General features: G+C 43.7%; 2 protein-coding genes and 1 pseudogene across 3 annotated transcripts; all 3 read right to left on the bottom strand.

Moving 5' to 3' along the window:
* Nucleotides 1-10,237: 10,237 nt before the first annotated feature.
* Nucleotides 10,238-113,074, bottom strand: LOC109888552 (ubiquitin carboxyl-terminal hydrolase 43-like). 2 transcript variants are annotated; one of them, XM_031831213.1, is made up of 16 exons: nucleotides 112,066-113,074; nucleotides 99,177-99,332; nucleotides 72,448-72,554; nucleotides 56,547-56,639; nucleotides 52,592-52,727; nucleotides 48,245-48,389; nucleotides 37,761-37,923; nucleotides 33,464-33,575; nucleotides 25,898-26,001; nucleotides 20,617-20,694; nucleotides 20,321-20,450; nucleotides 18,910-19,029; nucleotides 18,537-18,795; nucleotides 18,116-18,274; nucleotides 17,589-17,750; nucleotides 10,238-14,930 (listed from the first exon to the last, which is right to left on the bottom strand). In XM_031831213.1, the coding sequence occupies exons 1-16, from the start codon at nucleotides 112,699-112,701 to the stop codon at nucleotides 13,708-13,710; spliced, it is 3,783 nt and encodes a 1,260-aa protein (XP_031687073.1). In that variant the 5' UTR covers nucleotides 112,702-113,074; the 3' UTR covers nucleotides 10,238-13,707. The 2 variants fall into 2 exon arrangements, with proteins under 2 accessions (XP_031687073.1, XP_031687069.1); XM_031831209.1 differs by having other exon boundaries at nucleotides 17,544-17,750.
* Nucleotides 113,075-115,298: 2,224 nt separating this feature from the next.
* Nucleotides 115,299-134,231, bottom strand: LOC109892949 (cilia- and flagella-associated protein 52-like; annotated as a pseudogene).
* Nucleotides 134,232-137,925: 3,694 nt separating this feature from the next.
* Nucleotides 137,926-142,742, bottom strand: LOC109892885 (TBC1 domain family member 24). The gene is made up of 8 exons (XM_020485784.2): nucleotides 142,244-142,742; nucleotides 141,606-141,981; nucleotides 140,761-141,417; nucleotides 140,262-140,417; nucleotides 139,429-139,492; nucleotides 139,236-139,334; nucleotides 138,708-139,029; nucleotides 137,926-138,372 (listed from the first exon to the last, which is right to left on the bottom strand). The coding sequence occupies exons 1-8, from the start codon at nucleotides 142,665-142,667 to the stop codon at nucleotides 138,194-138,196; spliced, it is 2,277 nt and encodes a 758-aa protein (XP_020341373.2). The 5' UTR covers nucleotides 142,668-142,742; the 3' UTR covers nucleotides 137,926-138,193.
* Between the last annotated feature and the right edge of the window lie 1,437 nt (nucleotides 142,743-144,179).

A 144,179-nucleotide genomic window follows, 5' to 3' on the forward strand; every position in this document is an offset into this window, starting at 1 on the left:
TGGGAGGTGTGTGTGTGTGTGTGTGTGTGTGTGTGTGTGTGTGTGTGTGTGTGTGTGTGTGTGTGTGTGTGTGTGTGTGTGTGTGTGATGAGCGTACCTCACAGTCACACAGATCTGAAGTCCTGATTCGGCTGCAACCTCAATTGCGTAACTTGATGTCTCATCTTGCCCCAGGAACTATTCAATATTAAATTACTCTGTGTGTGATATGACGATATGCAGAAAATACAATGAATAGTACTGATTCTATTAAGAGCCATAGTTAATAGCCATTTAACTTATAGGACCTAACGACTATCAGCACGTGATTATTATTAAGTTTCCATTAAATGACGTCATCACCTGAAGATTGGAGGCACTGGCTGAGAGTTGGATTAAGAGAAAAGCTCCAAAGTCATTAAAGCTCCATAGTCATTAAAGCTCCATAGTCATTAAAGCTCCATAGTCATTAAAGCTCCATAGTCATTAAAGCTCCATAGTCATTAAAGCTCCATAGTCATTAAAGCTCCATAGTCATTAAAGCTCCATAGTCATTAAAGCTCCATAGTCATTAAAGCTCCATAGTCATTAAAGCTCCATAGTCATTAAAGCTCCATAGTCATTAAAGCTCCATAGTCATTAAAGCTCCATAGTCATTAAAGCTCCATAGTCATTGAAGCTCAATAGTCATTAAAGCTCCATAGTCATTGAAGCTCAATAGTCATTAAAGCTCCATAGTCACCATAGTCATTAAAGCTCCACAGTCATTAAAGTTCAATAGTCATTAAAGCGCCATAGTCATTAAAGCTCCATAGTCATTAAAGCTCCATAGTCATCAAAGTTCAATAATCATTAAAGCTCCATAGTCATTAAAGCTTCATAGTCAATAACGCTCCATAGTCATTAAAGTTCAATAGTAATTAAAGCTCCATAGTCATTAAAGCTCCATAGTCATCAAAGTTCAATAATCATTAAAGCTCCATAGTCATTAAAGCTTCATAGTCAATAACGCTCCATAGTCATTAAAGTTCAATAGTAATTAAAGCTCCATAGTCAATAAAGTTAAATAGTAATTAAAGCTACATAGTCATTAAAGCTCAATAGTCATTAAAGATAGATATAGGTCTGTAGCAGTTTGGGTCAAGAGTGTCCCCCCCTTTGAAGAGGGGGATGACCGCAGCTGCTTTCCAATCTTTGGGAAACTCAGATGACACGAAAGAGAGGTTGAACAGGCATTAAACATTAAACATTAAAGCTCCATAGTCACCATAGTCATTAAAGCTCCATAGTCATTAAAGATCAATAGTCATTAAAGATCAATAGTCATTAAAGCTAAATAGTCATTAAAGCTCCACAGTCACCTTAGTCATTAAAGCCCCATAGCCACCATTGTCATTAAAGCTCCATAGTCACCATAGTCATTAAAGCTCCATAGTCGGCTTCCACTAGATGCCAACAGTCTTTAGAAAGAGTTTCAGGCTGTTTTTTGGAAAAATGAGCTAGAAGTTGTAGTTTTTCTAAGTGGCTCCCATTTTGGCTGTAGTGTTTCCATGCGTGTGGGTGAAAGTGCGTTCTTTGTTATTTATCTCCGGTAATGAACATACTATTCTCCGTCTTAAATTGTATAGTTTATTTATGTATTAGGGTACCTGATGTTTGATTATAAACATTGTTTGACTTGTTAGGATAAGTTTATTGGTAACGTTTGGGATTCATTTTGTATGCATTTTGAAGGAGGGAAACTGGTGGCTATGGAGCTTTAATGACTATGGTGACTATGGAGCTTTAATGGTGAAGCTCGCCATATCTATATAACTATATTATAATGGTATAAATACTGTACAAAGCCGGAACACCAGTAACTGCTGGGTAGTTGAAGTCAAATATGTATCTTTTTCTTGCTAAACTGAGTTTTTATATTTTTATGGACACAAACAAAAGGACCATTTGTGATGTAACTGGAGTGCCAACAGAAGATCTTCAAAGGTAATGCATTTATTATATCGCTATTTCTGACTTTCGTGTCGCACCTGCCTGGTTGAATTTTTTTTTTCATGTTTTTGTATGTGGGGCGCTGTCCTCAGATAATCACATGGTGTGCTTTCGCCGTAAAGCCTTTTTGAAATCTGACACAGCGGCTGGATTAATAAGAAGTTAAGCTTTATTTTGATGTATAATACTTGTATTTTCATGAATGTTAAATATTTATATTTCTGTAATTTGAAATTCGAGCTCTGCAATTTCACTGGATGTTGGCCAGGTTGGACGCTACTGTCCCACCTGCCCATAAGTTAAAGCTCCATAGTGGGCTGATTTTCTTTCCACTTTGATGTTTAATTGAGCAACAAGAGTGAAGGGCATCAGAAGTAATTATATTATTACATTAGCCACCTTCTAGGGACTGAAGTTGAGCCTTCCTCATTTAAAAATCTGAAAAGTCACCTAGAACTCAATAACTTTAAGTAAACCCTTAGGATGAGGGTAATATGGAAAGTACTGCACCACGAGTTAACGGCAAAGTCAAGTCAAACAAACCCAATGGCCCAGTGGCCTCATTGGAAAAGCTTAGGATGCTGTTCCTTCTCGTTTCCAAGAACAGGACAATGTTCTGTCCGTTGTGTCCATTATCTGTGTTCTGTATTGTGGTCATTATCTCATTTAACCCCATTCATTCTACTGAGTCTGACAGTCCACTCTCCAGACCAGAACACAGCCATAAATCAAGCCAACATGATCACATACAAGAACCCACTGGTTGCATCCCAAACTACACCCTACTGCCTTGATAGTGCACTACATTTAACCAGAATTACTGGCCAAAAGTAGTGCACTATATAGGGAATAGGATTCCATTTGGGACGTTTCCTCACATTGGTCAAAAATCACTGCGTGGTGTGTTTTCTTTCAGACGTAGTCATTAAAATTGAATGCATCAGATGTCTCAATGAGACTACAATCGAGAGAGCCTGTTAATTCACATCTAAATGGGTGATATCTGTTGGATTCGAAATTTTGAACATTGAGATATTAAAGACATAGATCAGACGCATAGTATATAAAGGAGTGAGATCTGTAGAAAGATAGAGAGGCTGTGGAATGTGATGGGTGGATGGGAGGAGATCAAATGATTGCTATAGGGGAAGCAGATTAACATCTGTGGATTAGGTGACGGAGGGGTTGAGGTCAGGAGGTCAGGTCAGATCCCCCGAAGGGAGTAATAAGGGTTTACTACCCACTTCCTGTTTAACCATAAGATGTAAGAATTGAAGAGAAGGAGGAGTGTCTTAACTTCTTCGATATAGGGGGCGCTCTTTTAATTTTAAGATATTTTGTCACGAAAAGATGCTCGACTATGCATATAATTGACAGCTTTGGAAAGAAAACACTCTGACGTTTCCAAAACTGCAAAGATATTGTCTGTGAGTGCCACAGAACTGATGTTACAGGCGAAACCCAGATAAAAATCCAATCAGGAAGTGCCGCATTTTTTGCATTCATTCCAATGACTCCTTATATGGCTGTGAAGGAGCTAGGAGTCAGCTTACATTTTCCACATTTTCCCCAAGGTGTCTACAGCTTTGTGACGTATTTGTAGGCATATCATTGGAAGATTGACCATAAGAGACTACATCTACCAGGTGGTCGCTTGGTGTCCTCCGTTGCAATTATTGCGTAATCTCCAGCTGCAGTATTTTTCCGTTTGCTTCTGATGAGAAGCCAACTGCCACCACTGATAGATTATCGAATAGATATGTGAAAAACACCTTGAGGATTGATTCTAAACAACGTTTGCCATGTTTCTGTCGATATTATGGAGCTAATTTGGAAAAAAGTTCGGCGTTGTAAGTGACTGCATTTTCCGGTCTTTTTCTTAGCCAAACGTGATGAACAAAATGGAGCTATTTCGTCTACACAAATAATATTTTTTGAAAAAATTAACATTTGCATTCTAACTAAGAGTCTCGTCATTGAAAACATCCGAAGTTCTTCAAAGGTAAATTATTTTATTTGAATGCTTTTCTTGTTTTTGTGAAAATGTTGCCTGCTGAATGCTAGGCTTAATGCTATGCTAGGCTATCAATACTCTTACACAAATACTTGTGTAGCTTTGGTTGAAAAGCATATTTTGAAAATCTGAGATGACAGTGTTGAGGCAAAAGGCTAAGCTTGTGTTTGAATATATTTATTTCATTTCATTTGCGATTTTCATGAATAGGAAACGTTGCGTTATGGTAATGAGCTTGAGGCTATGATTAAGCTCCCGGATACGGGATTGCTCGTCGCTAGAGGTTAAGTGGGATATTTTTACCTGTGATGGTGAGAAATGTCTGGTGGTCTGAATTACAGCTGTAACGACCCTTTGGGGATAATATAACTTGGTTAAGATTCTCTAGTGTCCGTGAGTTATTTACTTTGATAAATAAGAACCTAACAGTTGGTGTTGTCGGCAGGATTCGTCACATTTTGTAGTCAAGCCAAGGAGTCCAGATCAGTGGAGCAGAGCTGGCAACAAACAAGGTAGGCTAGTTCCTATATCTGTTTCCACTCATTTTGACATCTTGGGGAGATGAGAATCGTTTGCTGAACTAATTATGGAACACGGACCTGGAGAGCCTGAGTTTAATTCAGTAGGCCCATTGTATAACGACCGGTCGTAGCTAAATGGTAAGTCCCGGATGGGAAACTCGTACAGGCTAGTACCTGTAGAGTAATTCCTAGGAGGTAAATCCCTATTAGGTTGGTTCCTGCTAGTACTATAAAGCAAGTAGTAAATCCCAGTGGGTTAGTACCTGTGATTAATATAAAAAAGGGTGAGGCCCTGCGCAGTTTAGAATCTGCAAAAGGTAAGTTCTAGGGGGTAAATTCCTAGTAGGTTGGTTTCTGCTAGTACTCTAAGTATAGGGTGAGTCCCGGAAGGTAAGCCCGTGCAGGGTGGAACCTGCGATGGGTAAATCCTAGGGGGTAAATGCCGGCGGGGTTGGTTCCCTGCATAACCTATAACGGGGTGAGAGCCTAGTTGTAGTGGCCGTAAAAGTGTGAGTGTGAATGGCAGGTTAGTTTTGTGCCCTGTTGGGGTGGTGAACTATGGCAGATTATGTGGAAATAGGAAGACAAGTGTGAATAAATTTGGTGATGTGTGTTACGGGACAAAACCATTGTCATGGCGTTGGCCTGGGGGTAAAGTTTATGACATTTCCTCTCTCTACTCTACTGATATTACATTTGCAAAACCCTTGGTTAACATAGAGATTCTGGGAACATCAGAAGGTGGGGGGTGAAATGAACTATATTCTGGTAATCCGACCAGATGATACTTAATGAATATGATGTCAGTTCGGTTGTCATCTGAGACATTCTCATCAATGATAAGATGACATAAACTCTACAGTGGAAAGTCTACACATCAGAGTTATCAGATTCACATGGAATTGTTGTTCAATTTAAATGTTTGAATATGAAATTATTCGTGATGGGATGAAATGTGCTTTTGGATTCTAAAATTTGAGATTTGGGTTTTCATAAGGTAGGGCTCTGCTCAATCAGTGGCCCGCCCCTGTGAAGGGACATGGGCTATAAAACTTTTCAAATACGCCCGACTCTCCCTTCCTATATAAAGCCTTGATGACAATATAACCTCCTATTGCGAGGATGTGAGGACGACGGTCCGATGTCAGAATGGTTCAGATAATAACTACAGAACGAAGCCAACATCAGCGTGAGCTTTGGTTGCGAATGGTATGAACTTTGAACTCTTATTCACTACAGAAGTGATACCTCCTAGCCGTTGAGTTAGCAACAGCAGCTGCAAACGCAGGTTAGGAAGGAACAGACAGAGTATCCCGTCTACCACACAACGACGTTACTACAACGTATCCAATTGACAACCAGAGACATTCTTCAAAGGACTCGGTTGGGCAACAAGGCCTTCCATCTACCACCAACCTACTGAAGCACAGCTCAGAGTAAATATTTATTGCATTTTCCTTTTCCAAATGGGTGGTAATTTAGAATGCATAAGATACTGTATTTACGATAGCACAGCTTCGCCCTTTGTTCCTCAGTCTTCCTGTTCTTTCACTCAAACCCAGCCCCTTTTCTTTTGTGTAACAAGCTGTCATATCTGTTCCGCCCGCTAGGGACGTTTTCCTTTATGAAGTTATGATTAATTATGTGTATATGTAATTCTGTGTGATTAGTTAGGTAAATAAATAAATAATTAAACCCAATTTTGCATTGCTGATTCAACTTGTTAGCCAGGGTTCGTGCAGATAACCAAGAATTTACAACTTTCAGATGAGACTGAATTAAGGTGACGATTAATATTGACTGCTATTGATGTAAAATATTACTAGGTCACGTTAATACTGTTATGGTTTGTGTGTGTTTTTGTTGCTTTCCAAGTCTTATGCTATTGGATGCTATGCTAGTGGAGAAACAAAAAGTGTTCCAGCTGACATGGAACAAGACAGCAGATTCAGCTGGAATGGCATTTTATTGTGTGATGAGAGATGGAAATAAAATTGTGTATGGTGTGATTATAGAACATAAGTCTCTGAGTTTGTAAACCTCACGGTGAATGTTTGTTCCACTTGTTCGTTTTTTAAATTAATGTTTTATTATCGTTTGTCCATTTAAGTAATTTCCAAGTTTATATAAATTTAACATTTGGATGCTTTTGTTCAAGAGGAGGGACTGTTTGTTTTCAAAAAGTTGAACATTGAGATATTGAAGATCAGACGCATTGTATATAAAGGAGTGAGATCTGTGGAATGACAGAGTGGCTGTGGAATGTTCTGGGTGGACGGGAGGAGATCAAAGGATTGCTATAGGGGAAGCAGATGTGGATTAGGCGAAGGAGGGGTTGAGGTCAGGAGGTCAGGTCAGATCCCCTGAAGGGAGTATTAAGGATTTACTAGCCACTTCCTGTTTAACCATAAGATGTAAGAATTGAAGAGAATCAAAAATCAAATCAATTTATTTTATTTTATATAGCCCTTCGTACATCAGCTGATATCTCAAAGTGCTGTACAGAAACCCAGCCTAAAACCCCAAACAGCAAGCAATGCAGGTGTAGAAGCACGGTGGCTAGGAAAAACTCCCTAGAAAGGCCAAAACCTAGGAAGAAACCTAGAGAGGAACCAGGCTATGTGGGATGACCAGTCCTCTTCTGGCTGTGCCGGGTGGAGATTATAACAGAACATGGCCAAGATGTTCAAATGTTCATAAATGACCAGCATGGTCCAATAATAATAAGGCAGAACAGTTGAAACTGGAGCAGCAGCACGGCCAGGTGGACTGGGGACAGCAAGGAGTCATCATGTCAGGTAGTCCTGAGGCATGGTCCTAGGGCTCAGGTCCTCCGAGAGAGAGAAAGAAAGAGAGAAAGAGAGAATTAGAGATAGCATACTTCAATTCACACAGGACACCAAATAGGACAGGAGAAGTACTCCGATATAACAAACTGACCCTAGCCCCCCGACACATAAACTACTGCAGCATAAATACTGGAGGCTGAGACAGGAGGGGTCAGGAGACACTGTGGCCCCATCCGAGGACACCCCCGGACAGGGCCAAACAGGAAGGATATAACCCCACCCACAGCCCCCACACCACTAGAGGGATATCTTCAACCACCAACTTACCATCCTGAGACAAGGCCGAGTATAGCCCACAAAGATCTCCGCCACGGTACAAACCCAAGTGGGGGGCACTAAACCCAGACAGGAAGATCACATCAGTGACTCAACCCACTCAGGTGACGCACCCCTCCCAGGGACGGTATGAAAGAGCCCCAGTAAGCCAGTGACTCAGCCCCTGTAATAGGGTTAGAGGCAGAAAATCCCAGTGGAAAGAGGGGAACCGGCCAGGCACAGACAGCAAGGGAAGTCTTCAGGAAGGCAGTGAGTTGCTGCCTTTTCAAATTTTTTTGAGAGGAATGGAAGATTCGATATAGGCCGATAGTTTTTTATATTTTCTGGGTCAAGGTTTAGCTTTTTCAAGAGAGGCTTTATTACTGCCACATTTAGTGAGTTTGGAACACATCCGGTGGTTAGAGAGCCGTTTATTATGTTCAACATAGGAGGGCCAAGCACAGGAAGCAGCTCTTTCAGTAGTTTAGTTGGAATAGGGGCCAGTGTGCAGCTTGAAGGTTTAGAGGCCATGACTATTGCTTTTTAGTTAGCTTTGCGACAGTATCAAAAAGGAATTTCGGATTGTTCTTATTTTCCTCAATTCAGTTAGAAAAATAGGATGATCAAGCAGCAATAAGGGCTCTTCGGTACTGTATGGTACTGTCTTTCCAAGCTAGTCGGAAGACTTCCAGTTTGAGAAGGAGGAGTGTCTTAAGTGGGATATATATACCTGTGATGGTGAGAAATATCTGGTGGTCTGAATTACAGCTGTAACGACCCGTTGGGGAGAATTAAACTTGGTTAAGCTTCTCTAGTGTCCGTGAGTTATTTAGTCTGATAAATAAGAACCTAACACATCTTTGTGAAGACTCAATAGGATACCTTTATCCTATTCATTCATCCCATCTCCTTTAGTTCACACACTGTGAATCTCTGTCTCACTGTGACTAAAGATAACAAGCCACATCTGTACATGTCTATGAATGGCTCCGAGCCATGCTGTCTGTTTCTCCATTGGAACAAAGGAGCTAATTGTATCGGCATCTCTACTCACCCTCAGGTGTCAGGGCAACGGAGTGTTGAATGTTCTACCTGTCGGTGCACCATGTATCCCATGATTCACTGGTATGAAATCAAATGGAAGGCTAATATACACAATTTCATATATGCACAACTTCATTTCTCAAGATGTTCTTGCAGCATAAATTACATTAAAATGAATTTGTCTGGTCTCATTGCCTTCAATCTATGTCTCAGGGCAGGTTTGCTTTTCCAAATAGAACAAGAATGTGATGAACGTTGGAACTAAACCCTATATGATCCAATTATATAATCTGCACTCAACCACTAGACACCACCATACCAACTGCAATAGTGCCATCTAATGAGCAATTATTGCCAACCATGTGAAATTGACTAATTGTCGAAATTATCTAAATTCTGGCATTAGGGTGATGAATGTATGATGCATCATAGTGATCAAGTGAATGATAGAATGTCAGCTCACATTAAAGTGAGCTGCTGCTTAGCCCCACTCTCTATGTACATCCAAAACGACACCCTATTGGGCTCTGGTTAGAGTATTTTCCCTACATAGGGATAATGAGCACATCCCTTCAAGAAAATACAGGAAGGGAAATAGCTTTGGTTAACAGGCTGCTCTTATTACCAAAATAATAAAAGCCTCTTGCTCCAACACTGATGAGATATACAGGACTAGAGGCCTCTTACAGTATGTCCGAACATTTGTTAAGGAAATCTTATTGAATTTCAAAAGAGGCAAAATATTAAAATGAGAGTTTTGAAAGTAGAGTTTGAAAAATGAATTGTCCTGCTCAGTTGCGTCTATTATTCATTGTTGTTTCAGTCACTCAATAGAATCAACCCTTTTGGTCTGTTTATTCTTTTTGAACTGTGAAAGTGCAGATTTGCTTGGAATTGTTCAGCGCACTTATGTCCTTGGTACTTGGCCTTTAATTCAAAACATGCCAGTTCATTCTAAGTAATTGCATCAGGGCTGGGGTTTCAATTTGCATTGAAGGCAGTCAATTCAGAAAGTAAAGTTAATTTTAAAAAATTGCATCTGTTCTCAATGACTTCTCAATAAACTGATTAGTAGAAGCTATTTACTTCAAAAGTGTTTCATTTTATAATTTTTAAAATCACCTCCTGAATTGAATGCCTTCAATTCGAATTGAGCCCAGCACTGAAGTACAACAATGTGAACCTTTCAAAGAAATACTGGCATGGGTGGTGGGAGAGATGATGTTTATAGGTGTTCTTTATGTAGACGCTTGAAGAGTATGAAGACAGCTCCAACAATGGAACCAAGCACCATACTATACTCACATATACTATACTATACACTGAGTGTAAAAAACATTAAGAACACGAAGCAATAAGGCCTGAGGGGGTGTTGTTTATGGCCATTATTGCCATTATAAACTGGTTACCAATGCAATTAGACCAGTAAAAAGTCATGCTTTGTCATTCCTGTGCTATATGGTCTGATATACCACGGCTGTCAGCCAATCAGCATTCGGGCTCGAACCACTCAGTTTAGAATATACAATACACATGTATCCAAGTGAGTGAATACAGAATACATAACTGCACACAAACCCAAGTGTGTTAAACAATGTGCTTTATTTGCAGTATAAACATATTAGGCAGATACAAACCCTCGTGGTCGTTTTACAGTAATAGTTTTACAGTAATAACATATACCTTGTCGTACTCTTGTGCATAGAAGAACAGTACACACCACAGTTGAGGCCTATACTTGTGCATCAGCCTTAACCTCATAGCCCTGCGATTTATACAAGGCTATAATACATCATGTCTCCCTTTATACATATATTATATAGAGCTATGTGTATTCATATATTTACAAAACTCTTATAAAATGTAGAAAAGTTGCATATAAATCATCTTTATCCCACATGTCACAAAATAATTGGAAAAAAACCTTCATTTGTAGTCTTCATTTTAATTTTGGTACAAGTAAACTTTGTGGTAGGTACATAGTGTCCTCATCTAGAACAAAAGAAAAACAAAATGTCAATGAACATTACAGACTTTGTGTCCCATCTGAACGCTCTTATTCCCACAGCAGACATAATATGTTTGTTTCTGTGACATAGAGTATAACTAATGGTTAATATGGCACTATTTTGACATATTTTAATGAGACCATGTTGTCTATAGATAAGACATGCTATCTATCACCAAGCATAGCTCGGTCACAGAAAAGACCTACGGGCAACAGTGAAGTTTTAAGACGGTTGACTGCGAAGTACTGTAGCAACTCAAACTCAACACCCCTCTGTCCCCCAGGAATTCAAGCTGCAAAGACAAATGACAAAACTTCACAATTCAGGATTGTAATAGGCTTATTTATTTAACATGAAACTGATGTGATCCTCCATCTTCCCAATAGAGTCAATAGTGACTGGTGAGTTTGATACTGTAAAAAATTGCTCCAGGATAATACCAATGCTTTGGCTTGGTCCACTAATTATTGTGAGTGAAAACTGGCTATACGAACAAAAGGCTTAATTTGTTAAAGAAATGAGCTGAAAACTGCCCATATGGATTTGGTACCTCATTGTTATCCATGCTTGGTGTACCAATGACAAGCTGTTGAATTGCTGCCCACAATGCTTCCTTCAACTTACACTTCAGCAGTATATTCTATGTGCAAAACATGGACACGACGTGACCAGAAATTCATTCAATCTTTATTGCTTAGAACTGTGCCCGAGTGGCACAGGCAGACGCTAAGTGTAAGGAGTTAATTAGTGTCAAGGACTAACTGGTGTGGGGTGTTGAAGTGTTTTTCTCACCCCTACGATAAAGTGTGGCATTGCTAGGTCCATTAAAAGTATAAACTGAAAGCTACATATACTGTAGCTGTACATATACTGTAGCTGTACATATACTGCAGCTGTACATATACTGCAGCTGTACATATACTGCAGCTGTACATATACTGTAGCTGTACATATACTGCAACTGTACATATACTGTAGCTGTACATATACTGCAGCTGTACATATACTGTAGCTGTACATATACTGTAGCTGTGCATATACTACAGCTGTACATATACTGTAGCTGTACATATACTGTAGCTGTACATATACTGCAGCTGTACATATACTGTAGCTGTACATATACTGCAACTGTACATATACTGTAGCTGTACATATACTGTAGCTGTACATATACTGCAGCTGTGCATATACTGTAGCTGTACATATACTGTAGCTTTCAGGAAGGAAAATGGATGACTAACAGGTAAAAATGTAAAAGCTTCTCAGACTCAGACATTGCGTGACTGCCAGTAGCTACAGCCTCTTCCCACGGTGTACCTTAACGACTCTTAAGAAGGGATATTGTACCGTAGAGACTCGACCCAATTACACCGCTAATTTCAACCCAGTGAGAGCGAGGGTGTTTCAATCGAACGCCTACGCCGTTAACGCCAGGCGAGAGCTCTGCCGATTGGAGCAGAGGGGACCTTTAGTCAGTGGCCAAAGAGACTTGATGAGAGACACGATGGATGACAGGGAATGAAAAAAAGATGGATCGAGGTGGAGGAGTGAAGGGAGAGAGGATGAGAAGTAAGACTGGATAAGGGGGGGGGCCAAAGAGCTCATCAAGGTTGATAAATAACACGTATGTGACATTCAGGGGTGATCGGACCAGTGCATCTACTGCCTACTGTAGTGGACAGTCTGATGATTCAAATAAATGACCTTACTGTTACAGTGACCTTACTGTTACAGTGACCTTACTGTTACAGTGCATGATCCTTCATTGAGAACTGCATAGTGATGCAATCCATCGACACCGCTTGCCTCTCTAATACAGTACCGCATAGACCTACATACCAGAATGTCAGTGTATCAGCATCAGAAAGTTCCATTACCTACCGGTAGCAAGAATAGATCAATCTGAGGTCATTTTGTACTAATTTAAAACACAGTCATTTCCTTAGAATCATAAAGCCAGATTTCAGTGCTAAAAATGTCAAATTTCCATATAAATGTACTTGAATTTATAATAATGGATTGTGTGGTCAAACTGCATATTTTCACGAGCTTAAGAATGAAGGGGGACGTGTTGCGTAGGCCAAGATATATTGTTAGGAGGGTCCCCTTCTTACTGCATGAAAGGGAGAGTTCGGTACCATTGGCATTGTAGAAAGTGCAATATCATAACCTTCACTTGCAATGTGTGAATCTATATAGCAGCCAGTTTGCAGTGCAAGCAGCACGTACAACCAGTTATTAAATCATTCATAGTTCAATCTAGGAGGAAATCACCTATTAAAGCTCTGATGTAGACTTTCAATGAATCAATGTTTTTGTCCAAATCTTCTAGAGCGTGTAGACATAATAACGAAACGTATTGTCATGACACTGTCATAACATTCCTTTAGGTGCTACCATTGGACAAACCGATCGAGGAGGATAGTGATGAATGCCATTCATTTACTACGATTTTAAGACACGAGTGTAGATAATGTGTGTACGTGTGTGTGCATGCCTGTGTGTGCATGTATGTGTGTGAATACAACATGTGCTTCCGGTGCTGACCAGGTGTCCACAAACTCATTGGTTAAAAACTGCATATCAGTTACTGAGGCACTTGTTAAGTCACAATAATTTTTACACATAAATAAAATCAAAACTGGAATAAGAAAATATTCATTCTGATATGACATTTTGTTTATGTTAGCAGTTGTACTTGTGTCACCTTTCCTAAATATTCTCCTTGTCCCTGTGAATGGCTCTTTCACTGACGCTACACCCCTCCACGCCACCTTGTGTGGTTTTCACATACCTGTGCTTCTGTGCTACAGGAGTATCCTTCCAGTGGAGCTCCATTGCTTTGATCAGGGTCAGATTGATTAGTGCACAAAGTCACTGTAGCAAAATGTAGTAAAAACATTTTGCAATGGAAAACAAAAACATAGCATTTCTTACTCGACAAATGAAGATAATCCCTCCCTGTTCAGTCCATTTCTTCTGTTTGGTGCCTAGTGAAAACGACCCTGGTGTGTGTGTGTCAGGGTGTGTGTGTGTGTCAGCTAAAAGCTGGACTCGGGGACCGTCCTCTTGCGTCCCAGTGAGTTGGTACTATAGCGAGTCCTCTGCAGGGTACCGTAGGAGGGCGTCTCTGCTGTGAGGCTGCGAGGGGGCGGAGCCACGTCATGGGACATCCCTTTGCGGTGTAAAGAGGCGGTCCTTCGCATGCTAGACTCCTCCTTGCTGGGGATGTTGGATGAGCTCTGAGAGCGTTTGATATGGGCAGCAGCGGCGCGTCTGGCTTTACCGTTGGGCAGCTCGTCTCCGAGACGATTGGCACTCCCGTTGCGGGGGGCTCCGTTGGATTTCGCCTCCCCCGTCTTCGTGGCCCCGCCTGGGGCTCCACTGGACAGGGACAGCTGGGAGATGCTGGACCCGCCGACGTCGCCAACCTTTCCAGAGTCGGACTTGCGAGACGATGACGACTCCTTGTCCTTCTTCTTGAAGTTGCTTTTGAAGAAAGACAGCAGCCCCTCGTGGCTCTTGGAGGCCTCCTCTACCTTCTCACCCTTCCTTCTCTTTTCTCCCTCGGGTGGTACCATACAGTCCCTTGGTGGTGGGTCCTGGTGGCCCTTGGTCCCTCTCCTCAGGGTGCCTTCCCAGTCTCTGTCCCTGAGGCTGTGGGTGCTGGAGCTGGACTGGATGCCTGCACTAGACCCCCTCCTAGATGGGGCCTCTTGGGGCTTTCCCTGGTCCTTCTCCTTACTCTTCTTGGTGCTCCTCCTGGTCAGAGTGTTAGTACTACTACTACTGCCCATCCTACCCTCGTCCCTCTGGTCTCTCTGATCCCCCTGGTCTCTCTGCTGCTGATGGGACCCTTTGCTACTTCGTCTCAGACTCCCTGTCTTGTCTGTGACTGGTCTTCTCTGGCCCTCTGGCATCTGCGGAGACTCTGATTGTCCCATGCAGTTCAGGCTGCTTCCCACATTGGGGGAGCTGATGGCAGGACCCTTCCGGCTCTCAGAGCCCGTCATTAAGTTGACTATAGAGTCCTTGGTGCAGCGAGGTCTTCTTCCAGACTCGAGGTACTCCACCAGTTCCACAGGGGCAGGGGTGGGGATGGGAGCAGGGGCGGCCTCGGCTGCAATATTTTGGCGGTCCTTGGAGCCGAACGACCAGCGTAGCGGGAAGACCTTGTTCAGTGTCTCTTTGTTCTTAGTGGGGGTCCTCATGCTGACGCTACGACCCTGGATGCCCCGTACGAACGGCCTGGTCTCAAAACCACCTGGTGGTGAAAGAGAGAGAGAAAAGAACACTTTACCATAGTGTCTCTGACATTTTAAGCTAGACTAACTTTACATTTTCAAACCCCATCTATTAAATTGTAAATAACAAGCACAGCGATCACAATGAGCTTTTTTTCCGGCAACATTATATACAGTTGAAGTCAGAAGTTTACATACACCATAGCCAACTATATTTAAACTCAGTTTTTCACAATTCCTGACATTTAATCCTAGTAAAAGAAATCCCTGTTTTAGGTCAGTTAGGATCACCACTTTATTTTAAGAATGTAGGCCTCCTTGCTCGCACACGCTTTTTCAGTTCTGCCCACAAATTTTCTATGGGATTGAAGTCAGGGCTTTGTGATGGCCACTCCAATACCTTGACTTTGTTGTCCTTAAGCCATTTTGCCACAACTTTGGAAGTATGCTTGGGCTCATTGTCCATTTGGAAGACCCATTCGCGACCAAGCTTTAACTTCCTGACTGATGTCTTGAGATGTTGCTTCAATACGTCCACATCATTTTCCTTTCCTCATGATGCCATCTATTTTGTGAAGTGCACCAGTCCCTCCTGCAGCAAAGCACCCCAACACCATGTTGCACCGTGAACCACCCCGGTGCTTCACGGTTGGGATGGTGTTCTTCGGCTTGCAAGAATCCCCCTTTTTCCTCCAAACATAACGATGGTCATTATGGCCAAACAGTTCTATCTTGTTTCATCAGACCAGAGGACATTTCTCCAAAAAGTAAGATCTTTGTCCCCATGTGCAGTTGCAAACCGTAATCTGGCTTTTTTAAGGCAGTTCTGGAGCAGTGGCTTCTTCCTTGCTGAGCGGCCTTTCAGGTTATGTCGATATAGGACTCGTTTTACTGTGGGTATAGATACTTTTGTACCTGTTTCCTCCAGCATCTTCACAAGGTCCTTTGCTGTTGTTCTGGGATTGATATGCACTTTTCATAACAAAGTATGTTCATCTCTAGGAGACAGAACGCGTCTCCTTCCTGAGCGGTGTAACGGCTGCGTGGTCCCATGGTGTTTATACTTGCATACTATTGTTTGTACAGATGAATGTGGTACCTTCAGGCATTTGGAAATTGCTCCCAAGGATGAACAAGACTTGTGGAGGTCTACCATTTCTTTTCTGAGGTCTTGGCTGATTTATTTAGATTTTCCCATGACGTCAAGCAAAGAGGCACTAAGTTGAAAGGTAGGCCTTGAAATACATCCACAGGTACACCTCCAATTGACTCAAATTATGTCAATTAGCATATCAGAAGCTTCTAAAACCATGACATCATTATCTGGAATTTCCCATGCTGTTTAAAGGCACAGTCAACTTAGTGTATGTAAACATCTGACCCACTGGAATTGCGATACAGTGAATTATAAGTGAAATAATCTGTCTGTAAACAATTGTTGGAAAAATGTCTTGTGTCATGCAGGAAGTAGATGTCCTAACCGACTTGCCAAAACTGTAGTTTGTTAACAAGAAATTTGTGGAGTGGTTGAAAAACGAGTTTTAATGACTCCAACTTAAGTATATGTAAACTTCTGACTTCAACTGTATGTAGGCATGGACTGTGCATGTATAGGAAGAGATTACGTAAATGCACATCCACAGTTAGAGTAGAATGTGTTCAGCTTAACATTAAAGAGGTGATGCACTCTATGCTCACGTGTGGCGTATTAGCAACAACATGGAATAATAATAACCACTGATTAGATTTCGTTTTTCCAGATGCTCAAAGTGCTTTAAATAGGGGAGAAGTTGTGCCAAAGGGGAAAGTTGAGCCACCCTTGTTTCTAGGAAACCATACACAATAATCTTTTGACCAAATATTTAGGATGAGGTCATCCTTTTCTCGAGCCTGTGAAGGAAGAAACCACATGTAAAAAGTGGTAAGCAAGTTAGGTCCAAAAAATAGATAGTCACAAAGCAAAATTAATTTATTGTGAATTTTTATGATGCTTGTGTCTAAACCAAAGTAGATCATTTTAAGATTGTTCTATACATCAGTTGGGGTCTCTATAAGCTCAATATGTGGTCCTAAACCTAGCAGGAAAGTGCATCCTTGTATCTGTGTGGGATAATATAGCCAAAATGTTTGTCTTAGGGTCATTTGAGCCAATGGCTACTTGAGCAAATGTATGTGTTTTCTTCCCAGGTGTAAGGCATTATCGCTGGGATATGAGGTAACAACAGGGCCTCAACAGTTTCCCGTGTCTATCAAGAATGGTCCAACACCCAAAGGACATCCAGCACACTTGACACAACTTTGGAAAGCATTGGAGTCAACATGGGCCAGTGTCCCTGTGGAACACGTTTGACACCTTGTAGAGTCCATGCCCTGACAAATTGAGGTTGTTCTGAGGGCAAAAGGGGGTAATTAAATATTAATAAGATATTCCCAATGTTTGGTATACTCAGTGTATGTAAATATCTTTGTTAGAAATAATACTGTTTCCCTTGACGGAGTGATGTTGAATGTAAACCACTCAACTTACCCCACTCTCCCCTACTGTAGTAATGGGGAAACTCACCACCACCACCCATCACCACCAATGGAATGAAGACCGAAGAACGTTTTTGTTTTTAAATATTTTCTTTTACCTTTCTTTGGTTTACCATGCATCTCATGTTTCCCAGGCCCCTCACCTTCCTCCTCTCTGGGCAGGTCATCAAGGAAGACGGGGGACTCCGGGGAGTCGTGGACAGAGGAGGGGCAGGTGGTGGAGGAGCGGGACACCAGACTACCCCTCTTACTGTCCCCATTCAGACGGACCAGCCAGTGGTCCGACATGGAGGAACTGGTGGAGCCTACAGAGTGGAGAGATACGTTTCTGTGACTATGGGCACTGGACAAGAAAGACACATGTCAGTTCCATTCCAGTCAATACAGAAAATACAGAAAAACTACACAGATAATTGCTATGTAGAATAAAGCATTTAGCAATTGAAATATCACATTGAGGTTTTGCTGGTTCAGGTGGTTGGAACATGGTGCTTGAGTGAGAGTTATGAGTTAACCTTTAGTGGATAAAGGCTGAATGGTCTTGATGTATCTAATACTACCTCTGTACGGAGTTCAGCTGTAATGGAATTGAACCCTGAGTGAACTCTCTCCTGTGATGTGTGTGTGTCCATGCCTGTGTGTTTGTGTGTGTGTGTGGTACACTACCCACCTCTGATTGAGCTGCTGGCGGACCAGGGGGGGATGACGTTACGTCTCTGGTAGAACAGTATGTAGGCCCCCCTGGTACACACCTCCTCCTCAGGCACCAGGTCCACACTGCTGTCGTCATAGCTGTACCACTGACCGTCCACTGAGTTCCTGCAGTACGCTGCAAAACGCACACAGGACTGTAGAGACAGGCTGCACCACAATCATTATTTCCTGGGTATAGTAATGTAAGTTGATGTGACCACTATAGAGGAGGGCACTGCACTGTTATGCATGTCCTATGTATCATCATTATTTGGCAGTAGGCATCTCTCTCACTAACAATATTCTCTCCTCACTTCTCGATCAACAGCCAGTCAGTATGCCTCTCTCATCAACATCACGTCTCCTACATCAATGGTATATCAATGGCCAACCAGTACCTGTGTAATGTCCGCCGTGCATCCCACCATGGTGGTTACACACTGCATAGAGGTCATAGAGGAAGTCAGGAGGCAGGGCCATGTCTGGGTGACTAATATGATGACTGCTGCCTTCAGGCTGTTTCCATGTGGGGGGCCAGGGTCCCAGGTCCCCCAGGTTCCTCATGCTCTGGGACCTCTTCACCACGTGGGGGGCCATGTCCAACCCGGCCAGGGGGAAGCGCACCTGGGTGGACAGCTTGTTGCGCCGCTCGCCCACCTGATTCATTGAATTTTTTATCAACTATCAAGGTTAACACAATGAATGACTTATTTCCATTGTGGTGCTTTTGGGAAGAACGGCAATCCGCTACATGTGATCGGCTCCAGTTACCTGTCGGAAGCGTTTGAGGTGGAGGATGAGGATGTCGGGGAGGGTCCACAGGGACATCTTCACCATGCCCTGCTGGAGCTGCTTACAGTGGGGACACTTCCATGCGTCGTCTGGGGCCAACTGGAGAGAACACACACACGGTCAGTAGGGACACATCCATGTGTCGTCTGGGGCCAACTGGAGAGAACACACACACGGTCAGTGGGGACACTTCCATGCGTCGTCTGGGGCCAGCTGGAGAGAACACACACACGGTCAGTGGGGACACTTCCATGCATCGTCTGGGGCCAACTGGAGAGAACACACACACGGTCAGTGGGGACACTTCCATGCGTCGTCTGGGGCCAACTGGAGAGAACACACACGCACACACACACGGTCAGTGGGGACACATCCATGCGTCGTCTGGGGCCAACTGGAGAGAACACACACATGGTCAGTGGGGACACTTCCATGCGTCGTCTGGGGCCAGCTGGAGAGAACACACACACGGTCAGTGGGGACACATCCATGCATCGTCTGGGGCCAACTGGAGAGAACACACACACGGTCAGTGGGGACACATCCATGCATCGTCTGGGGCCAGCTGGAGAGAACACACACACATCCATGCATCGTCTGGGGCCAGCTGGAGAGAACACACACACGGTCAGTGGGGACACATCCATGCATCGTCTGGGGCCAGCTGGAGAGAACACACACACGGTCAGTGGTGACACATCCATGCATCGTCTGGGGCCAACTGGAGAGAACACACACACGGTCAGTGGGGACACATCCATGCGTCGTCTGGGGCCAGCTGGAGAGAACACACACACATCCATGCATCGTCTGGGGCCAGCTGGAGAGAACACACACACATCCATGCATCGTCTGGGGCCAGCTGGAGAGAACACACACACGGTCAGTGGGGACACTTCCATGCGTCGTCTGGGGCCAGCTGGAGAGAACACACACACATCCATGCATCGTCTGGGGCCAGCTGGAGAGAACACACACACATCCATGCGTCGTCTGGGGCCAGCTGGAGAGAACACACACACATCCATGCATCGTCTGGGGCCAGCTGGAGAGAACACACACACGGTCAGTGGTGAAGTCTCAGATAAAGTTATAGTCTTCATACACTACGTTTGTCCAAAACCATATAAAAATACTCAGGGAGTGAGAGTGAGTGAGTTAGTGAGTGAGTGAGTAAGTGAGAGAGAAATTAACTTATGAATCGACTAATGCAATATTAAAGCTGCTATATGTACTGTAACTTTTTGGTCGACTCGACCCAATTCACATAGAGATCTGTCATTCTCAATGAAAGGAGGTACAATTTCTGCATAGTGCATCTTTAATGTTCAGTACCCCAAGGGTAGGTTAAGACCAGTTGCATTGGACGGTATTGTACAGTCCATGTTACCTGTTCCTCTTTGGTGTAGAGCTGAAAGCAGTCGTCCAGGGTACAGCTGTGCTGCTGCAGGTGCTGCTGCTGCTGGACTCTCACACTCTCTGAGTCCTTCACCACCTCCTCCTGGATGTTACCAAACAGACTGACACACACACACGCAAAAAGTTGGGGTATGAGTGTGTGTGTTTGTGAGAGAGTGAGCGAGATAAAAACAGAGTGAATCGTTCTACGCAATAAATAATGAATGTGTGTGTGTGTTTCTGAGTCAATTGATTTGGTGTGTGTACATGTGTATGTCCAGTGCTCACCATTCCTTGATCTTGTGTTCCCACTCAATCACCAGCTTCACGTGGGGTGGTCCTCCTGGGCCACATAACTTCAGGGCTCTGGAAAACATATTACATGATGAATACATTCTATCTTCTGAGTACAAAGTCTACTAGACTGGGTACAATGTCTACTAGACTACCACTGGATACAATGTCTACCAGACTACCACTGGGTACAATGTCTACCAGACTACCACTGGGTACAATGTCTACCAGACTACCACTGAGTACAATGTTTACCAGACTACCACTGGGTACAATGTCTACCAGACTACCACTGGGTACAATGTCTACCAGACTACCACTGGGTACAATGTCTACCAGACTACCACTGGGTACAATGTATACCAGACTACCACTGGGTACAATGTCTACTAGACTACCACTGGGTACAATGTCTACCAGACTACCACTGGGTACAATGTCTACCAGACTACCACTGGGTACAATGTCTACCAGACTACCACTGGGTACAATGTATACCAGACTACCACTGGGTACAATGTCTACTAGACTACCACTGGGTACAATGTCTACCAGACGACCACTGGGTACAATGTCTACTAGACTACCACTGGATACAGTGTCTACCAGACTACCACTGGATACAATTTCTACTAGACTACCACTGGATACAATGTCTACCAGACTACCACTGGGTACAATGTCTACCAGACTACCACTGGGTACAATGTCTTCTAGACTACCACTGGATACAATGTCTACCAGACTACCACTGGGTACAATGTCTACCAGACTACCACTGGGTACAATGTATACCAGACTACCACTGGGTACAATGTCTACCAGACTAACACTGGGTACAATGTCTACCAGACTACCACTGGATACAGTGTCTACCAGACTACCACTGGGTACAATGTCTACTAGACTACCACTGGATACAGTGTCTACTAGACTACCACTGGGATAGAACTGGCCTAGGTATCTCATACAGTCATTTTTTCACATAGACAAAGGTTTGTGTCTCATACCTCAAGGATTACTGTTTAAAATGCCATTACAAGTGGAGTTGTATTATGTGTCGTATTACACTGCATTTATTGAGTCCATCTGTAACTTACACTGTAATACACATCAGTATTCTGCAGCATGATACTTGTAGTATTCCCAGTTTGTAAGCACAGTCGTCAAGCCTTCGGAATCCAAAAGTGTTAGACATTGTTTTGATGCCATCAGGTCCATGCTAACCTTTCCCTATTAGTTATGGTGTATATGTGTGTGTGTGTGTAAACAAACATCAGTATTCTGTATTCTAAGTCAAGCCATTGTTTACCTGAGACTTCCATCACGGTAAAACATTCCTGACTCAAATGTACAGGTAATCTTTGTAGTGAGTTTGATTGATGATAAGAGGTGCTGATGCAGTGGAATACAATGGGCACCGGTTAGTGGGCACAGTGGGAATCTCTGAAATGCGCCACTAGGTGTCAGGCTTCCATAAGGTATTGACGTCAAGAGTAAACTCAAACCACATTGATCATAGTGTTGATTACTAAACCAGCATGAAATGAAAGTGACTGAAAATACATCCATTTAATGAAAGCGACTGCTTTCTGTTATAACTGTGAACTGAGTGCTCTGTACTCTTCTCTGTGACTTTCAACTGTTGCCAAGCAGCTGCCACAAGAGACACGACACTGTTGTGTGACAAGGATCATTCATCTCCCTTTTGGTCTCATTGACACAAAAGGGGTGCTATAAAAGGCAAACCTTCAACGTCTCTCTCTTCAACAATCCCTCTCCAGGAAACAGGGAGTTCTGAGGTAGAAACACAGACGGAGAAATACATCCGGGGAATCAACTTAGTGTCTGAAGCACTGCTGTCAGAAGAACTATTCATTTGATGTGTGAGCGTGTGTTTGCTTGTGTCCTTGAAAGTGTAAGTTGTAAAGGTAAGTTAGTCCTCGGTTGTGTCAGGGTGTGTGCTGCTGTCTGCCTTTGACTCAACCGAAGGTCACAGTCCCAGTGGCTACAGACAGACAGTGATGAGTGATGAATACACACTGAGGCAGATCTAACACCTCCTCTACCTGCAGGACACTGGGACATAAAGGACACTGGGACATAAAGGACACTGCTTCAATAGTGGATGTAGTCTGACATTTCTCTGTGTGTGTGTGTTCATGGACCAGGGAGATCGCTTTAGTTTGAAGTCAAAGTAGAGACATCCAACCAGGTCCCAAGAACGTGTAGAATTGCCTTCAAAACCGGCCACTAGGGGGAAAAGTGAGCGCTATTACTTTAAAGTAAGCTGTTGGCTTGCTAGGGTGTTGTGGACAGGGATGGTGGATGGGTTTAAAAGCTGCAATCTGGCATTGAGAGTTTCGTGTTCAATCCCAGTGCTGGGCAATGGTATAATGCCTTTCCAAAACTTTCACCCCCAGCAAGTGTTTGTATTTAACTTATGGGGAGTTAGGTAACAGTGTCTCAACTTAAATGTCAAAAAACGACGTTTACCATGACTTCACCCATAGACGTTTAGAAAAACCTCTAATTTCAAAGTGAAACTGATACCTTGTTAGCATGGACAGGCGTGTGCACACACTGTATGAGCACAAAGGACTGAATCTGTGACTCTTTATAATGTAAAGGACGTTCTTTGTGTGTGTGTGTGTGTGTGTGTGTGTGTGTGTGTGTGTGTGTGTGTGTGTGTGTGTGTGTGTGTGTGTGTGTGTGTGTATGTGTGTGTGTGTGTAATCATGTCTGGATGCATGTTTATTGTGTTCATCAATATCACCTCAGAATTAAAAGCCAGCTTCGCTCCACAGAAGACCACGGCCCCATTAATTCCTTTCACGTTCACACATTATTCCAACCCGCCTTCAAATCCACACAGAAACAATTGCAATTAAGGAAGAGAGGCTGCTTGTCAAAATGAATCTGACTGTGTAATTCAGAGCTGAAAAGTCTGCCACGGTCTGAACCCAACGTCTTAAATGCTTACTTATGACTTTACTAACTGGGGGGCAAAGAGCAGGCACTTAGGCACTATAGCAGAGCTGCTTATAGGATTTGTTTTTGTCTCTGTCATGGAAGAGATTAAAATAAGAGTTACAGAGATGGGGAGAGAGAGAGTATGATGTCACTGTTATTCTTTTGCCTGGATAAAAATGCTAATCCCACAAAAGGAAATCAAGGAAGACAACCTAGTTTCCCCCCCCCCCTCTGAATTCCAATTGTGTTGACTGTATTTTCAGTACAGAATGACCATGTCAAGAGGCACTTGTGTCACAACTCTTTACAATGTATCTTTGTCATGTACTCGGACTTGGAATCCAGCCTCAATACACTCAGACAACAATGCCCTCTGATTCAAAGCACTATTGTGGTTCCAATGGCTCCTTCGAAAACATGCATGTGTGTCACACACACACGCGCTCCTTCAATGGCCATGCCTGTGTCCCATCCCTTGTCCGTCACACGCCATTCTAATACCCTTGAGAACAGTCCTACTTCTCAAACCTCCCCTCCTCTTCACCTTTCCTTTCCCTGCCGATCAATACCACTTCCTTTTATAATACCAGACCTCCTGATACCCTGAAGGAGCGGTTGAAATTAGCACCAGGGGAAAGAGCGAGAGAGAGAGAGAGACGTACACATGCATGCACACACTCCCAGAGAGGGTGGTAAGCCTGTCGAGCCCTTTCTTATTGCCCTTGACCTTTCCCAGTGCCCAAGGGCCACATCTTTGACCTTCAGAGGATCACTCATTCATGGGAGAGCGAAGCTCAGAACCCGTGAAGAGTGGCTGATGATGACACCATGCCCCCCTGCTGTACAGAGCTGTCCACCTACTCAGTCCTCAGGCATCCAGCTACTTGTCAGTCAGCTGCTATTCTCTCTGTCTCTCTCTCCTCCTGTCTGTATACTTGATATGAGGAGAAAGTCTCCTGTCTCCCTGTGTTTGTGGCTCAGCTTCCCCTCTGCCTCTAGCAGAAAACCTTCCTGACCACACACATCCCCAATGTGGTTCTTTCCTAAAGAGACTCTTTTCTCTTTAATCGAATCTTGTTCATACCTGAAATTGTTGCCTCAGGCTATGTACTGTTTCTAAGGAACATCATGTTCGACATTGGCCAGGGAAAAGTCTATGAAATAACTTCCATATGACATGTTTGTAAAGCCAACGCTGTACAGAAGTCAATCCTCCCAAGTCTCCTTGCATGTCCGTTTATGAAAAATGAGTTGGTGCAATTACATTGTAAGAGGAATACAGTAATGCTGTGTTTTGATTAAAATATATATTTTTTCAACATAAAGACCAGACAGAATGGCTCCTCTCTAGCTTTAGGGAAGAACACAGTTGAAATAACAACGGAACCATGTTTTTGTTTCTAACCGCATTGTAATTCAAGGACTTTGAGAACTGAATGGTCTTGAGTGAGATGAATTGCCAGAACAAAGGATAACGGATAGTCAGCTAGGATACCACTTATTCATTCTGGTCAATTCAACTCAAAGATGATTCAGATCAAGACGTTTTTCTGATCTATCTATGCATCTCTGTATATAAGTCAGACGGTTTAACATTCGATGACACATCTTCTCTTGCAATTGCTGATGAGAGAGGGTCACACAGGCAACCCCTCTTCCCCGAACTCACCCAACCCAAGACAAGTTTACTTTTACCTAGTGTCTGACCCCATGTCCCACCTCCTCAGTAGAACTCCTGTGGCTTGAGTCCTACTGCACTATACAGTCACATCACAACAACAGCACAGCTTTAGATGGAGCTCCCTGTGGCTCCTACGACAGCTGAACCCGCTCTACAGAAGGGAGAATAAAGGCTCTTGTCTTATCTTCACTGCGACTTGATTCCTCTACCTTTTTACAGTAAGCCCCTCATGGCTCATTGGCTTCTCAAAGGCACTGTTTGCACAGAATAGGCAAGTGATCTCTACTTCAACATGACATTCATTCACCTGTGATGTTTCTGAGTGTTCAGAGATACCGTGGTTTACCATTTTATGTCTTACAGTGGAGAAAAAAAGATACTCAATGACAGGCATTTGAGTAGGCTTTATGTACAAATAGTAGCTTAGTTCAGGTATTTTGACAGAGAGAGAGAGAGAGAGTGAGAGAGAAAGAGAGAGAGTGAGAGAGAAATAGAGAGAGAAAAAGAGAGAATGAAAGAGAAAAAGAGAGATAAGAGTGTGAGTGCGAGAGAGAGAGAGAGAGAGATAGGAGAGAGAAAGCGTGCGAGAAAGATGGATAATGCAGGTGCTGGTGGTCTTACCTGTCCACGGCAGGGTGGAAGAGAGGGCGTCCATCTTGTGGGGACAGGTAGCTGTAGGAGGCAGATCCTCCCACCACTCTGACCTTGAACAGCAACCCTGCATTCTGTAGGGAGACACGGGCATTCAACGAGATAAGTGAGACATGAGATAAGACGAGGTAAGATGACACTAGAAGAGATATCATACAAACTGTTTCTATAATACAAGTGCATTGTAATACTGTAAGAACACTGCGGGAGCAAGCAGTACGGTATCTTTCTTTTAACTAAAGTAAAAATGTATCACAAACGGGTATAGGTTCCACTCATAACAACAGCATTGTTAGCGGTGTCTCTAGCTCCACAGCTCCACCCTTGACTGAACAATGTGCATTAGGAGATGAATTAGACAAGAGGGGCTAAGTTATTAGAAGGTAGAGAGGAGAATCACGTCGCAAATTAAACCTAATGGTCTCATTTGGAATGAAGGCCGCTGGAGAATAGAGCCGCAGCCAAGCATACAGAGAAATAAATGAGTAACCCTGCGTCCCAAACGGCAACATGTTCCCTACACAGTGCACTACTAGAGCCATAGGGCTCTGGTCAAAAGTAGTGCACTGTGTAGGGAATAGGGTCTCACTTGGGATGGATCCTAGTTAATAAGACCGTAACCACCAAATGAAAATGGCAAAGAAGTATTTTGTTCGGGGGAGTGGACCATACATATGAAGTTGTGAGGCTATCTTTCGTAAGACCATAATGAACAAGTCATCGTTGATGAGCAATTAGGGTGAGTTTATATGTGAGTTTAAGGGACATTTGGAACTCGAGGGAACTTCTTTGGATGAGGGAGAGTGGAGTGAATGTGAGTGGAGAGTGTGTTTGTGTGTTTGTGTGCATGTTGAAGATTAGATAAACACCTGTTTATTTAATGCCTGTGAAGATTTCATGTCATATCACTGTCTTTCTGGAGGATATTTGTACTACTTTTAATCTGTCTGGATTAGGGACAAATCAAGTGGGATTAAATATTAAACCGACATAGCCATGAGGAGAGAATATCCTTATCTTCCTTTTCAGCAAATGTTTGTATTTGTTGGGTACAGACACAAATGATCAAAAAACACAGCTTGCGAGAACAACAAACTGTATGGTGCAGAAAATACACCAAGCCTGGATGACTTGGTCAAAATCAAATGACACCCTATTCCCTATATAGTGCACTACTTCTGCATGGGGTGCCATTTCCAACACACATGGGATCCTTTTCAAAGAGACACATCCTCCCGGAGCCTCAAAGTTATCTGTCTCGTACATTCTGATCCAACTTGTAGATTTGATCCAACAGTTATCAGCATACTGCTGACTGAACCAAATCAAATGTTATTTGTCACATGCGCTGAACACAACTTTACAGTGAAATGCTTATCTACGAGCCTCTAACCAACAATGCAGTTTAAAGAAAAATATGGAAAAAAGTAACAGGTAATTAAAGAGCAGCTGTAAAATAACAATAGCAAGACTATATACAGGGGGGTACTGGTACAGAGTCAATGTGCGGAGGCACCGGTTAGTCGAGGTAATTGAGGTAATATGTACATGTAGGTAGAGTGATTAAAGTGATAGATGATAACAACAGAGCGTACCAGAGGTGTAAAAGAGGGTGGGGGGGGGGCAATGCAAATAGTCTGGGTGGCCATTTGATTAGATGTTCAGGAGTCTTATGGCTTTGGGGTAGAAGCTGTTTAGAAGCCTCCTGGACCTAAACTCGGCGCTTGCCGTGCGGTAGCAGAGAGAACAGTCTACGACTAGGGTCGCTGGTGTCTTTGACCATTTTTAGAGCCTTCCTCTGACACCGCCTGGTATAGAGGTCCTGGATGGTAGGAAGCTTGGCCCCAGTGATGTACTGGGCCGTTCGCACTACCCTCTGTAGTGCCTTGCGGTCGGAGGCCGAGCAGTTGCCATACCAGGCAGTGATGCAACCAGGATGCTCTCGATGGTGCAGCTGTAGAACCTTTTGAGAATCTGAGGACCCATGCCAAATCTTTTCAGTCTCCTGAAGGGGAATAGGTTTTGTCGTGCCCTCTTCAGGACTGTCTTGGTGTGCTTGGACCATGTAATGTGGGATCTACCAAGTGCAAGATCTGACCTCTACAACACATGGTGTGGCAAGGAACTTACCACATCATTTCGATATGGATTTTTCTGCTCCCTAAATCATAATCCTTATCCGAACTGCAGCTTGGTCCATTGATAATGTATGAACTGCAGCTTGTTATGTTAGTTTGATGTTAAGCTAATATGAAATGTGAATACAGATGGATAGATAGATAGATAGATAGATAGATAGATAGATAGATAGATAGATAGATAGATAGATAGATAGATAGATAGATAGATAGATAGATAGATAGATAGATAGATAGATAGATAGATAGATAGAGAGGGTTCAAGGGAAGTTGAAGTTTATACATTGAGCAGCCGACATGCATCAGTTATCTGATGTAACATTGTGTGTGAGCATGAAACATGGGGTCAAACTAAGGATCACATTAAAGGCCTAGCGCAGTCAAAAATGAGATTTTACTGTGGTTTATATATAGCTATACATATCCACACTAGGTTGGAATAATACTGTGAAACTGTGAAAATGATGATAATGCCCTTTAAGTGTAAGAGCTGTTTGAAAAGATTGGCTGAAATGTCTAGACTGTTTTGGTGGTGCAACGATGTACGCTGAAAGTCGGGAAGCAAGTTCAGGGAGTGAATCCGTTGAATAAATAAAATAACAAAACAAGAAACACAAACAGCGCACCGACTTAGAACAGGAACAATGACGACTGGGGAAGAAACCAAAGGGAGTGACATATAAAGGGCAGATAATCAAGGAGGTGACGGAGACCAGGTGAGTGTCATACTGCGCGTAACGATGGTGACAGGTGTGCGCCATTTCGAGCAGTCTGGTGACCTAGAGGCCGGAGAGGGAGCCCTCGTGACTAGATGCACTGAGCAGAGTGGTGGAGTTATGTCAGCATCCATACATCACACTGTGGCTTCTGCCCTCATAACACACAGATTTGTTCCAGAATACAGGGAGAGACTAAAGACAAGACCGGTATTACGTAGACCGGTATGTCCTCAGTTTGTTACAGTGGATCCACTATAGACATTATAAATACTGTAAGCAATGAGCCCCTTCCCCTGGCCATCCTGCATTCACTATACACTGTAGGGCTACTCTACACACACATTAAGCAGGAACCATGGTTTGGTACACATGCATTATTTATGATATGACTTGAAAATGTACACTTATGTAACATGAACCTATTAAAGGCAGCACTGTAGTAATGAGGTTTGTGCAGTAGGCTATAGGCCCAAAACATTATCTCTGCATATTGCCCTGCCAATGCATTGTTGTTCTTCTCAGATCATATTAAATGGTTCAGAATGGGAACATGATGCCTACCCGGCGCGCAGGGCAGCTGAATCAGGTGTACCTATCGTCAACAGTGTGAGACATATTTTAAAAATATGAATGTATGGTTGTTGTTTTTTACATAAATGACCGACTAGGAATGCCTTGGAGATCGACCGGTCAGTGACCACTGCTATAGACAATGACCCCCTCACTTCACCTTGACACTTGCTTTTTATACACACAACTATCCTCAGCTCCTAAGGCGGGCTGCCCTGTCGCTATGGGAGACGCCATGGTGATAGTGTAGTGTTTGACAAGGAGGCCTTATCCAGAGCAAACAGCGCTGGGCTCAAAGTAAAGGTAGTGCAAAGGGTGATAAGCCCCAAACAAGGTCCTACCCCCACAGAGAAGGAACTATTTCTTTACAGCTAATGTTGACACACTGATATGCATCTCCACGGCAACAAGCTCTTTGTTAAGTTAACTCCGTCAAGCTGTGTGACCATCAACTGCACTGTCTGGTTCCCTTTATTTCTCATTCATAGCAAAGCTGTATGCAGACTGAATTCACAGTTAAGTTCCAGGACAGAATTATTGTTTGGCATTTACTTGTATTTGAGGTGTTTGTTTGACTCCCTGGGGGATTTTTCACTTCAAAGTGTAGTTTGTCCTGCCTTCTCATGTCATTCTTATTTGTTTTGTGGTAGAGGAAATTCACAAGATGTTGTGGCACCTCCTGTGGGTTTGTCAACAACATACAGTGCCTTCAGAAAGTGTTCATACCCCTTGACACATTTTGTTGTATTACAGCCTGAATATAACATTTATTAAAATCATCTACAGACAATACCCCATAATCTCCCCCATAATCTCGCGCATCAGCAGGGGTGACCGGTCCGCTCCTGATCCCCGGGTTCGTCCCCTTTGACGGTGGTCCTGCGGCAGGAGCCGCGCGTCGGGGAGGGGGCACGGTCACGTATACTCCCTCTCCGGCCTCTAGGTCATCAGGCTGCTGATTAACCCGCACGCACACCTGTCACCATCGTCTCACACACCTGTACCTCATGACACTCACCTGGACTCCCATCACCTCCTTGATTATCTTCCCAATATCTGTCACTCCCCTCCCCTATCTGTTCTTTCCTCAGGTGTCGTTGACTCTGTTTTCATGTCGGTGCGTTGTTTGTGTTACGTGTTTATGATTTCAATCATTTATTCAAACACTCACTCCCTGCCCTTGCTTCCCGACTCTCAGCGCACTTGTTACACATCTAGAGTTAATTGCTATGGTGAGAGAACAATGGGGCTGTCCTGGCAGTTACAAGGAGCAGTGACACAGCAGATAATGTGTCTCAGGCAGAGTCTAAACTGACTGGGTGTAAATGGAGAGTCCTGAGACAGTCCCTACGGCCACTCCGGTTAAAGGAACGCCTCCCGTTTGAAATTAAAGCCAACTCCCTCTCATGATGGGGTTATTTTATCCAGGAAGTTGTTGAGGACTCAAGAGCACACGGACGCACACACATGGTGGCTTGTGTCTTAAGAGTGTCTGCATACGTTCCAAATGGTGCCGGACGAAATGGCAGCAGTTTTACGGTCGCCTTACCAATTCTACTATTATGTGTGTTTTTTCGCGTTATTTGTAACTTATTTTGTACATAATGTTTCTGCCACCGTATCTTACGGCAAAAAAAAACTCCTCCTAGGATTAGAAAAATATTTCGTAAGGAACCGCAGAAGGCGAGTGGGTAAGCTGCCGTTACTGTCAATATTACTCGCCAACATACAATCATTGGACAATAAATTAGACGAGGTACGATCACGAATATCCCACCAACAGGACATCAAAAACAACAGCTGGTGCACGAAATCTAAGGAAGTGTCTAAATTTTGCTGGCCTGAAGTAGAGTATCTTATGATAAACTGTACACAACACTATTTGCCAAGAGAGTTTTCATCTATACTTTTCGTGGCTGTTTATTTACCACCACAGACAGATGCTGGCACTAAGACTGCACTCAGTCAGCTGTATAAGGAAATAAGCAAACAGGAAACTGCTCACCCAGAGGCAGCGCTCCTAGTGGCTAGAGACTTTAATGCAGGGAAACTTAAATCAGTTTTACCTAATCTCTATCAACCAGAGGGAAAAAAACATTCTAGATCACCTTTACTCCACACACAGAGACGCGTACAAAGCTCTCCCTCGCCCTCCATTTGGTAAATCTGACCACAATTCTATCTGATTCCTGCTTACAAGCAAAAATTAAAGCAGGAAGCACCAGTGACTCGGTCTATAAAAAAGTGGTCAGATGAAGCAGATGCTAAACTACAGGACTGTTTTGCTATCACAGACTGGGACATGTTACTCATACTCAGCAAATTGGATGCAGTCTATCATAGTGCCATCTGTTTTGTCACCAAAGCCCCATATACTACCCACCACTGCGACCTGTATGCTCTCGTTGGCTGGCCCTCGCTTCATTTGTCAACAAACCCACTGGCCCCAGGTCATCTATAAGTCGTTGCTCACTGGTCACCATAGCAGCACCCACCTGTAGAACGCGCTCCAGCAGGTATATTTCACTAGTCACCCCCAAAGCCAATTCCTCATTGGTCACCTTTCCTTCTAGTTCTCTGCTGCCAATGACTGGAATGAACTGCAAAAATAACTCAACACCTCCCTCTGCAACTGGATCCTGGACTTCCTGATGGGCCGTCCTCAAGTGGTGATGGTAGGTAGCAACACATATACCACGCTGATCCTCAACACTTGAGCCCCTCAGGGATGCGTGCTCAGTCCCCTCCTGTACTCCCTGTTCACCCACGACTGATGAGACAGCCTACAGGGAGGAGGTCAGAGACCTGGCCGTGTGGTGCCAGAATAACAACCTATCCCTCAGCGTAACCAAGACTAAGGAGATGATTGTGGACTACAGGAAAAGGAGGACGAGCATGCCCCCATTATCATCGACGGGGCTGTAGTGGAGCAGGTTGTGAGCATCACCACATCACCAACAAACTAGAATGGTCCAAACACACCAAGGCAGTCGTGAAGAGGGCACGACAAAGCCTATTCCCTCAGGAAACTAAAAGTATTTGGCATGTGTCCTCAGATCCTCAAAAGGTTCTACAGCTGCAACATCGAGAGCATCCTAACTGGTTGCATCACTACCTGGTTCGGCAACTGCTCGGCCTCCGACCACAAGGCACTACAGAGTACGGCCCAGTACATCACCATCCAGGACCTCTACACCAGGCTCTGTCAGAGGAAGGCCCTAAAAAATTGTCAAAGACCCCAGCCACCCCAGTCATAGACTGTTCTCTCTACTACCACATGGCAAGCAGTACCGGAGCGCCAAGTCTAGGACCAAAAGGCTTCTCAAAAGCTTTTACCCCCAAGCCATAAGACTTCTGAACAGGTAATCAAATGGCTACCCGGACTACTTGCATTGTGTCCAGACCCCCCTTTTACGCTGCTGCTACTCTCTGTTTATCATATATGCATAGTCACTTTAACTATACATTCAGGTACATACTACCTCAATTAGCCTGACTAACCGGTGCCCCCGCACATTGGCTACCCGGACTATCTGCATTGTGTCCCGCCACCCGCCAATCCCTCTTTTACGCTACTACTACTCTCTGTTTATCATATATGCATAGTCACTTTAACTATACCTCCATGTACATACTACCTCAATTAGCCCGACTAACCAGTGCCTGTATATAGTCTCGCTACTGTATATAGTGAAAAATAACAGTAGCGAGGCTGTCTTTTTACCATAGTTTTTTTTCTATTTTTTTCTTTACTTATCTATTGTTCACCTAATACTTATTTTTTTACTTAGAAATTGCTTTGTTGGTTAGGGCCTGTAACTAAGCCTTTTAATCTAAGAATACCTGTTGTATTCGGCACACGTGACAAATAAACTATGATTTGATATGTCAATATGTGTGTGTGTGTGTGTGTGTGTATGAGAGACTCACTAGATCATTAGGATCTCCACCACTCTCCATTACGTGTATATTGGTAGGCTGAATGTTATTTGTGGTGGTAATAGCACTAGGTTGTTCAGGTGGAATGTACTACTGTTTCAGGTAGTAAACAGTCAGAACCAGTAGTAGTAAATTAATGGTAGTGACCAGTGGTGCCAGTGTTAACTGACCTGAGCCTGTGATCCGTTCAGCATCAGGTAATAGAGCTTGCTGAGGATACTCTGCTGGAGCTGGTCCCAGGACAGGGTACGCTCCTCTCTCATGAGGAAGGGAGGGCCGAACCTGGAGGGGGGAGGGGTGAAGGAGAGAGAGAGAGAAGGAAGAAGAGGTAAAGAGATGAGCGAGAGGGAGGAAGAGAGAGAGAGAGGGAAACAGATGGGGAGAAAAAATACAATGTTATTTTGCAGTTGTTTGTGAGGGGCATATGTTTGGATTTGCATAAAGTAGAGTACATTACAACCCTGTGGCCTTTTGAATGTTAAACATAGTTAAGCAGGTCTGTCACGATCGTTGGAAGCATACTCGGACCAAAGTGCAGCGTGATCTGGTTTTCCACATCTTTTTTATTTAAAGTAAGTGAACCACACAACAAAACAATAAAGAATAAACGAAATGTGACGACAATGGAGTGCTAACATGCAACTACACATAAACATTATTCTACAATCACATGTAGAAGAAATGCTACTTAAATATGATCCCCAATTAGAGACAACGATTACCAGCTGCCTCTAATTGGGATTCATACCAATCACCAACATAGAATAACAAAACTAGAACCTCACACAGAAATAATAAACTAGACTAAGCCCCAGTCACGCCCTGACCTACTCTACCATAGAAGATAAGGGCTCTCTATGGTCAGGACGTGACAAGGTCTCTCAACTCAACATGTATTTAATGATCACATGAGTACAAGTGAAGAGAAAGCCAGTATTTTCAATGCGGCATTGTAAGCATATTTCAGGCATGACAACATTTTGGCTGAGAATGTGTTTTTTTAAATGATGGATTTACATTTCCAATAGCATTGTGTGGATTTGAGAGAGAACTAGTCAGTCAGTGATCCCAATGATAAAACCTAGAAGAAAGTATTTTCAATGAATTGAACATATTTTTTATCCCTGCTTAGATCGGTTTTCTCATAAAACCGGAGAAGGCTGTTTTGAGACTTCAGTGTGTGTGTGTGTCTGTGTGAAACATAGTCTGTCCTTGCCACCAGTGCCACCCCGTCCCTCAAACTGGTTTATTAGAGTGAGCAGGTAAGCCATTGTTTACTGTTATGGGAATTGTTTCTCCTTTAGGTTAGCCCAAGGCCCAAACTCTACCCCAAAGACATGTATGATCATCATCCATTCAAACGTTCTACTAGACACAAGGTGAGCCCAGGGTGAATATCCTCAACTTTGGAAGTATGCTTGGGGTCATTGTCCATTTGGAAGACCCATTTGTGACCAAGGTTTAACTTCCTGACTGATGTCTTGAGATGTTGCTTTAATATATCCACATAATTTTCCTTCCCTCCTGCAGCAAAGCACCCCGACAGACAACATGATGCTGCCACCCCCGTGCTTCACGGTTCGAATGGTGTTCTTCGGCTTGCCATCCTCCCCCTTTTTCCTACAAACATAACGATGGCCATTATGGCCAAACAGTTCTATTTTTGTTTCATCTGAGCAGAGGACATTGCTCCAAAAAGTACGATCTTTGTTCCCATGTGCAGTTGAAAACCGTAGTCTGACTTTTTTATGGCGGTTTTGGAGCAGTGGCTTCTTCCTTGCTGAGCGGCCTTTCAGGTTATGTCGATATGGGACTCGTTTTTACTGTGGGTATAGATACATGTGTACCTGTTTCCTACAGCACCGTCACAAGGTCCTTGCTGTTGTTCTGGGATTGATTTGCACTTTTCACACCAAAGTACGTTCATCTCTAGGAGACAGAACGCGTCTCCTTCCTGAGCGGTATGACGGCTGCATGGTCCCATGGTGTTTCTACGTGCGTACGATTGTTTGTAGAGATGAACGTGGTACCTTCTGGCATTTGGAAATTGCTCCCAAGGATGAACCAGACTTGTGGAGGTCTACAATTTCTTTTCTGAGGTCTTGGCTGATTTATTTGGATTTTCCCATGATGTCAATCAAAGAGGCACTGAGTTTGAAGGTACATCCACAGGTACACCTCCAATTGACTCAAATTATGTCAATTAGCCTATTCGAAGCTTCTAAAGCCATGACATCATTTTCTGGAATTTTCCAATCTGTCTAAATGCAGTCACCTTAGTGTATGTAAACTTCTGACCCACTGGAATTGTGATACAGTGAATATATAAGTGAAATAATCTGTATGTAAACAATTGTTGGAAAAATTACTTGTGTCATGCACAAATTAGATGTCCTAACCAACTTGCCAAAACTATAGTTTGTTAACAAGAAATGTGTGGAGTGGTTGAAAAACGAGTTTGAATGACTCCAACTTAAGTGAATGTAAACTTCAGACTTCAACTGTAACTACTCAATGGGCTGGTTACCTGGACACATTACTGGAGAATCTCTATTGCATTTTAGTCCAGGACTGAGCTTAATCTGTGTCTGTCAAACTGGCCCGATATCAGCCGTTAACACCATTATGAGGTTATGATCTGTAGGCTTTTCCTCTGTTGTAAAGACAGTTGGGGGGAAAGAGAGAGAGAGAAGGTTTCTGTCAAACAGGCAGCAATCTGAGCCAACCACAGTTGACATGTGCCAGTCATGGGGCATGGGATGAAATAGAGACACAAGGGGCTGAGATGAGGCCTCCACAGGTACTCAAATATCCTCCTGACATTAACAGGCTGACCATGAGAATATCCCTCCTCTGTTTCCCCGTACACACACACACGTATGTGCACAAACGAGCACACACACTCAAGAGGAGTGTGTGGAGGGAGCAGACCGACAGTTTATGACAGCATACACAACTCAAAATTACTTTTTGATTGACAGGCATGGGCCAATAGTGGGCAGTTGGCTGGAGTGAGTGTTATTACCTCTCTCTCTCTCTCAATTCAAATTAAGTGCTTTATTGGCATGGAAAACACATGTTAACATTGCCAAAGCAAGTGAAATAGATAATAAACAAAAGTGAAATAAACAATACAAACGAACAGTAAACATTAGACTCCCAGAAGTTCCAAAAGAATAAAGACATTTCAAATGTCATATTATGTCTATATACAGTGTTGTAATGATGTGCAAATAGTTCCAATACAAAAGTGAAAATAAATAAACATAAATATGGGCTGAATTTACAATGGTGTTTGTTCTTCACTGGTTGCCCTTTTGTTGTGGCAACAGGTCACACATCTTGCTGCTGTGATGGCACACTGTGGTATTTCACCCAGTAGATATGGGAGTTTATCAAAATCGGGATTGTTTTTAAAATCTTTGTGGATCTGTGTAATCTGAGGGAAATATGTATCTCTAATATGGTCATATATTTGGCAGGAGGTTAGGAAGTGCAGTTCAGTTTCCACTTCATTTTCTGGGCAGTGTGCACATACAGTAGCAGGTCTTCTCTTGAGAGCCAGGTCTGCCTACGGCGGCCTTCCTCAATAGAAAGGCTATGCTCACTGAGTCTGTACAGAGTCAAAGCTTTCCTTAAGTTTGGGTCAGTCACAGCTGTCAGGTATTCTGCCACTGTGTACTCTCTGTTTAGGGCCAAATAGAATTATAATTTGCAAGTTTTTTTTGTTAATTCTTTCCAATGTGTAAAGTACTTATCTTTTTGTTTTCTCATGATTTGGTTGGGTCTGATTGTGTTGCTGTCCTGGGGCTCTGTGGGGTGTGTTTGTGAACAGAGACCTAGGACCAGCATGCTTTGGAGACTCTTCTCCAGGTTCATCTCTCTGTAAGTTTAGATAATTAGCGGGAATCTGCCTATTTTTGCTCTCTCTCTCATGGATATTGAATAATTCAAAGCTGTTTACTGGGATTTACAGTATTTGTTTTCTCTCAGGAGCGATGCTCCCTTTGATTCTCAGTAGGAAAAAATACATGTTTTAAAAGACGCCCCAAAATTATGTCATACCTGTATATCAGCCCAATTTCGATATTTTGCCCAAGTATTGGCAAAAGAGCTGATCTGATTGGTCAAAATACCAATTAGTGGAAAAAGATCAGAATTGTTCTGTCTGTGTAAACGCAACCTGTGTAATGTGAACTGGAAAATGGCTCTCGGAGTACGTCCCCTTGGGCCCAGTGGGTACTCGTTACAGCTGGAACTAGTAAAGAGAAAGCAGAGCTTTTGCCCTTATAAAATACACTCTGTTCAAACTGTTGGTGTATATCGTTTATCATAACTCCTCTGTTCACCCATGAGATACTATTTCGCTATAAACACCTCATATTTTCAAAATGGCCTACCTCCATCCCACCCAATCAACCAATCCAGACTCCCTCCCTCCCACCCAATCAAACAAACCTGACTCACCTGACAGCCTGCTGGCCGGAGCCTGCCGTGTTGCAGATTACGAGGAGGACCTTGTTGGAACCACCGTGGTTCAGAAACTCTGAGGACAGAGTGGTCGATGGGGGTAACCTTTGACCCTCTGGCCCTGAGGTGTACGGCGAGGATGGGAGGCTGTGGTGGTAGCCTGAAAGAGGAGAGAGAAGTTAAAGGTTAGACACGGGTCAAGAGAGAGGTCAAAGTTGAGCTCAGACACAAGGTCGTATACATAACGGGGGTAGCTTGTGCCAGAGTGTGCTTAAGAGGTGTTCTATCAGGTCTCAATGACTCAAAAAGACACCATTTGACACCACCCACAACTGTGAAAACAAACCGTATTAAGTGAAAATCATTATACAATGGAGCAACGATTGTGATTTACCCAAAGGGTGGCGTTGTAAAATTGACTGTACACATTGATTCATTGTAGGTAATAGCTACAGGGGGAGTGTGTAGGAGGCGGAATCTCTGTCTCCCGGGCAACGTAAACATTGTAAATGTTTAAATTATCCGAGGATTTAATTAAACACACTTGTTCAACGCCGCCGAGCAATTAATCACTGTAAAAATGTGTCACACACACAGCGGTGCATGTATTGAGAGACTCTAATCATTCAGGAGCACAGGAAGTGTACTGTAACATCGTATCATGTCAACTCAGATATCGAAGCTGCCAGAGAAAAGGCCACCAGTTGAGTACCAACGGATGTACAGTTGAAGTCGGAAGTTTACATACACCTTAGCCAAATTAATTTAAACTCAGTTTATCACAATTCCTGACATTTAATCCTAGTAAAAAATCCCTGTCTTTGGTCAGTTAGGATCACCACTTTATTTTAAGAATGTGAAATGTCAGAATAATAAAAGAGAGAATGATTTATGTCAGCTTTTATTTCTTTAATCACATTCCCAGTGGGTCAGAAGTTTACATACACTCAATTAGTATTTAGTAGCATTGCCTTAAATTGTTTAACTTAAGTCAAAGGTTTCGGTAGCCTTCCACAAGTGTCCCACAAATGAATTTTGGCCCATTCCTCCTGACTGAGCTGGTGTAACTGAGTCAGGTTTGTAGGCCTCCTTGCTCGCACACGCTTTTTCAGTTCTGTCCACAAATGTTCTATAGAATTGAGGTCAGGGCTTTTTGATGGCCACTCCAATACCTTGACTTTGTTGTCCTTAAGCCATTTTGCCACAACTTTGGAAGTATGCTTGGGGTCATTGTCAATTTGATTTACTCTGATTTTCCCATGATGTCAAGCAAAGAGGCACTGAGTTGAAAGTTAGGCCTTCAAATACCTCCAATTGACTCAAATTATGTCAATTAGCCTATTCGAAGCTTCTAAAGCCATGAAAAAAAGTAGATGTCCTAACCGACTTGCCAAAACTATAGTTTGTTAACGAGAAATTTGTGGAGTGGTTGAAAAACCTAAGTGTATGTAAACTTCCGACTTCAACTGTATTCACCAGTGCATGGCCTTTGGTGAGTAAGACCAAATTAATGAATGATCAAGTATCCCATTTTACAAGATAAATTTAAATAGCTTTTGGCTTAGTTGATTCCTCTCAACTATCGGATAGTAAATCATGTGGAAGCTATTTTGACACCCTGTGTCATTCCTGTCTGCCCTTTTGACTGCTGCCTACCCATTCTCTCTCCCCTCCCCCCCATTTCTGATATTGAATTCCCCACTGGGAAGATAAAAGGCACTGAAAGGCCAATCCATTTCCATCCACACAGAAAGGCCAGCCTGTTACCACGACTATAAGGAGCATACGCAAATAACTAAATACCAAGGACACAAAAGCTTACTTCTCCCACAAGACAATACAAGTATGCTATTTTAAACATATACAAAACCTACACTTCTATGTCCTGAAATTACTCTGGAAAGCAGTGCTCTGTTGGGATAGCTGAGTCGGGGAGGAGTGCGGGTGGGTCTGTCTGTCTGGCTGCTGTATCTTCCAGACAGGGTCTGAGGGGAGAACCCCATGCCAGACTCTCATTCTCACACCCTCGCCCTCATTCCTTCTTTCTCAGCCAGCCAGGAGAGAGGGATTTATAGAGGGAGAGAGAGAGAGGGAGAGAGAGAGAAGGAGGAGAGAGTGGGAGAGCAGTGCTAGTAGAAGGGGAGTGTCGCTGGAGTGTCTCTTCGGGGACTGAGCTGTTTAATTACAATTGTCACACACTCACGTCTCCCTCCCTACTTCTGTCTCTCTATCGCTCTCTTTCTCCGCCCCCGTCTCTTTTTAGACCTACAATTTCACTATAATTTTTTCACACACAGACACACACACTACAATTCTCTCTCTCTCTCTTTAGCTATTCCATTGATGCTTTGGGGCTTTCCTTCTCCAATATTCCATTGATGCTTACCCAATTATCTTCATTGTGTCAATACTGCAGTGAACAAAATCAGTGTCAAGAGTTGATATACACTACCGTTCAAAAGTTTGGGGTCACAGACATTTCCTTTGCAAAAGTGTTTTCTAATGATCAATTAGCCTTTTAAAATAATAAACATGGATTATCTACACTGCATTTCTGATCAATTTGATGCTATTTTAATGGACAAAACATTTGCTTTTCTTTCAAAACAAGGACATTTCTAAGTGACCCCAACCTTTTGAACGGTAGTGTACACTGACTTAAAATATAAACACAACATGTAAAGTGTTGGTCCCATGTTTCATGAGATTAAAATTAAAGATCCAAGAAATCTTCCATACACACAAAAATCTTATTTCTCTCTAATGTTGTGCACAAATTTGTTTACAGCCCTGTTAGTGAGCATTTCTCCTTTGCCAAGATAATCCATCCACCTGACAGGTGTGGCATATCAAGAAGCTGATGAAACGCTGATTTAATGCTGATTAAACAGCATGCTCATTACACAGGAGCACCTTGTGCTGTGGACAATAAAAGGCCACTCTAAAATGTGCAGTTTTATCACACAACACAATGCTACAGATGTCTCAAGTTTTGAGGGAGCGTGCAATTGGCATGCTGACTGCAGGAATGTCTACCAAAGCTGTTGCCAGAGAATGTAATATTAATTTCTCTACCATAAACCACCTCCAACGCCATTTTATAGAATATGGCCATACACCCTACCGGCCTCACACCCTACCACACCAGCCCAGGACCTCCACACCCGGATTCCTCAGCTACGGTATCGTCTGAAAACAGACACCCAGACAGCTGATGAAACTGAGGAGTCTTTCTGTCTGTAATAAAGCCCTTTTGTGGGGAAAAACTCAATATGATTGGCTGGGCCTGGCTCCCCAGTGGGTATGCCCTCCCAGGTCCACCCATGGCTGTGCCCCTGCCCAGTTATGTGAAATCCATAGATTAGGGCCTAATGAATATATTTCGATAGATTGATTTCATTATATGAACTGTAAAATCGTTGAAATTATTGCATGTTTGGTTTATATTTTTGTTCAGTATAGAAGATGTAGGGATGCAGGGTGGTTGCACGAGGACATTGGAACATTGTAGCGCACTGCACCAGAGCACCCGCAGCACCTGTCTCACATTCACATAGGAGGAGGGATTCGTATTGTAATGAACACCAAAATAACTACGGCTCTAATCATTTTTTTTTTTTACAATAACCCCCAGGGATCTACTTCTTCACCGCAGTTACTCAGGCCTACTTTTTTTTGCTTCACTCCTTTAAGCTAGTTTTAATATCAGAGCCTTATTTAAAACTGTGTTCCCTGAAGTACCATCATGCCGGATGATGACTCGATTATCTCTGTCTGACAAGATAGTGAGAATATATGAATATTGGCTCATTGATGATGACTTGACATACTAGTCTCTTCTATGACAGGGGGATTAAAACATAATACTTTTGAGATGTCAGTAGAAAAATAAAAGTGGGTTTACAACCTATTTGTGAATATAGGTCATAGGCATAAAGCTGTTGTTGGCTGGCGAGCCTGCAGGCTACAGCACATACAGAGGTGCTTCAGTTTAGTCTGGTCATAAAATTCCAGCTGGTTGTTGTGCCTGTGACTGCTGAATTGAATGCTCAACCTAAATCAATTATTATTGTGTAATAGTAAATACCACAAAATCCTTTTCAAATGCTTTTCTGCTCCTACAAGCTTAGTGTCTTGGTTTGTCACCTAGACAAGTGACCCCTGTTAATTCTGTTCACACTCTGTGCTAAAAATACCCAGGGGGTAGTGGGGTCCGGCGGAGGGCAGGAGAGGGGACAAGCCCTAGACAAGACAGACGTCCCGACATTTCCTGTGTCTGGTTGCCATCACCACGGGTGACCAGAGGACACCTGAGTTGTCTGCTGCTTGGATAAATGACAGTTGGAGGAGAGAGAGAGAGAGAGAGAGAGAGAGAGAGAGAGAGAGAGAGAGAGAGAGAGGGAGATATAAACCTCCCCCTCGCCGGAATCCAAACCTGCATCTCATCACCGCCACACCAGGTCCCAGAAGACCTTCCGACCCCTATGATTGATTCCACGGGTGCCTCCCGGTATCTCGGCAACATGTATCTTGATAAGTTATCTATCTGTGCCATCTATAGTGAATAAGTCAAAAAAGGAAACAGAGTCTTGGGTCTAAAATCCAGTAAATTATACGACACAGACAGTCAGAGATTATAGAGGCTGTAAGACGGAGGAAGCTCTAGCTCACTGATGGAATGTTGGTATGTGGTTGTAATCAGGCTGTTGCATCCTCTGTGGATGTATACCTAGAGTCTAAAACCACAACTACATAACTGGTATATTCACATGGATGGCATTCTTCACTGACTTTAAACCTGTTCCCTCCCTCTTTCTGAATGGCCATCTCCCCATCCTGCCTTTCTCTGATTGGCTTGTGTAAAATATGCCATGACATTACTCCGGATGTTTACTCAGAAGTAAAGCATAACGGTGAGGAAATCAATTACCATATGTTTCTGAAGCAATTTTGTTGACGTAACAGTACATCAGTGCCAGAGATGAAACACCACGGCCCTGCTGCGAACAGCTAAAAGACTGTCTTTCAACACCCTCTTCGAAAAAAGGGCTCCAAAGTGGTTCCTCGGCTGTCCCAATAGATGCATTAAAGGAGTCAATGGAACACAGACGTTTCATTGACCCGACTGGTGCACATTCAACAAATCTGATGGAACAAAGTGAATATTTGTCAAATCCGTCATGATGTATGTATTTTAACAGTCCCACAATGTGGTTACTTATGTCGATTTGGATATTTGGCTGTTTGCGCTGTATAACATGTAGAAGTTGTCCCCTTTTAGGTTTAGAAGAAGTGACTGCTTAATGCGAACTCCATTTCTTAAAAGCTGGTTGGCATAGCAACTCTAGCATTCAGAAATCAGTGGTTGTAGTCAAATAATGTTTTAACATAATTGCAAAAGGCTTTTCTGATGATCAATTAGCCTTTTAAAATGATAAACTTGGATTAGCTAACACAACGTGCCATTGGAACTCAGGAGTGATGGTTGCTGATAATGTGCCTCTGTACGCCTATGTAGATGTTCCATTAAAAATCTGACGTTTCCAGCTACAATAGTCATTTCCAACATTAACAATGCCTACACTGTATTTCTGATAAATTTTATGTTATTTTAAATGGACAAAAAATGTGCTTTTCTTTCAAAAACAAGGACATTTCTAAGTGACCCCAAACTTTTGAACAGTAGTGTATATAGGCATTAATATGGAGTTGGTCCCCCCTTTGCTGCTATAACAGCCTCCACTCTTCCGGGAAGGCTTTCAACTAGATGTTGGAACATTGCTGTGGGGACTTGCTTCCATTTAGCCACAAGAGCATTCGTGAGGTCGGGCACAGATGTTGGGCGATTAGGCCTGGCTCACAGTATCCCAATTCACCCCAAATGTGTTCAATGGGGTTGAGGTCAGGCCTCTGTGCAGTCCAGTCAAGTTCTTCCACACTGACCATTTTTGTATGGACCTTGCTTTGTGCACGGGGCCATTGTCATGTTGAAACAGGAAAGGCCCTCCCCAAATAGTTGCCACAAAGTTGGAAGCACAGAATTGTCTAGAATGTCATTGTATTCTGTAGCGTTAAGAAATCCCATCATTTGACTCTAGGGGGCCTAGCCCGAACCATGAAAAACAGCATGATTCATCACTCCAGAGAATACGTTTCCACTGCTCCAAAGCCGAATGGCGGCGAACTTTACACTACCCCAGCCGACGCTTGTCATTGCGCATGTTGATCTTAGGCTTGTGTGCGGCTGCTTGGCCATGGAAACCCCAGTTCATGAATCTCCTGACAAACCGTTCTTGTGTTGATATTGCGTGCAGAGGCAGTTTGGAACTCGGTAGTGAGTGATGTAACCAAGGACAGACCAATTTTAGTCACTATGCGCTTCAGCACTTGGCGGTCCCCTTCTGTGAGCTTGTGTGTCCTACCACTTTGCAGCTGAGCTGTTGTTGCTCGTAGACGTTTCCACTTCACAATAACAGCACTTACAGTTGACCAGGGCAGCTCTAGCGGGGCAGAAATTTGACAAACTGACTTGTTGGAAAAGTGGGTTCCTATGATGGTTCCACGTTGAAAGTCTCTGAGTTCTTCAGTAAGGCCATTCTACTGCATATGTTTGTCTATGGAGATTGCATGGCTGTGTGCTCAATGTTATACACCTGTCAGCAACGGGTGTGGCTGAAAAAGCCAAATCCATTCATTTGAAGGGGTGTCCACATACTTTTCTAAATATAATGTAACATGGTAACATGGTGCATGTGTACACAATGTCACAATCAAACACAAACTTTAACGTGAAACAAATGGTTCCCATTCATCTTTCAAACTACAGTATTTCTAGAAGTACTTCTGACGATGGGTTTAAACAGCACATCATCAATCATTGAAGAACTGCCTTGTAAAAGCAGATGGAGATATGTGGGCTGAGCCATTGAGCACAGCTGGGCCTTTTTCTCAGCATTCTCTTCACCACCCATTAGCAGATACATCCACAACCTGTGTGTGTGTGTGTGTGTGTGTGTGTGTGTGTGTTGGTTTAAATATGCTTGCCTTGAGTGTGTGAATATATAACAATACAATAACAATAACATGAGCTCACTAAAGGCAGATCTAATGGTCTCTGTGTAAGTGCTTACGCATCCTCCGCTGCTCAGACCAACACCTCAGAGCTACACAACATTCAACCCCAACCGTGTCTCCAGTCCACAGCTTTTAGCATTTTGATAGGATGAAAAGGAAACTCACACTGAGATTCTACCGGAGTTGCTTTCCATAGAACTCCTCTGTCCATTGTGAAGGGAGATGAATACTGAATACAGTGGTGGAGAAAGAGTGAGAGAGTGTGTTTGTGTGTGTGTGTCTGTGTCCATCGACAGATTCCTTTATCTGGGTGGATATGTCCCTGCTTCGCCACCTTTCCCAGAGGGCACCTCTTCTTTCACACAAACCCTCTCTCAGCCCTGATTCTCCGACCTCGCCAAACAGACAACTCTGTCTCTAGAGCTTGATAGACTCTTTGATTACCTCAGGGACAACAGGCCTTTTGTAGAGTAAGAGTGTCTAAAAAAAGGAACGTTTCAGAGATTTCCTCCAACTGAAGGCATTTATGTAATGTATGTACTGTTCTGTTGAGAGATGAAATCGGATATTGTCATATCTGTATCAAGTTTCCTAGATTTTTTGTGTGTGTTTTCTATCATGAGCGCTTGACTCCATGGCTATACCACACTGTTTTCCCAAATAACAAATCTCATTACTACAGTGTATGAAGGAGAAGGGTTTATCCAATATCCCTAAGAATGTCTTCCTCTGGTTTCCAATAACTTCTAATATGAAACGGTGGAGACGATTCCTCCAGAGCAAAACGCCCATCCATAAAATCCATCTCTTAAAATAGACTATGACTTCCGCCTAAAAACATCTCACCTAAAGTTATATTTGTCTTTCTCTTCTGCCTGTGCGCCTTTGTTCTACCAGCCAGTGTGTATTTTATACCTCTCGCTCTCCCTCTCCTAATGTTTTCAACCCATTTCTTAGGCTCTGTTAATTTTGACTCCCCACCAGGAGGTAATGGGCCTGATTCCCAGTCCCCCGCTGAGCTACTTCCTCTTATCCGACATGAGAAATCGAAACCTTTCCTTCGCTAACCAAATTCCCCATTTCAATTTGGGACTTTTATTAGCCGGTGAGCAGATTGGCTTTGTGCCTCTGCTGTGCCCGCTGGGGCTCAGGTTGTGCCGATGTTGTAGAGAGAGTTATGAGATCCACACACGACACTGAGACAGGCAGACAGACAGGCAGACATGCCCGCACACACACACTCACATGAAATGAGATTACACACACAGGGCCATTAATCATGGTGTGGAGTCTGGACAGCGCCGGGGGTCAACTGTGTGACTGTCTGTCTGTAGCCCAAAGGGGGGAGTGACGCAGGCTAAGGCACATACGTACTAGCCAAAGGAGGGCTGGGACGTGTGTGTGTGTGTGTGTGAGTGAGTGAGTGAGTGAGTGAGTGAGTGAGTGAGTGAGTGAGTGAGAGAGGGTGAGTTGTGACTGGCTGATTTGTCACAGGTTAAAAGAGCCAAGTGTCCATAATGATACATATTTCTACAGCGGAAGAGAGGGAGGGAGGTACTACAAGCTTAATACAGTCAATATGGGCTGTGACAGCAGTGGTTTGAATGCTAGTCCATATGCGTAAGCGTCCGTTGTTTATTTCCGACGATGACAGCGGTTGCCTGACAGGTTGTCTTAATCTAACATGGCCCATTGAAATGAGGCTCTAACAGTCTGCCAAGGTTCCACATCATCTTTCTATGGCCACAAGAGGTAGGAATGTCTGGGTCTTGTTTGTGACAGACTCAGCAAACAGAGCCGTCCCACCAATTCATTCTTAATTAGGACAATTTCCTAATTAATTGTGGCTCATCATGAAAATATCATTACAGCCTAGCCTACATCCTGAAATATATAATCAACCCAGCCCCACTCTTCAGTATTACATTTCTACATTTGTTTGATAAAACAAAGAGGGTAAATGTGGTACTGGATGCTGAAACCACAGCATTATAGCGCCGTAATAATGCATGTATATTTCAATGGCTCATTTGATTACATTCACATCACCCAGGGGTTCTGACTGAGTGATGATTACAGGATACTTAACCAGCACAATAAGGAGCACACTAACCAACGAGACAACAATAGAATGTAACAATATCTCATCACGTCCTCTCCCTCCCCACAGCTCTGTAAAGCTAACAGTGTGTGCGCGCGCGCAAGCACACACACACACACACACACACACACACACACACACACACACACACACACACACACACACACACACACACACACACACACACACACACAGTTACTCAGGCTTCTATTCAATCTATTCCATTAAAGCAATGAAGGCCCTATTCAATAAACCTGTTACGAGCGTTTAGCTGTTGTGAAATGGCCCGCCATTGTTATGGAGACAGTGGGGTAGTTAAGTTGGCAGGGAGGTGTTCTGGGATGTCAGAAACAGTAATGACGCTTGCAGTAACTGAATGCATGTTATGTTGAGTCTAATCAGCTCAGTTCAGGTTTTGAATCATTACATTGGTAATAGGAGTTCATTCATCATTTACAGTAGAATGTATATAAAACAATAGAGTTATTGTATACATGTGTGCTTTTGAGTGCTAATGAGTGTGTCGGTGTGTGTGCCTCTTCCTCTCTCCTCTACCCTCAGTCTGATCACCTCTAGTAGCACCAGGACATTATTTTCTCTCCTCTGTCTCCAGGTGATAAAGATATCGTTCTATCGTTCCCGGAGAGAGATTGAGGATCGTACATTTTTCATGACCCCTTTGAGCACATTATTGAATTATTGATGTGGCCCCTTTCAGGAGTTAAAGAACGTTGGAAAAACACAGTAAGGGTTTAATTTAGCGGTGTGTTGCTCTGAACGTAGCCCTGCCGGTCGGGCGTCCCCCAGGGATAAGAGTTAAGACACCCTCCTTTTGGACACGGGTCAACTAGATAGGAGTCAACAGGTGAAAAAAAGTGTGTGCGTACATGCGTGCACTCACCATATCAATAGTTAATTTGACACCGCCTGGCAAAGCTGTGGCTGATTTCAAAGGGAGGTGATGCAAGGCTGGCTCCATCTCATCCACGTTCACGATCCAAGAGAGAGTGAGCGTATGTGTGTGTGTGCATGTGTGTGTGAGTGAGAGCGAGCCTTTACCTCAGTACATCAAGCCCTCAGCTAGATACAATAACGTCAGAGACACTGTCTGAGAGGATTTAATAACCTAGACAGAAATACAGTACCTGTCCATGAAATGGCAAGAAATTGAAACGGCTAAGAACCTATAGCTCTATAGTGTTTGTCTGAACAAACACTATTCATTGTGCTGAAGCCAAATAGCTAGAGAAAAAGAGAGAAAGAGAGAGAGAGAGAGACTTGGGGCTGTGGATGCAGCCATGGTTACCCGACATTCGCGTGGAGCCTCCCCGTGTGTGGAGGGGCGGAGCCTGGAAGGCATAGACCACATCACTCTCAGCAACGCTGGTCAGATCGTCGTCGTCAGAGAACGAACGCTGGAAGCCGGTGGCATAGAGCTCTGACAGGACCACCTGGATGGGGGGTGGGGGGTGATGGAGGGAGAGAGAGAGAGAGAGAGAGAGAGAGAGAGAGAGAGAGAGAGAGAGAGAGAGAGAGAGAGAGAGAGAGAGAGAGAGAGAGAGAGCGAGGAGGAGATGGTTTAAAGAGAGTACATTGCTTAAAACCTCTTGAAGCTAGGGGGCACTATTTTTATGTTTGGAAAAATAATGTTCCCAAAGTAAACGGCCTATTTCTCAGGACCACATGCTACAATATGCATATATGACAGATTATGATAGAAAACACTCTAAAGTTTCCAAAACTGTCGAAATATTGTCTGTGAGTGTAACAGATCTGATATTGCAGGCGAAACCCTGAGAAAAATCAAACCAGGAAGTGGCTTCTATTTGGAAAACTCCATGTTCCATAGCCTCCCTTTGCTCCATTTAAAGGGGTATCAACCAGATTCCGTTTCCTATCGCTTCCTCAAGGTGTCAACAGTCTTCAGTCATAGTTTCAGGCTTTTATTTTGAAAAATGAGCCAGAAAGATAACATCGCGTCAGGTGGTCACATGAGTTTTGCTCGCGCAACAGAGTTTGGACAGCTATTGTTTTTCCCTCTCCTACTGATAATGCCATTTGTGGTTGATATATTATCGATTATATATTTTAAAAACAACCTGAGGTTTCATTATAAAAAACGTTTGACATGTTTCTGTGGACATTATGGATATTATTTGGAATTTGTCTGCGTTGTCATGACAGCTCTTTACTGTGGATTTCTGAACATAACGCGCCAAACAAACGGAGGTATTTTGGATATAAAAATGATCTTTATGGAACAAAAGTAACATTTGTTGTGTAACTAGGAGTCTCGTGAGTGAAAACATCCGAAGACCATCAAAGGTAAACGATTAATTTGATTGCTTTTCTGATTTTCGTGACTAAGCTACCTGATGCTAAGTGTACTTAATGTTTAGTCATGCGATCGATAAACTTACACAAACGCTTGGATTGCTTTTGCTGTAAAGCATAATTTCTAAATCTGAGACGACAGGTGGATTAACAAAAGGCTAAGCTGTGTTTTGCAATATTGCACTTGTGATTTCATGAACATATATTTTTTTTGTAATATTATGTGAATGTGGCGCTATGCTATTCAGCGGTTGTTTATGAAAATTATCCCGCTAAAGGGATGGGTAGCGTCAAGAAGTTAATACAGACACTTAGCACGGAAGCAGACTTTATGTATAAACAGCCATGGACATGGCTACGTGGCTTAGCATGGCGGTCAAACACACACATACACAGGCTAATAGTTGTAGACAGACAAGCTATAGAGGACAAACAGGGAATGTATGTGACAAAGCAAACAGGGCAGACACGCTATATTTGTGTTAAAAGTCTGTTCAAGATCCTTCTCGAGTAAACACATATTAAAGGCCCTTTTTGCGGCACGCTCGTAAGGCCCTGATTGTCCAAAATGGTTCGAACAATTCTTCTACTGTTGTCTTTCTGCGTAGATGTCTGGTATCCGGTGACTTGTCGTGTAGTCCTGAACAGAACTACAGAGTTGATTTTCCTTCCATTTGCTCTCGAAGATGATACTTTGAAGATAGGCTAGCCAACCATATCGATGGTTCCCCAATGGGGTGATGACAGTAGCGTAATACGATGGTTTGAGCAGAGTAACAGGATGGTCCTACTTGAATTCACTTTTGAAGATACTTCAGCCGTACCAGTGATTATCCGGGAGGTGATTTTATCGTCTCCACCTCATGTTGAGATTCAAATTTCAAACCATTTTAAAAGCGCAGCTGCAGCTTCATGCTTTTCTGGTCCAATGTGTTAACTTCTTAATCCATCATTTATACCTTTTTCTCGAAAGGGGCGGTCCCGGGAGGGTGACATGCTCTGTCTGTCTGTCTGTCTGTCTGTCTGTTTGTGGTTACTCACTGTGCAAAGTTATAGAAAACAATTATCTCTTATAGCTTTTCAAATTACATCTCTCTCTTAATTAACAATTACACATTCATCATTTTTCAAATGACATGCACAACCCATAGAATGGAAACTTCATCTATATAGTGTGTGTACTTTCCAAGTTACAGTATTTCCTTTATAGCATTTTTAATGACATCACAAAATAACAAACAAAATGACATTAGTGTTCTATAGATCGCCTCTGACCATTTCCAACGTTCTATGTTCTAAATATTGTTCCAGAATACGATTTTGAATGTATTAGAGTTTCAGTGGGAAAAGGTCTGTTGAGACAAAGCACATTCCTTTGGTGAATTTGTAGAGGGAGAGCCTGGATCTTCTCCCTTGATTTACAACTGGTGAGTTGTTAATCCCCACTATTTCTTTCCTTCCCCCTCTATGGGTGAAAAGGGGTCTGATAGAAATTATTAATGGCACACCTGATCTGACCTATTTGGATTCTCGTGGTCAGTCATGACACTTGCTTGAGAAATTGCTCTTTGCTAAGAAGCTATTTTTGTTTATTTTCTGACCATTTTAATTGTAAACAATCACAGTAAGACGCTTAATTATTACCCAGAAATGATTTGATATTGAGATAAAATGGCTGCATTGGACCTTTGAGGATCTCTTACTCTCTCCTCACATCTGTTTTCTGAGAAGGCTTTTATCAAATCACAAACAAACAGACAGACAGACAGCGATGTTCCATTCCGCTCCTTCTCACATACCATGACGAGACATTAGGCCCAGCTGTGGGGCTGACAGCAGACTCTCTCTGTCTGGAATATTCCTATCTTTCCCTCACTTCGTCTGCTCCAGTCTCTGTCATTCTATCTGTCTGGTCTGCTCCAGTCTCTGTCATTATATCTTCTGGTCTGCTCCAGTCTCTGTCGTTCTAGCCCCTCTCTTTCTCTGTCTGTCTATCCCCTCTCCCTTTCTCTGTCTGTCTAGCCCCTCTCCCTTTCTCTGTCTGTCTAGCCCCTCTCTCTTTCTCTGTCTGTCTAGCCCCTCTCTCTTTCTCTGTCTGTCTAGCCCCTCTCCCTTGCTCTGTCTGTCTAGCCCCTGTCTCTTTCTGTCTGTCTAGCCCCTCACAAATCAAAATCAAATCAAATCTATTTATAAAGCCCTTCTTACATCAGCTGATATCTCAAAGTGCTGTACAGAAACCCTGCCTAAAACCCCAAACAGCAAGCAATGCAGGTGTAGAAGCACGGTGGTTAGGAAAAACTCCCTAGAAAGGAGGGGCACCTCTTTCTTTCTCTGTCATTCTAGCCCCTCTCCCTTTCTCTGTGTGTCTAGCCCCCTGCTATTTCTCTGTCCGTCTAGCCCCTCTCTTTCTCTGTCTTTCTAGCCCCTCTCCCTTTGTCTGTCTAGCCCCTCTCTTTCTCTGTCTTTCTAGCCCCTCTCTTTCTGTCTGTCTAGCCCCTCTCCCTTTCTCTGTCTGTCTAGCCCCCCTCTCTTTCTCTGTCTGTCTATCCCCTCTCCCTTTCTCTGTCTGTCTAGCCCCTCTCTCTTTCTCTGTCTGTCTAGCCCCTCTCTCTTTCTCTGTCTGTCTAGCCCCTCTCCCTTGCTCTGTCTGTCTAGCCCCTGTCTCTTTCTGTCTGTCTAGCCCCTCACAAATCAAAATCAAATCAAATCTATTTATAAAGCCCTTCTTACATCAGCTGATATCTCAAAGTGCTGTACAGAAACCCTGCCTAAAACCCCAAACAGCAAGCAATGCAGGTGTAGAAGCACGGTGGTTAGGAAAAACTCCCTAGAAAGGAGGGGCACCTCTTTCTTTCTCTGTCATTCTAGCCCCTCTCCCTTTCTCTGTGTGTCTAGCCCCCTGCTATTTCTCTGTCCGTCTAGCCCCTCTCTTTCTCTGTCTTTCTAGCCCCTCTCCCTTTGTCTGTCTGTCTAGCCCCTCTCCCTTTGTCTGTCTAGCCCCTCTCTTTCTCTGTCTTTCTAGCCCCTCTCTTTCTGTCTGTCTAGCCCCTCTCTCTTTCTCTTCCTGTCTACCCCTCTCTCTTTCTCTTCCTGTCTAGCCCCTCTCTCTTTCTCTTCCTGTCTCGCTCCTCTTTTTCTCTACCTGTCTAGCCCCTCTCTCTTTCTCTGCCTGTTACAGTGAGTGAGTGGAATAATTCATTTACACCCCATAGACATAGGATAGAGCAGGATAGGGCCTTTTAGATTCAGTAGGCTAACAAGTCTGGCCCACTGACCGTGTGTGTGTGTGTGTGTGTGTGTGTGTGTGTGCAGCCCTTACCTGGTCTGGCGTGGTCTTGCCCTCCTCAGCAACCATGGCACGCAGGCAGGAGATGGAGCCGATGAGAGGCACAGCCAGACCAACACGTAGATACCTCTGACCCTTCGTACTGAACACCAGGGTCACACTCATACACCTGGAGAGGGAGACAGAAAGAGAATCTTGTTCCAGACAGTTCTTCACAAGCACACACACAAAGACAGCATCAAGACATTGCACTTGCTGTGTTGTTCTCTTATCTCCTCCACGGTGTCTGTCTGGGCATGCTTGACTGCAAGGTGATGCTAACGTGTTAGCATTAGCACCACAGGGAGCCTGTCTGTGTCTGCTTAGGAATGCCTATCTACAATCAACAGGAGCTAGCTAGTGCAGAAGATGTGGGCATGACAGGTGGAGCAACAGGAAGGATGAAGGGATGAGCACTTAGTGCTATGAGGCCACAGGTTTGAGGTGACTTAGCTGAGGGAAGAGGGGGTGGAGGGATAGAGAGATGGAGGGATGGATAGAGGAAAAGAGGAAAGTCTGGGAGAGAGACAGGAGCTCTGATGACGCCCCAGCTTCCTGCTTCCCCATCATGCATTATTCAGGAAGTGTTGTGTCGTTGCTAACAGAGTGCTCAAAAAGCAGAGTGAGATGCGGTGTACAAAGTAAGAGCCAGTGATGTTAGTTTACCCCCTGCTGATGTAAGAAGACACGACCGTCACTGAGATTTTACTAACTGTGTGTGTCTCTGCCACTGAGATTTCACTAACTGTGTGTGTCTCTGCCACTGAGATTTCACTAACTGTGTGTGTCTCTGCCACTGAGATTTCACTAACTGTGTGTCTCCGCTTGCGAAAGTATTCACCCCCTTTGGCATTTTTCCTATTTTGTTGCCTACAACCTGGATTTAAAATGGATTTTTTGGGGGGGGTTTTGTAACATTTGATTTACACAACATGCCTACCACCTTGAAGATGGAAAATATTTATTATTGTGAAACAAACAAAAAATAAGATTTTTTTTAAACAGACTTAAGTGTGCATAACTATTCATCCCCCCAAAGTTAATATTTTGTAGAGCAATCTTTTGCAAAAATTACAGCTGCAAGTCTCATGAGGTATATCTCTATAAGCTTGACACATCTAGCCACTGGGATTTTGCCCATTTTTCAAGAACAAACTGCTCCAGCTCATTCAAGTTGGATGGGTTCCGCTGGTGTACAACAATCTTTAAGTCATACCACATATTCTCAATTGGATTCAGGTCTGGGCTTTGACTAGGCCATTCCAATACATTTAAATGTTTCCCCTTAAACCACTTGAGTGTTGCTTTAGCAGTATGCTTCGGGTCATTGTCCTGCTGTAAGGTTATCCTCCGTCTCAGTTTCAAATCTCTGGAAGACAAAGAGGTTTCCCTCAAGAATTTCCTGTATTTAGTGCCATCCATCATCCCTTCAATTCTGACCAGTTTCCCAGTCCCTGCCGATGAAAAACATCTCCACAGCATGATGCTGCCACCACCATGCTTCACTGTGGGGATGGTGTTCTCGGGGTGATGAGAGGTGTTGGGTTTGCGCCAGACATTGTGTTTTCATTGATGGCCAAAAAGCTCAATTTTAGTCTCATCTGACCAGAGTACCTTCTTCCATATGTATGGGGAGTCACCCACATGCCTTTTGGTGAACACCAAACGTATTTGCTTATTTCTTTCTTTAAGCAATGGCTTTTTTTCAGGCCACTCTTCCGTAAAGCCCAGCTCTGTGGAGTGTACAGCTTACAGTGGTCCTATGGACAGATACGATCTCCGCTGTGGAACTTTGTAGCTCCTTCAGGGTTTTCTTTGGTCTCTTTGTTGCCTCTCTGATTAATGCCCTCCTTGCCTGGTCTGTGAGTTTAGGTGTCATCCCTCTCTTGGCAGGTTTGTTGTGGTTCCATATTCTTTCCATTTTTTAATAATGGATTTAATGGTGCACCGTTAGATGTTTAAAGTTTCTAATATTTTTTTATAACCCAACCCTGATCTGTACTTCTCTACAACTTTTTCCCTGACCTGTTTGGAGAGCTCCTTGGTCTTCATGGTGCCGCTTGCTTGGTGGTGCCCCTTGCGTAGTGGTGCCCCTTGCTTAGTGGTGTTGCAGACTCTGGGGTCTTTCAGAACAGATGTATATATACTGAGATCACGTAACAGATCATGTGACACAGATTGCACACAGGTGGACTTCATTTAACTAATTATGTGACTTATGAACGTAATTGGATGCACCAGATCTTATTTAGGGGCTTCACAGCAAAGGGGGTGAATACATCTGGACAAGAGCAATACCTATGTAAGAATGCTGTTCATCGACTACAGCTCAGCATTTAACTCCAAACTCGTCATTAAGCTCGAGACCCTGGGTCTCAACCCCGCCCTGTGCAACTGGGTCCTGGACTTCCTGACGGGCCGCCCCCAGGTGGTGAGGATAGGAAACAACCTCTCCACCCCGCTGATCCTCAACACTGGGGCCCAACAAGGGTGCGTTCACAGCGCTCTCATGTACTCCCTGTTCACCCATGACTGCGTGGCCAGGCACGCCTCCAACTCAATCATCAAGTTTGCAAACGACACTACAGTGGTAGGCTTGATTACCAACAACGACGAGATGGCCTACAGGGAGGAGGTGAGGGCCCTCGGAGTGTGGTGTCAGGAAAATAACCTCACACTCAATGTCAATAAAACAAAAGGAGATGATCGTGGACTTCAGGAAACAGCAGAGGGAGCACTCCCCCTATCCACATCGACGGGACAGTAGTGGAAAAGGTGGAAAGTTTTAAGTTCTTTGGCATACACATCACGGCAAACTGAAATGGTCCACTCACACAGACAGTGTAGTGAAGAAGGTGCAGCAGCGCCTCTTCAACCTCAGGAGGCTGAAGAAATCCGGCTTGTCACCAAAAACCCTCACAAACGTTTACAGATGCACAATGGGGAGCCTCCTGTCGGGCTGTATCACCGCCTGGTACGGCAACTGCTCCACCCACAACCGTAAGGCTCTCCAGAGGGTAGTGAGGTCTGCACAACGCATCACCGGGGGCAAACTACCTGCCCTCCAGGACACCTATACCACCCGATGTCACAGGAAGCCAAAAAGATCAGTCAGTACAGGTGCATCAAAGCTGGGACCGAGAGACTGAAAAACAGCTTCTATCTCAAGGCCATCAGACTGTTAAACAGCCATCACTAACATTGCGTGGCTGCTGCCAACATACTGACTCAAATCTCTAGCCACTTTAATAATGAAAATTGGATGTAATAAATGTATCACTAGTTACTTTAAACAATGCCACTTTATATAATGTTTACATACCCTACATTGCTAATCTCATATGTATATACTGTACTCTATATCATCTGCTGCATCTTGCCTATGCCGTTCGGCCATTTCTCATCCACATATTTATATGTACATATTCTTATTCATTCCTTTACACTTGTGTGTATAAGCTAGTTGCTGTGAAATTGTTAGATTTCTTGTTAGATATTACTGGATGGTCGGAACTAGAAGCACAAGCATTTCGCTACACTCGCATTAACATCTGCTAACCATGTGTATGTGACCAATACAATTTGACTTGACATATGCACGCACCACCTTTCCGTTATTTTACTGCCAATCTAGCATGTTAATAGCATCAGTATCAGACTGGCCCTGTGGATAGACTGTCTGTGAGCTAGAGAGGGACAATGCGATATATATGCTATCCAAGCAACCTGTTGTGTATCTGTCAGAAACGCCCACCCTGCTTTTCACAACACTAGAACTTGATCATATTCCACTGTGTCTTGTTGTCAAAGTGTTCATGTCAAAGTGTACATGTCACACACACACACACACACACACACACACACACACACACACACACACACACACACACACACACACACACACACACACACACACACGTGCAGTGGCTTTATGACTGGTGTGGCTTACCTGGTTTGCCGCAGGGGAATGGGCAGTGAGATGCAGAGGAAGGGGTCAAAGGTGTTGCTCTGTTTAAGGCAATGTGGACATGTCAGGGAGGACCTATAGACACAAGGGAGAGAGGGGGTTGGGTTAAAGAGATAGTTCACCCCAATTACTAAATGACATAATAGTCTCATTACCCTGTAAACAGTCTATGGACAAGGTAAGACAGCAATCCACGCTTTGGTTTTGTTTACCTGGCCACTGTTTCAAATGCTAACATTTAATCATTTGTGGCACAAATCAAATGCAAGTCAATGCTAACTATATTAGCATTTTTGCGCTTCATGTCCAGATCATCTATGTCACTTCATTAAGTTACACAATACATGTTTTAATACTTTAGGATGAGTAGAAACAATAGAAGGTCAACCTGGTCAGATCACAGAGAGCAAACAAATCCATTTTTCCAACCAGCTCCTCTCACGTGATGTGGGATGGTGTGGTACACATGCACATGATATTGGGCACCGTGTGTGTGTGTGTGTGTAGGTTGAGTGGAGAGATGTTCGACCTCACCTGGCAAGGCTTCTATATGTGTAACGTTATGCATGGCGTATTACGGAGTAGGTGGACAGAACAGAGAAAGTGCATTTAGCTCCAAGAGAGACAACACTACACCTGGAGCCTCACATCCCCAGTTAGAAAACACACCGGAATAGACTGAAATATTCACAAGGACGGAGAGAAATAACCTGGTTTTATTTTTGAATATTTTAGCAGGTGTTCAAAAATCGTGGTGGGAAGGGAGGAATGTGGGGAAGAAAAATACTGCAGGAATTCAGTAGATGTAGGGAGGTTAAACAATCGCTTAGCCAGCTTACATACATGTATTTTCGTTAGTCGTCATGCATCTTATTTATCACACGTGCATGGCATACAGAGCTTAGTTTGAGGAGAGGAAGATCCTACTTATTGGAGTGAAAACTGCTTTCGGAATCCAAGTCATTGCGCAACAAATAACAATTCTAAATGCAGTCGCGTGTTATTAACATTGGTGGCCACGATTAAAAAAGGAGCTATTGTTATTTCTCAATATCAACTCGTAAAGCGAGCGTCCCATTCGCCAATCGGATGCATACGCTATAGCCTGCCTACCGCTGACTATCAGCGCATCACCACCATTTTGCAATATGAGCTTGCGGCAGTATAATTGTTTGAAACTTGAACGTTTTAGGTCACTTCAAATAATGAGGCATGTCTTACCTTGCTTCAAAGTAGCCTAATGAAAATCCATCCATAGAAACACGGAGGCAATTCTTTATAAAGACTTCCTCATGCCATTAACCAGCATTTCTCTCCTGTTCTATTGGTTTTCATATTTACTTTATTTCGTTGTCCAGAAGCCAAAGGCACAATCCTAGTCATATTAGCAACTAGAGGTCGACCGATTATGATTTTTCACCGCCGATACCGATACCAATTATTGGAGGACAAAAAAAGCCGATATGATTAATCGGACGATTTTTAAAACACTTATTTTAATTTAATATAATACATCAATAATATCAATTTAGACTCAAATAAATAATTAAACATGTTAAATTTGGTTTAAATAATGCAAAAACAAAGTGTTGGAGAAGAAAGTAAAAGTGCAATATGTGCCATGTAAGAAAGCTAACGTTTAAGTTCCTTGCTCAGAACATGAGAACATATGAAAGCTGGTGGTTCTTTTTAACATGAGTCTTCAATATTCCCAGGTAAGAAGTTTTAGGTTGTAGTTATTATAGGACTATTTCTCTCTATACCATTTGTATTTCTTATACCTTTGACTATTGGATGTTCTTATAGGCACTTTAGTATTGCCAGTGTAACAGTATAGCTTCTGTCCCTCTCCTCGCTCCTACCTGGGCTTGAACCAGGAACACATCGACAAAAGCCACCCTCGAAGCAGCGTTACCCATGCAGAGCAAGGGGAACAACTACTCCAAGTCTCAGAGCAAGTGACGTTTGAAACGCTATTAGAGCGCACCCCGCTAACTAGCTAGCCATTCCACATCACATCGTTACACCAGCCTAATCTCGGGAGTTGATAGGCTTGAATTCATAAACAGCAGAGCTGCTGGCAAAACGCATGAAAGTGCTGTTTGAATGAATGCTTATGAGCCTGCTGGTGCCCACCATCGCTCAGCCAGACTTTATCAAATCATAGACTTAATTATAACATAATAACACACAGAAATACGAGCCTTAGGTCATTAATATGGTCGAATTCGGAAACTATCACCTCGAAAACAAAACATTTATTCTTTCAGTGAAATACGGAACCGTTTTTAAATCTAACGGGTGGCGTCCGTAAGTCTAAATATTCCTGTTACATTGTACAACCTTCAATGTTATGTCATAATTACGTAAAATTCTGGCAAATTAGTTTGCAATGAGACAGGCGGCCCAAACTGTTGCATATACCCTGACTCTGCGTGCAATGAATGCAAGAGAAGTGACACAATTTCACCTGGTTAATATTGCCTGCTAACCTGGATTTATTTTAGCTAAATATGCAGGTTTAAAAATATATACTTCTGTGTATTGATTTTAAGAAAGGCATTGATGTTTATGGTTAGGTACACGTTTCGCGAATGCGCACTGCATCGATTATATGCAACGCAGGACACGCTAGATAAACTAGTAATATCATCAACCATGTGTAGTTATAACTAGTGATTATGATTGATTGAGTTTAAAGCTAGCTAGCAACTTACCTTGGCTTCTTACTGCATTCGCGTAACAGACAGGCTCCTCGTGAGGCAGGTGGTTAGAGCGTTGGACTAGTTAACCGTAAGGTTGCAAGATTGAATCCCTGAGCTGACAAGGTAAAGATCTGTCATTCTGATCCTGAACAAGGCAGTTAACCCACCGTTCCTAGGCCGTCATTGAAAATAAGAATGTGTTCTTAACTGACTTGCCTTGTTAAATAAAGATGAAATAAAAGTGTAAAAAAATATATATATATTTTTTTTAAAGGCAAAATCGGTGTCCAAAATGACAGATTTGTGATTGTTATGAAACCTTGAAATCGGCCCTAATTAATCGGCCTTTCCGATTAATCGGTCGACCTCTATTAGCAACCCATCATAGTAGTTACTATTAGATTCCCCCTCTTTCTATGTTCCTAATTGAGATTTCTGTCATCTCTGTCAAATGGAACTGCTCGTATTAGATGCACAGATTAAAACTGTGTTTTCCCCGAATTGCATTTGGGCAAATGTTTGAGAATCTAGTTGCTCCATTACAGGAGTTGCATGGTCAATAATAGGCTATAGTCTTTTGACTGAAAGACAATAGGCTTGCTATTGTTGTATGTTTCCATTAGGCTCTTAATGAAAAATGTCCGGTCCTTGTATGCATAGTATCAGAGAAGAAGAGGTCGAAGCGAGGGGTTTCACTCTCACCAAAATCCAAAATAAATCCAATGGTTTCTCTGGGCTTATTTTGGCCCTAAGCTTGTCGCCTGCTTTCCTGTTTTTGGACGACTCCCATTGCTCTGGCGGAAACATAAGCATCTTGTCATTATATACAGATCTCTGACAGTATTTCCTCTCGTTTTTTTTTTTTTTTTTTTACAGTTTATTGACCGGTTAATAATGATGGTCAGTTAGTCGGAAACAAAATTGACTGAAATATGAATCCTAAGTAGATGTGCTTATTAGAAAAAGAGAGGCGCAGACGGAAACAGAAGAGAGAGCACCAAGTCAACTGAGAAGCAAGGACTTCCAGATTGACAGGGACATGACATCTGCGACATCATCCCAATGCAAAAGAGTCACTATCTCGCCTCATCCTCCCGTGTCATACAGGGCATCCACTACCAGTGTCAACCAACACAATAATGACTCCAACATGAATACCTCCCTGGCCGGTGGCCCAGCCAGAGTACACCCAGGGGGATTTAGTAATGGTGCCCTACAGGGGGATCAGCAGGGGATGAGCCTGGGGGTTAAGCACAGAAACATGGAGGACAGCCCAGAGGACTGTGTCAGCAGCATCCCCGGGGGAGGGCAAAGGCGGATGCACAGGGGAGAAAGAAAGGTGGTGGCAGTAGAGAGAAAGATGGAGGCAGAGAAGGAAGGATGGTGGTGGTAGAGAGAAGGATGGATGGTGGTAGAGAGAAAGATGGAGGCAGAGAAGGAAGGATGGTGGTGGTAGAGAGAAGGATGGATGGTGGTAGAGAGAAAGATGGAGGCAGAGGAGAGATGGAAGGATGGTGGTGCTGTGGCAGAGATTTTTTTGGACTATACTCGGCCTTGTCTCAGGATGGTAAGTTGGTGGTTGAAGATATCCCTCTAGTGGTGTGGGGGCTGTGCTTGGCAAAGTGGGTGGGGTTATATCCTTCCTGTTTGGCCCTGTCTGGGGGTATCATCGGATGGGGCCACAGTGTCTCCTGACCCCCCCTGTCTCAGCCTCCAGTATTTATGCTGCAGTAGTTTATGTGTCGGGGGGCTAGGGTCAGTCTGTTATATCTGGAGTACTTCTCCGGTGTCCTTTGTGAATTTAAGTATGCTCTCTCTAATTCTCTCTTTCTCTCAGAGGACCTGAGCCCTAGGACCATGCCTCAGGACTACCTGGCCGTGCTGCTGCTCCAGTTTCAACTGTTCTGCCTGTGATTATTATTATTTGACCATGCTGGTCATTTATGAACATTTGAACATCTTGGCCATGTTCTGTTATAATCTCCACCCGGCACAGTCAGAAGAGGACTGGCCACCCCTCATAGCCTGGTTCCTCTCTAGGTTTCTTCCTAGGTTTTGGCCTTTCTAGGGAGTTTTTCCTAGCCACCGTGCTTCGACACCTGCTTTGCTTGCTGTTTGGGATTTTAGGCTGGGTTTCTGTACAGCACTTTGAGATATCAGCTGATGTAAGAAGGGCTATATAAATACATTTGATTTGATTTGGTGGTAGAGAAAAGGAAAAATGGCGGTGGTAGAGAGAAGGAAAGATGGTGGTGGAAGAGAGAAGGAAGGATGGTGGTGGTAGAGAGAAGGAAGGAAGGATGGTGGTGGAAGAGAGAAAGAAGGATGGTGGTGGTAGAAGGAAGGAAGGATGGTGGTGGTAGAAAGAAGGAAGGATAGTGGTGGTAGAAGGAAGGAAGGAAGGTGGTGGTAGAGCGAAGGAAGGACTGTGGTGGTAGAGCGAAGGAAGGACTGTGGTGGTAGAGGGAAGGATGGTGGTGGTAGAGGGAAGGATGGACGGTGGTGGTAGAAGGAAGGAAGGATGGTGGTGGTGGTAGAAGGAAGGAAGGAAGGATGGTGGTGGTGGTAGAAGGAAGGATGGTGGTGGTAGAGGGAAGGATGGACAGTGGTGGTAGAAGGAAGGAAGGATGGTGGTGGTAGAAGGAAGGAAGGAAGGATGGTGGTGGTAGAAGGAAGGAAGAACGGTGGTGGTAGAGAGAAGGAAGGATGGTGGTGGTAGAGCGAAGGAAGGACTGTGGTGGTAGAGAAGGAAGGACGGTGGTGGTAGAAGGAAGGAAGGATGGTGGTGGTAGAGAGAAGGAAGGATGGTGGTGGTGGTAGAGAGAAGGAAGGACGGTAGTGGTAGAGAAGAGGAAGGTGGTGGTAGAGAAGAGGAAGTATGGTGGTGGTGGTAGAGAGAAGGAAGGACGGTGGTGGTAGAGAAGAAGAAGGATGGTGGTGGTAGAGAGAAGGAAGGATGGTGGTGGTAGAGAGAAGGAAGGACGGTGGTGGTAGAAGGAAGGAAGGATGGTGGTGGAAGAGAGAAGGAAGGATGGTGGTGGTAGAAGGAAGGAAGGATGGTGGTGGTAGAAAGAAGGAAGGATAGTGGTGGTAGAAGGAAGGAAGGACGGTGGTGGTAGAAGGAAGGAAGGACGGTGGTGGTAGAGAGAAGGAAGGATGGTGGTGGTAGAGGGAAGGATGGATGGTGGTGGTAGAAGGAAGGAAGGATGGTGGTGGTAGAGGGAAGGATGGATGGTGGTAGTAGAAGGAAAGAAGGACGGTGGTGGTGGAAGGAAGGACGGTGGTGGTAGAAGGAAGGAAGGAGGTGGTGGTAGAGCGAAGGAAGGACTGTGGTGGTAGAGGGAAGGATGGATGGTGGTGGTAGAGGGAAGGATGGATGGGGGTGGTAGAAGGAAAGAAGGATGGTGGTGGTAGAAGGAAAGAAGGACGGTGGTGGTAGAAGGAAGGAAGGACGGTGGTGGTAGAGCGAAGGAAGGACTGTGGTGGTAGAGGGAAGGATGGATGGTGGTGGTAGAAGGAAGGAAGGAAGGACGGTGGTGGTAGAGGGAAGGATGGATGGTGGTAGTAGAAGGAAAGAAGGACGTGGTGGTAGAAGGAAGGAAGGACGGTGGTGGTAGAGCGAAGGAAGGACTGTGGTGGTAGAGGGAAGGGTGGATGGTGGTGGTAGAGGGAAGGATGGATGGTGGTGGTAGAGGGAAGGATGGATGGTGGTGGTAGAGGGAAGGATGGAGGGGTGAAAGGAAAAGGAAAGAATGAAGACGAGTAGACACCCAGCAGATTGGTTGGAGAGAGAGAGGCAGCCATTCAGACTTGCTTGTGTGGAACATATTAGCTCCACCATGCTGATACATCTGACTGTTCTGCTCTCTCTGCTCTCTCTTTTCCTCCTGGTTGTTCTCAGCTGACTGAGTCCAGGTTATCAGGTGTTCTGCTGAGTCACTCCAGGACAGTGATGCAGTCAAGTATAGTCGGTACAGGTCTGTAGCGAGAGTTGTTACAACACAGGGCCTGTATCCACAAAGAGTCTCAGAGTAGGAGCGCTGATCTAGGACCTGTCCTTATAAATCGTATTCCTTTCGATCTAAAAGGCTAAACTAATCCTAGATCAGCGCTCCTACTCAGAGAGGTTTTGTAGAGATGTGCCCAGATATCATAGAAATAGCATTACGATTTCAATAGTATTACTTAGTTATTGTATTTCTATGGATCCCAGATTTCCCCCATTCAACACTCTGTCAGGCTGTAAATGACATTCTGACAGTCACAGCATTAGCGGTGCTTACACCTCCCAACGTCACTTGGAACGCTCTCAGAGGAGGCTGACGTGCTCACAATCACTTAGAACTTAGTATGTGGAGGCTGACATGCACACAATCACTTAGAACTTAGTATGTGGAGTCTGACGTGCACACAATCACTTAGAACTTAGTATGTGGAGGCTGACGTGCACACAATCACTTAGAACTTAGTATGTGGAGGCTGACATGCACACAATCACTTAGAACTTAGTATGTGGAGGCTGACATGCACACAATCACTTAGAACTTAGTATGTGGAGGCTGACGTGCTCACAATCACTTAGAACTTAATATGTGGAGGCTGACGTGCACACAATCACTTAGAACTTAGTATGTGGAGGCTGACGTGTACACAATCACTTAGAACTTAGTATGTGGAGGCTGACGTGCACACAATCACTTAGAACTTAGTATGTGGAGGCTGACGTGCACACAATCACTTAGAACTTAGTATGTGGAGGCTGACGTGCACACAATCACTTAGAACTTAGTATGTGGAGGCTGACGTGCTCACAATCACTTAGAACTTAGTATGTGGAGTCTGACATGCACACAATCACTTAGAACTTAGTATGTGGAGGCTGACGTGTACACAATCACTTAGAACTTAGTATGTGGAGTCTGACGTGCACACAATCACTTAGAACTTAGTATGTGGAGGCTGACGTGCACACAATCACTTAGAACTTAGTATGTGGAGGCTGACGTGTACACAATCACTTAGAACTTAGTATGTGGAGGCTGACATGCACACAATCACTTAGAACTTAGTATGTGGAGTCTGACGTGTACACAATCACTTAGAACTTAGTATGTGGAGGCTGACATGCACACAATCACTTAGAACTTAGTATGTGGAGTCTGACGTGTACACAATCACTTAGAACTTAGTATGTGGAGGCTGACGTGTACACAATCACTTAGAACTTAGTATGTGGAGGCTGACGTGCACACAATCACTTAGAACTTAGTATGTGGAGGCTGACGTGTACACAATCACTTAGAACTTAGTATGTGGAGGCTGACGTGTACACAATCACTTAGAACTTAGTATGTGGAGGCTGACGTGTACACAATCACTTAGAACTTAGTATGTGGAGGCTGACGTGTACACAATCACTTAGAACTTAGTATGTGGAGGCTGACGTGCACACAATCACTTAGAACTTAGTATGTGGAGTCAGACGGCGTTTCCACTCGGGTTGGTTCACCTGTCTGTGAGGAGAGAGTCTGTCAGTGTGTGTGTGTGTCAAGCCTATCCTCGCACCACCATCCACTCTGCATTTGGCTGACTCCACAGCACCAATCCCCTGGCCTCTAGCCCACAGCAACGAGTTAGCAGTCCTACCGTCCGACGGTCTACCAGAGATCATTATTCATCATTTATACAGATGAGGTTTTGAACAGCCTCCCTGCACTACCTAAATAAATAGTACGTGACCAGCATTACTAAACACGTAGGCTCATGTCACCTTTCTTAAACGCAGCATCTGTATCGCTCAAGACCCCTGAATTAAGACATAATTAACCCAAACAGCATGACTGAACGTGCAAGCCTCACCCTATTGGAATGCAGCTCTCGTGTCATAGGCCAACATATAGCACATGCTACGCATCAACATACATGAGACAGAATTCAAACATCATGACACAGACACAGTGCTTTTAGAGAATGTTTGACCAGTAAATGGGTCCAAGAGCTTTCGTGAACGCAGCTCTCATAGCAAACAGCTCACACCGTGCATTACCCTGAACCCACATTAGACAGAATAAAGATACTGTGTCACACACACCACACAGACCTTTCTAGTGAATAGACATCAACCCCCTTTTCCTTTCAGTTTCACCAGCTAAAAATCCATCTCTGCTTGAATAATGTATTCCAATGCATTCACAGTCCATTTCATCCCAAAATTGAGAGGACAAATGCGAGATATAACTTCCCCAGGGGTTGGAGTCAGCCAGGTCTCATAAATACTCAGCGCTCGGGTGAAAAGCCCATTTGAGATTCAATATCGTGCCATTATTGATTTGCATTTTCCACAAATGTGGCTAAAAGCAAAGTGGTAGAGAAACACATTGGTAATGGCCGGGGATGCGAATGATGCCTGAACAGAAATGAAAGGACCCCAATCACAGACACTGATGGATTCAGGCCCGGCACAGTGGTCCTGATGCCATTTCAGCCCAGTGCCGCTCCAGGACAAAGGCACAGGCTCGAGTATCCCCTCCCTTAGTCGTTCGACTAACCAATCAATCCACAGACAAAAGTCTACAGCATAGTGTCTTCTGCCCTGTAATTAGCATAACGTCTAAAGTGGAACACATGGCAGGTCCTTCCAGAATTTTACTCTACAGGTCAGCAGACAGTTCCTCCTCTGTTCCCTCCTTTCCTCTCTTCCTCCTTTCCTCTCTTCCTCATTTCCTCTCTTCCTCTGGTGAAACGGGGAGGGCCGCTGTAGCCAGAGCGAAATCCCCCTGTCAGTCAGTCAGTCAGTCTGTCTGGGTTGCTGGTGTCCAGGTTGGGTTGGATGAGTGCACTGAAGCTGATCTGCCCCTATCTGCTTCTCCATTAGAGACCTTTAAACAAAGGGCCCACACCATGGGAAATGAACAGAGGGCTACGCCTCAAGGGGGGGGGGGGGGGGGGGGGAATAACAAATGTTTCCGGCTGCCTCTCTTTGAGGGGTGTGACGAGCTGGAAGATGAAGTCTGGGAGAGTTAACGCAACGCGGGTTAGGAGACAAGCTGATTGGTCTGTTGAATGCTTCCTGTGCTGGACATTTGGATTGTGTCTTCAACTTCAAGAGATTGCGTGTGACATTTGTGATATTGGAGGCAGCGCCAAGCTAAAAAGGATGTTCACTTGTTTAACAACGTTGAGTTGAAATCACCCCCCCTCCCCCCAACCCCCAATAGTTGTTGTGACCTTCATCTCACAGTGTTGATGAAGTTTGAGGTTGACCATCCTCATCATCCTGCGAAAGCATTTCCTCTGTTGACGATGTGTACTATCTCCGAGTGGCCTTTACAGTCCCAGAGTGTTCATGTCAGAGAGTTCATGAGTATGCGGATGGTTACTGCCTCTATCCACTCAGAGAAGGGTATCCGCATCCCTGCCTGTGTGTATCCTGCTTGCATACTGAGAGGTGCGATGCGCTCTGGTCCCCATCTGCAGTGTGGAGATATGAGGCTAGACGAGGCTCTAATCATCCCGCTCTCTCTCTCTCTCTGGTGTCGATCCAGGCCGTTGACAGCCTCCTCCTCCACGTCACCACGTCATTGGGGACCCGGACACCAGTTTTTGAACTCATTCTCTCAACAAACAACTGCACTATCATCTCTGGCAAGCTTCAACTGCAAGTACTTACTGTGTAGGATCCTACAGTACAGATCCAACTCCATAAAATAAAGGGCACGTTGTGAGTGGGCACGCACACCTGAGAACTCTCAGCTCCTCTCTTTACGGAAGTACGCCATTTCTCTTTTTATTACCTCAGCTGTTAGTGGGGTATCAACAAGGAGGAGGGAAAACATATTGGCAGTCCTCACAATTACTCCACCGTCCTCAACCACTAGAGTCAACCGCATCGTGAAACAGCGTACACAGTTTCACAGAGAGTAATAAAGTGCCTCAGCTCTGACAGTAGTGGGTCAAAACAATTGTATTGGTGTTTGCTTGGCAGAGAAGTAAACAGGGTAAACAGAACTACTGTTTTAGTGGGGTAATTGGCAGACCTGTGTGTGTGCGAACAGTGTGTGTGCGAACAGTGTGTGTGTGTGTGTGTGTGTGTGTGTGTGTGTGTGTGTGTGTGTGTGTGTGTGTGTGTGTGTGTGTGTGTGTGTGTGTGTGTGAGAGAGTAAGTGTTAGTTGATGATAGTTAGAAGGTGTCGGGTCGGAGAGGGGAAGCAGAGCTTGGAGTCTCTACACTCTGTACGTTCACAAAAAAACACCAGTGGAGAGATCAAAGCAGCCCTCCACTTCATCAACTCTCTAACCCCCACTTCAAAGCATCCAGCCTGGGATGGGATCAGCTCAGAGACGCCCCAGGTAAGGTCAAGGTGGAAGGGGGGAAGATGGCAGCCCATGAGGGGGAGGGAGTGGGAGTGGGTCATCATGGTAATAAAATCAAAGGACAGGTTGAATGAGGAGTGACAATGTGAGCTCTGGATAATCTGCTTTAAAAGGTTTGGCTACAGAAATCTGCACCACCATCTTGGGCAGCTGTGTTGAACTGCCTCCCAAATGTCATGCTATTCCCTTTATAGTGCACAACGTTTAACCAGGGCCCATTGAAGTTGTGTAGCCTACTTTAAAGGCAATAGGGTGCCATTTGGGATGCTACCGTTGACACTAAGAAAACCAACGTTCCAAACTCCACATGACAGACTGAGGGTGTAGACCAAGAGTCATTTGAGGCTGGAAAGTGACTGTCGCTTGTCTCTCTCGTTTCGCAGCCTAAACCACCAGACAGCCTCCACTCTAATCGCAAACATTTATTCAGATCAGAACGCCCCCGAGGAGTCTCACAGATATAAAAAGACTGGCAGAGAGAGAGAGAGAGAATGAAAGAAAGATAGTGAGACTGACAGATTCAGAGAGAGAGAGATAAAGACCTTAAACTGAAATGGAATTGAGAGAGAGAGAGAGAGAGAGAGAGAGAGAGAGAGAGAGAGAGACAGAGAGACAGAGAGAGACAGAGACAGAGAGAGAGAGAGAGAGAGAGAGAGAGAAACAAACTAAGAGTGATTATTCTTTTGTTTAGTCATGCTATTAGAAACCAGCGCCACGGCAACCACAATTATAGAAGGACAATAACATAAGGAGAAAGTGTGGAGGACGAGTCCCAGAACCCAAACTCATCAGAGCCAATGGGTGTCTCTCGATATGCATACTACCATGCTCCACACTCTCATGCTCCAACAACGTTCTCTTGACTACGTTCTTGTGAGGACGAGAGAGAATGCATAAAACATTACATTTGAGAAGCACTTCCCCTACTGTTTTACCTCACACTGCAGGACAATGGCAACAATAGACAAAACAAGATTTACACAAAGCAAGTTTTACTTCATAATTATCAGCTAGATATGTGAATCGTAATAATCTAACTTACCAGCTAGTTAAACAGGCAAAAATGACCTAAAACTAATATTATGCTAGGTCGATGTCAATTCTTTGTGGGTAGCTAGCTAACAATTCTTCAGTAGTAACTGTAGTAGCTAGCCAGTTAGCCCTATTGACTTATTATGGGCTTGCGTTCTATGGTACCTAGGCAGGTAAACATGCTAAAATGTACACAGCAGGTATTTATTAACATATCAACATAAAATATTGTAATCAGGTAACATTTTACATGCGAATAAGCAACATTTCACATTTGAGAAGTTCCCTCCGTGCTCCGTTTCGGCTACTTTGATTTGGACTCATACTCCGACCCTCTCGTGCTCCAATTTGCATGCTCAGAGCGCGGTAGTATGCATTTTGAAAAACACCCATTGTCTCAGTCACACTACGACACAGTCTTGTGTCTTCAGAAGTCTGGAAGATAGAACACCCAATACTGCAACGTTGAGTTAGAATGTTGGAACGGAGCCCAATGTAGTAACACAACAGTTTGAGTGCAGTGAATAGGATACATTACTTGTGCTGATCTGTATTCATACTCAAATGCACTTGCATGAACAGAAGTACAGTTATAGGCAGGCACAGTGCCTTAACTCTACAGACAAAAGGAACTTTATAGACGGCCCCATGTAATGCCAGGCCAGGCAGAGGTGTGGAACAGCCAGGCAGGCTCTACCTCTCACAGGCTCTACCTGCAAGGTCATCTGTAACAAGCCCTCCAGCCATCTGCCCCCCTCCTTCTCCATCTGTACCACCCTCCCACCTCCCTCCAGCCAAACCAGACAGCCGTTATCCTGCTACCTGAGTCTGTGTCCGGAACTCTGGAATCGCAATTACAGTGTAAACCTGCTACTCTCTGACACTTCAAGCTGTTGAGGTGGAGCCAGGCAGAAAATTACAAGGTGCGTTGCGGGAGAAACAACAGAGTTTGGAGTAGTTCTGTAATCACTTTACAGTAGACTGCATAATGTGACAACAACATGTACTCAATACTGAGACGTATCCTTAGGGAGCAGACCATCAAAGTACTTATTACTGGTGCTTGAAGTATTGTTTTGTAAACCCTGACTAAACACACACTACACTCTTTTTTAGCTGTCCCCAATGGAGAACCCTTCGAATAACACTTTTTTGCTCCAGGTAGAACCTTTTTGAGTTCGGTGTAGAACCCTTTCCAGAGTGTGTTCTACATGGAACTCAAAAGAGTTATACCTGGAACCAAAATGCGTTCCTGGAATTAAAAAAGGTTCATCCTATAGGGACAGGTTCCTTTTGGAACCCTTTTTCTAAGAGTGTACTACACCTTAGGTGTACAAATGTAGGATCTTAATTTGAGCCAGTTTGCTTCAGCAAGGAAATAATCCTGCAGAAATGGGAAATGGGAATTATTATGTGGGTTATAATTAATGAACATTTTTGTAGAGGTGGATACATTTTTCATTAGGGCAAGTCAAGTCTGAAATTTCAAAAATTGAAATTACAAACTTTAGAAGCCTTTTAAAAACTCAAATACACTAGAAGTTTGCATTACCTGCCTTGCAGGAAAATTGTCAGCAACAATTTTTTAAAATCTTATTAAGATCCTACATCTGTATATCCAGGATGGTGAGTCCAGACACTTCACAGCTGTCAGCCAAAACTGTTCGTCGAGGGCTGCAGTCCAAACACTTAAGACACCCTATCCCTTCAGCCCTTAAATTAAGTGGACACTTCTGATGACGTATCATGACGTCTGACGAGTATACACTTCCAGGGCAAGGGGCGAGGGAAGACGGAATGGACCACCCTTGGCCGGAAATTCGGCACTCAAACATCCCGCAATGATTGTGTTTTCAGCCACCGGTAACTTGTGGGTGCTTTATATACACTACAGTCAATTATGAGTGCATGTCTACTTTTATTGAATATATAATTATTAATATACGCCTACTGTATAATAGCTAGCAAATTAGTTAGCCTACCTAGCTGGAACTTCTGAAGAAGGAAAATGTTTTATTTCTACAATTTCCAAAAGATAACCAAACAAAACATATATTTCATTTTACGTGGCATTCTTTTTTACTTACACTTGTACGTCGACTTCTCCATTGATGTTGTTTTTAAGTTTTCGCGGATGTACAATCGTCGCGAATTGAATTATGGGGACTTCCCTTGCTTGGCTAATCATTTGGATCAACCTCCAAGATGGCGACGGGGACTCCCCCAAGGGCATAAGGCGAGGGTAAGTGGACGAGGGTTTGTCGTTTAACTGTTTGGACCGCAGCCTAGGTAGTGCACTATGAAGGGAATAGGGTGCCATTTGAGACAAGAGACAAAATGATTGATGAGAGGAGCCATCGCATTAGCATTCTTTGCTAAGCTGTTTAGAGATGCATTTGGAGTGTCTGGAAGGTCTCAGATTTCCCCTAGTGTCGCTACTCTTATCTGCTACTCTTACGTCCTATTATCATATTGCTATGATAATAGGACGTAAACACTACCTGTGTGCTGTTGTGGCAAACACATCATAGCCAAGAGCCAAGAGGGTCGGATGTTAAAGAAGACACACTTTACTCTGAATATTCCATCTCAGAATTCCGATATTCTGCCTCAAAATTCCGATATTCCATTTTAGACACAAATTTTTCCATAGGGGAAAATGGATTCTGAGGGCAATTTCCAATTAGCAGTCTGGAGAGATCAGTCTTCGCAGGGATACAGTGGGTTTGTATAAGTGTATAATCTATAATCCTGTGATTAGGGAGTGGGAATCATAATCCCATGATTGATTGAGTGGTTAACCCCGCATCATCATCAATACAGTCTAACTGTCTGGGGTTAACCCTATATTGATTGACTCACGCTAATCTACGAGCATGGTGTTAAGTCCAATACTAAACCCGATACAACTTGAGTCCTTCTTTGTTATAGAGAGGAGCGATGCCTGTTGGCTGCAATCGACTCCCTGCAGATTCTGTACATTTCAGGTCTAATCTCATTATCTATACAATAAGGATGTGTCAAAGTCTAATCATCCGTTAAACTGCTCAGTCAATCCATGTGGTATACAGATCAGTGGTTGGTATCATGAATCAACAAGTGGAACATTTCAACAGATTGATCTAAGAAGAGGTGGATGGGGAGGAAAGGAGATGGAGAACATCATGACAAGGCTAGCAGAGGGTCACTGCATTTCCATGAGACTGGCTACGCTGGGATCCTGCTGCTGCTGCTTTGTGTGTGTGTGTGTGTGTGTGTGTGTGTGTGTGTGTGTGTGTGTGTGTGTGTGTGTGTGTGTGTGTGTGTGTGTGTGTGTGTGTGTGTGTGTGTGTGTGTGTGAACACTGCAGACCAGGAGGAAAAGAGCCAAACAAGATACAGACAGAGACTAATCCCAGAAAGTGTTCACAGCTAGCTCAATGTGACCTACTTTAGCAGGCTACCGGTTCTTATCCACAGGAGGGAAAGTGCATGCTCACCTGTTCTGAATACCTATACTCTATATAATGGCATGCTATAGATTCTGGTGAGAAAAAAACTATGCACACAGACTTTACAAAAGTCTTGGATGAGAAGATTAGGTGTTTTTGTACTCCATGAAGCCTGGTGTGAGAAATCATGGTGTGAGAAATCATGGTGTGAGATATCGTTATTGAATTGCTGCATAACTTAAGTATGCGTTATCACATGACCTGTACTAATTGAATGTGACTCCTCACCTCTTATCGTCTGTGACTACTAATCTACCTGTATGATATTGTCTAGGACTATTACCTGTACTGTGCCTGAAAGTGGTCCTGGACGAAGCTGTGCCGCGTCCCAGGCTGTTGTGCTGCTGCTGGGCCGGAGACAGGGCTCTCCTCCGCTCCACCCAGCAGGCCCTGGAACAGAGAGAGAGAAAGCGTGAATGACCTGTATATATACATGTGTGTGTGTGTGTGTGTGTGAAAACGTCAACACTGAAACTAGAGCTGAACAGCAGCAGGGTAACAAGGTGTATCACAGCAGATGTAAACAGGAGCGCTACAATGGGACAGGGGCTAGATGAGGTGATAATGCATGTTAATACACTCTTGTACTTTTTATAGTGTTCAGCTTCGCTGGCGAAGAGAGAGAACGAACACAGCCAGATCTTACCTCGTGACTGTCATTACATGTGTGTGTGTTTGCGTTCCCATGTAATTCACTTTCCTCGGCTTTCCTTGGCTTAGGGGGAGATCGATGAGAGTTGGGTAGAAGGGGGAGCAGTAGGTAGGGAAACACATTAAAGTGAATATACTAAATCTGGGTTGAATCAAAACAAGTCGGTCTGGCTGCCCACTAGGGCTGTAAAGGTTCAACAAACCCGCGGTGGTACGTATTGCAGTTTTGGGGTTCGGTTAAGTTTCAGTACAGCGGGAAAATGAGACACCAACCATAATGTAGTTCATTTTTGTTTACTTAAGAGGTACAAAGTGTTGATATTCCTGATTCCATATATGATCATGATCCATATAATGCAGGGTGACAGCACAATCAGGAATAACAACACTGTATTTTCTTCAATGAAAAAACATGATTACTCATCCACAACAACACTAAAATAAAGTGCAATATGAGTGAAATCAAATCCAATTTGATTTGTCACATGCACCGAATACAACAGGTGAGGACCTTACAGTGAAATGTTTACTTACAAGCCCTTAACCAACAATGCCGTTTCAAGAAAAATACCCCCCAAAAATAAGAAATAAAATAAACAAATATTTAAAGAGCATTAGTAAAATAACTAGATATGCACAGGGGGTACCGGTACAGAGTCAATGTGCGGGGGCACCGGTTAGTCGAGGTAATTGAGGTAATATGTACATGTAGGTAGTTATTAAAGTGACTATGCATAAATAATAACAGAGAGTAGCAGCAGCGTAAAAGAGGGGGGGAAGAAATGCAAATAGTCTGGGTAGCCGTTTGATTAGATGTTCAGAAGTCTTATGGGTTTGGGGTAAAGCTGTTTAGAAGCCTCTTGGACCTGTCCAGGGACTGCGGTTGAAAATTAGCCGGCTGGTTAAACTGGCACTTTTACTGAAATGTTGATTAATGTGCACTGTCCCTGCAAAAATAAAATAAACTCAAACTCAAACCTAGACTTGGCGCTCCGGTACCGCTTGCCATGCGGTAGCAGAGAGAACAGTCTACGACTAGGGTGGCTGGAGTCTGACAATTTTTAGGGCCTTCCTCTGACACCGCCTGGTATAGAGGTCCTGGATGGCAGGAAGCTTGGCCCTGGTGATGTACTGGGCTGTATGCACTACCCTCTGTAGTGCCTTGCGGTCGGAGGCCGAGCAGTTGCCATACCAGGCAGGGATGCAACCAGTCAGTATACTCTCGATGGTGCAGCTGTAGAACTTTTTGAGGATCTGAGGACCCAGGCCAAATCTTTTCAGTCTCCTGAGGGGGGAATAGGTTTCGTTGTGCCCTCTTCACAACTGTATTGGTGTGCTTGGACCATGTTACTTTGTTGGTGATGTGAACGCCAAGGAACTTGAAGTTCTCAACCTGCTCCACTGCAGCACAGTCGATGAGAATTGGGGCATGTCCTCACTCCTCCTTTTCCTGTAGTCCACAATCATGTTATGTCATCTGCAAACTTAATGATGGTGTTGGAGTGAACAGGGAGTTCAGGAGGGGACTGAGCATGCACCCCTGAGGGGCCCCTTTGTTGAGGATCAGCGTGGCGGATGTGTTTTTACCTACCCTTACCACCTGGGTTCGCCCGTCAGGAAGTCCAGGATCCAGGTGCAGAGGGAGGTGTGGAGTCCCAGGGTCCTTAGCTTAGTGATGAGGTTTGAGGGCACTATGGTGTTGAACGCTGAGCTATAGCCAATGAATTGCAATCTCACATAGGTGTTCCTTTTGTCCAGGTGAGAAAGGGCAGTGTGGAGTGCAATAGAGAGTGTATCATCTGTGGATCTGTTGGGGAGGTATGCAAATTAGGGTGGTTCTAGGGTTTCTAGGATAATGGTGTTGATGTGAGTCATGACCAGTCTTTCAAAGCACTTTATGGCTACAGACGTGAGTGCTAAGGGTCGGTAGTCATTTAGGCAGGTTACCTTAGTATTCTTGGGTACCGGAAATATCGTGGTCTGCTTTAAACGTGTTGGTTTTACAGACTCAGACAGGGAGAGGTTGAAAATGTGAAGACACTTGCCAGTTGGTCAGCATATGCTCGGAGTTCACGTCCTGGTAATTCATCTGGCCCTGTGGCCTTGTGAATGTTGACCTGTTTAAAGGTCTTACTCACATCGGCTGCAGAGAGTGTGATCACACAGTCGTCCGGAACAGCTGATGCTCTCATGCCTGTTTCAGTGTTACTTGCCTCGAAGCGAGCATAGAAGTGATTTAGCTCGTCTGGTAGGCTCGTTTCACTGGGCAACCCTCGGCTGTGCTTCCCTTTGTAGTCTGTAATAGATTGCAAGCCCTTCCACATCTGATGAGCATCAGAGCCGGTGTAGTACGATTTGATCTTAATCCTGTATTGACGCTTTGCCTGTTTGATAGTTCTAGATCCTCCAACTGGTGGACCGCGGACCAGATCCAGATATATATATTTTTCTCTCGTTCGGGCATTGACCCCTGGTATCATATAAACACACAAAAGACATGAAAGAATGCTTAGAACTGCAGGAAATTAGCTTTAAATCAGCAAAACAAATCTCTGCCCCATGCAAAGCGTGTAGAATTGCGGGAAATTTGCTTTAAAACGGCTAAATGTTCTCTCCGCCAACAAGAGGGGTGTGAACAGTTTGGGGTCACATGGGTTGCGAGGTGGGGGTTTGTTACTACGCCGATAAATGACATTATCCATCCAGACCTTTGCCACCTAGGAATTTGTGTGACCGGATCTTCTCAAGTAGTAGTTGAGTACACTTGCTGTAGATGTCCTGCACAACATTGGCCAATTCATTGACAACTTCGTATTTAGCTTGCTTATATAGAGAAACTGCATTCACCCACAACTATAATTTATTGAAGTGCTTTGGTAGTTGATGTATTGAGTTCTGTTCAGTGCACAGAGAAATCAAACGAAGGATAGAGTGAACCACTGTGACTCATGGTGCTAGGGGACTGCAGGTAGATACAATTACCTGAACAGTGCCCGCTTGATGTAATCAAAGAGCAGCACACTGAGATATTTTCACCAAGAGCTTCTAGACTCAGGTGTGTTATGTTTTGGAGTGCCTTTAAAAAGACAGTCTTAGTCATCATAACCATACTAATCACTTCCTGCTAAACTGAAGGAGACAGATCCACTGGATTATGGAGCTCATTGAGCTATATGCTTCCATACTGGATATTCATTGATACTCTCAGCCAATGAAAAGTTTTTGAGGCATATATTATTTGGGACATGGGGAAATGTGTGTTGTGTGATGACTTTCAGCACGCTCGATAAGATTATTATTGTTGTCTTGTTTGGGGTGTTGTATGAAGCTACATGCTTCCATACTATTACTCTTTCTGTGAATCGCCTATGAGAGAGGCCTTCAATTAGTTGCTATGCAGAGTAAAAAAAATGAAATAGCCTCAGCAAACAAAGAGGTCACAGCCACATATCCAAGCTTTTATGGGGTTACGAATGAGGCTGATTCAATTGCTATTTAACTCATTCAAGTTGAAACCTTGTAGAGAACCCTTTGAGAGGTTTTGGGCCATGTGGCCAAAGTCTTGTGTAACCCCATGATACACTACATAGTATAGGTAAGTTTATACTGACTGGCCATGGGGCCAAAGTCTTGTGTAACCCCATGATACACTACATAGTATAGGTAAGCCTATACTGACTGGCCATGGGGCCAAAGTCTTGTGTAACCCCATGATACACTACATAGTATAGGTAAGCCTATACTGACTGGCCATGGGGCCAAAGTCTTGTGTAACCCCATGATACACTACATAGTATAGGTAAGCCTATACTGACTGCTTTCAGTGAGAACAGTACAGTTGACGGTAAAGAAATAGAGCAATAGGATGAAGGAGCTATTTGAGTTACTCTGCCCCAAAACATCACTTTAGTAGTTGTTTCCGACCTGGATGGTAATGGACAGTTTAAATGCCCTGCGTGAGGTCGTGAGATTGAAAATGAATTCATTGTCACCTGGGGACCAGAGCTAAGCGTCGGAGGCGATTTTGAAGTCGACATCAATTTCCGTTTTTGGGGTGAAAGTTCCGCCCTGAAGTTTGTGCCTGTCTAAAAATCTCTAATTACCTCAAACTAATTTAGGACACATTTAGAGCAAGGTCACATACACACATAGAATAATCACACCATAAGATATTGATATTGTATCAACATGTGTATCAATAAAACATACTGTAAGTACTGTACAACCAAGATTGACAACATAACCCTGGAGAATATCTGTCAGCTTAGTTTCATCAACATCTGTGATGTCATCAATTACTTGACACACTTCTGTGTCAACAGCAAAAGGCCTAACTGCTATTTATACCTCTTCTCCCCTCTTCGTATCCTAAATGTGTCACCATGTTCTTAAAAAAAGGTAAGAATGTCCATTATGCTTCCAGTGAAGAAGATGTGTGTGGTACACTTTCCTAGTTTCCCCAAAGGCAGGACAATCTCATCGTAACACTAGAAACACTCTCTTCAGAAGAGCACTCACCTACATTGGGAATAGCAGCAGTAGAGTGTGTGATGCATCTACAGTAAGTGTTTATGAGGACGTGTTAAAGAGTCTCAATAGGTTTGAGTCAGACTCATAATGGCCGTGCTTTCTTCTGACAAACTACATCATAACAACATTTTGCAAGATCTAAGGACGATGGTACACCAATTAGAAATAGGCTTACGTGTTGTTACATTATGAAGGTGAGGAGCAAAACCATGACAACATTTTACAACAACCATTACAAATAGTTGGATAATAGCCTCCATTATAGCTTGTCATCCAATGATTTTTTTTAAACACACAAAAAAACATTATGATGCACAACAAACTCCAGACTATCTAGTAATAATATTGTTTTGTCTCTTATTAAGTATTTTCAACCAAGAAGCTATTCCGCTGATAATGATGAGCCAAATGAACAAGATGTCTCTTTCAAGCTGTCGAATCCCCAAAGCAATTTTTTCCTTCGCTAACACAATTAAAGATTAAATACAGACATGGCTGGCCTGAGACGTGCTGGGGAATAATGGTTTATTGGAGCTATTAGCGCGCGAGAGAGAGAGCGAAAGCACTAGAAAATATTACATCTAGGGATTCTGCAAATCCTACAACACAGTGCAGAAGGTGCGCCATTAGAGAGGTGAATTTCAGTCTCTTGGTTGTGTCCTGTTAGCAGAGTTGTGTACCTGGTAAGGTTGGAAGCTGACACAGATAGGTACAGAGCTGCTGGTCAGCTAACTCAAATTTGACCTTCCTTTCTTTCAAAATATGGACAGAAAAACTGGATATGCTAATAGGTACAGTCCTTCAGGTCAGCTAACTCAAATATGATTTTCCTTTCAGTCAAAATGTGGACAAAAACATAGGAAATGCAAATAGGTACAGTCCTTCAGGTCAGTTAACTCAAACGTGACATTCCTTTCAGTCAAAATGTGGACAAAAACACAGGATATGCTAATAGGTACAGTCCTTCGGGTCAGCTAACTCAAATGTGATCTTCCTTTCAGTTAAAATGTGGACAAAAACACAGGATATGCTAATAGGTACAGTCCTTCAGGTCAGTTAACTCAAATGTGACATTCCTTTCAGTCAAAATGTGGACAAAAACACAGGATATGCTAATAGGTGACTGAGACCAATACCTTGAGTAGATGGAAGAATCAACTCAACTACAGCCAGAGACAGAACTAAACCATAGTCAGAGATAGTATAGTATACTAGCATAGTACAGAATCCTCAGCTAAGTAGCCTGGTCCCAGTCCTTACACAAATCACCATGGAAACATTGGGTTCTTTTCCCATCAAAATGTGGACTGAGGAGGACGTTTTTCATTAAACACAGCATCTCCTTGGAAATGAGTTGTGAGTTTAAAACCACGAAGCACAAACTCTCCCCGCAGCAATTCATCTTAATAAAATAACTCAACATAACTTTTAACAGTTACATATTGCAGAGTTGTGTTTATTCTATTTTCCTGATAGAGAGGAAGGGAAGCTAGTGGGCTTAACCTGGGTTGTATTGCTTAGGCACCTTATGGGGAAAAACAGACAAACAGGGAGGAACTGGCTGATCTTGATCTCGTAAAATAAGAAGTGCATGTTTTACTTTTCCATAATGTGTTATTTTAAGAGGTGCATAGTTTCGCAACTCTGCACTACGGAATGTGCTTTTAGCAATCCAATTGTTTATCAAGCCACTAACAGGTTAAGGTAATACATAAGGCTTATATAAGGGGATAGACTGTCCTGTCCTCTCTGTTGAGAGTGAGTGGCTGATAAAGAGAGTCTCCGGGTGGACGCTGCAGTAGTAGCAGTAAGAGTGTATATTGGGGAATACCCGCAGACCCAAGGCATGTGTTGCCAGGCACTGCAGCGAAGGCTCGGGCTACTTAATTCTCTATTCATAATAAATCCAAAGCCCGGTGGGCTTCGCTGCACACTAGAGAAGGCACCTTCCCCACAAGTAGGTCAACAGGCACTTAGCTGGACCTTAGAACAAACAACAGATGCCTCCATTCAACTGTGATTTCTCTAAAAGTGGGTGTGTGCGTGCACTAACATTTTCATATATCTGGGAACCACTGATGAATAAATACCCCTACAGTATTTTTCCTTGCTCTGCCATTGTCTGCCAAGGCAGGTGGGCCTGCCAAAAATACATGCGAAGCAGGAGTTAGCGTAACATGAGAGATGCTAATATGCAAAAAGAGCTAAAATGTTAAATTGTGTAATCTAAAAGTGCTGAAAGCTAACAGCTAACAGATCCATTTTCTGGGCCCAATGTAGCTCAGAGGAGAAAATTAGCACTGGCATCCAAACCTTTCCAGGCTATTTACAGGGCCTTGCAAAAGTATTCATCCCCCTTGGTGTTTTTCTTATTTTGTTGCATTACAACCTGTCATTTCATTTTTTGGGGGGGGGGGGGGGGGGGGTTTCATGTAATGGACATACACAAAATAGTCCAAATTGGTCAAGTGAAATGAAAAAAAATGATTTGTTTAAAAAAATGATAAGAACCAAAAAAAACGGAAAAGTGATCCGTGCAGATGTATTCACCCCTTTGCTAGGAAGCCCCGAAATAAGATCTGGTGCAACCAATTACTTTCATAAGTCACATAATTAGCTAAATAAAGTCCACCTGTGTTCAATCTGTGTCACATGATATGTTACGTGATCTCAGTATATATACACACCTATTCTGAAAGACCCCAGAATCTGCAACACCACTAAGCAAGGGGCACCACTAAGCAAGGGGTACCACCAAGCAAGCGGCACCATGAAGACCAAGGACCTCTCCAAACAGGTCAGGGACAAGGTTGTAGAGAAGTACAGATCAGGGTTGGGTTCTAAAAAAATATCTGAAACTTTGAACATCCCACGGAGCACCATTAAATCCATTATTTAAAAAATGGAAAGAATATGGCACCACAACAAACCTGCCAAGAGAGGGAGCCCACCAAAACTCACAGACCAGGCAAGGAGGGCATTAATCAGAGAGGCAACAAAGAGACCAAAGAAAACCCTGAAGGAGCTACAAAGCTCCACAGTGGAGATTGGAGTATCTGTCCATAGGACTACTGTAAGTTGTACACTCCACAGAGCTGAGCTTTTCAGAATGAGTGGCCAGAAAAAAGCCATTGCTTAAAGAAAAAAATAAGCTACACGTTTGGTGTTTGCCAAAAGGCAAGTGGGAGACTCCCCAAACATATGGAAGAAGGTACTCTGGTCAGATGAAACTAAAATGGAGCTTTTTGGCCACTAAGGAAAACACAATGTCTGGCGCAAACCCAACACCTCCCATCACCCCGAGAACACCATCCCCACAGTGAAGCATGGTGGTGGCAACATCATGCGGTGGGAATGTTTTTCATTGACAGGGACTGAGAAACTGGTCAGAATTGAAGGAATGATGGATGGCACTAAATACAGGGAAATTCTTGTGGGAAACCTGTTTCAGCGGGACCTCCTTCCAGTAGGAAAATGATGGCACTAAATACAGGGAAATTCTTGAGGGAAACCTGTTTCAGCAGGACCTCCTTCAAGCAGGACAATGACCCGACGCATACTGCTAAAGCAACACTTGAGTGGTTTAATGGGAAACATTTAAATATCTTGGAATGAACTCGTCAAAGCCCAGACCTCATTCCAATTGAGAAACTGTGGTTTGACTTAAAGATTGCTGTACACCAGCGGAACCCATCCAACTTGAAGGAGCTGGAGCAGTTTTGTCTTGAAGAATGGGCAAAAATCCCAGTGGCTAGATGTGTCAAGCTTATAGAGACATATCCCAAGAGACTTGCAGCTGTAATTGCTGCAAAAGGTGGCTCTACAAAGTATTGACTTTGGGGGGTGAATAGTTATGCACGCTCAAGTCTTCTGTTTTTATGTTTTATTTCTTGTTTTGTTTCACAATAAAAAATATTTTCCATCTTCAAAGTGTTGTGTAAATCAAATGATTCAAACTCCCCAAAAAATATTTTTTTATTCCAGGTTGTAAAGCAACAAAATAGCAAAAAAGGGGGGTGAATACTTTCGCAAGCTACTGTAATTGATTTCCAGAATTTAAATGATTGGAGCAGAGCAAGATTTCAGAAGTTATTCCACAGCTAAAGCAGATATACAGGACATACTGGCTACGTGAATATTGTATCGAAGTCAAGGGGAATCTATTCCCAAGCAGACAGAAAGTGAGATGTGTATTTGAAAAGGTTATTATATACACTGATAGCTTGCGGAATGCCTTACCCCTAAAATCAGGTGAGAAATTAAACTTACAAAGCTTAAGACATGGGAAGTCAAGTGATCATGTGTAGCTGTTTACATACCATCAGAGTCAGAGGCTGGCACTAAGACAGCATTGAATGAGCTGTATTCCGCCATAAGCAAAAACGCTCACCCAGAGGAGGCGGTCCTAGTGGCCGGGGAGTTTAATGCAGGGAAACTTAAATCTGTTTTACCAAATTTCAATCAGCATGTTAAATGTTCAACCAGAGGGAAAAGAACTCTGGACCACCTTTACTCCACACAGAGATGTATACAAAGCTCTCCCTCGCCCTCCATTTGGCAAATCTGACCGTAATTCTATGCTCCTCATTCCTGCTTACAAACAAAAATTAAAGAAGGAAGCACCAGTGACTCTGTCTATAAAAAAGTGGTCAGATGAAACATATGATAAACTACAGGACTGTTTTGCTAGCACAGACTGGAATATGTTCCGAGATTCTTCCGATGGCATTGAGGAGTACACCACATCAGTCACTGGCTTCATCAATAAGTGCATTGATGACGTCGTCCCCACAGTTACCGTACATACATACCTCAACCAGAAACAATGGATTACAGGCAACATCCGCACTGAGCTAAAGGCTAGAGCTGCCGCTTTCAAGGAGCGGGACTCTAACGCAGAAGCTTATAAGAAATCCCGCTATGCCCTCTGACGAACCATCAAACAAGCAAAGCGTCAATACAGGACTAAGATCGAATCGTACTACACCGGCTCTGATGCTCGTCGGATGTGGCAGAGCTTGCAAACCATTACAGACTACAAATGAAAGCACAGCTGACAGTTGCCCAGTGACACAAGCCTACCAGACTAGCTAAACTACGTCTATGCTCGCTTCGAGGCAAATAACACTGAAACATGCATTATAGCAGCAGCTGTTCTGGAAGACTGTGTGGTCATGTTCTCCGCAGCCGGTGTGTGTAAGACCTTTAAACAGGTCAACATCCACAAGGCCGCAGGGCCAGATGGATTATCAGGACGTGTACTGTCTTCACTGACATATTCAACCTCTCCCTGTCCGAATCTGTAATACCAACATGTTTTAAGCAGACCACCATAATGGCTGTGCCCAAGAATACTAAGGTATCCTGCCTAAATGACTACCAACCCATAGCACTCATGCCTGTAGCCAGACTGCAGTCATGGCTCACATCAACCCCATTATCCCAGAACCCCTAGACCCGACTCCAATTTGCATAACGCCCAACAGATCCACTGATGATGCAATCTCTATTGTACACTGCCCTTTCCCACCTGGACAAAAGAAACACCTATGTGAGAATGCTATTAATTGACTACAGCTCAGCGTTCAACACCATAGTGCCCTCGAAGCTAATCAATAAGGACCCTGGGACTACACACCTCCCTCTGCAACTGGATCCTGGACTTCCTGACAGGCCGCCCCCAGGTGGTAAGGGTAGGTAACAACACATCCACGACGCTGATCCTCAGGGGTGCGTGCTCAGTACCCTTCTGAACTCCCTGTTCACTCATGACTGCACGGCCAGGCACGACTCCAACACCATCTTTAAGTTTGCCGATGACACAACAGTGGTAGGCCTGATCACCGACAACTACGAGACAGCCTATAGGGAGGAGGTCAGAGACCTGACGTGACGTGCAAGGACAACAATCTCTCCCTCAACGTAATCAAGACAAAGGAGATGATTGTGGACTACAGGAAAAGGAGGAGCGAGGACATGCCCCCATTCTTATCAACTGTGCTGCAGTGGAGCAGGTTGAGAACTTAAAGTTCCTTGGCATCCACCAACAAAGTAACATGGTCCAAACACACCAAGACAGTTGTGAAGAGGGCACAACGAAACCCATTCCCCCTCAGGAGACTGAAAAGATTTGGCCTGGGTCCTCAGATCCTCAAAAGGTTCTACAGCTGCACCATCGAGAGCACTGGTTGCATCCCTGCCTGGTATGGCAACTGCTCGGCCTCCGACCGCAAGGCACTACAGAGGGTAGTGCGTATGGCCCAGTACATCACCAGGGCCAAGCTTCCTGCCATCCAGGACCTCTATACCAGGAAGGCCCTAAAAATGGTCCAAGACTCCAACCACCCTAGCCATAGACTGTTCTCTCTGCTACCGCACGGCAAGCGGTACCGGAGCACAAAGTCTAGGTCCAAGAGGCTTCTAAACAGCTTCTACCCTCAAGCCATAAGACTCCTGAACTCCTAATCAAATGGCTACCCAGACTATTTGCACATTTGATTTGATGATCATGCACTGTGTACATCCATCCATTTTGTGTATTGCTAGGCAGTTACATAAACAATGGATTTGTATTTTTTTATTGGTTTCTCACAATGCTTGCACTGAACATTTCTGCCCTGGAGCATGTATTGAACACAGAAATAAAAATAACCTATGCCTTTTCTTCCTCAGAAGAGGATCCTTTTCTTTTCAGGATCCTTTTCTGCTGTTGCTTTTGCCATGAAAGGTGTGACGTCAAACAGACACATATCACTGCAATCAGCAGAACTAAGGCAGCGTCGCAGGGAGGCACACACAAGGGTATACTCATGGGTATTGGGTATCAGAACATCACATTTCTGCACATGCACGACCCGTAGCCTCAAGGACTGAATCCCAAATGGCACTCTATTCCCATATTATATTGTTTCCTACTCTATTACCATATTATATTGTTTCCTACGGGCCCTGGTCAACAGTATTCCCATTACAAAGGGAATAGGTTCTCATTTGAGACGAAGCCAAGGACTCTTCCGTAACAGGGCGGTCCGGTCCTCTCATGCGGACTGAAACAGTTCAATAAGTCACAGCCATGTCTGCTTCGTGTCTGTCTTGACAGTGTGATGATGTCATCAGAGGACACACATATCAATAGGAGTCTTTAATAAGTCCCAGACAGATGTTTCCTACGTGTCGGTCTTTGTTCGACATGCCAGAGGACATACTCACGTGTGGCTGTGTTTTTGACACAGACATTGCGTGATCCCGCTAATCTAGTTGGAGACATGAATACAAGCTGGATGGATGATGATCATCATCACTTCTGGTTTCGGCTCAATGTAAAAATGCAGTTGAAGAGTGAGTCTCTTATACGAAGCAGCGAAATAATGATATCTTCTCACGATGCCGAGCAACTGCCCCAAAAAACTGGATCGCTCACTTTTTCGTAAACGAGGCCGTGTATGCCAGCTGTAGGGCTAGGCAGGGAGGGGACTACCGTTGAGTTTAGCCCAAAAATAGAGCTCTGCTGGTGGGGAGGCAAGCCGTTGTCCTCCCCTGCCAGGACCCACGGACCTAGCTCACCTTCTGCCGGAGTATGAGAGACGTTGTGAGGTGTTGCTCACTGTACTACCACATGCTCAGTGCTGACCCTGATGAAGACAGCTTGGCTGTCGAAATGTTGGTAATTAAACTTTAGCATCTGAGCTCCTAGAGTGTGCGGCTCCTTTTTATTTTCCAGTGCTGACCTAAAAACACACACTGTTCCTGGGCTGTTGCATCCTGGGCCGTACTCTCCCTCCTGTCTGGGACTCTCTATAAGAGATTGAGGTACTTCTGTATAGTAGGAGCCCAAGCTCTCTGGGGTCCCTGAAGCTAGCCTGTGACTATACCGCTGGGTATGCAGAGGTAACCTTACAGGTCCCAAAGCAAACTGGTTCTGTTTGTCCCAACAGGGCTCCTGTACGATTTACTCACACTCATAACAGTCACAGTGTGAGGCCTAATTTATTCTGTTCAGGTCCTGTGATATCCGAGAGAAACAGACAGAAGCAGCAGCTCACATAGGACTCTGCATGGTCCTGTGCTCTGTGATCCATGTAGTGGCAGAGACGTCCCTGGTTGCTTCTTCTGAGGTTTTCATAATGCGGCAGCCAGAACATAGAAACACATGTTGTTTTCCTACCCCTGTTTCACGGTGTACCGCAGTGTGTGTGTGTGTGCACTTATGCACCACGGTGTGTAGCCACAGGGAGATGTTTGGAGTTGGGGGTGCTGGGTAGAGGTTGAGCAGAGGTGTTTTTAGGATTTCCACACATAGGGGGGGGGGGGGACTGGATTTCATGCAACTCTACTTCATTTACATGATAGATGACATGACAAAATAATTTTTTATACTACACAAATGGACGAAATGAGTGGCTACTCTGACAGTGAGAATATATTCTTCCTAATATTGTACATTCTGTGTGTTTTTTACATTTGCCTGGGCTATTGTTTGAGTTCAAGACCAGGTCATTTTTATTGCAGCCACACTGACTCACCCAATGATGAAGATGAAGCCTAGGCTACTCACCGGTGATGGCCCATGCACTCGTACCATTAGCCTACCACAAAATGATAAAGCTACTTTGAAAAACAGTGCCGTAATCTCTGAATCGCTCAGAAGTTGTTGAAATCATTTGTTAGCTTCTACAGACAGATGAGTCTTAGTATGAGTCCTGGCTGCCAGTCTTGACTTGAATCGGAACTGCCATCTATGGATTATATTTCTACAGTTGATTGCAGCTGTCAGTTAACCTTCTGCAAATTTCAAAATACAATTGTGAGAAAAACATACAGGAAAGCAGATGCCTACACTGTATTTCTAATCAATTTTATGTTATTTTAATGGACAAAAAAAATGTGTTTTTCTTTCAAAAACAATGACATTTCTAAGTGACCCCAAACTTTTGAGCGGTAGTGTACATTTCGTGATATGATATCGTGAGGTCCCTGGCAAACCCAGCCCTAAAATATGCTAAAGATGTTTGAACGCAAAGTCAGCAACTGTGTTTTTGTACACGACCGAATCCACAGTGAATCTTCAGTCAACGTTTAAACTGCATTAGACTAATAACCACTAAATGTAAAACACAGTCATCACCACAGTCATAAAACCAGAGTCCTGGGGCCAGTGATTACTTCTGAGACCCAGATTAAGTGATCATTTCAAAACACATTTTTTTTAAAATCAGATGTAGGACTAGAGCTTAATCACATTGGGACAAAGTGCCTGAATTTCTGTATTTTCTGTGTATTTCATTTGCTTCTACATCAGACTCTGAAGGGGTTAGCAAAATCACTTGTGCTTCCTACCACTTATAGTGGTTCTGACTAATTTCAGCAGGAAATCAAACCGGTCTCTGAGCCAGTGATCATTTCAAAACAAAAGTTGAATCAATAGTTGGACTCTTGAGCTTAACACTACCACCTGTGCAATCCCAGCAGCTCCAGAAGCCCAACTGTCAGCCATAGATCTGAGCTGAATCTTAATACCCACTGGGCACAGATTCCACGATGGTTCAACATAATTTCACTGAAATGTGGAAACAACGTTGATTCAACCAGTGTGTGCCCAGTGGGTAGCGACATGCTCTGTGGGAAAGAATCCAGAGTGGCTCCATTCATGGATGTAGTAGAGAGATAAGGAAAGAGGCATTGACAGAACAGAATTTGGTCCCCTGTGATGGTTTCTGTTCTTGGATCTTTTTCCTCCCTCACACACACTGAATGGGATGTGAGTGTGCGAACTATATGGAGTCTCAAAAGACTGTGTGTGTGTGTGTGTGTGTACAAAAACTTTCTTTGGATATGTTCCACAGACACCCCACAGAAGCACATGCTGTAAGCCGGCAGCTCAGCGGTTCTCTGTGCTGTACGAGATGACATCTGTCACCGCTGCGCGTGCGGATGAGGCAAGCCAATATTGACACAGCCGGCTGTTTTCACGTTTACAGAAGAGCCCCACAGCCTCCTGTCGTTCTTTTCCAGAGTTTGGACGGCGTGAGCGGATTCAGATGGAAGGCGTAGCGCGCAACCGTGTCCTCAGCACGCTCTGAAGCTTCATAGAACACAAAAGGGAAGGAAAGTAATGGGTCTAGCAGGGTTGAGGTCAATTCCAATTGAAGTAAGTCAATTCATGAGGTAAACTGAAATTCTAATTACAATTATTATTTTCCTCATTGACATGAATTCCGTTTACTTCCTGAATTGAAATGGAGTTGACCCCCAACCCCTGGTCTCTATCCAGGTCCCTGGTGTGTTCTTCCCTCACCTAACAACCCAACTTTGTTTCCAACTTTCTGTCCCAACTTCATGTTCTGTTCCGGTTAAGGAGGGATTAAGAACTCAACAGAGCGGACAGGGGGACATGGCAGCATGGATGGCAGGAGTTGAAAAGAAAAGGAAGAGGTCAGCAGGAACAGAGATGGGGGGGGCAAGGAAAGAGGGAGGGGGTCTGAAATGCTTGCCCTGCAGTAAAGGGGCTGACTCACTCCTATTCTTTTAGCCGCGGAGAGCTGCTGCTAATTCGGGTCTATTCAGTGCAGGATTACGGTAATGTGGCCGTCTGGATGATGAAAGGGGAAACAAAAGGCATTCTATACCCTTTCCTCCCTCCCTCCCTTACTCCCTCTGTCCTCATACTTGTAGACCATCCATCCCTGTCTCTCTGCTTCTGTCCCCCCTCTCTATCAGTTATGACAGCATTGCCCACTCTATGTCACCTCTCTCTATCAGTTATGACAGCATTGCCCACTCTATGTCACCTCTCTCTTTCAGTTATGATGGCATTGCCCACTCTATGTCACCCCTCTCTATCAGTTATGATGGCATTGCCCACTCTATGTCACCTCTCTCTATCAGTTATGACAGCATTGCCCACTCTATGTCACCCCTCTCTATCAGTTATGATGGCATTGCCCACTCTGTCACATCTCTCTATCAGTTATGACGGCATTACCCACTCTATGTCACCTCTCTCTATCAGTTATGACGGCATTGCCCACTCTGTCACCTCTCTCTATCAGTTATGACAGCATTGCCCACTCTGTCACCTCTCTCTATCAGTTATGACAGCATTGCCCACTCTATGTCACCTCTCTCTATCAGTTGACAGCATTGCCCACTCTGTCACCTTTCTCTATCAGTTATGACAGCATTGCCCACTCTATGTCACCCCTCTCTATCAGTTATGACAGCATTGCCCACTCTATGTCACCACTCTCTATCAGTTATGACAGCATTGCCCACTCTATGTCACCTCTCTCTATCTGTCCAGACACTAGATGAAGGTCACCACTATATTCCTATTAGAAGAATACATATCAACTGTTGAAGTAGAGGGCAGTAAATATATGTAATGGGTTTCTCTCTTCACTGTTGGTTATTATACCGTCAGACACAGACAGAGAGGCCACTCCTTTCCAATTTGGCCATAACAGGCCCACTGAGCACATATAGGCAAACGTGTGCCTAAAAACTAGAGCGGGGACAATACCAGTATACTAGTCAGTATCGTGGCAAGGAAACAAAACACAAAGCGTATTTCACTTCTTTAATGTTGAAAACAGACATCATTATGTTGTCATCCAGAGCCACATGTGTTTATCTTCCAAGCTATAGTTCACAATATTTTACATACAGCTGGTTTTGAAAGGACCAAAGAGTTTGGACTGCTTCGTGTTTTCATTTTTTCCATGTAAAAAATATGGCGCCCTTGCCCTACTAAAAACACAGTGAAACTTGCCAACTAAGCCTTCTAACACTGATCCAAGACCTGTCCAAAGAGTGCTGGAACTGGGTGTATACTCTCCGATGGCATGGGGCGCAGCCAAACTCTCTGCCCTCTAGCAGTTTCTGTGGAGAAGCTCGCTGAACCAACATGCACAGATGCACGCAACGCAACGCACGCACGCACACACACACGCACAAAGACAAAAACTGAAAATAAGAGGCCACAGAACAGAGCTCTTGGCAGCTCCTTCAGAGCCAAATCTGACTTGGCAAAGACCAGAGAGGGGTGAGAGGAAAAGAGGAGAGCGGTCTCTCATTTGCACACTGGCTATGTTCACAGGCAAATATTAATTTCAGAAATAAATTATCCGACCTAAGCTAAGAGAGGAAAGAGGAAGGAGAGAAAATCTATTATTTTGTGAAGAGGAACAGGTCGTAGAGGTCAGCGGTTTTTCATTTTAGTAAAAAGTGATGCTCTAAGATAAAACCACATTCCACAAGAGTGCCCATGTGTAAGAGATCTCCTACAAAGCTCCCTTCAGTGCAAATTCCTTTTTAACATGAAATGTGGAGGATTTGTTTTCTCACTCTCTCTTTCTCTCTCTCTGAAAGGTTACAAAGGACAACATCCATTAAAAATCCTCATATCACTTTCACATCAAATTGGGTTATAAAATCTGGTCTAGGTTGGTTTTATGGTGCGATTTCAACATGGGCCGCTTTGTAGAATGAAACCTTGAGTATCCTTGTCGCCACATTGTCTGTCTACCAGACCAGAATTCAAAGGGAAAGTGGCAATCTCACCAAGTAAAATAATCCACAACCGTACTTTAAAATTGACCAGGAAAGAGGACACTGAAAGGGCCAAAAATCCAGTTAAACTGAACAGGAAACAAGAGTACGAACTACGAAGTAAACAAAATCCACTTATAAGACAGAGAAACAGAAAAAAAAACAGACAAGAGACGGTGAACCAAAACACACCTGTTGCGGTGTTACAAAACAGGCTCCTGTTCCTCTGTGAAGTGGAACGCAGCCAAAACAAACTCAGGACCGTGACCTTTCTGCCCCTCAGGGTTCAAAAATAACATTTGCTGAAGGTAGGTAAACAAAAAGGGACGCTAGTCCGGTCAGGTGTTCGGTCAGAGGAGGGGAGAACAGAATGCAAATATTCTTGTCAGGCCACAAGCCAAAGGGTGTGGAAGAGAATGTCTGTGTTCTTCGGAACAGGTAAAACTACATTATAGCCACCACTCCAGTTATACAGCTTCAGAGGGCCAGGAAGGTATTACCTTATATGGGAACGATGACAATAAAGATGGGTGTGGGATATGATGACACAAGACAATGGGCCTCAAGGCCAGACATTGTGAACTTTATTGGCAAACAAAAGGCACCACTGTATTCAGTGGTATTCTTTCACAGCATTTTCCACACGAGCAGAACAGGTTGGCATTACACACAGAGACTACAGCGACAAAGGGAGGCAATACGAGCGTGAAATAGTGAGGTAAGGAGAATGACAAGTCCTCAAGGCCTGTAGAGTACAGTTGAAGTGGTGGGTTTCTGTGGACAAGTCTCACACAATAAAGTCACAGACAGTGCACTTCTCCATTGAAGACTTTCCTCCTATGTAGTACACTACTTTTGACCAAGTAGTACCAGCGCATTAGCGAGAGTGAACTTTAAATCGGAAACAATGTCCTCACGGCAAATGCACCTTGCGCCAAATTTCTCTTCCCTTGGTCTGGTAAGCCAGGCTAAATGAGGAACACAACAGCATCGTACAGAACGGTCCCAGCAGCGGGAGCAGTAGCCTCAGAGACGAACAGGAGGTCAACCTCATCCATGGGGACCATTATTACCTTCAGCCCAGGGAAGCTCACTGCTTACAAATCCATCCAGTTTTATTCAAATTATGTTTCAAATCAAAATAATCGGTATGCATTTACACGGGCATTTTGCTCATATTACTCTCCTATGTGTGTGTGTGTGTGTGTGTGTGTGTGTGTGTGTGTGTGTGTGTGTGTGTGTGTGTGTGTGTGTGTGCCTTTTAACTCTAATAAAACAGTCAAGGAGAAATCCGCCAGGCACATAAGGAGATATATTTTTGAATATGATAAATTAGGAGGAGAATGAAATGATAGTGTATAGCTCTTAACATTCAAACCATGTGTTGGTGTTCATCAAAGGCTTGAGTGGTGCTTCTCTCCCTGGCTGAGCCCAGCTCTGATTTTACACCCAGAGAGAAAGAGTGGTCAATTCTTCCACACTAACCCAACTCAACCTTCCACCAAACAACAATTAAATACACACCAGACTCACCCTCAACTTACTAATGAGCGTTCTTTTTCCCTCTCAAAGGAGACAAATGTGTTGATGCAGCTGAATATTTGTAATATTCCTGAACTATTTAGGGGGTCTGGGCGTCTTTTGAAATATTCATGGATTTAATCAAATGTTAGCTAAGTAAAGTATTAAATATTTCAGGCAGGTGTGTGTGTGATCCATTAAAGGCCTTTAAAATGGCAATCCATGGCAGTCAGCCGTCTCTGTGTGGCACCTCTGAGGTACCCTACCTGTGTGTGTGTGTGTGTGTGTGTGTGTGTGTGTGTGTGTGTGTGTGTGTGTGTGTGTGTGTGTGTGTGTGTGTGTGTGTGTGTGTGTGTGTGTGTGTGTGTGTGTGTGTGTGTGTGTGTGTGTGTGTGTGTGTGTGTGTGTGTGTGTGTGGAAGATGGGTGGGCTGTGAAAGTGGAGAAGTGGGACAGTCGCATTACTTACCCCCCCAGAGTATAGAGACATAGTAAAAAGAAAAAGTAAGAAAGACAAAGAGAGAGAGAGAGAGAGAGAGAGAAGTAGTATGTATAAATATGAGTGTGTCTGTAAGCCATATGTAATCTGTCTGTGTTTGTGTGTTATGTGTGAGAGGAACTGAGGCTGAGTGCCCTTAGAAAGCCCACTGTGAAAGCCCCCCCCCCTCTCTCAGCAGATCGATCCCGGGGCTAATGTTCCTGCCATTAATGGAGCGGCAGCCAACGCTCTTCCTCCTAATTTGAGCTTCTCTCCTGATCCCCAGGGAGATTCCATTTCATTAGTCCCCTGTGGTGCTTCAGTCACGGGCAATACTCTGAGAGGCCTAGCTACCCCACAGCGAGCCTGGATGTCCACAGTCAGATAGGGGGTCCCTGGGTAGGGTCCCTGAGCTAGAGCGCTGTCTCTGGAGGCTTAGTGGAAGACCGAGGGCACATTGCGATGATAATAGACTCAGGGTTGACTCCTGGTGGGGAGGCTGGGTCCTGACTCTGTACCATGTTGTGACTGTGGCTCTCTGATGCCCCTGTGGGAGCGGTAATTGGCTTGGGCAGCAAGCAGACGCATGCACACACAAACACTCTTCGTCCTCCTTTATCTTCATCACTCTGTGGCACGAGGACGACGATAGACTCCTTCTCTCACCCCATTATGACCTCACAGATGATGTCCAACAACGCTTCCACAGCCAAACCACTCAGTATCACTCTCTTAGTATCTATCTCCATCTTTGACCATCAAATAATTACAGAAGGAAGAAAATCAGGCAAACCGGAGGAGGTTTACAGGGCATCGTCTTTTGCAAAGTAAGGCCAAGTGGAAGACAAATAACACCTCGGTCTCCAAAAAGGTGTGAGCTCTTTCAGAAGCGCTAACTGATCAGACAAACCTAGACAGAGGAGCGTTGATACCTCGACGGCCCAATTCAGCAGGTTTGACAAAAGAACACAAAGCAGCTATCTGCTCAGTTAGGTGAATCCCTGAAGCTGAGAGCTGCTGGTGTCAACACCTTTCTATTTGTCTCTCTCGATACCATGGCACTACAAAAGCCCACCTGAAACTTTTTCTTTCTTTTATCCCTCAGAAGCATTCTGAAATGAGTCAGGGGAGGGGGAGGGGGGGCAGGGAGAGGGGACGCAAATTGGCCCTGCTCAATCATTTATCTTTCAATAGCTGAATAGTAGATGGAGCCACGTTAGGAGGAAGGAGGCTTTAAAAAGACAGGGAAAGGGATCAGGGTGAATAATGGATGAAGAATCCAACGTTGAGAAAAGGAAAAAGGAGGCATGTCGAGAAATATTTCATAAAGCCGCGATTTTTTTGTTGTTGTGCGTTTTAAATCCTATTAGGAGGTGAGGTAGTGTGTGTGTGTGTGTGTGTGTGTGTGTGTGTGTGTGTGTGTGTAGTGGTGGGATTAGTTCCCCATCGGTCCCAGATTCCCTTCATTCGGGGCCACATGTTTTCAGTGATAAAAATATACACCACAGCGCCACTACTACAATGCCCCTCTCCACTGTGTTCTTCTTTATACAGTAGTGTAGCAAAAAAAATGGGTATTAGTGGTGATATTGATGTTACGGTATCTGTTCCGTGACAGGAAGCAGCAAATAAGGAGTTTTGCTTCAATTTCCTTCCTCTCCAGCTGCTCAGTCTCACACAAAATAGACATCTGTGAAGGGAAAAGGAGATCGAAGCCCATCATGCAGTCAAACAGACAGGGGAAAATCCACCAACAAACGTCTCGCCCCATCTCCCTTTCTCCCTCCCTCTCTCCCCCACTCTCTCTATGCCGTGCGGAATTTGAAGCATCTGAGAAATGTCACTGGTGTTCTAATGGGATTGTGGCTGGGCTTCGGCGGGGCTGGCGGGAGAGGTGTCGTTTGAAGTCACCTGTGAGAGAGGTTGAGCGGGATCGCCGGGGCAGAAGGAGAAAGGGTCTGTGGCCATCTGCCCCGTCAACCCCTCAGCCCTGATCTTAACACTCGGCTGTAGCTGAAGTCTGGCAACGGCTTAGACAGATCATCACTGACAAGTAGACCAGACAGACAAATGGAGAGATGAGTCAGAGGAGAAAGAGAGAGAGAGAGAGGGAGAAGCAGAGTTGAGACTGTGAGCATGGGAGAAAAAGCGAGAGAGTGAGAGTGGGAGGAAAGGAAAGATAAGCAACCTGTGAACCCCAATGTCTAATCAATGTACAACACTAATGAGACAGAGAAGAGAGGAAAGATGACTTCATTTAGCTCCAGAGCAGTAGAGGGAACGCAGAGATGTCCAATGGTAGATCCATTCTCTCTATATGACGGACTGCCAGTGTCAAGTCTGATGGCACAACTGAATGAGGTGTATCAGAGCTTTAACATCCCCATGGGCAACACTGACAGGAGACATCCGATACAGCATCCATCAACCCCTACCTGTCTACCTGTCATCGACGTCTGATCTGTACCATAAACAAACACATTTCTCTGGAGAACAGGGCCTCTTAACCCTCACATCCGTAGATGTTAAACCCACAATTTCCGTGTCTGTCAATAATGTGTTCTATCGCCGCCTCGCCGGCTGCCACAACGTCCAGAGACCAAATGTCTAAGTCTAAGCAGTTTACTTCCATCCATCCAGGCTGGTTTTTTCTTCCTTCTTTTTTCCCCCTCCATCCACTCACCCTGTCAACTCTCTCCGGGCGCAGAGTGAGAAGCCAGCTATTATCGACGTTTAAAATGGATTAACGCAGAGATAATGCCTCTGTGAGTTAGCAGCGGTGTTGGGATGCTAGGCATCGTTTACCACTACCGTCCGAAGGGGTGAGACGGATAGAGAGAGAGAGAGGGTAAGATGGATCGGCTTTTAAACCACTCACTCAGGCAGGCATGCCCACTCACTGGATGGGAGGTCAAGGCCAAGGGCCAGATGTAACAATTCTAAAGGGAACGAAGTGAGTCTGTCTGATTTATTTTCATTCCGACACCAGAGAAATATTGTGCAAACTGGTTTAGATAGGCCTGATACTTTCATATTATGAGAAATACTGTTGTCAAGCCTGAGGGGTTGGACGAAGGCGACACAGGCGTTATTTGAAACTGGCCCTGTAATCCCCTTCTACTACGATGGGTTCCGGTTCAAGGAGACTTGGCTTCCTTCAGCAACTGATCAAACGTCAGTTTACTGAGCTGCCTCTGTTGACCGACTTCCTTACGTAACCTTCCACTGGCTGAGGAAGGTGAACCGGCTCAGCTGGTCACATGGCTGGTAGTATGCTGGACCACAGGTTATAGTAGGTCCCGGTTACTGAACCAATACACATAAAGTAGGCCCCTGCTACTGAACCCATACACCAATAACAGAGAACTGATCTTAAAATGGAGGACTGCAGGTGCATTAGGTTTGAGGTTTGGTTTCTGCTCTGTTCTATGGGCCTTGCAGGCCAGTGTGAGTCCATGTAGATAATGCAGAAATGCATTCTTCAAACACAGACCATCCATTCTAAAAGATGCTTATGTAAAGAAACACACGCGGCACTAATTTGTCTTTTGTAGTTTTGCAAAGGTATTGCAAAGGTAAAAGTGGGGTGTAACGGGGGACAAGTGGAGCAGAGAGTGGATGTGTAAGGATGTTGAAACTAAGCAGTTATAGAGTTGTAAAGGAAATGTACTGTAGAGGAGGCGATACAGTGAGCTACAAAAGCGACATTTTTGCTCTGTACTCCAGCACTTTGAAATGATACAATGTCGAGGAGGTTAAAGTGCAGACTGTCAGCTTTAATTTGAGTGTATGTTCATCCATATTGGGTGAATCGTTTAGAAATTTTTGTACATAGTCCCCCCATTTTAGGGGACCAAAAGTATAGGGACAAATTCACTTATATGTGTATTAAAGTAGTAAAGAGTTAAGTATTTGGTCCCATATTCATAGCACGCAATGACTACATACATCAAGCTTGTGACTACACATTTGTTGGATGCATTTGCTGTTTGTTTTGGTTGTGTTTCATGGTTAGCATGTCTTGGGGGTATTTTATTTTACCTTTATTTAACAAGGCAAGTCAGTTAAGAACAAACTCTTATTTTCAATGACGGCCTTGTTCAGTGGGTATGATATTTGTGCGTCTAACTTTCTCACTCATCATTATTCACGGTTCATTCAGGACTATCAGTAATCATGGTAACATCCACATTAATGTAGAAGTGTTCAGAAACATATTCTATTCTCATATACAATAAAAGTGACTCCAAAATGACACAATACATTATTTACCATTCATTTCTATTGGGCACAAAATAATCTGAAACACAACCAAAACAAATGCATCCAAGAAATGTGTAGTCACAACCTTGATGTAGTCATTGCGTCATAGAAATATGGGACCAAATACTTTTTACTACTTTAATACACATACACAATTTGTCCCAATACTTTTGGTTCCCTAAAATGTGGGGACTTCGTACAAAAGTGCTGTAATTTCCAAACGGTTCACCTGATATGGATGAAAATACCCCTCAAATGAAAGCTGATAGTCTCCACTTTAACCTCATAGTCATTGTATCATTTCAAATCCAAAGTGCTGGAGTACAGAGCCAAACAAAATATGTGTCACTCTCCTAATATTTTTGGAGCTCACTGTATAAGAAAGGTACCATTCACTCAGTGAAAGAGGCAGGCAGGATCAGAATGTGTCTCCTCAGGTTTCTGTCAAGTCAGCAGATTGATTTGGGTCTTCTTTGCTCTCACTTGAAACGCCCGTTTCACAGGCTCGGACGACGGAGGTGTCATCCTGTCCTGCTCTCACTCTCTCTCAGCCCATCAATCCATACACCCATCATCCATCTATCAATCTGTTCTGTCCATTTGCTATCTGTGTGTACGCTGTACGCCGCAATGCCCACCATCAGTGCTCTAACACCAGTCAATGGAGAGAGACTAGGACGGAGGAGGAGAGGAGAGTAGAGGAGACGAGGGAGGTGAGAAAGATGGAGCTACAACCAAACACAGAGAATTAATTCAATTACAGAAAAGAATGGAAATGGATCACACATTCTTACATACACACAGCGTTCTCTGAAATACCTCCTCCTTTCTCGGGCCGAGGCGTCGGCGGCAAAGCGGCTTTACGGAGCCGTGATTCAGCGAAGGCTAATGACAACCAGAGCCCTGAGCTGTTGACGTGGCATAAAGAGCCTCCTCTATAGCGTAGCCGCAGAGAAAGACATTAGCTGTTAGGAGGCGTCGCGATGGCAGTCAATGAGAATAAGGACTTCATTGGCTAATAATAGTGGCCGGAGATGAGCAAAAGCCAAAGGGGATATGGTTGAAGCGCAACGAAGTGAGGCATCATTGTGACCATCGCACACCCTAAAGGGGCAATGTGTGTTTACATTCAAATGATATTAGAGATCACATCCACATTATAAGTCATAGAATGCCATGCTCTCTCTGCCAATGCGGTACACCCTCCCCTGGTCCCTTCCCCTCTGCAGCAGCAGACAGAGGAGAGAGGAGAGGGATGGAAAGAGAGAGAATGAGAGGGGGCATCACACAGCAGGCTGCCACTTCAACAACCTCTCCTGCTACACACAAACACACACACACACACAAAGGATCGTTTCAGAGGCCCCGGTGGGTAAATAGTAATACAGCCATGAGTGACACAACACTCAGACGCCGCAGTGGCTAGACTCATCATTCCCACTGAGAAAGGGACCAGGGTCGTAAATGGAATGGGATTCTAAAGTGGCTTCATCCCACACATTCCGTGTCTCTATTTCCTCAAATGCATTAATTGATTTCTGTGACCTGGCTGGGTGAATATGACAAGTATGGTGCTTTTGTACTATTCTCTTCAGGCAATGCAAGAGGAGCTGAGGAGAGGGCCCACGGTGGGGCCTTCATTCCTTAGTCTGCGGCCTGTGCTATTGGTCGACTCTTCTAACGAGGAGGCCTGCTCATTAAGCTGATGACCCGCCTCTCATCAAGACAGTTAATAGTCAGTTATGTTGTCTATTGTTTTTGACTATGTTTGTTTATTGTAATACATATATATACACAGTACCAGTCTAACATTTGGACACACCTACTTATTTAAGGATTTTTCTTTATATTTACTATTTTCTACATTGTAAATATACTTTCAGATTCTTCAAAATAGCCACCCTTTGCCTTGATAACAGCTTTGCACACTCCTGGCATTCTCTCAACCAGCTTCACCTGTTCCCACATATGCTGAGACCTGAAAATGCTGAGCACTTGTTGGCTGCCTTTCCTTTACTCTGCGGTCCAACTCATCCCAAACCATCTCAATTGGATTGAGGTCAGGTGATTGTGGAGTCCATGTCATCTGATGCAGCACTCCATCACTCTCCTTCTTGGTAAAATAGCCCTTACACAACCTGGAGGTGTGTTGGGCCGTTGTCCTGTTGGAGAAAAAAATTGTCCTACTAAGTGCAAACCAGATGGGATGCCGTATCGCTGCAGAATGCTGTGGAATTCACTTTATTGTCATTGAGACAAGCTCTTCATAACGAGTCTCTATTGTATCTTTGAGAATAGAAATATGCATTCATGGGAACCTCAGAGCTGTTTTGCTCTACTGCACTAGGAGTAACCTGGTTAGGCTGTGAGCAAAACCAAGGCTTGCAATATGACTCAATTGAATGCGAAAAAAATAGATGTTGATACATGCTAACCAAGTTCAATCTCTCAGTGTCTCTCCTATTTTCATTTAGCAAAGGTGGCCCAGCGGTGGCCCTAGCGGTAGAAATCTCTCGTCCCAACGGCCCCACCCTACATTATGCACGTGTGTGTGTGTACGTGCCCCGCTCTAAAGTAAGTTAGTCGATGAGCAAAGCAAGACGTGTGTGTGCTCATGAGTGGGACCCAGGTGATATGATGACTCAAGCCTCTGCAACTCTTCCACCTGAATAAGGAGCTATTATTGGCTTCTGCAACTGTACCTCTGCTCTCACACAGCTGAGACTGACGACGCTGCTACTGTAGAATGCAGAGAGCCCTTTGCATTTTGGATTGCAGCCACAGTTGGATAACACAGTACTAACATCAGCCAAAAACCTTACCTCAGCGAACTTGTTGGCTACAGTATATCTACAATGTGTCATGAGTCAGGACCGTTCGATCACAATAGTGATCAATATTTTTCAAGATGTTTCAGTTTGGTGACAGGTGTCATAGACATCGTCAACACAAGACAATGTCTATGACATTTGAATGTCTTTGGGCTTCATGACAACTTTGTGACCGTGTTTGTTCTGCTCCTACCTTTCCGTTGGCATTGGTCTTGCTGCTGCTGTGGTTGTTGTTGGTGGTGGTGGGGTTGGCATCCTCATGGACCCGGTCCAAGAGCCAGAGCAGGAACTCCAGGGCATCGTGCTGAGAGTTCCCTCTGAACTGAGAGCCGTACTTGGACACAATACTCTGGGGACCGACAGGGAGGAGGAAATCAGATGAGGACATTACAAAAGACATAAAAACGACTTTCCAACAAACTACAGTAGAAGCTCAAAGATATTAACCTTAAGAGTTACAGGCTGACCGGTCAACCTAACAGGGAATATCGAACACGGACAACAAACGATGTAGATGTAATCAGTTACATGTTATCTGATAACAGAAAAAAACTGGAACAAGTTACATCAGGGGTTCTTAAACCTTTTCATACAGGCCCCCCATTTCTACAAAATCTATGGGCTAAAAAACCTAGCTAAAAAAACGTTAGCTGACATGGCCTTGTGCAGTCTACTATTACAACAATCAAGAGTAAGTTGAAGGTCAGAGTTCCTTAAAAATAAAAAAATTTTAACAACGAAGACCCCCCCCCCTCCCCACCAGAAAAAATATTGTAATCAGATTACAGATACTCCTTGGATTACTTTTAAATTCAAAAAGGAAGTTTGTGAAAAAATACACTACACCACCAAAAGCATTTGGACACACCTTCAAATTAGTGGATTCGACTATTTCAGCTACACCCGTTGCTGACAGGTGTATAAAATCAAGCACACAGCCATGAAATCTCCATAGACAAACATTGGCAGTAGAATGGCCTTACTGAAGAGCTCAGTGACTTTCAACGTGGCACCGTCATAGGATGCCACCTTTCCAACAAGTCAGTTTGTCAAATGTCCACCCTGCTAGAGCTGCCCCGGTCAACTGTAAGTTCTGTATTGTGAAGTGGAAAAGTCTAGGAGCAACAACGGCTCAGCCGTGAAGTGGTAGGCCACACAAGCTCAGAAAATGGGACCTCCGACTGCTGAAGTGCGTAGCTTGTAAAAATTGTCTTTCCTCGGTTGCAACACTCACTACCAAATTCCAAACGTCCTCTGGAAGCAACGTCAGCACAAGAACGGTTTGTTGGGAGCTTCATGAAATGGGTTCTTATGGACGGGCAGCTGCACACAAGCCTAATATCACAATTTGTAATACCAATGGTTGACTGGAGTGGTGTAAAGCTCGCCGCTTGGACTCTGGAGCAGAGCAAACGCGTTCTCTAGAGTGATGAGTCAAGCTTCTCCCTCCGGCAGTCTGACAGAGGAATCTGAGTTTGGCGGATGCCAGGAGAACACTACCTGCCCAAAATACATAGTGCCAAGTGTAACATTTGGTGGAGGAGGAATAATGGTCTGGGGCTGTTTTTGAAGTTTTTCTTGGCCCCTTAGTTCCAGTGAAAGGAAATCTTAACGCCACAGCATACAATGGCATTCTAGACGATTATGTGCTTCCAACTTTGCGGCAACAGTTCGGGGAAGGCCCTTTCCTGTTTCAAAGCGAGGTCCATACAGAAATGGTTTGTAGAGATCAGTGTGGAAGAACTTACCTGGCCTGTACAGAGCCCTGACCTAAACCCCATCGAACACCTATGGGGGGAATTGAAATGCCGACTGCGAGCCAGGCCTGATCGCCCAACATCAGTGCCCGACCTGACCTCAATAATGCTCTTGTGGCTGAATGGAAGCAAGTCCCCGCAGCAATGTTCCAACATCTAGTGGAAAGCCTATCCAGAAGAACAGAGGCTGTTATAGCAGCAAAGGGGGGACCGACTCCATATTAATGCCCATGATTTTGGAATGAGAAGTTAGGTGAGCAGGTGTCCACATAGTTTTGGTCATGTAGTATATATTAAGACACATTTCTGTTTTCTCAATGACATTACATTTTGCATTGAAAATATGGAAAGTTAGTTTGTTCTACCTGTGCAAGTCTGACCAAAGTCAGAGACCACAAGTCTACAATGACACACCAAATGTGTTTGATTGATAATTGTTGTCTTGTTCTAATGCCTCTTAACAGTAAAGTAATCCAAAAGAAACAGAAAGTAATCAGATTACGTTACCGAGTTTGGGCAATCCAAAAGTTACCTTACTGATTACAATTTCGGATAAGTAACTAGTAACTGTAACATTTAGAAAGTAATCTACCCAACCCTGACTCTCCTTGAGACAGTGACAGGTGTAGCTAACAACAACACCATCAGGACATCCAGGTGGCTACTTTCCATTCCCACCAGCCATCTCCCCCCCCCCCACTCTCTCCATTCCTCCCTCCGCCCTCTGAGTAACAGAGCCCGATCCCAGACGCTCCTCCACCCTTCATAAAAAATCGCTGCATCACACCGCCAGTGTTCTAAATATAAACACGGGACAGGATGGAAGGCCCCCTACCTCCCTACTACCTGAGATGGACCACTAATGAGCTTAATCATTATGAAAGGGGCCCTCCGAGGGATAGGGAGGTGAAAGGGGCATGTTGACTGTGGCTGTATCTGAAATGGCATCCTATTCCCTATGTAGTGCAATACTTTTGAACAGGGTTCTGGTCAAAAGTAGTGCACTATATAGGGAATAGGGTGCCATTTAGGACACCGCCTTTTCCTCCCTCAATAATTCTAGTTACTCTCTCTGCCTATCAAAGGACAGTGCAGTTATGTTACGTTATGTTGCTACCCCAGAAAGGGTAAAAGGGAGAGGGGGAAACAGAGTCGGGGGTGGCGGAGAGAGTGGTGGGGACAGCAACCGATGTGTCCAAGGTTACCATGGGCCCGTTGTGTCTGGGAAGCAGAAACCTGATGAAGTCACAGGGCTATGATGGCTTCATTAGGACAGGGGGTTGAGAGAAGGAGGGCTTGGAGAGAGGGGTTATGGTCTGCTGTGTGCACACATTTTGTAATGTTGACGTCCAGAGGTGATCCTGCTACAATGGCATGTTAATGGGTCTGCACAGCAGCACTGTTGCTAGGAAAGTAAGGACCCCATCCCATCCTTCAAAAACAGATTGCACTTCTTGTTCAAAGGATTTACCCTTGATATCGGCATAGACATATCAACACAGTCTTTACTTTTCACACCCACCCTATGCCTGAGAAGAGATAGAGGCGTAATCCCACCAAAGTAGTACGAATAACATTCTCATTTTGAGGCCTGTTTGAGTAAGCCTGTATCAGCCTCCATTTATCGTCATCCTCATAACCAACCAAATCACAGACAGACAGCTCAGACACCTGACACTAACAGTTAATGACTGGTCATGAAGGTGCCAAAACAAACATGATATACTGTGTTTCTGTCCCCACGGGGAGCATGGGAATAATAATCCTGGCTATTTGGTAAACACTGAAGAGATATGAGAGAACCTGGGTGTAAAATGAATCGGATAGCCAAAGATTGCTATGTCAAAAAGTCGAAATGTAAAAATGTGTTTTACACATAGTTTGTTGGATTGAATGATTTATGACTTTGTGTGTGTGTGTCACTGTGTGACAGCTGAAGATGCCAGACCATATTTGCTCCCCTCTTTAAAAGCTGTTTGTACTCCTCAGCTGTCTTTAGGGCACTGCTGGTCTCCATGGTGAAGATGCATCTTATTCCATAACCACTGTAAACATAGGCAGACTACACGGTCCTACAGTGCACTCTCCTACCGCCATGTCATGGTGCCTTGCAAGTTACTTCTTACTAGAGAGGTGAGGCAAACATTTGCTGGAGGGTAAGATACAGATAGAAACGATTGCAAACACTCATAATACAGTTGAGGGTGACCTAACCTAGCCACTTAAATAAACACAGGTACACCATTAACCTACACAGTCTCCAGGGGTAGTTTACAATGTTGTCCTCTCTCACCCTCTCACGTCTTAGGAGAGGTTGAGACCCCCACACTCAGGCAATAACATCACACACACCACCACACCACAGACACACACACACACCACGCCTGCCCTGGCATCCAAGACAGTGAGCTGGAGAGTGTTTGACTTTCCCCTCTTTAGCGTTGGTCTCACAAGTACCCCACATCACCTTCAAATCAAATCAAATGTTATTTGTCACATACACATGGTTAGCAGATGTTAATGCGAGTGTAGCGAAATGCTTGTGCTTCTAGTTCCGACAATGCAGTAATAACCAACAAGTAATCTAACCTAACAATTCCAAAACTACTACCTTACACACACAAGTGTAAAGGGATAAAGAATATGTACATAAAGATATATGAATGAGTGATGGTACAGAACGGCATAGGCAAGATGCAGTAGATGGTATCGGGTACAGTATATACATATGAGATGAGTAATGTAGGGTATGTAAACAAAGTGGCATAGTTTAAAGTGGCTTGTGATTCATGTATTTCATAAAGATGCAGTAGATGATATACAGTACAGTATATACATATGAGATGAGTAATGTAGGGTATGTAAACATTATATTAAGTAGCATTGTTTAAAGTGGCTAGTGATATATTTAACATCAATTTCCATCAATTCCCATTATTAAAGTGGCTGGAGTTGAGTCAGTGTGTTGGCAGCAGCCACTCAATGTTAGTGGTGGCTGTTTAACAGTCTGATGGCCTTGAGATAGAAGCTGTTTTTCAGTCTCTCTGTCCCAGCTTTGATGCACCTGTACTGATATCGCCTTCTGGATGATAACGGGGTGAACAGGCAGTAGCTCGGGTGGTTGTTGTACTTGATGATCTTTATGGCCTTCCTGTGACATTGCGTGGTGTAGGTGTCCTGGAGGGCAGGTAGTTTGCCCCCGGTGATGCGTTGTGCAGACCTCACTACCCTCTGGAGAGCCTTACGGTTGTGGGCAGAGCAGTTGCCGTACCAGGCGGTGATACAGCCCGACAGGATGCTCTCGTTTGTGCATCTGTAGAAGTTTGTGAGTGCTTTTGGTGACTTCTTCAGCCTCCTGAGGTTGAAGAGGCACTGCTGCGCCTTCTTCACGACGCTGTCTGTGTGGGTGGACCAATTTAGTTTGTCCGTGATGTGTACGCCGAGGAACTTAAAACTTACAACCCTCTCCACTGCTGTCCCATCAATGTGGATAGGGGGGTGCTCCCTCTGCTGTTTCCTGAAGTCCACAATCATCTCCTTTGTTTTGCTGACGTTGAGTGTGAGGTTATTTTCCTGACACCACACTCCGAGGGCCCTCACCTCCTCCCTGTAGGCCGTCTCGTCGTTGTTGGTAATCAAGCCGACCACTGTAGTGTCGTCTGCAAACTTGATGATTGAGTTGGAGGCGTGCATGGCAACGCAGTCGTGGGTGATCAGGGAGTACAGGAGAGGGCTCAGAACGCACCCTTGTGGGGCCCCAGTGTTGAGGATCAGCGGGGTGGAGATGTTGTTACCTACCCTCACCACCTGGGAGCGGCCCGTCAGGAAGTCCAGTACCCAGTTGCACAGGGCGGGGTCGAGACCCAGGGTCTCGAGCTTGATGACAAGTTTGGAGGGTACTATGGTGTTAAATACTGAGCTGTAGTCGATGAACAGAATTCTCACATAGGTATTCCTCTTGTCCAGATGGGTTAGGGCAGTGTGCAGTGTGGTTGTGATTGCATCGTCTGTGGACCTATTTGGGCGGTAAGCAAATTGGAGTGGGTCTAGGGTGTCAGGTAGGGTGGAGGCGATATGGTCCTTGACTAGTCTCTCAAAGCACTTCATGATGACGGAAGTGAGTGCTACGGGGCGGTAGTCGTTTAGCTCAGTTACCTTAGCTTTCTTGGGAACAGGGACAATGGTGGCCCTCCTGAAGCATGTGGGAACAGCAGACTGGGATAAGGATTGATTGAATATGTCCGTAAACACACCAGCCAGCTGGTCTGCGCATGCTCTGAGGACACGGCTGGGGATGCCGTCTGGGCCTGCAGCCTTGCGAGGGTTAACACGTTTAAATGTTTTACTCACGTCGGCTGCAGTGAAGGAGAGTCGGCAGGTTTTGGTTGCGGGCCGTGTCAGTGGCACTGTATTGTCTTCAAAGCGGGCAAAAAAGTTATTTAGTCTGCCTGGGAGCAAGACATCCTGGTCCGAGACGGGGCTGGTTTTCTTTTTGTAATCCGTGATTGACTGTAGACCCTGCCACATACCTCTTGTGTCTGAGCCGTTGAATTGCGACTCTACTTTGTCTCTATACTGACGCTTAGCTTGTTTGATTGCCTTGCGGAGGGAATAGCTACACTGTTTGTATTCGGTCATGTTTCCAGTCACCTTTCCCTGGTTAAAAGCAGTGGTTCGCGCTTTCAGTTTCACGTGAATGCTGCCATCAATCCACGGTTTCTGGTTTGGGAATGTTTTAATCGTTGCTATGGGAACGACATTGTCAATGCACTTTCTAATGTAAACAGCGAGGTATAAGGAGAGCTCCGTCAGGACTAGGAATGTGCCATACATTAACAAAATGACTCCTCTCCTTCAAAAACACATTTACAGGGTCACCCCAGACTGGCCTGTCAAATGGACCTTGTTAGATTCCACAATGACAGTCTGGGAGGGAGAACCATGAGGAATTAGGACATTACATAAGATTAGAGGTTGTGATGTTGACACACACACACACACACGCACACACACACACACACGCAAGAGCAGATGTTGCTGCCTGGTGGGAATGAGCCTGGATGGTATCCATCACCATTATTACTGGCACCTCCATTCCTTGTTACATATTTCTGCAGCAGCAGCCTGGTGTTGCTGGTTGGCGATCCTCTCCTCCGCTGATCAGGCAGACACTGATGGGTCATCACTTAATTCCTCTCCTGCCCTGCCTCTCCTTCCATTCCCTCCACTCAATAAAGCCTATCCCTTCTGCTCCCTCTTTTTCCCCATACTCTACCTCCCTCGTTCCCTCTCTCATTTTCTCCATTTTTTCCACTCATCAATCTCAGCTGAGCCCCAGACGACGCAGCCTCCACCTGCTTCTCCCCTGGAGGGCGACCGCTGGTCGGTTGGGAGAGAAACACAAACCTCGGCCCACCGCAGTCCCGGCCACCAAGCAAATGCCCTTGTCTGTCTCCTGGCTCCCCACGCTTGACGCCCCTGTCTTTGGCCCAAAACTCATCCAACTCTTTGATCCTGATTAATCTGAGTTATACTGTATCTGAATTCACCACAAAATATATATATGATGGCAGAAGACTTACTAGTTTGGATGCTGGACTTCATGTCCCTGTATTCACCTCCAAAAGAATGAAAACCACTATATATTATGGCAAGACAACATAAGATTTTGGATGCAAGGCTCTCCAAGATTTCATTTCCCAAAGAGTTTCGGTAACATAACATGAAATCCTCTTCCTGATGATATGCTGCCAGTGTGACGGCTGCCAGTGTGCCTCGTCTCCGCGACAACGTCCCTAATGTGGGATTTACTACCATCAAGAATAGAGAAGGAAACAAAGGATGAATTGCGATTGGCCATAATCATCTCTGAGTGGTTTACAGCCTGGGAAAGGCTCTCTGTTAACACTATTGTAATGGAGAAGTTTAAACTCCTATAGCTGCATCCCAAATGGTACCGTACTTCCTATAAAAATGCACTACTTTTGAGCAGGGCCCATGGGGCTCTGGTAAAAAAAAACAGCGCACTTTGTAGGTAATAGGGTGCCATTTGGGACGCAGACTCCACGACTTATACTGGAGGCAGTAAATATGCATTTGTGTGGGAAGAACGAGGGTCTGCGCTTTTACTGTATCCTAAAGGCACAATCACTAGTACATATTTGGGGTGGCCAAACGGCAGCCCTACCACGTAGTTTGCAATAAAGCTGAACAGTGGAGCAAAATAACCTTATAATTTGGGATATGGTGGGGTAAGACAGTTGTACCAAGCTCATGAGAGGTGGCAGGTAGCCTAGTGGTTAGAGCGTTGGACTAGTAATCAAAAGGTTGCAAGATCAAATCCCTGAGCTGACCAGGTGAAAATCTGTTGTTCTGCCCCTGAACAAGGCAGTTAACCCGCTGTTCCTAGACTGTCATTAAGAATTTGTTCTTAACTGACTTGCCTAAAGATAAAATGAGGCATTTGTGTTGTATTCTTCAATAATCAATGGGTGTTCTGTATATCATTAATTAAAATGTCCACTGAACTGCTGTAAATATTGCAGATTGCTCCTTTAATGGTTTCTGTGCCATTACCTTCACTAAGATAAAGTGGGGAGATTGGGTGGTCTTATAGCCTAGTGTAGTTGAAATTGATTTACCCCCCCTGTTGAACCTAGACCATTAATCATGGTGGTGAATACATCCTGCGGAAATGTGTGAGTACCATAGGTCTTGAAAGAAAGCAGAGACAGGAAAACACAAACACTGTGCTCCAAAACAACCAACATGACACCCACTCACACCCACCACCGCCTACACAGGAGTCATGGAGAAACGTGATACAACCACCACCTCCAGACTCAGCAAGGAAAGTGAGGGGAGGGAAAAGCTTGCAGAGCCAACTTTTATCCTCACTCAGTCACTGTTGAACTTGTTTACCAGGCCAATGCCTTTGACTAGTGCTCTTTAAAAGCACACGGAACATTGACAAAAACAATTAGCTGTCAAAGAACCACTGTGGAGAATCCTTCCGCATCACAAACTAGTACCATTCCTACGTGGGACAGGAGTAAATGGATAGATGGGTGTTTTCCTGTCTTTCACCAACACGATTTCTTGTTTGTTTTGGAGCTCACTGCTGCACTCTCCATACGCACCAGTGGAGCTTGCTCAGTAGGGGGTCTCCACCTTTCCCAGGCTAAATTCACTTGGCTGCACTGCTACAGCAGTAAACATCCTCATCTCGTTCAAAGAAGACCAACAGATAGAAATCGGTGTATTGTTCAAGTCAAAGCCATCCTTATAACTGCAGTGAGAGGAGGGAATGAATGAGAATGAATGAATGGGAATATCTATACCCAAGTGCAGTTGATTATTCAATAGATCTGAGTACTACATTTCGAGAGACTGCACACAAAACTTAACGTATAAACTTCAAAAAGTATCTCACATTGCCCTACCTGTTCTGAAGCTTATGAAATCCTTCACCTCATAGCCCTCTATCTTTGCATCGCAGTTCGATTTCCACAAATTACTGCTAGAATCATAATTAGCTTAGAGCCTATAATGAGCCGAACCAAATCAAAATGCTCTAATTATGAATTCTGGCATCATCTATATTTGCAGCATAGGTCCAACGGTTCCAGTAAATGAGAGTGAGCGATGTCATTCACCCAGGCCCAGGGTTATTAGCTTTGGGCACTGTGCCCCTGGATGACCAGCCACAGGTGTCCCTGTGTGGCCAGACCATAGACATACATATTCATACATCATCAGGCCAGACAGACACCTGCGCTGACTCAGCCGCTTGGGACTCTGGCCTGCTTTCCTGGCAGTCCCTGACCACTGTGTTGACTTGGTCTGGCTCACTCTCATCAGCATTCCGTAAACTCAGTGCACCATCCATGCATGTGAAGTACCGCTCCCTTCCTCCCAGTAAGAACATCCAGGGAATGCAGACAAGCCCCCTCATCTGGGTTTGTGGCAGGTGGGAGCCACAGGGCACACACAGCATGCGTATTAGTTAGCAAATGTGCCCTGATGTGTGGTCAATGGTCATTAGGCAATAGGCATTGACACATGGTTTGGACCATGTTTGTGTTGGGGGAAAAGAAAAAGAGAACCTGAATTTCGATATTAATCCAAACATATGGGAGTTTTGACACTGCCTGTAATGCTAGTACATGTCTCACCTGTTTTGACCATTGCCACAGGCTCCTCCCCTGAAATGCTACCTGTCTGCTTACACAGAAATAGGACGTGAGAACTGTTGAGTCGGGTCTGACTAGAGGGAGTACAGCTACGACCGGAAATTACTTTTTCATAGCAGGTTAAGAGAATTTATGCAGCAGGTTAATTAAGATAATTAACGTGGCAGGTTAGGAGACTTACTGTGGGTTAAGGTTAGGAAACGGGTTAGGCGTAAGGTTAGCTTAAATGCTTCCGGTCTTAGCTGTACTCCCTCCAGTCACAACCCACTAGGCACACCACGTCATTTCAGGGTGGAAATGTGGGTAATATTTGTTTGAGAGGTTGATCAATAAGATTTCAACCTTTATTCACTCACTCATAAAGACAGCCAGAAGTTAGTTGAATTCCCAATGTGTTGTCATTATGCTTTCAACCATCTAAAAGCACAACTAAATTCCATTGGAAAATCGATGTCTGATTTTTGGTTTAGTTGTCATTTATGTGTGTTATCGCTGTGCTTTCAACCATTTAAAAGCACAACAAAGTTCAAATGGCGAATACCATCTCAGATCATTTGTATTTATACAACAACTTAATGTGTTATTACTGTGCTTCATCTAAAAGCACAACCAAATGATCTGGATTGCAGTTGAGATTACATAAAAAATGCATAGTGCAAGTGATCAATGCTGTTTGATATTCTGCACAGATTATTATAGCACTTGTGAAGATCTCCACAGACCTGCGACCTCTGCATGCTATCTTAAAACATGCACACTTTCTATGATTACATAAGAAGACTTTTTTTGTTACCGTAGGCTAACCTCAAAATGTCACCAGTGACGTGTTACTCATTTTAAGGTTGAATAAATGTTGTTATTAGTTTGTAAGAGCCTTGACTTTAGGCTTTTTACTGTATAACAAAAGTAATACTGAATTGTGTTTGGTTGACAACACAACCAAATATAAAAATTAAGGATATCTAATGCTTGGATAGTTTCATCTGAGCCACTGGCTTAATTCTATTCTTTAAACTTTATTTTGGGTTTAGTTGGAGAACCTATCATTAGTTAACTTGTCCACAAGTTAATAGGCTATTTACTGTTTTGCAAAAGTGATGTTGAATTGTGTTTGGTTGTCACTGACTTAACCCGGCTTTAATTCTAGTTTGTCTATAAATTAATAATTGATATGTTGGTTTCGTATCTCCATCTCAACCAAGAACCAAAGTTAAAGAATAGGACTAAATCGAACTATATTTAAAGTGCATTTAAAGTTCGATTCAATTATATTTAGTCCTATTCTTTAACTTCGATTTTTGAGTGAGCTGGAGACGTGAATCCAACATATAAATGATTAATTAGTAGACAAACTGTAATTAAAGCCAGACTAAGTCAGTGGCACAGATGGAACTACCCAAGCAGAAGACACATCTCCATCAAATGTTGATATTTGGTTGCGTTGCCAACCACACCATTCAATATCCAGTTTGTCTATAAATTAATAATTGATATTTTTTATTCACGTCTCCAGCTCAACCAAAAATGTAAGTTAAAGAATAAGACGAAATCTAATCTAACTTTAAATGCACTTCAAATAAAGTTTGATTTAATCCTATTCTTTAACTTTGATTTTTGGTTGAGATAGAGGTGAATCCAACATATTTATGATAACTTGAAGATTCAATTTGAAATCAACCAAATCTATATATTATCTATTTTTTGTTGAACCCTGGGTTGCATTGAAACAATAGCTGTTGATAACTTTGCAAATGCTATATAGGCCTAAATAGTATCATTGATGATGCAGTCAGTATATGACTTATGGTTACATATAATTTACTTTGACAAACCTACCCTTTGGAATGACTTTGATAACAACAGCGAATAAATTTAGTTATTAGGAGATCTCTCAATAATCATTCCCACAATAGGTAGTAGTTAGTGACAAATATCAAAGCTAGGCTTGGTTAAAACCCTGGATGGGATACCAAATGAATGGCTATAGATAAATCAACTCGCCAGCCTATTGTATTTAGCTGTTTGTGGATATAACATTGAAGATCTGACATTGTTACAAATTCAACATATTTTAGCACATGTTGAAAATTGGTTACAATGATAATGTAACGGATGTGAAACGCTAGCTTAGTTAGCGGTGGTGCGCGCTAAATAGCGTTTCAATCGGTGACGTCACTTGCTCTGAGACCTTGAAGTAGTGGTTCCCCTTGCTCTGCTTCGTGGGTGACCCATCGTTACCCATCGCTTTTGTGGAGCGATGGGTAACGATGCTTCGTGGGTGACTGTTGTTGATGTATGCAGAGGGTCCCTGGTTTGCGCCCGGGTATGGGCGAGGGGACGGTTTAAAGTTATACTGTTACATTGATGCTGTTGACCCGGATCACTGGTTGCTGCGGAAAAGGGGGGGGTCAAAAGGGGGGTGAGTGTAACGGATGTGAAACGCTAGCTTAGTTAGCGGTGGTGCTCGCTAAATAGCGTTTCAATCGGTGACGTCACTTGCTCTGAGACCTTGAAGTAGTGGTTCCCCGCGGCTTTTGTGGAGCGGTGCGGTGGGTGACTGTTGTTGATGTGTGCAGAGGGTCCCTGGTTCGCGCCCGGGTATGGGCGAGGGGACGGTTTAAAGTTATACTGTTACAATGACATAATCCTGTGGTTGAAATATCACCCCAATTTCACCCTCAAAACAACATTGATGACTTTTTTCAAATCCAATGTATTTTCCACGTAGATTCCACGTCACAATACGTTGACAAATTAGGTTGAAGAAACGTTGATTCAACCAGCTTGTGCCCAGTGTAAACCTGTTGAGTCTGACATGTTGATATAGCCGCCCACACATAGGCCTACTGTTATTACTATGACAAACCCTCGTGTAAAAGGAACGATGTGTTCTCTTTAGTTAAATATTATTAATTCGCAAATGCCAATCATATTAGAATTAAATGCTGCGCAGGAAACTGTAGCGGTGAGCACGCGATTGCTCCGAGCTTTGAACATTTCTCGTGATCAGTCGCACTGAAGCAATACATAAGTATATAACTTAGGTGAACAAGAGCGGGAACTGTTATGGAAAATAACAAATTAAACCTCAAACATGAGCTGCATTTGAAGTGTTTCTATACAAGCGACTCACCTTGAATTCCACGGACAGTTGAGGTGTATATTCAAGGGTCCAAAGCGCCCGCACCAAGGATGCCAACTGTGTGGTCACCTCACCCCTGGCAAGTTGCGCGTCCTCGTTTTTTACAATTCCGTTTACTCTCCCCTGACACAAATCAGCCTTGTATTGTTCCAAACCGAGGTACTCGGCCAGCAGGTCCGTATTACTGAGGCACTGAACCACCGCATTCATGAAACAAGTGTTTCCATGATTCTTCAACCCAAGGACTCCTGGAGTTTTGTCGCCATAGCACCACGACAGCCTGTCTTTTATAGATCCATGAGAAGACAAAGTTGAGGCGCTCTTCTTCACCTTAATCTCCCTCGAGACCCGAAGTTCATCTTTATTAAAATTCCCTGAGTTGGCACTCAACGTGCACGCGGCGCTGTCTCTGAACCCGCCATCATCATCCTCACCGTCAGCTGGCTCGACGTCGCCAAAGTGTGCCAAAGTTCCCAAAGTTTTCAGTATCCTGCTCATAAAATTCCCAACGGACTTCAACGATTTCCTCCTGAAAAGCTTCCCGGCTTTGTATTTCTTCTCTTTGCGTTTTGTAGATTTGGTTTTCATTGACTGTTTCCTCGTCTTACTCTCCTTGTGGTTATCCATGGTGGTTGGTTATTTACCAGGTAACAAGAAGTGAAAACGAAACAACTACTGAAGCAATAGACTCCTACCTGTCTGCCCTTACACCTCCTCCTCTCGAAACCACTCCGGTCTCCGCTAATAGACAATACGGTGGTTTAGGCACATGACTAAACAATGTCCCTCAGACATTCCGGTAATTACCGCCAGGTCTCGGCGCGCCCTTGTCATACTGTTTCGCTGGTAAAATGGTGAAGCAGCGGGCACCTGTAACCAGTAACCACCATGTAGGTGAGTTGTCTTCAACTCCATGATCCTCGGCTCAATACTTCCTCGTCGTTGACACGGTGCTCGAGCACAAACAGCTGGCGGTCTTTATCTCCCTCTCCCTCCAGCAGCGCTCGGAATGGTTTTCTGTTTGGTGGATAGTGCGCGTTATTCCCGCCCTCCTACAATTTTACCCTATATCAAATCAAATCACATTTTATTGGTCACATACAAGTGTTTAGCAGATGTTATTGCGGCCGTAGCGAAATGCGTGTGCTTCTAGTTCCGACAGTGCGGCAATATCTAACAAGTAATATCTAAGAATTTAACAACATATACCCAATACACACAAATCTAAGTAAAGGGGTGGAATTAAGAATATATAAATATATGGACAAGCTATGTCAGAGCGGCATAGACTAAGATACAGTAGATACGTGTAGAATGCAGTATATACACATGAGATGAGTAATGCAAGATATGTCAACATTATTAAAGTCACTAGTGTTCCATTTATTAAAGTGTTCCACATTGAAGATGGCGCACGTAGTGACAGGACTCTGAAACGGATGGATAGTTGCCTTAATGACAACTTGAACAAGCTTGCTGACACTCATTTAGTAACAGGCGTATAAGCTTCCCTTAGAATTAGATGCACGATAAGGACTATTGTGTATTGTTTAATCAAAACTATTGCAAGCGTTCTGTAGGCCTATATAAGCAAAATACTGAACCTATTTTGTATCAGAGCAATTCAAGGTCTACACTGTACAGTACCCTTTTTCCCCCATTTTTTCTATCATCTATATTGGCATGATGTGAGTAGGCTACGGAGCATGTCCTCTGTTACAAGATGGTCCCAACAGAAAATAATGATATTTTTGAGGTGTGTAGGAGCCCCCTACTGTTTTAGGCTGAGATGGTTCTGCACCCTGGTGATGGCACACTAATAGACTGCACCTGCACTATCCTATCCTCTGATGGAATGCCTCATCTATTACTGCACTGTTAGGAGATATTTATGCACTGTTAGGAGATATTACTGCACTGTTGGAGATTTTACTGCACTGTTAGGAGATATTTATGCACTGTTGGAGATATTTATGCACTGTTGGAGATATTACTGCACTGTTAGGAGATATTACTGCACTGTTTGAGCTAGAAAAATAAGCATTTTTCTTCACCTGCGATAACGTCTGCAAACTGTGTACACGGACAATCAACTTTGACTATCAAATAAATGTCCTAAAAATAATTTTGTCAGGCTGGCACATCCCCCTGCATCACTGCAATCTGGAGACACACACACGTGGATGAATCAAATGATGGGAAAGACAGAGAATAAATGGTTTTTAATGCTACTTGGTAGTGCATGTTTTGTACCGCAATGTGCAAGACACTGCTAATATTCTCAATCAATTTCGGTTTTAATTTCACAGCTCGCCAAGACCATAGATTGGATTTAGTGAGCCAGATGTGCTGATTTACTCACGCAGATGTATAATATTCATATTTCACTTCCAATATTTGTATAATCTCACGTATTATTGCAGTGTAAACGGAAACCTTGTATTTCTGAGTCTGCACTCTGCAGCCCCCGGTTCCAAACTTCTGCGATGAGTCAGAAACTCAAACTCTTACCCTATAGGGCTATACATTACTCTTATCTCATAGCGTGGCCTCCGGAGTATTCAGTGTGTGTGCGTGTATGCATGGGCAGTTGGATGGGATGCCCTATTTTACAGAGCTAGGGGTGTAGGTTATGTTTTGTTGACTTGGTCCTTCGATAGCGCACTGCAGGTTTGCTCTCTTTTTGTGGGTAGCGGACTAGTGGGGTAGCTATTAATTATTGAGTTTTAAGCTTCTGAGAAATCGAGAGGGGAATGAGTTTGAGAAGATGGAAGCATTCCAAGAGGCTCGCTGGCCACACACATACACACACAAACACACACACCCGAGTGCGCGCACGCACACTTCTTTACCGAAGTCTCTGAGGAATGTCTAGTGATAGATTAGCTGACAGCAGCGGTGTGCTAAAGTGCCTGTGAATCTGGGCCTCGTCGTCTCTCTTTCTCTTCTTTACCACATGACATGCATATAAGACAGTCATATCTGTATGAAATATGCATTTAATGTACTGTGTAGCCTGCCTTTTTACATTCACTGTGTATTAATGGGAAAAAGGGGATGACACAATCACTTCTGTTCTTCCCTTAGAAGATCCGAGAGAATGCTATTCAAGGCTATAATGAGCAGATGAGTATCTGTATAATGTTCTGTGACTACAATATCCAACTTTGTATTGATGAGGTTAAGAGTCCCTACATCAATTTATTAGGTTAATTCCATGCATATTAGAACATGTGTGTCTGCCAAGTTTGTTGATACAGTACATTATTAGAATATGGCGAATACCACACTACAACTATGCAATTACCTTCAACAAGCAAAATGTAGCTAGTAATGCATACTTCAGTCAATATCGCACAAATAAAATTATATCCATTTATTTTCATGAATGAATGAAACATTTGCTCTATGATAGCACTAAGGGGATGTTCATGAGTTAAGGGCATGTTCAGTGTTCATGAGTTCTTCAGAGTTGTTTGGTGTGGGGACAGGTGTGTATTGGGACTGGGCAGGGTCAAGTTCAAAAGTAAAAAGTTTGTAGGGTGTGTGGGTCAAAGGCCATAGGGTCATGGGTTTTTTGACTCTCTGTTCTCCTGGCCTCCGGAAGGCGCTCTAGGGAGAGGAGGGGTGGGGGTACCTCCACCGGAGCACGGCCCCATCGACACTGGTGCTCACCATGCTCCTGTTGTTGGCGGAGATCTTGATGCTGGTGATGCTGCCGCTGTGGCCGACGCCTACTTGGGTCAACTCGCCCTCTGAGTAGTCCCACACTTTCACCAACTTCTCGTCTCCACCTGAAGTGGGCAAGCAGAGACACATATACCTTGTTTATTTCTACGGAAAAGCCTTCGAACATTGATCCAACCGCATGCTGAAGTCACGTTCAACCAAGTGCTCTTCACGATAGTCCCAAGCTATTGAGAGTCGATACAGGGATATTTAATGGACAGACCATGTGCTGTTGTTGATCGATGGTAGTGTCGTGTCTTTGGCTATGTCGGATTAAGTGATATGACATGCTATTCCATAAAATTATTTCTCCGTAATTAATATTACCTGATTGAGCTAATCATGTAAATGTAATTAACTAGAGAGTCAGGGCACCATGAAATAATGTTTATAGAGCTGTTATCTTCTGAATAAAGTCTTAAAGACCTAGTAATATTTTACATCAATAGCAGTCAATATTAATCGTCACATTAATTCAGTCTCATCTGAAAGTTGTAAATTCTTGGTTAACTTCAAGAACCCTGGCTAACAAGTTGAATCAGCAATACAAAATTGTGTTTAATTATTTATTAACTAAATACCTAACTAATCACACAGAATTACACATACACATAATTAATCATAAATTGATTACAAATTACGTCATAAAGGAAAACGTCCCGAGCGGGCGGAACAGATATGACAGCTTGTTACACAAAAGAAAAGGGTCCGGGTTTGAGTGAAAGAGCGGGAAGACTGAGGAACAAAGGGCGAAGCTGTGCTATCGTAAATACAGTATCTTATGCATTCTAAATTACCGCCCATTTGGAAAAGGAAAATGCAATAAATATATACTCTGAGCTGCGCTTCGGTAGGTTGGTGGTAGATGGAAGACCGTGTTGCCCAACCGAGTCCTTTGTCCTTTGAAGAATGTCTCTGCTGGTAAACTGGATACGTTGTAGTAACATCGTTGTGTGGTAGACGGGATACTCTGTCTGTTCCTTCCTAACCTGCGTTTGCAGCTGCTGTTGCTAACTCAACGGCTAGGAGGTATCACTTCTGTAGTGAATAAGAGTTCAAAGTTCATACCATTCGCAACCAAAGCTCACGCTGATGTTGGCTTCGTTCTGTAGTTATTATCTGAACCATTCTGACATCGGACTGTCGTCCTCACATCCTCGGAACAGGAGGTTATATTGTCATCAAGGCTTTATATAGGAAGGGAGAGGAGGGCGTGTTTGAAAAGTTTTATAGCCCATGTCCCTTCACAGGGGCGGGCCACTGATTGAGCAGAGCCCTACCTTATGAAAACCCAAATCTCACATTTTAGAAGCTAAAATCACATTTCATCCCATCACAAATAATTTCATATTCTAACATTTAAATTGAACCACAATTCCATGTGAATCCGATAACTTTGATGTGTAGACTTTGCACTGTAGAGTTTATGTCATCTTATCATCGATGAGAATGTCTCAGATGACAACCGAACTGACATCATATTCATTAAGTACCACCGCATACGTTCAATTGGTCAGATTACCAGAATATAGTTAATTTCCCCCCCACCTTCTGATGTCCCCAGAATCTCTATGTTAACCAAGGGGTTTGCAAATGTAACATCAGTAGCATAGAGAGAGGAAAAAGGCGGAAAGAGGTATTTATGACTGTCATAAACCTAACCCCCAGGCCAACGTCATGACAGTAGTCAACAGTAGACTAGTCCTAGATCTGTTGGGAGATGTGCCAACTCCTATGTCTATGTCACGTCAAACAGTTGGCGAGATCACAAATCAACTCATGCTCTACCTATTCAACTCAACAAAACCAATGTAAAGGGTACTGTACCAGTGACAAGGTGCTGCCCGTCCTGTGAGATGTGCATGCCATTGATGGCTCCTGAAAGGGAGCCCTCCAGTTCTCTGATGGCTGAGCCGTCATACACCTCCCAGTAACCAATCTGGGAAAGAAGAAGGTCATTCAGCTATATGGAATATGAATGAGAGAGCTTGTACATATAAAACTTGTCAGATTCGTTTATTTGACATATTCTATGTTATATTACAATAAATTCTGAAAATGACCATGCATCACAGTTTTATAGTAAGTATGAATGCCACTCCTTTTATGTCTTCTGTTTGTTCATATTATAGTAATTCTGCCTCACTGAATTATCCATCTTCATTATTCCACTATATGTAAATGAGGCCGGAGAAATCCTATCAAGTTTTTGTGCGCCCGCCACCGTTAAAACAACATGTTTGTGACTCTAAATGAGAGTTAATCATCCCGAGGGTTTGCAGCTGTCAAAGACTTGCGTCTCTCAAAGGCTCAATTGTTATTTGAAGTTTATTTATAGCCGCACAGTAACGCCACAATCTCCCCACACACGCAAGCGAGGTCCTTTCTTGTTATTTTTATGACAAAGCTAATTACAATTACAAACTAACTGACGCAAAACGAGAGGACAGACAAATTTCATCATTAAAATGCAGCATGTGAGGTATCAAGGAAGAGGAAACTGGCAGCTTAACTGTCTGGCAGCACATAACTAAACCATTTGTGATTTTAAGTATTGGAACTGGCCAAACTGATTGTACCTGGTAATGAATGATTTCTTTATACGCACAATGGGCTTTATTAACTGAAAATCTAAATCATCAACGAGTCAATGTTTAGGCTATAGAGTGAATATTACAATAACCAACGCAACACAGAAGTGAGAAAATGTCTAGAATATCTGAATAAACCAGTTCAGAGGATTCATCAGAAAGGTGTCGGTCAATCAGAAAAAAGCTCCAGTTGTATGCAATGAAACAAGTAATGTTACATGGGAGAGAGCTCAGAATAGCATTTATGAGAATAGCTTCTCGGACTGGATTTCATCTCTTAGTAAAACCACAAACATAATGCATTTATGGACTGAGGAAATGTAATCTCACAAAGACATATCAAATAGAGTTTGTAATAATGGGATTGAAGAGAAACAAATGGCAAAAAAAAGGTATTTATAGTTTTAAGAATGAACAACAGTGCTTAAAGCACAGAGGCAGCCTAAGAGAGACATTACTGTGGGAGGGTAAAAAAATGCTGTTGTACCTCAATATAACTCAAATTCAATGGAAAAGCTTACTGACTGGAAAACACATTTGTTAGACATTATTGAGAAATACACAACAGTCAGGACTGTTGAAATTAAATGGAGAAATCCAAAGTTCTTTGCATGCATTCATTCACTTTATGAAATAATATTTTTGGTCAGCATAGTGAAAGAAAGAAAAACCCCTCAATACCAGCAGCAACTAGCTTACATGATTTGAATCTTAATCAAATTACTGGCTATCATATGAGGTGAGATATGACACAGCCAAAAAAGTGAGAGGGAGGAGAGTTAGCCAAGTAGCAGACACAACGCTCCCTCTCTCCAGTATAGTTTGTGTTGTGTCATAGGGAATGGGTTCAAATCCAGTTTGATTCTCTAGTCACGACCTCTCTCCCCTCTTCTGGTGTCATGGAGGGCTTATTAGAGACCAGCACCTGTGTGAGAGTGGCCGAGTCACCCTAACCCATCTGTGTTCCCTCCCTTCTCCTGTGGAACCTGGCTCCTATTCAAGGAGAGTTAGGTTGAAGCATTAGGTTGCTGAGAGAAGGACACACTGAATTGATTGGCTTGAATTGTGAGGATGACCACACAATGTTTTTTCATAATGAGCCAAATCTATTGATTTTCTATCCAAAGTTGCAAAGGAAATCTATTTAATAAACACTAGAGACCGGCAAAATAGACAAAAGAGTGTGGCGGTATAGCAGGAACAGCGGCATCTAGTGGTCAAAATATGTGACTTTCACACTTCTTTATGGTAAATAATGCAAGTGACTTCAATGATTCATTTCTCTGAACAGTTGAGAAAAAACATCACCAGATTCACAGGGAATAAATTACAGTATGGAGAAGCAGTACTCCAAGCCACAGTTTCATTCTACTTGTCAAACAGAGAACTGATACTGTATACTGGTTGTTGGGGTGGGATTGGCATGGGGTGTGTGGGGCCCGTTGTTGGCTTTAGACTATTTTTTGGGATACCTCATTTTTGTCATTAATAAGAAGAGATTTGGTCGGATGTTGGGTTGGATGTTGGGTATTATATTTATTGAATATTATCTGAATCCTATCAATTAAAATGGCCAATTTGGATGCAATCAATTAGCTTAATTTCTCCGATTTAACATTTAATTTCAGCAAAAATAATGTTTCAGGAATGCTAATCTTACCGGTTTCTTACTACAGAAACAATTTCAGAACAATCTGAGATGGTGGGTGTCATGGCTTGCTGAAATGACATGACATGATTCTTTCTTTAAAGGCACAGTGCAGTCAAAAACATGATTTTTCTGAGTTTTATATATATTTACACACTATGAGGTTGGAATAATACTGTAAAATTGGGAAAATTATAATAATGCCCTTTTAGTGTAAGAGCTGTTTGAAAAGACCGCTTGACATTCCTGCCTGTTTTGGTGGGATGGAGTTTTGGCCAGGTGGTATAAGAGTCTGCCAATAACAGCTAGTTTTCAGGTTACATATCCCTCCCATTAGGCTCATCCAATTAGTCCACTTACTCAGACCACTCCCAGACAGTCCTAGCAAAAGTCTTGCTTGAGAAATTGCTCTTTTGCCTGACCTTCAGCTAGCAAGGTGCCTGAGAACAAGGACCGCGCCAAGGGTTAACATGTGTGTTGTCTCTTCGTGTGCACGGCAAATAAAAAAAGAATTCAACTAGCAGACCTCCAGTTGTGGCAGCGTCCTAATTAAAAGTACACAACGCAGAACGAACCACGCTACAAACTGCAATTTCGTATGATTATTGACCATTTAAATGTAAAACATTCACAGTAAAGTACTTGTTGTTACCCAGAAATGATTTGATATTGAGATTTAAAAAATGGCTCCATTGAACTTTAAATACTAATTGCCTAGCAGGATAGCTTCAGCTATAGGTCCTATAATCATTACAATGCATTGAAAGCTACACAACCATTACAATGCATTGAAAGCTACACCACTGTGCCAAATTGAGATCAAATGTCCAGTCTTTTGTGCAATCTTATGGTACAGTATGTGTTGTGTAATTTCAATACCAGTATGTTGAAAACACGAATGCATGCTGTGCCAAGATTAGTCTACATTTTCACTCTGTTGTGTGTCGAGTGTTGTGTAATTCCACCTACATGTTGAGGCAATACATCACCGAGGACAGTAACCCACTTTACGAAGGACTGTACACCGATAAAGCCTTCTGAGCTACTGTGTGGGCTTCCATTTATCCCGACGCTACGCTCAGCCATGTATTTGACCATGCTAATCCATTTACACATACAGTATCTCTCGCCAACATCTCAAGGACATCTCAAGTAATGTCAAACAAATAAGTTATAGGACTTTCAAGAGCTCTCTTTCTTTTAAACGGAATACTTCAGAAGGTCTTTATTGTCCTATTAGTGCTGGACAATAGGAAGGCCACAGAAGCCTATATACCATGCTTCTGATAATTGACATGCCACAATGGCTATTAATAAATACCACAGGCTCAATCCCAAGACCCTGATGGCCCTACATCACAATCAGCCAAAACTGGTACCAACACACACAGGAGTGCTGGGTCATCATCACAAGAGGCTTCTGGATGACCCCACAACAGAACCACCAGCAGCAGTAGTCTGTTCTGTTGTCTCCTTCCATCCGACAGACTGGAGAGTGTGAAGCTGTCCCCGAAGACCCTCTACCACTGACTGAACTCTGAGCCAAGGTGCTGCTGCATCCAATCCCTCTCTTCCTGCCCCCCCCTCCTCCCCCCTCCCCCTCTCTCTCTCTCTCTCTCTCTCTCTCTCTCTTTCTTTCAGTGTGTGTGTGTGTGCGTGTGTGTATCTGTGTGTGTTACTGCTTGCTCACCCCAGACAGAGCGCCTGTGTCCTGGGGCGAGCAGATGGTGTATCTGGCACACGGGCACTTGGATGGCATAGGCGGGCATCGCATCCGCAGGAAGACGCGAGAGCCAGAGCACTTTCTTTCTAGTCTCTCTCGCTCTTTTTTCCTCCCCTCATTTTCTCAGTCTCTCTTTTTTCAGCCTCAGCGCATTCACAGTGCTCGCTAATCAGCACAGTTTGTCCTCACCTCACAGCATGGTGTTGAGCCAACAATACGGGCCTTATTAGTCTGTAGAGCTTGTGATGAGTGGATATTACGGTGCATATTGAAGCGGGGCTGTTGTGAACCTCCGATCCCACCTTATGTAACTCAGTTTTCATTATAGGTAATCAAGGCTTAAAGAGGTGTTACAGACACCTGGCAGCATGACTGCTACATCGTGGCTTATTATGACTGGTAAAGAAGGTATCGGGAAACATTTCAAAACACGACACAGCTGACGCGCGCATGTGTACAAGCTTGACATGGCCTTTCTACAGCACATCAACACTAGCCTCTCTAACAGAGCTCATCTTGAGATGAGATGAAGGCTAACAAGAATGCCTCAATACAGAGAACAGCCTTCTCTAACTTTCCATGACTGGTGACTGGGGACCATACGCTGCACAGAGGAATCATCAGCTAGCTACAGTGCGCTGTGCCAGTGAGTCTTGGCACCAAGAGGGACCTGAGTCTTTTCTAATTCCAAACCTTTCTGTCGGTGCCACTGGTGATGATCTCGTACTCCTCGGGGTGGTAACACACACTGCTGAACAGAGTGTTGGCCAGGACCATCTGATTCCTCACAAAACGCCTGCAGCGGGAGGAGGAGAGAGGGAGAGGAAGGGAGAGGGGAAGACAGAGAGGAGAAGCAGGGAGAGGACCAGGGAGAGCGAGGGAGAGAGAGAGAGGGGGGAGAGAGAAGGAGAGCAATAGACCTGAACTGAATGTTGAATACAGGAAACACATTAATGGAGGAGTGGTATTAATGGTAGTGGAAGTGGTAGTGGTAGTGGTATTAATGGTAGTGGAAGTGGTAGTGGTATTAATGGTAGTGGCAGTGGTAGTGGTAGTGGTATTAATGGTAGTGGTAGTGGTAGTGGTATTAATGGTAGTGGCAGTGGTAGTGGTATTAATGGTAGTGGCAGTGGTAGTGGTAGTGGTAGTGGTATTAATGGTAGTGGTAGTGGTAGTGGTATTAATGGTAGTGGCAGTGGTAGTGGTATTAATGGTAGTGGTGGTGGTAGTGGTATTAATGGTAGTGGAAGGGGTAGTGGTAGTGGTATTAATGGTAGTGGCAGTGGTAGTGGTAGTGGTATTAATGGTAGTGGCAGTGGTAGTGGTAGTGGTAGTGGTATTAATGGTAGTGGCAGTGGTAGTGGTAGTGGTATTAATGGTAGTGGAAGTGGTAGTGGTAGTGGTATTAATGGTAGTGGTAGTGGCAGTGGTATTAATGGTAGTGGTAGTGGTATTAATGGTAGTGGAAGTGGTAGTGGTATTAATGGTAGTGGCAGTGGTAGCGGTAGTGGTAGTGGTATTAATGGTAGTGGTAGTGGTATTAATGGTAGTGGAAGTGGTAGTGGTATTAATGGTAGTGGAAGTGGTAGTGGTATTAATGGTAGTGGCAGTGGTAGTGGTATTAATGTTAGTGGTGGTGGTAGTGGTATTAATGGTAGTGGAGGTGGTAGTGGTAGTGGTATTAATGGTAGTGGCAGTAGTAGTGGTATTAATGGTAGTGGTAGTGGTATTAATGGTAGTGGAAGTGGTAGTGGTATTAATGGTAGTGGAAGTGGTATTAATGGTAGTGGCAGTGGTAGTGGTATTAATGGTAGTGGTGGTGGTAGTGGTATTAATGGTAGTGGAAGTGGTAGTGGTATTAATGGTAGTGGAAGTGGTAGTGGTAGTGGTATTAATGGTAGTGGTGGTGGTAGTGGTTTTAATGGTAGTGGAAGTGGTAGTGGTAGTGGTATTAATGGTAGTGGTATTAATGGTAGTGGAAGTGGTAGTGGTATTAATGGTAGTGGTAGTGGTAGTGGTATTAATGGTAGTGGAAGTGGTAGTGGTATTAATGGTAGTGGCAGTGGTAGTGGTATTAATGGTAGTGGCAGTGGTAGTGGTATTAATGGTAGTGGAAGTGGTAGTGGTATTAATGGTAGTGGCAGTGGTATTAATGGCAGTGGTAGTGGTATTAATGGTAGTGGCAGTGGTAGTGGTATTAATGGTAGTGGTAGTGGCAGTGGTATTAATGGTAGTGGTAGTGGCAGTGGTAGTGGTATTAATGGTAGTGGTATTAATGGTAGTGGTAGTGGTTGTGGTATTAATGGTAGTGGTAGTGATAGTGGTAGTGGTATTAATGGTAGTGGTATTAATGGTAGTGGTAGTAGTAGTGGTAGTGGTATTAATGGTAGTGGCAGTGGTAGTTGTATTAATGGTAGTGGTAGTGGTAGTGGTATTAATGGTAGTGGTAGTGGTAGTGGTATTAATGGTAGTGGTAGTGGTAGTGGTATTAATGGTAGTGGTAGTGGTAGTGGTATTAATGGTAGTGGTAGTGGTATTAATGGTAGTGGTATTAATGGTAGTGGTAGTGGTATTAATGGTAGTGGCAGTGGTAGTGGTAGTGGTAGTCGTAGCGGAATTAATGGTAGTGGAAGTGGCAGTGGTAGTGGTGTTAATGGTAGTGGAAGTGGCAGTGGTAGTGGCAGTGGTATTAATGGTAGTGGTAGTGGTAGTGATAGTGGTATTAATGGTAGTGGCAGTGGTAGTGGTATTAATGGTAGTGGCAGTGGCAGTGGTAGTGATAATGGTATTAATGGTAGTGGCAGTGGTAGTGGTATTAATTGTAGTGGCAGTGGTAGTGGTAGTGGTATTAATGGTAGTGGTAGTGGTATTAATGGTAGTGGCAGTGGTAGTGGTATTAATGGTAGTGGAAGTGGTAGTGGTATTAATGGTAGGGGAAGTGGTAGTGGTATTAATGGTAGTGGCAGTGGGAGTGGTATTAATGGTAGTGGCAGTGGCAGTGGTAGTGGTAGTGGTATTAGTGGTAGTGGTAGTGGAATTAATGGTAGTGGCAGTGGTAGTGGTAGTGGTATTAATGGTAGTGGCAGTGGTAGTGGTAGTGGTATTAATGGTAGTGGCAGTGGTAGTGGTAGTGGTGGTGGTATTAATGGTAGTGGTGGTGGTAGTGGTATTAATGGTAGTGGAAGTGGTAGTGGTATTAATGGTAGTGGTGGTGGTAGTGGTATTAATGGTAGTGGTGGTGGTAGTGGTATTAATGGTAGTGGAAGTGGTAGTGGTATTAATGGTAGTGGAAGTGGTAGTGGTATTAATGCTAGTGGCAGTGGTAGTGGTATTAATGGTAGTGGCAGTGGTAGTGGTATTAATGGTAGTGGAAGTGGTAGTGGTATTAATGGTAGTGGCAGTGGTATTAATGGCAGTGGTAGTGGTATTAATGGTAGTGGCAGTGGTAGTGGTATTAATGGTAGTGGTAGTGGCAGTGGTATTAATGGTAGTGGTAGTGGCAGTGGTAGTGGTATTAATGGTAGTGGTATTAATGGTAGTGGTAGTGGTTGTGGTATTAATGGTAGTGGTAGTGATAGTGGTAGTGGTATTAATGGTAGTGGTATTAATGGTAGTGGTAGTAGTAGTGGTAGTGGTATTAATGGTAGTGGCAGTGGTAGTTGTATTAATGGTAGTGGTAGTGGTAGTGGTATTAATGGTAGTGGTAGTGGTAGTGGTATTAATGGTAGTGGTAGTGGTAGTGGTATTAATGGTAGTGGTATTAATGGTAGTGGTAGTGGTATTAATGGTAGTGGTATTAATGGTAGTGGTAGTGGTAGTGGTAGTCGTAGCGGAATTAATGGTAGTGGAAGTGGCAGTGGTAGTGGTGTTAATGGTAGTGGAAGTGGCAGTGGTAGTGGCAGTGGTATTAATGGTAGTGGTAGTGGTAGTGATAGTGGTATTAATGGTAGTGGCAGTGGTAGTGGTATTAATGGTAGTGGCAGTGGCAGTGGTAGTGATAATGGTATTAATGGTAGTGGCAGTGGTAGTGGTATTAATTGTAGTGGCAGTGGTAGTGGTAGTGGTATTAATGGTAGTGGTAGTGGTATTAATGGTAGTGGCAGTGGTAGTGGTATTAATGGTAGTGGAAGTGGTAGTGGTATTAATGGTAGGGGAAGTGGTAGTGGTATTAATGGTAGTGGCAGTGGGAGTGGTATTAATGGTAGTGGCAGTGGCAGTGGTAGTGGTAGTGGTATTAGTGGTAGTGGTAGTGGAATTAATGGTAGTGGCAGTGGTAGTGGTAGTGGTATTAATGGTAGTGGCAGTGGTAGTGGTAGTGGTATTAATGGTAGTGGCAGTGGTAGTGGTAGTGGTAGTGGTATTAATGGTAGTGGTAGTGGTAGTGGTATTAATGGCAGTGGTAGTGGTAGTGGTATTAATGGTAGTGGCAGTGGTAGTGGTAGTGGTATTAATGGCAGTGGTAGAGGTAGTGGTAGTGGTATTAATGGTAGTGGCAGTGGTAGTGGTGGTGGTAGTGATATTAATGGTAGTGGCAGTGGTAGTGGTAGTGGTATTAATGGTAGTGGCAGTGGTAGTGGTATTAATGGTAGTGGCAGTGGTAGTGGTAGTGGTATTAATGGTAGTGGAAGTGGTAGTGGTAGTGGTAGTGGTAGTAATGGTAGTAGCAGTGGTAGTGGTATTAATGGTAGTGGAAGTGGTAGTGGTAGTGGTATTAATGGTAGTGGTAGTGGTAGTGGTATTAATGGTAGTGGCAGTGGTAGTGGTAGTGGTATTAATGGTAGTGGCAGTGGTAGTGGTAGTGGTATTAATGGTAGTGGCAGTGGTAGTGGTAGTGGTATTAATGGTAGTGGCAGTGGTAGTGGTAGTGGTATTAATGGTAGTGGCAGTGGTAGTGGTATTAATGGTAGTGGCAGTGGTAGTGGTAGTGGTATTAATGGTAGTGGCAGTGGTAGTGGCAGTGGTAGTGGTAGTGGTATTAATGGTAGTGGCAGTGGCAGTGGTATTAATGGTAGTGGCAGTGGTAGTGGTATTAATGGTAGTGGCAGTGGTAGTGGTAGTAGTAGTGGTATTAATGGTAGTGGTAGTGGTATTAATGGTAGTGGCAGTGGTAGTGGTAGTGGTAGTGGTATTAATGGTAGTGGTAGTGGTAGTGGTATTAATGGTAGTGGTAGTGGTATTAATGGTAGTGGAAGTGGTAGTGGTAGTGGTATTAATGGTAGTGGTAGTGGCAGTGGTAGTGGTATTAATGGTAGTGGCAGTGGTAGTGGTATTAATGGTAGTGGCAGTGGTAGTGGCAATGGTAGTGGTAGTGGTATTAATGGTAGTAGCAGTGGTATTAATGGTAGTAGCAGTGGTAGTGGTAGTGGTATTAATGGTAGTGGAAGTGGTAGTGGTATTAATGGTAGTGGCAGTGGTAGTGGTATTAATGGTAGTGGCAGTGGTAGTGGTAGTGGTATTAATGGTAGTGGCAGTGGTAGTGGTAGTGGTATGAATGGTAGTGGCAGTGGTAGTGGTAGTGGTAGTGGTATTAATGGTAGTGGCAATGGTAGTGGTATTAATGGTAGTGGCAGTGGTTGTGGTAGTGGTATTAATGGTAGTGGTAGTGGTAGTGGTAGTGGTAGTGCTATTAATGGTAGTGGCAGTGGTAGTGGTAGTGGTATTAATGGTAGTGGTATTAATGGTAGTGGCAGTGGTAGTGGTAGTGGTAGTGGCATTAATGGTAGTGGTAGTGGTATTAATGGTAGTGGCAGTGGTAGTGGTAGTGGTATTAATGGTAGTGGTAGTGGTATTAATGGTAGTGGTAGTGGCAGTGGTAGTGGTATTAATGGTAGTGGTAGTGGTATTAATGGTAGTGGTAGTGGCAGTGGTAGTAATGATGTGTGTTGAAAGCCTCTCACAGTGGGAAGCCAATGCAATCAGACCGAGAGGGATAAAGGATTAGGGGTATGGGGTAAAGAAGTGTTTGTGTGTGTGTGCGTGTATGTGTGTATGTGGGTGTGTGTGTGTGTGTACATTGTGTCTGTGTGTGTGCGTGCTTGCTTGCACAGCTCCTTGGAGGTCTCGGCGTGCCACACTCTGATGTCATCCTGGGAACAGCTCCGACGAGCCACTGGGAGAGAATCAGAAACATCACTGGAATAAGTTTATGGCCAGTCATTCTGCACTTTAGTCTGTGGAACAGGATTTGCTTTGTACCAGAGCCATAGGCGATAATACATGTTTATGCTTTAAACATGGTCATGTCGCCCTCTAGTGGGAGTACATGGGCAATGACGGCAAAGCATGAAGGTAGACGAAAGCAATGTTGTTTGAGGTAGTTTCTCTTGACAGCATAGACTATGTTTGAGGTGGATATAGGTAAAGACAGCTATATATTTGAGGTGACATATGGCAATCAGGTAGTGATAATAGAATGTGTGCTATAAAACAATAATGTGGGGGAAAAGAGTGAATCACGTACAGTATGTAATCTTGTCTCTAAATGGGTGCCTGTATTTTCAAGGGTGTCACTCACAAAGGGAAGGCCACGTCGTTGACTGCACTGTTGTGACTGGTGGCGATCAGCTCCTCTTTGATGTCTGTGTAGCCGAGACTGTAGATCTGAGCCGCCTCCGTTCCTGCAAAGAACTGGTGGCCCTCGCCTCTCACAGCGATGGACGTCAATCCCCCCTCCAACTCAACCTTCCTATGGGGGTTAGATGATGAATGGCAGAATACCACATTGAGTACTTTATGTACTTCTACACATAGCGTTAAAAGGCCCACTCTGTAATAAAAAAATATATACCAAATCTCAGCCCCACCTTTTTGTTTGCCATGAAGCTGAGGGGCTGAAGAAATGTAGCCAGTCTGATGTGTAGGCTAAGCTACAGTATGGATACAACATGACAGTTTTAGATAGACGATATAAACTAGTGGTTCTCAACTGGTGGGTCGCGGGAGGTTTTGAATGGGACGCAAAAAAATACTCCATTCTGAATCTAAACTACTAATACCAGGTAGAAAGTGTGTATAAATTATCATGAACATACATTTTTTTTTATCATTTATTCTCCTAATTTTTTTATTGTATTGTTTTTATTTGATCACAGTATTTTTTATATAGAGTTATTAGCTGCGCTATTTAGCAGATTTGGTTAATTGTGTGGTGTCAAACAAGTGAGCTTGCCAACATTCTTCATCAAGAATATGAGCCATATGGATTTATTGACAATGAAAAGGTTGTGAATGTTGTTCGCTTGTCTAATATACACTGAAAATATATACACTAATATACACTGAACAGATATACACTAATATACACTGAACAGATACACACTAATATACACTGACAAGATATATACTAATATACACTGAACAGATGCACACTAATATACACTGACAAGATATACACTAATATACACTGAACAGATACACACTGACAAGATATATACTAATATACACTGAACAGATGCACACTAATATACACTGACAAGATATACACTAATATACACTGAACAGATACACACTAATATACACTGACAAGATATATACTAATATACACTGAACAGATACACACTAATATACACTGACAAGATATACACAAATATTCACTGAACAGATACACACTAATATACACTGAACTGGAAGCCTGGGTGGTCCCGCCGAACCGTCTACTCAGGAATCTGACGTGACCGATACAGTCGGTTAAAGTGCCCCCCTTGCAATCTGCTTGATTCCCAGTCATGTGAAATCCATAGATTAGGGCCTAATCCATAGGGCCTAATCCATAGATTAGGGCCTTTATTTCAATAGACTGATTTCCTTATATGAACTGTAACTCAGTAAAATTGTTGAATGTTGCTTTCATATTTTTGTTCAGCATATATTCTGAATTCTCACACATGCTCACTCTAATATACAGTATCTACCTGGATTGTTATTTCTTGATTTCTTGTTTTGATTATTTGTGTATGTGTACTGTGTTTGAGAGCCATTCTACTACACTGTTGGAGCCAGTAACATAAGCATTTCACTGCACCTGCAACAACACCTACTAATCTGTGTACGCAACCAATCAACTTTCATTTGATTTTGATTTGATGTAGACAACTTGATATCTTGTCTGTCAACCTGCAGCACTTACTTACTTGATGGTTTTGAAGTTAGGTCCTGAGCACAAAGTGAACATGCCATCCCCAGAGCCCACCAGGATGTCCCCAGACTTCAGCACCTTCAGTGTGTTCACACCCTGCACCAAAAAGACAAGAGGGACCGCTGTACCAAATGTCAACTACAGTAAGATCTCAGAGATATGAACATGTGGAGGTCACCCGGGACACTGAATATACAGTAAACCTACCTTGCTGAATTTCTGTTTTCGTGGCCTACAGCTGTTGAGGAGGCGGGCCTTCAGGTTGACCTTCAGGATGTCACCACTGGTGGTTCCGCAGTAAAAGAAAAGGTCGTCTGGGATCTGTGATGCAACGGGGTCACCTTAGAAATAAGCTTTCCGTCTCCACCTGTACTACTTTGAGAGGCTGCTTGATATGCAGGGAAATTCTTTATCTTTATCTTAATTCAGAGGTCAATCGACCTCAGACAACAATTGCCATGTGAATAAAATTACAGGAACCTGAACATGTGTGTTTACAGATTTTCTCATTAATACACCATGAGAAGTATTGATGAATAGTTTACCTTTGCTTTGTCTCTGAACGTACTTTGAGTGGTTAAGAATGGGTCGTACAAAATCATTTTGGGGGGTATTTGGCACCATTGTGCAATTTACTCACCGGTTGAATCAATGTTGTTTCCACATCATTTCAATGAAATTACGTTGAACCAACGTGGAATAGACGTTGAATTGACGTCTGTGCCCAGTGGGTACTCAGTCAGTACCAATATTACTTCGAGCTGTGTCTGCTTTCTATGGTTTAGCTCACCTCAATGCAGTTGACAATCCTCTTCAGTTGTCCTGTCTGGCATTCCGTCGGCCGGATCTTCCTATTTGGAAGGTCTAGTTCCCAAACACGTTAATTCGAAAGTATTAATAATCCATTTTGTTTATTTAATCATTCTCTGTCGTGTTCAAGTCCAATAAAGATCCGTTCTGATTGACAAAGTAATACTCTATTCTAACAGCAACCCAGAGTCTCTGTAAGTCACTCACTTGCCGGCGGAGATGAAGATGTTGTCGCTGTGGTTGGTGTACTCGATGGTGAGGCAGTGGCCGGGCTCCCACAGATCGCTTCTTTGCTCTCAAGGTTCCACACCTCAATGCTGAAAACACAAACCATTCACATTTACAGCCAGACTGTAGTATAACCTACCAATTACTGTTGAGGTTCTTCCAATGTGAAAGTAGTTTTTAAAGTGACGCAATCATCCAAAGCCTGTTGGATCTAACCAATCAAATCATCTAATCAAAGGTCTGTGGACCAGCTGATTAGTAGGATAAGGTGTGTTATAGCAGGACTGGAACAAAATGCTCACTACATTACACTACCTCGTACCTTCCATCATCCTGTCCACCCAGGGAGACAAGGTACTTGTCATTGGGGGAGAAGGCAAGTCCCTCCACCTTCGCTTTGTGGAGCTGTAGTCTGGCGTGGATCGCTCTCTTCTCATAATCCCAGATGATCAGATCAGCCTGGAACAACATCAATTAACTCTGTAATCTAGAGCCATTCATGTGTTTCCTACGTTCAACATTCATCTTTAGCCTCTCCCTCCGTGTCTCCATCCAATGGTGTCTGTCTGTCTGTCTGTCTGCCTGTCTGCCTCTGATATCAAGAGGCGAAACATGACTGCTCTCTTTATAGTAGAACGTTTCACTGTCTTTAGTTTAGCTTGAAGCCCATGAAGGTGACCTGTCCAGAAGCAATGTAGCGTCCGCTTTTGGACACAGTGACACAGGAGACGTTGTTGGTGTGTCCATGGAGGAACTCCTGTTTGCCATCTTTCAGGCTCTTCAAAATAACAGTGCAACCAAGAGGATAGATTAAGTGTTCTCTGTCTGGGTGCACTCTGAGGCCAGAAAATATATGTCCTGTCCCCCCAAAAATTGTAAAGACATGCTTTAGACCAGAACTACAGAACTAAAGATGAGGATATGATTATGATTATGATTAGACCTAACTTGATTGTCCTAGACTTGGCGCTCCGGTAAAGCTTGCCGTGCTGTAGCAGAGAAAACAGTCTATAACTTGGGTGACTGGAGTCTCTGACAATTTTATGGGCTTTCCTCTGACACCGCCTGACATCCCTCTGTAGCGCCTTACGTTCAGATGCCGAGCTGTTGCCATACCAGGCGGTGATGCAACCAGTCAGGCTCTCGAGGGTGCAGCTGTAGAACCTTATGAGGATCTGGGGACACATGCCAAATGTTTTCAGTCTCCTGGGGAGGAAAAGGTTTTGTTGTGTCCTCTTCACGGCTGTCTTGGTATGTTTGGACCATGATTGTTCGTTGGTGATGTGGACACCAAGGAACTTGAAACTCTTGACCCGCTCCACTACAGACCAATCGATGTTAATGGGGGCCTGTTCCTATAGTCCACGATCAGCTCCTTTGTCTTGCTCAAATTGAGGGAGAGTTTGTTGTCCTGGCACCACACTGCCAGTTCTCTGACCTCCTCCCTATAGGCCGTCTCATCATTGTCAGTGATCAGGTCTACAACTATTGTGTCATCAGCAAACTTAACGCTGGTGTTGGAGTCGTGTTTGGCCACACAGTCGTGGGTGAAAAGGGAATACAGGAGGGGACTAAGTACACACCCCTGAGGGGCCCCAGAGTTAAGGATCAGCGTGGCAGACATGTTGTTGCCTACTCTTACCACCTGGGGGTGGCCTGTCAGGAAGTGCAGGATTCAGTTGCAGAGGGAGGTGTTTAGTCCCAGAGTCCTTAGCTTAGTGATGAGGTTAATGCAAATGAATTACTTAAAAATCATACAATGTGATTTTCTTGATTTTTGTTTTAGATTACATCTCTCACAGTTAAAATGTACCTATGATTTAAAAAATTACAGACCTTTACATGCTTTGTAAGTAGGAAAACCTGCAAAATCGGCAGTGTATCAAATACTTGTTCTCCCCACTGTAGGTGTTTCTTTTGTCCAGGTGAGAAAGGGCTGTGTGGAGTGCGATTAAGATCGCGTCATCTGTGGATCTGTTGGGGCGGTATGCGAATTGGAGAGGGTCTAGGGTGTCGGGAGGATACTGTTGATGTGAGCCATGACCAGCCTTTCAAAGCAATTCATGGCTACTGACATGAGTGCCACGGGGCGGTAATCATTTAGGCAGGTTACCTTCGCTTCTTTGGGCACAGGGACTATGGTGGTCTGCTTGAAACATGTAGGTATTACAGACTCTGTCAGGGAGAGGTTGAAAATGTCAGTGAAGACACTTGACAGTCCGCGCATGCTTTGAGTACAAGTCCTAGTAATCCGTCTGGCCCAGCGGCTTTGTGAATGTTGACCCGTTTAAAGGTTTTGTTCACATCGGCTACCGTGAGCGTTATCACACAGTAATCCAGAACAGCTTGTGCTCTCGTGCATGCTTCAGTGTTGCTTGCCTCAAAGCGAGCATAAAAGGCATTTATCTCGTCTGGTAGGCTCGCGTCACTGGGCAGCTCGCGTCTGGGTTTCCCTTTGTAGTTCGTAATAGTTTTCAAAGTCTGCCACATCCGACGAGCGTCAGAGCCGGTGTAGTAGGATTCAATCTTAATCTTGTATTGACGCTTTTCTTGTTTGATGGTTTGTCTGAGGGCATAGCGGGATTTCTTATAAGCGTCCGGATTAGTCTCCCACTCCTTGAAAGCGGCAGCTATAGCATTTAGCATATAACATGTTGCCTGTAATCCATGGCTTCTGGTTGAGATATGTTTGTCCAGTCACTGTGGGGACGACGTCATTGATGCACTTATTGATGAAGCCGATGACTGAGGTGGTGTATTCCTCAATGCCACTGAATGAATCCCGGAACATATTCCAGTTTGTGCTAGCAAAACAGGCCTGTAGTGGAGCATCCGCGTCATCTGACCACCCCCGTATTGAGCGAGTCACTGCTACTTCCTGCTTTAGTTTTTGCTTGTAAGCAGGAATCAGGAGGATAGAATTCTGGTCAGATTTGCCAAATGGAGGGTGGGGGAGAGCTTGGTATGCATCTCTGTGTGTGGAGTAAAGGTGTTTCTAGGATTTATTTTTCCCTGGTTGTGACATGCGGGTAAAATTTTGGTAAAACTGATTTAAGTTTGTCTGCATTAAAGTCCCTGGCCACTAGGAGCGCCGCTTCTGGGTGAGCATTTTCTTGTTTGCTTATAGCCTTATAGAGTTGGTTGAGAGCGGTCTTAGTGCCAGCTTCACTTTGTGGTGGTAAATAGACGGCTCCGAATAATACAGATGAGAACTCTCTTGGTAGATAGTGTGGTCGTTGAACCCAATTACAGCCTCCAGCTCAAGCCTGGAATCTCTTGTGCATCTCCAGCCATGATTCAACAATATTGCACCTATTTTTTCACCAAGTCTCCAAGCCTGTAAAATCTTCTCGAGCTTCAGCTATCTTTCTCTCATTTGCCATCCAGACAAACAAACGTTGCCTAGCAACTTAACCATTTGTTTGGGTCAGTTTCTATGGTGATGTATTAGTTGTCTCATGCAGCCGGAGGAAAAAATTTGGGTGCGTCTTTGGAGTGTGATTGGTCCATAGAGATCGGTTTTGTCAAAAAAAATAATAATATAAAAAAAAATGAAAAAAAATAAAATAAATTATATTCGGTTTTGGCTAGAAGGGTTACGGGTTTAGTCAACTTTGACTTTTCGTAGCAGGTTTAAGAAAACTTACACAGCAGGTTATGATAATTAACCTAGCAGTTTAGGAAAAGTGTTAGGGTAAGGGTTAGCTATGATGCAAAAAAAATGGCCTATATCATAAACAGACCATAATAAATGTCTAAATTTGTATTTTCTTCTAAATTGTTATTATATGATACAATATCAGTACTTGTTGCAATTACAATTTGTCTAAGTCCTATCATCAACTGATTGTTTGATGGATTGTTGGCATATTGTCAGTTGTTTAGAAAAACGTATGGGATCACTCCTCTAAAACTCTGGTTAGCTAGCTAACGACATACAGTGCAGATAATCTATAAATGCATTGTTTTTACACTCTTATCAGAGCATTGGCAAAACCAACCCACTTACCAAAATGTCCCACTTTATATTACCATCATAAGAAGGTTCATGTCCATTGTAGTATTCTAATTCCTAACTCTATGGATTTATCACTGCCAGGGAGATAGCCAGGGAGCTAGGTTGAAGACAGAGCCAGTTTTTAGAAATGTTTACAAATGAATAACAGATGAAAAGCTGAAATGTCTTGAGTTAATAAAGTATTCAACACTTTTCTTATAGCAAGCCTAAATAAGTTCAGGAGTAAAAATGTGCTTAAAAGTCCCAATACGGTGCATGGATTCATTCCGTGAGTAATACCCCATTTCTGTACCCCACACATACAATTATCAGTAAGGTCCCTCAGTCGAACAGTGAATTTAGAGTACAGATTCAACCACAAAGACCAGAGAGGTTTTCCCATCGTTCACAAAGAAGGGCACCTATTGGTAGTTGGGTAAAAACAACAATAGACATTGAATATCCCTTTGAGCATGGTGCAGTTATTAATTTAATACTTTGGATGGAGTATCAATACACCAAGTCAATGGTGATTTGAAAACAGTTAGAGTTCATGGCTGTGATAGGAGATAACTGAGGATGGATCAACAACACAAACATACATCTACAATACCAACATAAATGACAGAGTAAAAGGAAGCTTGTACAGAATTTTAAAAAATATTCACAAACATGCATCCTGTTTGCAACGAGGCACTAAATAATACTGCAAAACATGTGGCAAAGAATGTCACTTTTTGTCCTAAATATGATGTTTGTGGCAAATCCAACACAACACATCACTGAGTACCACTCTTCATATTTTCAAAAATGGTGGTGCTGCATCATGTTATTGGTATGCTTGTCATCGGCATGAACTAGGGAGTTTTTGGGGGGGCATAAAAAGAAACGGAATAGAGCTAAGCACAGGCAAAATCCTAGAGAAAAACCTGGTTCAGTCTGCTTTCCAACAGACACTGGGAGAAAAATTCACCTTTCAGCAGGACAATAACTTAAAACACAAGGCAAAATATACACTGGAGTTGCTTACCAAGATGTCATTGAAGGTTTCTGAGTGGCCCGGTTACAGTTTTGACTTAAATCGTCTTGAAAATCCATGGCAAGTCTTGAAAATGGCCGTATAGCAATGATCAACAACCAACTTGACAGAGCTTGAAACATTTTTTAAAGAATAATGGGCAAATATTGTACAATCCAGGTGTCCAAAGCTCTTAGAGACTTACCCAGAAAGACTCACAGCTGTAATAGCTGCCAAAGGGGATTGTAACATGTATTGAGGGTTGAATACTTATTTAATCAACAAGTATTGCTGGGTTAATTTCTAATAGTGATAGTTTTTCTTTTCTTTCACTTTGACATTAGAGTATGTTGTGTAGATATTTTACAAAAAATTGAAATTAAATCAATTTTAATCACACTTTGTAACAGAACGTGGAAAAAGTCAAGGGATGTGGATACTTTCTGAAGGCCACGTATATCCTCCCTTTGCAACCCTATTAATATATGCACAAATATACACATTCATCGAGAAGCATATGAATAATAAACAAACAAATATAGCATACAATTCAAATACAGTGCATTTGGAAAGTATTCAGACCCCTTTACTTTTTCCACATTTTGTTATTCTAAAATTTATTAAATTATTTTTTTCCCTCATCAATTTACACACAATACCCCATAATGACAAAGCAAAAAAAGGTTTGTAGGATTTTAGCAAATGTATTAAAAATAAAAATCAGAAATACCTCATTTACACAGGCATTCAGACCCTTTGCTATGAGACTCAAAATTTAACTCAGGTGCATCCTGTTTCCATTGATCATCCTTGAAATGTTTCTACCACTTGATTGGAGTCCGCCTGTGATAAATTCAATTGATTGAACATGATTTGGAAAGGCACACATCTGTCTATATAAAGTCTCACAGTTGACAGTGCATGTCAGAGCAAAAACCAAGCCATGACGTCAAAGGAATTGTCAGAAAAGCTCCGAAACAGGATTGTGTCGAGGCACAGATCTGGAGGGTACCAAATTTCTGCAGCATTGAAGGTCCCCAAGACACAGTGGCCTCCATCATTCTTAAATGGAAGAAGTTTGAAACCCCCAACACTCTTCCTAGAGCTGGCCGTCAGGCCAAACTGAGCAATCGGGGGAAAATTGGCCTTGGTCAGGTAGGTGACCAAGAACCCGATGGTCACTCTGACAGAGCTCCAGAGTTCCTCTGTGGAGATGGGAGAACCTTCCAGAAGGACAAGCATCTCTGCAGCACTCCACCAATCAGGCCTTTATGATAGAGTGGCCAGCTGAAGCCAGTAAAAGACACATGACAGCCCGCTTAGAGTTTGCCAAAAGTCACCTAAAGGACTCTCAGACCATGAGAAACAAGATGATGAAGATTGAACTCTTTGGTCTAAATGCCAAGTGTCACCATCCCTACAGTGAAGTATGGTGATGGCAGTATCATGCTGTGGGGATTTTTTTAAGCGGCAGAGACTGGGTGAGATCCGTCAGAGAGATCCTTGATGAAAACCTGCTCTAGAATGCTCAGGACCTCAGACTGGGGTGAAGGTTCACTTTCCAACAGGACAACAACACTAAGCACACAGCCAAGACAACACACGAGTGGCTTTGGGACAAGTCTCTGAATGTCCTTGAGTGGCCCAGCCAGAGCCTGGACTTGAACCCGATCTAACATCGCTGGAGAGACCTAAAAAGAGCTGTGCATCGACACTCCCCATCCAACCTGACAGAGCTTGAGAGGATCTGCAGAGAAGAATGGGAGAAACTCCCCAAATACAGGTGTGCCAAGCTTGTAGCATCATACCCAAGAAGACTCAGGCTGTAATCGCTGCCAAAGGTTCTTCAACAAAGTACTGAGTAAAGGGTGTGAATACTTTTGTAAATCTTATATTTCAGTTTTTTATTTTGAATAAATTGACAAATATGTCTAAAAACCTGTTTTCGCTTTGTCATTATGTGTGTAGATTGATGAGGGGAAAAAATGATTTGATCAATTTTAGAATAAGGCTGTAACGTAACAAAATATGGAAAAAGTCAAGTGGTGTGAATACTTTCCAAATGCACTGTACAAACCCTGTTTAGTTTAGCCTATGGGTCATTGTCATCAACACACATAACTAAGAAAAATACAGTCTAATCAAATGGACAATGGAATTAGGAGAAATTAGGAGAAATGGAATTAGGAGAAATTAGGAGAAGTTCATATAAGAGGGGGGAACATATGTCAGCCTCCTCTTTTAATGACAGTAAGAGAAGTAGTGTGAGAACGAGATAGAGTTCTGAATTCCCCACACCTCCAGTGATCGGATCTTGAAGTGTCTCTTGCAGAGAGGGGCGCTCTCGAAGGTGTCACATCGCTCCGTGTAGCCCCCCTCCAGATCAGCCTGGAGGCAGAGAGCATGACCCCCATCGCCACCTGGCGAGACAAACACATCACGCTCACTGTAAAATATGTCAGCATTGAATTTACAGTAATAACAGCAGCCCACTTCTAGCTGCTGCACTTCTCAGTAATGTTGACATCAACACAAAGAATACAAAGGGTGGATACAAAGAATAGGCCATGTGAGAAGCCCTAAGCTGTTTCCTACCACCATCGTCAAAGTCGCTGCAAAAACTCTTATACGTGGCAGTAATGCTCCTGAGACAATCAGGCCTATCCGGGTTTCAGAAGGTTATTGATCACTCCTTGTGACACTCTACTGACAACTCTGAACAGCAAACCAATTAGCCTACATATGAGCAGCTTACCAATGACTAGCCTTTCATGGTCTCCGGCGATGAACATGGAGGCCCCTTGTTCCTTGGCCCTCTTGGGTGAGGGGGAGAGAGGTCCGGGGGAGGAGGCGGTGAAGGGGATGGTCAGGTAGCTAGGGTCCTGGAGGGTCCCGGATGGACAGGTCAGGTTGGTGTGGTTGGTAGTAGAGGTGGTGGAGAGTGGGGTAGAGGAGGAGTCCTCTTTACCAGAGGAAGTGTATACACAGACCCGAGCAGCTCGAAGGTCTGGAGAAGGTTGTCTCTTGGCCGTAATGTTAACCACAGCCCGTTGGTAGCGCTCCATGCCTGGACGAAGCTGAAAGACCATGAATTAAGAATGAACAATTAAGTTCCTGCATTGACTGATTGACATGGGAAAGGAATGGAGCCTGTGTTCTTCGACAGCACAATCAGTAAAGATTTCAACCAGTATTTTTTACGCTAACACAATTGATCAAAATCAAAGGAAAAAACATTTGCAAAACCAGCCTTTTCAGATCTGTAGATTGCAATTTCTCTCACCGTGAAAACAAAGCTCTCCCCAGTCCCAAAATACGCAGGTTCTTCTGAATCATACTTTTTCCGCTCAATCAAATCTGTCGACAGGAAGGCACCACAGACCTGTGGAGTGACACAGGGGTAAAAAGTCTGCATAGAATCTAGTTGAGTGTCAAAAAATAGACAAAAAAAAGGTTTTCTGCTACTGTAAACTCACCTCTTCATCCACAGTTTTCAGAAGCAAGATCGCTGGCTCATGCCCCTCAACACAGGAATAAAATCTTGAAATGAGGAAAAAAAACTACTTTAAGCACTCACAGTGAACAATAGCAATGAAACTTTTTTAGACAACGGTTATTCAACAATCCCAGCCCCTTGGAATGTCTTTATGGGGGGTGAAAGTTCAAAGTTCAATGGAGGGGTGACGTCCTGGTCAGGGTCAGACTTTTAATTGGGGTCATCACATCCTGGCACGACCACCCTGTGTATGGCTAGAACCAATTTAAAAAAGCATGTCTGCTGAGGCAGGTACGTGTCAGCACAGTGACAAGGGAAAGTCAGAGAATCCCAATCAAACTCTTTGAAGGACATCAGAGTCAACATGCATAGAGATTCCTCATAGTGGAGAAAAATAACTATTGGCGTCTCAACGTTTGGACGCGCTCTAGGACGAGACAACAGCCGGTAATTGTGACATAGGCATTCAGAGCATTTCTAAAACGATTTGCAAGTGCTGATGAATATTATCTACCACATTTTCTCCTGACAGACCAACAGAACACTTCTAGAGACATGAATAACTGTTGTTAACTGATGTAACAGGAACTGTTCCCACATACGAACTGGAGAACATTTGGTCATGCACCTTAAGGCAAAAATGTTACTGATACTAACAATACAGCCTTTCATTATTATGAAACTGAACCCTAATGCGAGTTTATACAGCTCTGTGCTGTTGTATTTACTGTAGACAGTTCTGGGCTGCTGAATGTACATGTCTTCACCACTTGATCCACTACTTAGGTAAAACAGTGAATAAAAGTCACTTACGAGGCCAGGCTTCGGCCATGTTCGTTGGTGCTGAACAGCCTTTTGGGATTGAAGAGGGCAAAGCGTTCAGGGATCCAGGCCCAGACAATCCTCATCTCTGTCCCCGTAACAACGCTGGACCTGAAGCTGTCAAAATCCACTACCTGGCACGACTGCCTTTATGGAGGAACAGAAACAGTTTGAGAATGTAAATATTTGTTTTTAAGCGTATCTTCAGATTACAAATAAATGTAAAGGAACTCAGAAAGTAAAGATTTGTAAACGTTTTACAGCTCAAAGGGATACCGTATCTAGGTATAGTTTGGTAGAACAACGGTAGCATCTCTATAACAAAGTGGGTTGAACGTAATCTGTCATAATCGTCCTATGAGGAATAGGGCTGACTTGGTGATGGCTTACTATCTTTTGTTTTCCGTTAACAGAGAGTGGACCAATTAGATGTTCATCAAGAGTAGAAACATTTTCTCAAAGAACTCCCTTGACCAATAGCCTCACTCACCGCTTCTGGTGGATACTGATGCCTTTCTGCATGAGTGAGTCCTTGTTAGCGTTGAACAGTAGGTTGAGCTCCCTCCGCGTGGCCAGCTGGATACTGAAGGCCCTCTCCAGCAGCTTCTCCACCGTGCAGTGACGTGCCACATTCTCCACAAAGCTCTTCATGTCTCGCCTGAAGTCCTCCACGTCGGCGACACGAGACGAAACCGAGACCTTGTACAAGCTGAGAAGAGCCAGAGCCACCCTGTAGAGAACCTTGTAACCCTCCAGGAGATAGACATCCAGGACCCTGATAGCGTATGTGAAGGGGAGGTCGGCAAAGATCCACATGATCCAATCAGAGTAGAACTCAAAGAGGTTCTGGTGGGAGCTGGCGATGAGCTTGCGGATGCCGCGGCAGTACTTGTTGGCCAAGTCACCGAAGGTCATGCAGGAGGCCCGGTAGGTGAGGAATGTCTGGTCGATGTAGCGCTTGTTGGGGTCATTGTAGGCGATAAGGCGGCAGATACTGTGGAAGCACTCTGCTTCATCTTCGCTGAAATGCAGGAGGAGAGCCACCAAGGCTGGGAGGATTGGGCAGAAGTTGATGTCCGGAAAGTGCTTGCCGATGCAGAGGAGGACCTTTTTGACAGAATTGAGACCAGCTTCGTTGAGGCAGTACCTGGGGGTGCGAAGAATAACAAAGATACTTGCTGTGTTATCATGTTATGAACAGAACATAATGTACATGTAATATTGGAAAAAGCATGATCATCTTCAGATTCTCCTATCAAAGTTTAATGACTAAAATAATTTGATCATGATTTGATCATCTGAACCATTCTTCTCTGATAGCTTCATAGCCAGTACCTAGGGATCACGCCATCATCCATGTACTCAGGGAACGGGTGTGTGCTCATCTTCTGCTCCCCGAAGAGCTTCTTGGCCACATCCTGGTAACGATCTCGATCCGGGTTGATGGACCTGCAGTTGATACCATGAATTATATGATAATAGGCCTTGGCCCTTAGTGTATGGGGCATGGCCCAGAACCCTGATCGACCCATGGTCTTCAGCTCCTGGTGGTCCGACTTCAGAATCCTCTGGTAGCGCTCTGAAGATTCAGGGTCGATCTTCTCCCAGTCCACAAACTGGCCATACTTCATGCCAGAACAGGAGCTGATCTCCCAGTTCTCTGATTCAGAGATGGTCATCATGGGGACACCCTTCAGACTGCCTCTTCTGCCTGTTGGAGAGAGGGAGGAAGAAAATTAGCTACTAACATCCTAATTAATAAATGTATTATTTAATAAGTTAATTGTTATAGATCTGTGTCCATCCAAAGTAACATTGTTGTTTTGTATTAAGTACACTGTGTTTGTGCATATTCTGCATTTCTCCCCTCTGTTCTTCATATAACACTAGGAATATGGCAAAATAGAAAAATAAACATAAATGGTCAAATAAACATGAATCAGACACTTTTAAACATACTGTAATTTGCATACCATTGAGATCTCTGCATGGCAAGTGTTTGTTGGTGTTGGACTTGGATCTCTTGTTGAGCCGAGCCATGATCCCCAGATTCCCATCCGCACTATTCTCCGTCTTCCTGTCCCCACTCTTCTCCAGGGAGTTGGATCTTGGCCTCATGGCGTTGGACCTGGTAAAGTTTCCTTCTCTGTGGAGTTCAGACGTCTCGTAACTATAGAAAGACCTGGAGCGTGGCCTGACAACGTTCTCATCTTTCGCCGTCTCGACGCCATACTTTTTGGCGTCCTCTGGGCTGTAGTAGGAATGGGACCTGGGTCTTCTGTGTCTGGCTGCTGAGCTCAAGTCCTGGTCCTGGTCAGCGGTTGTTTCCATAGGAGACGGGTCTAAATGTATAGTCCCACAAGTGGAGAACTTGGGCGTTCTTGAAACATGGATCATGCTGCCTGGTACAATATTCTCCTCTGCAAATGTCAAGTTCTCCTCTATATCAATGACAAGACAGTCTCCAGTGGTGGTATACTTCTAAATGTTTTCCATGTGCCCTGTGGATGTAGGTTTTATACACAGTTGTCAGTTCGTCAGGTGACCGGCACAGAAAGTGATATGGGTTTGTTTACAGTGTTTTTGTGTATTCCGAGTGGAAAATTCCTCTGACTTAAGTCCAATTACTGTGGAGAAAAGGAATGCCTCCTTTCTTCAACTTCCAACACCAGCAACAAATGAACTAGGGCAATGAAATCAAAACATCAATAAAGTGGAAAATTATTATTGTTTCATTTGATAATAGGCTACTGTGTAAAGGACAGTCTCCATTGCCATATATGGGAAGTGAATGCCTATGCTATTATGTGAATACACATTTAGATGTATCAAAATATGTGTGAAAATCATGACTATATAGAAATGAGTGTTCTCACAAAGCATGTATCCTACTTTTAACCAGTTTATCTTCCTGGGTTTATCTGATATTGTATTTGGTATCTTGGTTTATCTTTTATTGTTAATTTGCATGTTTATGGCAACATTTAACAAAAACATGAAAGATTATTTTACTTTCTAAGTCTCTTCAGAGGGGTTGGGTTAAATGCGGAAAACACATCTCAGTTGAATGCATTTTCCTTTCCCTTCCCTTTTCCTGGAGGAACATACAGTAGCTCTATGAAACTGTTTTATAGGAAAACATGGGCGTGCCAAATGGGCTCCTCTATTCCTAGAATTAGCAAAGGTTATCATTTCACACAACAGATATTGTTTTGATCAAAACACACATTGTTTTGCTATGAAACATAGAAACCTCTGTAAATAGATCTATTTAAATGTGGGCTTACATGTTGTTGAGGAAAAACAAACTCGTATCCTATCTTGATGATTGAAGGATCTGTAGCCTACAGTATGTTTATACTAGTAGTGTCATAATCCTCACATAATGTTACAATAAGGACTTCCATATCACTAGACAAACAGGGGGCAATGTGAGGCCGTGTTGACATTTTTTTCAAAAACAACAAAACATGAGCAGTGGTTATGTCGCCCTTTTATGACCTTTACACCACCAAAACAAAAGTAATTACATTGCTGGCTGTCGCCAAGGCCACACAGCCACAGCTCTATAAATAAATAGAAACAAATAAAGTCATAATGTTTATTAGAAATGATTTGGATATTGTCTTATTTACTTATTTTAAGAGGGTAGATACACACCAACACAGTGACAGAGACTAGAAGATTTGTCAACTGTGAATGAACATTTGGTTTGCAGGCTACAGTGGGTATGGTATGGGACTTGGGGACAGCAGCAGCTCTGTCAGAGAGGAACTTTACAATTGATTGATTTGGATTCATTTGATCAGCTTCTCATTGCAGTAAACGATTCACGACTGAAGTTATTTTATTTTTATTTTATTTTTTTAATTAACAACAAATCAATACATAAAGCACATGAGGGAACAC

The sequence above is a fragment of the Oncorhynchus kisutch genome, linkage group LG1 (genome assembly GCF_002021735.2).
Source record: "Oncorhynchus kisutch isolate 150728-3 linkage group LG1, Okis_V2, whole genome shotgun sequence".
Classification (NCBI taxonomy): Eukaryota; Metazoa; Chordata; class Actinopteri; order Salmoniformes; family Salmonidae; genus Oncorhynchus; species Oncorhynchus kisutch.

Excerpts from the sequence above, each read along its gene's own strand:
- LOC109888552 (XM_031831209.1), bottom strand. The coding sequence starts at position 112,701 with ATGGATAACCACAAGGAGAGTAAGACGAGGAAACAGTCAATGAAAACC. Across the intron at positions 19,030-20,320 it reads TCTACACCAAAGAGGAACAG|TTGGCCCCAGACGACGCATG; the intron begins GTAACATGGACT and ends TGTTCTCTCCAG. Across the intron at positions 18,275-18,536 it reads GCACGGCGGACATTACACAG|CGTACTGCAGGAACTCAGTG; the intron begins GTACTGGTTGGC and ends TGCGTTTTGCAG.
- LOC109892885 (XM_020485784.2), bottom strand. The coding sequence starts at position 142,667 with ATGATCCATGTTTCAAGAACGCCCAAGTTCTCCACTTGTGGGACTATA. Across the intron at positions 141,982-142,243 it reads GCCATGCAGAGATCTCAATG|GCAGAAGAGGCAGTCTGAAG; the intron begins GTATGCAAATTA and ends TCTCTCCAACAG. Across the intron at positions 141,418-141,605 it reads GATGATGGCGTGATCCCTAG|GTACTGCCTCAACGAAGCTG; the intron begins GTACTGGCTATG and ends TCGCACCCCCAG.